Below are 144,179 nucleotides of genomic sequence, written 5' to 3' on the forward strand. Positions count from 1 at the left end.
CAGGCGATTGAAGTCTCAGAAAGACAGCATCGTATGGCAATAGATAGATGCTACCCTGTGTTGCCTACTTCTCCACAGAGTAAGGATCTTGACGAAGATCCCTTAATGTCCCATTTGTTGAGATTGCCGCCGCCTTATGTACCTGGTGCTAATGCACCCCCATTGTTGCCACCTGTCCAGCAACCTGTTCTTCAGCCAGTTGATCCGGCTCTTCCACAATTGCCCCTTCCTGTATTGCCACCCCGCCTCCTTTGCTACCAACTCCTGTACCTCAGTCTCCTTTACCCTCGGTTCCTCTTGTAACGATCAGTCATTCTCCTCCTTTGCTTAATACCTTGTCTCCAGTTTTACTGTCAGATTCTCCTCCAGCTCGCAAACGGTTGGTCGATACTGTTTCTGGCCTTCTCTCCCCCTTCTTTGGGTCTTTTTCCTTGACTCCTGCTCTGTCTCGCAGGCAGTCCCGTAGTCGAATCCAGGTTCCGACGAGCGAATTGCGTTGGACTCTCTTGCTCCCAAATGGATCCACAGTATAGTGGGCCCCATATATTGAGTACCTTTCTCCAGTGGAATGCGCATACACAAAGATATGTTTTTAATGTTAAGTGTGACAATCTTGTCAAAGGATGGGAGGATATGGAGTTGGGTCTAGCTCCTCAGGGTCTGTTAGACGTGCAGGCTAAGTTTGATAAAGGTCTTATTGTAGATTCTGAAGTTGAAGATGCCGTTAGGACACTTCACGCTTTCAGGTCTTTATTTTCTTCTCAGACTATTCTTGAACCTGATCCTGCAGTTCGACATAAAATGAAACATTATCCTATGAGGGAGGTTCCTCCAGTATGGAGAGAAGAGGTTCCACAGGCAGGCAATATTCCGCGTGTCCCTGCTCATTTCCAGCGTATATGGGTACATGTTCCCTGGAAACGATCTGAAGTTTTGGCGCTCAAACAGTCTTTACCGGACCCTCGTAAAAATCCTGCTGGATATTACAAAGAGCTGTCCCAGACTGTTGATGCGTGTATTATGAATTTGGCTGATATTGATATGCTAATGGGGAATGTAGTTCCACAAGCGTTGTGGGCTCGGATTCGTAGGGAGGACCACAACCAAGCTTTAGGTGGTAATTGGGCTGCTATAACCGCCGCAGATGCAGCACAGGTGGGTGGTGCTAAGCCAGATGATTTGATTACACAATTGCCTGGTAGAATCATCACTTTAATGAAAATGATGATGCCTGCCTTACGTGTTAATTGGGATAAGTTAGCTGCGTGTAAGCAGAAGAAAGAGGAGAGTGTCTCTGATTTCTTTACTCGTTTTGAGGAGACGTTTATTGACCACAGTGGTCAAGATATGAGTACTGAAGGTGGACAGCGATTATTCGTGGATACATTTTTATTTAATTTACTGCCAGAATTATCACATAAGTTGAAAGACTCCGAAAGTTCGTGGGCTGTTTCTTCCTCTGCACCGATATTAGCTACTTCCCAGTATTACGAGAATAGGGATAAGGAGGAAAAAGATAAGATCAAGAAGAAGACTAAGGAATTAAAAATGAAGGTTCTTTTGCAACAGGTTTATCCTCCTCGTTCTGCTCAGCACCAGTTTCAACAGCCTCCCCAGCTTCAGAGGTTGTTACAAAAACCTGAACCTTTTGTTCCGCGACCTTTGCTAGGTCCTAATCAATGTGCCTATTGTAAAGAGGAAGGTCATTTTAAGAATAGCTGTCCGGTTTTATTGCAGCGTAATAGTGGATTCCCAGGGTCGCGAGGCCGTGATGGTTTTCAATCAGCACCTAGAGGTAGAGGGCGAGGTGCGTTGTTCCAAGGACAGCGTTCCTTTCTCCCTCAGAATTCTCTGAATTATTTTGATCAGCAGAATATTCAGTCTGCGCAATATTACAATGACGATTATTGTGTTGAGAGTGAGGCTCAGGATTTTCACACTAGTTAGGACAGCCATGGACAAAGTAAGGGAGTCGTATCAGTTCCAGTGGATCAGAATGGGCCTTATGTTGAAGTTGTTGCATTGGGTGTTTCAGAGCCATTTCTTTGGAGACTGGTGCAATGCAAAGTTCTATCATTCACTCCAAACTCCCTGGGGCACCTTTATCTGGCTTAATTAACGTTTCTGTAGGATTCTCTGGTACCCCAGTTAGTAACCCGGTTTCTTGTCCTTAGCCTATCTCAATTGGTCCTTATAATTTGGAGGCTCCGCTCATTTTGACGACTGGTTGCGGCGAGAATTTGTTGGGTTTGGACTTGTTGAAACGTCTTCATGCAACATTGTATTGTTCCCCCTCTGGTGTACATCTTACCTTAGGTGAGAGGTTGGGTTCTCCTATGTATTTATCTAAGGACCAATTCCCACCTGAATTGCATTCTCTTCCTGCTGGGCTACGGGCCCGAATGATGTTGGTCTGCTCCAGATTACGCCTTACGTGGTTACTATTAAGCCTAATGTTAAATTGCCACGCATTCTTCAGTATATCATTTAAAATGATGGTGAACGAGCTTTGTTGGCTATTATCTATGATCTGGTTCAGAAGGGTGTGGTCGAAGAAACTAGAGGCAATGTTTGCAACAGTCCTGTTCTACCTGTCCTTAAACGCACTGATCCTTCTCAGCCTCCTGTATATCGCTTTGTGATCGATCTTCGGGAGGTCAACAAAATTGTTGTCCCCCAGTTTCCTGTTGTCCCAGATATCACTGCCTTTCTTACTATGATACCCGCTTCAGCGGCATGGTTCTCGGTTATTGATCTCAAAAATGCTTTCTTCAGCATTCCTATTGCTGAGGAAAGTAGGGATATTTTTGGCTTCTCTCTCTGAGGCCAAAGTTTCCGATTCAAAGGTGCACCTCAAGGCTATTGTGCGAGTCCCTCCATTTATAGTCAGGCTTTGAAATCTCAGCTCGATGCTTTTATTTTGCCCCCAGGTGCCACTCTTATTCAGCATGTGGACGATTTGTTAGTTGCTGCTGATTCAGAGGATGTTTGTAAGGATGTGACTGTTTCATTGTTGCGTCATTTGTCTGACCTGCATCACAAGGTGTCACCCTCTAAGTTGCAATATTGCCGCCAAGAGGTTACCTACTTAGGTCATCTCTTGTCGAAGGAGGGGAGACGATTGACCCCAGAACGTATTCAAGCAATCGCACAAATGTCTGTACCATCCACACAAAGGGAGGTGTGTGCCTTTCTGGGCATTACCTCTTATTGTAGACCGGGATTCCAAATTTTTCTTTGTTGGCTAAACCTCTGCTGGCACTTACGCTGAAAGATACACCCCAACCTCTTCCTTGGACTGATGAATGTCAGAAGAGTTTTTCTGACTTATGTACTGCCTTGTGTTCTGCCCCTGTGTTAGGTACTCCAGATTACAGTAAGCCTTTCACACTTTACGTTCATGAAAGAGAAGGTTGCGCGTTTTCAGTTTTAACACAACAATTTGGCGACAAACAACGGCCATGTGCCTATTTTTCGGCTACAATGGATCCAGTAGCCAAGGCATTGCCTAGTTGTCTCAGAGCTACAGCAGCAGCAGCGATTTCCATTCTCCAATCTGCTGGATTGGTACTAGATAACACTCTTGTTGTTATGGTACCACATGCAGTGGATACTCTTTTGAACAGAACAAAAACACAACATCTTACGAGTGCCCGCTTGTCTGGATATGAGCTGATGCTCTTGGCTAGTCATATACACATCAAGCGGTGTAATACTTTGAATCCAGCAACGTTGTTACCCATTCCAGAAGAAAAAGACACTCAAGAACAGCATGATTGTTTTCTCCGAATAGAGGAGGAAACGAAAGGCAGAATAGACTTAAAAGACACACCACTTGTGGACCCAGATGGGATCCTATGGGTGGATGGGTCTTGTTTCAAACTTCCTAATGGCGAGACGACTACGGCCTATGCTGTTACCACTTTGTATACGGTAGTGGAGACAGCACGCATTGCACAGAATTCAGCCCAAGCAGCTGAACTGATTGCCCTAACAAAAGCGTGTGTGTTGGCTAAGGGAAAGAGAGTGAATGTTTACACGGATAGCCAATACGCCTTTGGCGTGGCTCATAGTTTCGGTCATTTGTGGAAGGAAAGAGGATTCTTTACTTCCCATGGGACTAAGATACAGCATGGTCAGTTGGTAACTGACCTTCTATAATCACTTGCTTTGCCTACCTAAATAGCGATAGTGAAGTGTAGTGCTCATAAGAAGATCATTGATGATGTGGGTCGCGGGAATGCTTTTGCAGACGAGGTAGCAAAAGAAACAGCGAGAGATGCTATGAGTCGCATGTGTGTTGCAGGCCCTGCAAGATGGGTCAGAGAGGGAGGAATGTGTGAGGACACAATAGAAAGTGTGAGAATGATTCAAGAAGAAGCTACTGAAAAGGAATTGAGTAAGTGGAGAGAAAGTACGGGAATGTTGGACGCGGCAGGGTGTTAGACGGAATTGTCAGAACATCAGCGTTGGCTATTACCAGACGCCTATGTACTGCCTGTAGTTACTATGGCGCATGGTCCAGCCCATATCAGTGCAAAAGGTATATGCAAACTTCTGGCTCCAGTATGGCAGAATGAAGGAATTCCTAAATGTGCGGAGAATGTGGTGAAACATTGTATCATCTGTTTAATGCATAATCCAGGAAAGGGAACCCCAACTCCAGCAGGTCATTTTGCTCCCCTACGTACCCTTTTGAGGTATTACAAATTGATTGCATTCATATGGAACGTTGTAATAACCTCAAGTATGTTCTGGTGGTGGTGTGTGCCTTTTCCAGATGGATAGAGGCCTACCCCCTAAAGGACAATACTGCTTTGTCTACTGCCAAAGTCCATTTGAAGGAATTTTTCCCGAGGTTTGGTTTGCCGCGAATTGTCTGGAGTGACAATGGAAGTGAATTTGTAGGCCAAATTATGCAGAAGGTGTGTGCGGGTCTTGGTATTAGGCAGAAATTCCATGCGGCAAACCACCCTCAGTCAGCAGGTTTGGTAGAGTGCTATAATGGCACTCTCAAGCTTAAACTGGCAAAGATTCAGGCCAGCACGGGTCTTGCTTGGCCTGACGCATTACCTTTGGCACTTCTATCCACGAGAACTACTGTACATTCTCGTTTAGGACTCAGCCCATACGAGGTTGTTTTAGGGCACCCAGCTAACGTCTGGGGAGTCCTTCGACCTAAAAAGTATTCTGACATCCTGTATCCAATGTTGATTGACTATTAACATGACCTCACCACTAAATTGCGTGTTCTTCACCAACAGGTTCAAAACGCTTTGCCGGAGGCCTCTGCAGATCCAGGTCACTCCATCCAGCCCGGTGACTGGGTCTGCCTGAAGAATTTTCAGCGAAAAAAGAATCTGGAACCTCGTTGGGGCCCGCCTCGGCAAGTTCTGCTAGCAACACGTACAGCAGTAAAGGTCGTCAGGAAGAAGAATTGGGTTCATGGCGTGCACTGCAAGAGGGTACCTTTGCCTTTACCTTTCAATCAGTGGGTCCGTAAAGGTATAAGTAACAGTGAAGGTGAAAGGGTCCCTCGATTTGTATGTTTTAGTAGTGCACGCCTGGATCGAACGAACTCTGAGAAAGAAGACAACGACGTGTTGCAAGAAGCTGTACCATCACATTTGCGATTGAACACAGTAAATTCAGAGACTTTGTTTCGAGAACAAACGGTACCTAATAAGACTCGGTACAACTTAAGATCCAGATTAATGAAAGACAATTGAACTTGCTTTTTGCTTTTTCTTTTTCTGATCACACTTTTTGAGAGACATTTCTTTTTCCACTATCCATCAAGTTTCAGGGTCACAGTAGGAGTCTTAGGCTGTGACCTGAGTAGTGACAGTAGGTCTGCAGGACTTGCAGTGTCATAGGACGGCTAATAATCACAGCTAAGTGATCTAGGAAGATTGCCGTGAGCAACGCCTTAGAGAATGGATATTAAAGTGGAAAAGAGTGATAAGAATCAAGAAATGAAAAGTAAATATAAAAAAATGTTGGTTAGTCCATGTGGCATAACCTTATGTATTTTAATATGTTCATGTATTTTATTGGCTTGTGTGAGTTGGGTTGTTCACACTATGCAGCAAGCACCTGTTCCAACTTCTGTTTCCTTGTCTTTTCCTACTACTGCCTCCCCACATCAGTTTCATACACTCCCGGAACATGAGCAAATTAGAAGAACAGAATACTTCAACAATTCATTTATCCAGTTGTTGCATCAGCATCAACTGGTAGTCAATACTACTGACTGTTGGGTTTGTGGGCTCATGCCTCATAACACAGAGAGAGGGATGCCATATTTGGTCCTTCCATTTTCCTACAAAGGCTCCGCTTGGGCCTATTTGGCCATGTTTTCTAATGTGTATCAGAATCAACTTCGATATCCTCCTGGTAGTCCATATGGTGGTGGAGCAGATTTTAGTCATAGTTCTTTGATAAAGGGAATAGTGGCCATGGCTAGAATTGCTGAAATTAGTTAGATAACCATTGCGGAAAAACGAGCATATGACGGCTGGAACGTGACTCGTTATGTTACTAGCCTTACAGATAAGGCTAGACGAAGGAGATAGAAAAAAGACAATCTAATACAGGGCTAGAGGGATGTTTACCGACCGGGCCTAAGTATTATCCCCCGTAGGAATCAAACAAACAACTACAAACTTAGGGGTCCAAATGAGGATTCAATCGTAATCCTCTGCTCGTCAACGCCCTATCAATAGTACAAGGGTACGAACACAATAATAATACTAACAAACCAGATCACAAGATGTGAAGAACCAGTAACGTGAGTCACCCCTGGTGTAGGATTCCCATCAACAGTCTTGTAATGATCAATATTATCATTTGGAAGTCCTTATCGGGTATTGTGTCTCTAGATCATTGAGACCGGCATACCCCGATAACCAGATGCGGGGTAGCGACCCACAATCACTTGGTACTGCCACATAGTGTTGATGTGATGGGAAGTGCAGTGTAAGCAAAACAAAGGTAAGTGGTGATCTAAAAAAAGGATAGGGAACTCAACCCAGAAAACTTTAATAATTGTTGGCCCCTTCCTTAATAAAAACCAGAACAGTATAATATCGTCATCGCAGTCCAAACAAATAGCTGCGAGGAGACCAACATGTTTCAGCCACTAAGGGATAACGCCTTCGGCTTTCGTCAGGGTCTCTGTTCTCAAGTGATACTACTGCATAGATTGTGAATAAAGTGTGAAAAATAAGAAAAAAACACACAAGTGAAAACCAGTAAAGGATATAATGTTCCTTCGACTGTGTCACATCCCCTCTTCGGAACCTGGTTGAGTATTTACTGTTTAGGGAGGACAAACATACAGGAAAATCACAATCCGCTACACTGGTCTGCAGAAAACATATTAAATTGTTTCACAAAGAATGTAAATGCTTGCTTACTCACCCAGAGTGTCCGGGGAGTGGACCTCACCTCTTCCTGGACCTGGCTCAGGAATATGAGACCCCGCTCTACAATAACAAAACCAACTGCGTAAAAAACAAAGACCAGAAGCCCAGACAAGATACTGCTCTGGCGATGTATAAATCTACGTAGTCCACGGTGTTCTGTACATGGAGCTAATTAACACCCATCAACAGGTTCACACACAACCTCTATCCACCTCCCTGTCCACTATAGGCTAGACAGAACCTGCTCACTGCGCAGCTTCTCATATACCACATATGTCTGGCACAATGCAACCCTCTAGTGATAGGCTAGCAACACAGGTAATCATACCTGTCCGTCGGTATCTCCGGCTGTGACTGAGTCAGGGGGAGGCACAGTCACCTGTGAGTTCTGGCTACTTGACTTCTGGCTAAGCATCACACAGCCAACCGCTATCTGCGGGGGCGTGGCCGGCCCGTTCGCCATAACCCCAATGATCACGGTCATACCTGAACAATAATATCCACCTGCTGCTTGACTGCTTCGTAATACACGATGGTGGTATAGGGAGCTGGTAATGCCCCACTCTTGGCAATGCCCTGTCTCCCAAACAATCCCGGCTGCGCGCGCGTATTCTCGCGTGTCTTCCCGGTCTCGAACTACCGAATGACGTCACGTCATTCATAATTGTAGTTCTGTCCGCGGAAAGTCCTTCCGTATTGCTGGTGGAGCGAAGCAAGGCGCGATCACATGCCACACCCCGCTCATAACAGACTGATTATACTCCCGCTCACTCGAGGAGTAGAGACATGCAAACTCGGCCGTTTTTGCAAGTGCCGACTTTCTAACTCATCCATGGCCGCCTGCAAAGCCCGTCCTTCGGTGTTAGCGGTAAAGAACTACAAGATGACGTCAAGTCGTTAGTAAATGTAGTTTGTAAGGTTTTATAAGTATTTTGTGGCCAAACAGTCTAACACACAAACAATAAGTCCACAGCAGGACGCAATTGCTATCAACCACCATCACATGTGTTTATGGATATAACAAAATGCCATGTGAGCGTGACAGAACACACTCACTGTCAGATGGTGCACTACTGGGTTAAGCATAAGTAATAGCGCGCGTATGGGCATACGGACAGGCTGCATAGAAGTAATAAGGCGTAGACAGAGAGTGTTAGTGAAATAGCGGCCCCCTGTCCTATCGAGGGTTTTTAAGGGATACGGTCGCTATAAACAGCTAAATAGGTCATCAAACCTACCCTACCATGCACGAGACGCTGGAAAAGGATATGGCCGGTAAAGAGCATCAGACCCCAAACAAAATATGTATGAAAGTGTCGATAAGTAGTAGAATATGCTCAAAAGAAGAATCATGTTATGTACAAAGACAGATCCTAATGACCCAGGTCACCGGTCTGCCCAACGCACAACCCTGAATAAACACATGGGTGGAATGAACAGGTGCTCAGGACAAAGCGAACCACGGAATGTCATCGTTCAGCCCTTGTCTGTCTGTCCCCAATTTGAACACCCATTTTTGTTCCCGAATGAAAAGATATCTGGACACATCACTCACATGTGGTGGAATGTATGGTTTTTCAAGAACATGCCATTTAAAATCTGTCTCGGCATGATTGCATGTGATAAAGTGCTTGGTAAGTTTGGAGATGTCTTTCTTACAGCGGAAAGTGCTTTTGTGTTCCTGCATCCTCACCCGCACCTTTCTCGTGGTCATACCCACGTATCTTTCATTACACGTGCAGGTAATCAGATAAATCAAGTGCGTGCTGTTGCAGTTTGTAAACTGCCGCAGCTCCCAAGGCTCATCCGTCCCAATGTCCACGCTCATGATCTTAGTTGTTAAAGGGCAAATGGAACAGCCCCCGCAGGGGTGGTGCCCTACCACCGGCGGGAGATCCCATAGTGTGCCTAGCTCTCTCCTAGGTGTGGCTTTGGGTCGTGTGTGTACCAAACGGTCCCTCAGATTAGTTGAGCGTTTAAAGGCAAAAAGCGGAAATGGAATCTTCTCTTTGCCACTGTTCAAAATTCTCCAGTGCTTTCTAATCACTTTTTGAACATAGTTCGATTTAGTGTTGAACGTGCTCACTAGAGTCAGACGATCCAGTGGTGGTTTGTCTATGCGTGGTTCCAACAACGCTTCACGATGATTGTTGGCTGCTCTTTTAAATGAGCGTTGGACCAATTTCTTAGGGTAGTGTCTCTCTCGCAAAACAGTTGCGAGAGAGACACTACCCTAAGAAACAGTGAGCACGTTCAACACTAAATCGATCGAGCGGGGGCTGTTCCATTTGCCCTTTAACAACTAAGATCATGAGCGTGGACATTGGGACGGATGAGCCTTGGGAGCTGCGGCAGTTTACAAACTGCAACAGCACGCACTTGATTTATCTGATTACCTGCACGTGTAATGAAAGATACGTGGGTATGTCCACGAGAAAGGTGCGGGTGAGGATGCAGGAACACAAAAGCACTTTCCGCTGTAAGAAAGACATCTCCAAACTTACCAAGCACTTTATCACATGCAATCATGCCGAGACAGATTTTAAATGGCATGTTCTTGAAAAACCATACATTCCACCACATGTGAGTGATGTGTCCAGATATCTTTTCATTCGGGAACAAAAATGGGTGTTCAAATTGGGGACAGACAGACAAGGGCTGAACGATGACATTCCGTGGTTCGCTTTTGTCCTGAGCACCTGTTCATTCCACCCATGTGTTTATTCAGGGTTGTACGTTGGGCAGACCGGTGACCTGGGTCATTAGGATCTGTCTTTGTACATAACATGATTCTTCTTTCGAGCATATTCTACTACTTATCGACTCTTTCATACATATTTTGTTTGGGGTCTGATGCTCTTTACCGGCCATATCCTTTTCCAGCGTCTCGTGCATGGTAGGGTAGGTTTGATGACCTATTTAGCTGTTTATAGCGACCGTATCCCTTAAAAACCCTCGATAGGACAGGGGGCCGCTATTTCACTAACACGCTCTGTCTACGCCTTATTACTTCTATGCAGCCTGTCCGTATGCCCATACGCGCGCTATTACTTATGCTTAACCCAGTAGTGCACCATCTGACAGTGAGTGTGTTCTGTCACGCTCACATGGCATTTTGTTATATCCATAAACACATGTGATGGTGGTTGATAGCAATTGCGTCCTGCTGTGGACTTATTGTTTGTGTGTTAGACTGTTCGGCCACAAAATACTTATAAAACCTTACAAACTACATTTACTAAAGTCGGCACTTGCAAAAACGGCCGAGTTTGCATGTCTCTACTCCTCGAGTGAGCGGGAGTATAATCAGTCTGTTATGAGCGGGGTGTGGCATGTGATCGTGCCTTGCTTCGCTCCACCAGCAATACGGAAGGACTTTCCGCGGACAGAACTACAATTATGAATGACGTGACGTCATTCGGTAGTTCGAGACCGGGAAGACACGCGAGAATACGCGCGCGCGGCCGGGATTGTTTGGGAGACAGGGCATTGCCAAGAGTGGGGCATTACCAGCTCCCTATACCACCATCGTGTATTACGAAGCAGTCAAGCAGCAGGTGGATATTATTGTTCAGGTATGACCGTGATCATTGGGGTTATGGCGAACGGGCCGGCCACGCCCCCGCAGATAGCGGTTGGCTGTGTGATGCTTAGCCAGAAGTCAAGTAGCCAGAACTCACAGGTGACTGTGCCTCCCCCTGACTCAGTCACAGCCGGAGATACCGACGGACAGGTATGATTACCTGTGTTGCTAGCCTATCACTAGAGGGTTGCATTGTGCCAGACATATGTGGTATATGAGAAGCTGCGCAGTGAGCAGGTTCTGTCTAGCCTATAGTGGACAGGGAGGTGGATAGAGGTTGTGTGTGAACCTGTTGATGGGTGTTAATTAGCTCCATGTACAGAACACCGTGGACTACGTAGATTTATACATCGCCAGAGCAGTATCTTGTCTGGGCTTCTGGTCTTTGTTTTTTACGCAGTTGGTTTTGTTATTGTAGAGCGGGGTCTCATATTCCTGAGCCAGGTCCAGGAAGAGGTGAGGTCCACTCCCCGGACACTCTGGGTGAGGAAGCAAGCATTTACATTCTTTGTGAAACAATTTAATATGTTTTCTGCAGACCAGTGTAGCGGATTGTGATTTTCCTGTATGTTTGTCCTCCCTAAACAGTAAATACTCAACCAGGTTCCGAAGAGGGGATGTGACACAGTCGAAGGAACATTATATCCTTTACTGGTTTTCACTTGTGTGTTTTTTTCTTATTTTTCACACTTTATTCACAATCTATGCAGTAGTATCACTTGAGAACAGAGACCCTGACGAAAGCCGAAGGCGTTATCCCTTAGTGGCTGAAACATGTTGGTCTCCTCGCAGCTATTTGTTTGGACTGCGATGACGATATTATACTGTTCTGGTTTTTATTAAGGAAGGGGCCAACAATTATTAAAGTTTTCTGGGTTGAGTTCCCTATCCTTTTTTAAGATCACCACTTACCTTTGTTTTGCTTACACTGCACTTCCCATCACATCAACACTATGTGGCAGTACCAAGTGATTGTGGGTCGCTACCCCGCATCTGGTTATCGGGGTATGCCGGTCTCAATGATCTAGAGACACAATACCCGATAAGGACTTCCAAATGATAATATTGATCATTACAAGACTGTTGATGGGAATCCTACACCAGGGGTGACTCACGTTACTGGTTCTTCACATCTTGTGATCTGGTTTGTTAGTATTATTATTGTGTTCGTACCCTTGTACTATTGATAGGGCGTTGACGAGCAGAGGATTACGATTGAATCCTCATTTGGACCCCTAAGTTTGTAGTTGTTTGTTAGACGAAGGAGATCCCCACCAATTTGGACCGTACCCCATCGAGGTAATTTCTTTTGCAGATAAATGGCCAAAATGTTAAAAACCAACAGGAAAAGAGTGTTTGTTCCCATACGTATATCTATTCACCTCAGATTTCTTCACCGTTAGTGCCATCACAAGGCACATATTTTGTCTGTCATGACAGAGCCTATACGTGGCTTCCTACCTACTTTTCAGGAACTTATTATGTGGCTTTTCTTCTACCTCCAACATATACTGCTCCTTCAGGTCATCATAGAAAAAGACATGGCAGAGGGGTTATTGATTCTAAGAACACAGCAGGACAAGAAGGAGGTGACTTTATCAAAGGGTTACTGTCAGGGTTTAGGTCGGACTGCGCCTACCTGAACTACAACTACCTTGATTCTTGGGCCCTGAACTACAAGTCCCATGATCCTTAGCGGTACGGCAGGATATAGCGGGCGGGACTAGAGAACGGGGCTCGTGATTTTGGCTGTCTTGCGGGAGCGTCTGGTTCCCGATATTCTGGAATCCTGTTCGAGCCTTGGGAAGTGAAAACAAAGTTGCTATGGATGGCTGAGTTGTCATATAACAATACATGGCACAGTTCAACAGGCATGTCACCCTTTAAGGCTAACTTTGGTTATGATGCTAACACATTGCCTATCGATATCCCAGTTGATTTGTGTAATCAGCCCACTGTGAGAGAACGCGTTCAGGCTTTGAGGAAGGTGCATAAGAGTGTACAAAAACACCTGCTAAAGGCAAAGGAAGTGTACAAACGGTGGGAGGATAAACACCGTGTTCCGGGTCCTCCGTTCAAGGTAGGGGACAAAGTGTGTCTCTCAACAAAGTACATTAGTTTCAAGTTGAGGAGTGTTTTCCATCCACGCTTCATTGGGCCCTATCCCATAGTGAAACAAATAAACCCTGTGGCGTACAAACTGAAGTTTCCGAACAATTTGAGAATTCATCCGGTGTTCCATGTGCACTTGTTGAAACGAGCCCTCACGTCGCGGAAAAAGGCGCCACCTCCGTGAACTGTGATGGGGATCTGGAGTACGAGGTGAGGTCTATTCGTGACTCAAAATTACGTAGGGGGTGCTCTGGTATCTGGTTTCCTGGAAGGGGTATTCGACAGAGTATGACTCTTGGGAGCCCTGGCACAACGTACATGCTCCTAGAGCGGTCAGGTCCTTTCATTTGAGGTTTCCTTCCAAACCAGGTCCTAGGAGGCGCCTGGGAAGAGAGCGTACTGTCAGGGTTTAGGTCGGACTGCGCCTACCTGAACTACAACTCTCTTGATTCTTGGGCCCTGAACTACAAGTCCCATGGTCCTTAGCGGTACGGCAGGATATAGCGGGCGGGACTAGAGAACGGGGCTCGTGATTTTGGCTGTCTTGCGGGAGCGTCTGGTTCCCGATATTCTGGAATCCTGTTCGAGCCTTGGGAAGTGAAAACGGAGTTTCGTTTAAACCTGGAACGGAAACGTTGATGTGGTTGTTTGTACCGGCTCTTGGTTAATTCGCCCGAGTTCTCCTCAGCCTCGCGGCTGCGAGGGTAGGAGTCTATTTGGGACACTCGTGTTTGAGTGAGTTCTTTTGCCTTAACACCTGGGTGGGTGTTTCCTTATAAATATACAAATGGCGGAATGCAGGGGCAAGTCCTCCGCATTGCCGTCATGAACACATGACGTTGGATGTTAAAACATTATCTTGTGGATTATAAATACCAAAGCGGATGGTAGTAGTGTTGGAACTACATCATGCCGTGTTTGGTTTATCTTTGATACTGAAGGTGCTATTTTGGACATTTAATTATGTTCAACAGCAGAGAAGGTATCTGCTTGCAGTGTTTGGTTTTACGCTTCTGTGACAATCCGTATGGAGGACTTAAGTACTGATTCTCAGTTGCCTTCAGGAGTAGTTATCAGAAGCTTAGCTTTTAGGCATTCAGGGTATGTATCTAGATAGATCGTGTAATTTAGGAAGCGCAGCGTATCATTACCCATGTTAATAGTGCTTCTTGTGTTGTTCAGGGCAGGAGGGACAAAGAAGACACAGCTGTATGAAAAGTCAAACACAAGTCTCATTGCAGGTGAATTGGGTTGTCTTACATATAGTGAGAATGTAATGAGAGCAGGGTTAAGACTATTATTAACATGTGAGCGTTTTTCTTGCAGCTTCTTTTCCCCGCTGTCCCTTCCTTCTTTTCTTTTCTTTTGGGTTATTTCCCCTTTTGGGATTTTTCCCTCACCGTATCGCCTGAACACCCTGTGATACTCATTCAGGGTGTTTGGGAGGTCCGGAGGTGGAGCATTGTTCCTGCATACGGATCCTGCGGAGTGCAAACCAGACAGAATCACGAGCGCACAAATTTCACTCTGCCTGGTCCGTGTGTAGGAATAATGGCGTCCATGGAGGATGTGTTACACGCTTTGGTATTGGTGCAGCAGGAGTTGGCCGCCTCAAAGACCGAGACCGCTGCTTTACGGGAAAAAGTGGACCGTCTGGGTGGTAACCCTTTTAATGCATCAGCCCCAGCTTCTATCATACAGGTTACAGTGCCACCACCTATTCCTTTGGCTAATCCTGAAAGGTTCTCGGGTGATCCACGTAAGGTACAGGTGTTTCTAACCCAAGTTCTCATGCACTTTTCCTGTAAGCCATCATCGTTCCCTACGAATCATTCCAGGGTGGCATTCACTATCTCGTATTTAGTAGGGGATGCAGCAAATTGGGCGGTGCCTTTGGTGAAACGCAATGATGCTATTTTATCAGACTGGTCCGCATTTAGAACAGAATTCAAGAGTGTTTTTGACTGAAGGGCTACGTCGTTTAGCGCTGACAGAGAACTTCTGGAATTGAGACAGGGTAAGGGAGAACTTGTTACCTATTTGACAGCATTTAACAGGCTGGTGGCCGAAGCGGAATGGCCAGAGGAAAAAGGGATGTCTCTTTTTTACCAGGGGTTGAAAGAGGATTTAAAGGATGTCGTGGCACAGGTAGATCCTCAGCCTAATACGTATGTTGATATGGTGAATCTGACGTTAAGATTGGATAGCCGTATGTCAGAGAGAGGGAGTAACAGGAGAAGATGGGAAAGAGGAACATATAGTTTTAAACGAACCCCACGGAAGACCACGGGGGGTTCGGACACCAATCCTGAACCTATGGAGATAGGAGCACTCAGGGCCCCCTTGTAAAGAGAAGAGAGGGAAGTAAGGAGAGTACAGGGCTTATGCATGTACTGTGGGAAGAAGGGGCATTACGTGAGGGAATGTCCCTCCAAACCCAAGATTTCGGGTGGTGTAAACACGTTTAAGAAAGTGGCTGTATCTACAACTGTGCCTGAAACGGAATCGACGGTAGACAACAAACCCCGAGCTGATGGGGGTCATGAATGGAAACTCACCTCACTGTCATCCATAGGGCTAGATGAAACAGAATCGCATCTTGAGATTATCATGACAATTGAATGCGAGCAAGAGCAAAATCAGGTTACGGTGATGTTGGATTCAGGAGCAACAGGCAATTTTCTAGACAACGGCCTGGTAACGCGTCTATCCTTTCCTCGTGTTCCTAGGGAAAACCCAGAAGACATTTTAGCGGTTGATGGGCAACCATTAACCTCGAGTCAAATAACTGAAAGAACCTTTGAGGTGGGTTTGTCTCTGGTGTTGCAGGGATATGTGCATTCAGAGATATTGACACTGAACATTATCGCTGCTCCACAGTATGAGGTCATTTTAGGCATGCCTTGGTTGCGTAAACACAATCCTGTGATAGATTGGAAAACGAAAACGTTCCATTTCGCAACCGAGGTATGCCGGGATCACTTAGTACCATGTGTTCTGGCTCATGTAGCGGTGTTAACTACCCCTTTTTTGGCAGCTACTGCTGCAGAAACAGATGTCCAACTACCCATTGAATATAGGTCTTATAGGGACGTGTTCAGTGAGAAGAAAGAGGAATCCTTACCTCCCCACAGGGAGTATGACTGCCGCATAGATTTGGTGGACAGGGCCACAATACCAACATGCAGAGTATACTCTTTGTCGGTGCCTGAAACCAACCACTTGAGAGAATACATAGACCACTATTCACGTTTGGGATTCATCAGGCCTTCCCCATCTCCAGCTGCGTCTCCACTGTTTTTTATCGCAAAGGCCAATGGGGACCTAAGAGTGTGTGTGGACTATCGCGTGCTAAATAATAAAACCATACGCAATCGTTACCCTCTTCCCCTCATCTCAGGCTTGCTCGACCAGGTGAGGGAAGCTAAGATCTACACCCGTTTGGATTTACGTGGTGCCTATCACCTGGTCAGGGTAAGAGAGGGTGACGAGTGGAAAACTGCGTTCAAGACGCAATATGGTCTTTACGAATACCTGGTCATGCCCTTCGGGCTTTGCAACGCTCCTGCAGCGTTTCAATTCTTTATAAATGATGTGTTGAAGGAGTATGTGGATCAATTTGTGGTTATGTACATAGACGACATTTTGATATATTCCCAGGAGGTTTCATGTCATACCTCTCAGGTGTGTAAGGTCCTGGATAAACTAAGAGAACATAGTTTGTACGTAAAACTAAGCAAATGTGAGTTTGGGGTACAGGAGGTGGAGTTTTTAGGAGTAAATCTTAGTCCGCATGGACTACAGATGTCTGAGAGAAAGGTGCGTGCAGTCCAGGATTGGCCAGCCCCGAGGAATGTATGTGAAGGAGGTGCAGAGTTTTTTGGGGTTTGCCAATTACTATCGTCGGTTCATTTTGCATTTCTCTCAGACAGCTGTCCCTATCACTAGGTTGTTAAGGAAAGGAACATCCTTTGTATGGACAAGTGAGGCTGATGAGGCTTTCCAAGCCCTGAAAAGAGCTTTTACCACAGCACCAGTGTTGGCACATCCTGTACTAGAAAGTCCCTTCATAGTAGAAGCTGATGCTTCAGATGAAGCAGTAGGGGCAATCCTATCCCAGAGAGATGCATACAACGGTCAGCTCCATCCTGTGGCCTACTTGTCCAAGAAATTGAGTCCGGCAGATGTCAATTACACTGTAGCAGAGAAAGAACTTTTGGCTATTAAGAGGGCATTTCAGGAATGGAGACATTATTTATGGGGGGCTTGTCATGCTGTGACGGTATATACTGACCACAGGAACATCCAGTATATGACCTCAGCTAGACATCTAACACAAAGACAAATGCGTTGGATGCTTTTTTTTCTGAGTTCAATTTTGTGGTAACATTCAGACCCGGCATTGAGAACAGAAAAGCGGACGCGTTGTCCAGGCAAGAGATACCTACTGAGCAGCATGAGGAAGAACCGCAATCCATTATCCCTTCTGCCAAGGTAGTGTGTGTGGTTCGCGCGGAGAGATTTTTGGAAGAAATCAAGGGTTCCAGGTCTGTGGGTTCTTGGGAACGTTGGGCCGCTACGAAGTCGGGTAGGAAGGTGAGACAGGGTTTGCCTTTTCAAGGGGAGTGTTTGTTTTTGCCTACCAAGGAGATACAAAAGAAGAAGGCTTTTCGTTGGTGTCACAAAGCTCCATCGGCAGGACATCCGGGGGTTACCAAGACAGTGTGCCTGCTTAGAAGACATTTCTGGTGGGAGTCTTTAGTCAGAGATGCTACCCAATGGGTAGGGAGTTGTGAGACATGTGCCAGAGCAAAAGGAGAATCCTCAAAAAAGAAAGGTCTATTGATGCCCATGCCCACACCTGACCGCCTGTGGCAGAACATAAGTCTTGATTTTATAACTGGCTTGCCTTTGGATAAGGGGAATTCTGCTGTAATGGTGGTGGTGGACAATTTAACGAAAATGGGACATTTTATACCTTGCAGTAATCTCCCTACGGCAGGTCAAACCGCCCAGTTGCTGGCTTCTCAGGTCATAAGATTACATGGTATTCCCAGAATAATCGTGTCAGATAGAGGACCTCAGTTTGTCGCTCGTTTTTGGCGAATGTGGTGCAAGGCATTGGGTATCGAATCAGCGCTCTCTACCAGCTTCCATCCCCAGACTGATGGACAAACTGAGAACAGACTTTAAAGAAATATCTGCGCTGCTATTCTAAGGAAGCGCATGAGTCCTGGGTGGAGTTGCAATGGATGGCTGAGTTGTAATATAACAATACATGGCACAGTTCAACAGGCATGTCACCCTTTAAGGCTAACTTTGATTACGATGCTAACACATTGCCTATCGATATCCCGGTTGATTTGTGTAATCAGCCCACTGTGAGAGAACGCGTTCAGGCTTTGAGGAAGGTGCATAAGAGTGTACAAAAACACCTGCTAAAGGCAAAGGAAGTGTTCAAACGGTGGGAGGATAAACACCGTGTTCCGGGTCCTCCATTCAAGGTTGGGGACAAAGTGTGGCTCTCAACGAAGACCATTTGTTTCAAGTTGAGGAGTGTTTTCCATCCACGCTTCATTGGGCCCTATCCCATAGTGAAACAAATAACCCTGTGGCGTACAAACTGAAGTTTCCGAACAATTTGAGAATTCATCCGGTGTTCCATATGCACTTGTTGAAACGAGCCCTCACATCGCGGAAAAAGGCGCCACCTCCCATGAACTGTGATGGGGATCTGGAGTATGAGATGAGGTCTATTCGTGACTCAAAATTACATAGGGGGTGCTCTGGTATCTGGTTTCCTGGAAGGGGTATTCGACAGAGGATGACTCTTGGGAGCCCTGGCACAACGTACATGCTCCTAGAGCGGTCAGGTCCTTTCATTTGAGGTTTCCTTCCAAACCAGGTCCTAGGAGGCGCCTGGGAAGAGGGCGTACTGTCAGGGTTTAGGTCGGACTGCGCCTACCTGAACTACAACTCTCTTGATTCTTGGGCCCTGAACTACAAGTCCCATGGTCCTTAGCGGTACGGCAGGATATAGCGGGACGGGACTTGAGAACGGGGCTCGTGATTTTGGCTGTCTTGCGGGAGCGTCTGGTTCCCGATATTCTGGAATCCTGTTCGAGTCTTGGGAAGTGAAAACGGAGTTTCGTTTACACCTGGAATGGAAACGAGGAGGGTAAAGTTGTTCGCGCTGCTCGCGCGTTGATGTGGTTGTATGTACCGGCTCTTGGTTAGTTCTCCTCAGCCTCGCGGCTGCGAGGGTAGGAGTCTATTTGGGACACTCGTGTTTGAGTGAGTTCTTTTGCCTTAACACCTGGGGGGGTGTCTCCTTAAAAATATACAAATGGCGGAATGCAGGGGGAAGTCCTCCGCATTGCCGTCATGAACACATGACGTTGGAAGTTAAAACATTATCTTGTGGATTATAAATACCAAAGCGGATGGTAGTAGTGTTGGAACTACATCATGCCGTGTTTGGTTTATCTTTTATACTGAAGGTGCTATTTTGGACATTTAATTACGTTCAACAGCAGAGAAGGTATCTGCATGCAGTGTTTGGGTTTACGCTTCTGTGACAATCCGTTTGGAGGACTTAAGTACTGATTCTCAGTTGCCTTCAGGAGTAGTTATCAGAGGCTTAGCTTTTAGGCATTCAGGGTATGTATCTAGATAGATCGTGTAATTTAGGAAGCGCAGCGTATCATTACCCATGTTAATAGTGCTTCTTGTGTTGTTCAGGGCAGGAGGGACAAAGAAGACACAGCTGTATGAAAAGTCAAACACAAGTCTCATTGCAGGTGAATTGGGTTGTCTTACATATAGTGAGAATGTAATGAGAGCAGGGTTAAGACTATTATTAACATGTGAGCGTTTTTCTTGCAGCTTCTTTTCCCCCGCTGTCCCTTCCTTCTTTTCTTTTCTTTTGGTTTTTTTCCCCTTTTGGGGTTTTTCCGTCACCGTATCGCCTGAACACCCTGTGATACTCATTCAGGGTGTTTGGGAGGTCCGGAGGTGGAGCATTGTTCCTGCATACGGATCCTGCGGAGTGCAAACCTGACAGTTACTTCCTTTCTGGGGCCCAATGGCCAACAGCAGAGACATCAGACAGTTAGTTCGGGTTGTTGAGGCTACCATAAATGTAACTTCTGGAGCCTTGAGTAATCTGACAGCCGAACTTCAGGCGGATCGCCTTATGACTTTACAGAACCGGATGGTTCTAGACATTGTCCTTGCAGATCGTGGAGGAGTCTGTAAATTAATCGGGTCTAGTTGCTGCATTTATATTCCTGATAATGCCCCTTCGGTATACCAAGCCATCTTGAAATTGCATGTAATTTCCGAGTCTATACACCAGAACACAGGAGATTGGTCTGTGATAGGATGGTTTTGGGGACTACTGTCCATTTGGGGATGGAAGATATTAACTTTCCTTGGAATGGTTTTGGCCATCATTTTCTCTTGTGTTCTTTGTTTACAGTGTGGCCCTGCCAGCTGCGGTCTTTGTGCCACCATGTGTGTCCCAAGGCCGGTGTCACAGAAAACAGAGAACATTAAAATGATGTTGCAGCAGCAGCTCGACAACCTCATGGCCATTGACATCGACTCAGATTAACTTGAGTCCTTTGTGTTTTGCCTGAGTAATGGCAAAAGGAGGGTCTGAGGTTCTTCGGTTTCCGGCTTCGTCCCGTATTTAGCCGCCATTTTGTGTCCTGTCGCCATTTTGTGTTGCTCTCACTCAGGCAGCACGGCCAACGGAGTGTTTTTGCCTTTTCCAGCTGCTACATGTCTCTTCTGTTAAAAAGTAACCCCCGGCCCTTGTTTACGAAACCAATGTTAGGGTCTGGCCGAGATCACTAATCCATGTCTGGGTTGATTGATCCCTGTCTCGACTGACTATTTGGCTTCTCCTATTCTTTCCTTACATTATCTTATCCGACTGGCCTTCGCTATTCTCTCCTTGTATTCTCTTGTTACACAACTATCCTTTGAGGCGCACAAATACGTCCTGCAACCTGCAAATTGGATTGTCGGTACTATCACTGATTAATTTGTGGGGAGGGGTGACACACAGGGTTTGAAAGAGGGGCGTATTTGGGACACCTGATAGCTTGTTTTCCAACTTTTCCTATTGGCTTGCTTTGTATATACTGGGAGTATACGTTGTAAATATGTGTGCTATAAAATATTGTACGCCACGGATTGAAGTGGCAGTCTCCTTAGAATATACGCTGTACTTCTGGGACAACTGTGCTTAGCTGCAGCTAATAAACCTGGTTTTCTACGCCCAACAGAGTGTCTCGTGTCTCTGTTCGACAAGGCAGGTGAACTCGGGGATTTAAGGCGTGCCCTGCGCCGCCAGGCCCATAAGGCCCGGTTCTCCACTGGAGTTCCAGACTGTTTAGAAATTAAATATTAGCAGAATAATAAAGTAAATAGAAAAGCTAAATTGAAAGTTTTAAAACCTGCTGCAAATGTGAAGGAATTAAACATTTTAAAAATGGAATTAGCATTCTTATCTTGATTTGTAGGAGCAGCAAAAGTAAAGCAAACTGAATCTAGTTTGGAAAATTGGTGTACTCAACTGAAGTGCAGTGGTATGCTCGGCATAAAGAAAGCATGCATTAGGAGCAAAAACGACAAAGTGATATGTCAAATATTTCCCTTCATGTTTTAGAAATAAAACAACATTTTGAAAAAATCCAACCTTTCAATTACATTTTCCACATTTGCATTTTTTGTTTGTTTGTGAAGTAAATTAAATAGTTTATAATTTGTGTATTTGTTTAATGCATACTTGTTTCTGTATTTTTTAATATAGATTTGAGGTTCACTTCACTTAAATTTCGTAGGCTGTGTGCACGGCTTCAAGAAATAATTCAGTGGAGGTCAACAGTAGTCAAAAAGTTAAGAACCGCTTCTCTGGAGCACAAAGAAGTAACAGGGTTTTCCTATATCTTATTTCAGGAAGCAGCTGCAGACAGGAATCCATAGATATGTAGATCACACCGTGACTCTTGGGATGTGGACGTGCAGGTGCATTTCTGGGTCTGTGTGAAATTTAAGTCTCTCACTTGATGATACTTCTAGAAAAAGTACACCTGCTCATAGGCTGTGAAGTTCTCCACATAGACAGGCTGGAAGTTGTATATGAGGGCAGCTTCCTCTTCTTCTTGGTTGGCAAATTGGTGAGAGCTCTTCCTGGCTGTAAATAGAGGACACTGTGGTTAGGATGAGAATTTACTTTCACTTGTGATATCTTTGGTCTTTAAAAGATGACTGCTGCCTTGAAAATATTGCATTACTGAAAGCTTTCATTGAAAATCATCCCCGTTGCAGCCAAAGAGGCTTCTTGGTGCCAGTATAAACTTTTCAAATAATCATCTCAATGCAGGACCTTGACAAAGATAACAAATATAGACTTATAATAATTTTTAAAAGCCAAGTTTTGTTTTTCATCATGCCAAGTAGGTACATGCTTTGACATACAGGAGCCTGCTAGCAGGTCATAGTTTCTTATAAGTGGCACATCAATAAATAACTCAGACAAAGAACATGGTCAGGATGGTTTATCACAGACAACCACTAACCAGGCGAAAACTAGGAATTGTGTGTGACAGAGAGCTCTACACCCAATCTATGAAATGGTGATCATTGAAAAATTGCAACAACTTGCATTGGTTCCTTCTTTTTTTAATTTTTATTGAGAGCTCATGCAAATTACAAAACTACATAACTGTTGAGTAAGAATGCATGATACAAAATGGTCAGAATATTCACAGATATATTATTTGATACATAGATAATTACCCTCAAAAGTGCAAAGTGCTAAATATTTAAGAATGAGCCTGTCTCATCGGTCTCTCACATCACCCAGTTTCAAAGGAGAAATACTATCTGAAAAATTGCGATATGCTGAACCATTGGGCATATGCCTATGAAGGATAAAGCAAACATGTAAGATAATTACTACATTATTTGATACAGAGATAAATACCATCAAAAGTGCAAAAGGTGAACTATTTAATAATGAACATATCTCATCGGTCTCTCACATCACCCAGTTGCAAAAGAGAAATACAATCTGAAAAATACAACATGCTGAATAATTAGGCTTAGGCCTATGAAGGATATAGCAAACATGCAAGATAGTTAATATTCATAATTTAGAAGAAAAGAAAAGAAAAAGGGGTATGTAGAGGATGTTAGATCCTAGGAGATGAGCACGGCCCAATGCTCTAAAACTGACCCTATCTATAACCTATGTCCCCAATAAACTCCAGCATTTTCATACTTTTTTATGAAGCCCAATCTTATTGCATATTTCTTTTCCAGTTCTCTGATTTTACTTAACTTAACTCTCCATTTTTGAAAAGAAGGTATCTGATCGCCAATATTGTAAAATTAAAGATCTTGCTACCAATGCTGCAATATACAGGCATTCCTCTTGTGCAGTAATGTTAGAAGAGCATTCCAGAACTGCAATATCTATATCTAAGGAGATAGAAGGGTCCAGTATGTTTCTGAGATAAGTTTCTATTCCTTTCCATAAACGAATGATCTTGGACATTCCAAACAATATGTAGCCAGGTGTCACCACCCTCTTTTGCACAACAGAAACACTTGTCCTCAATCTGTGGGTATATCTTATGAAGAAAGGAAGGGCTTCTATAGATCAACCATTTTGAATAGAACTGCATGCGTTTAAAATCTGCGCCTCTGAGTGTTGATACATTCAATTTATTTATTCTATCCTAGGTTAATTTTGAGACCTGCATCCCTTCCCTTCTACACTATCTATCCAGGATTTTTTCATATATCGAGAGAGGCTTATTTTCATCAATAATTTTAACTCGGGCACTAGTCTGCCGTTGCGTCGGGGAGTCAAAGGTTTCACTTAATCTTGCTCTAACTGATGCATTTTTAATGTCAAATTTTTGTAGCAAGGGTTTTATTCTGATGTCTGACCACTTAAAGATTGTTTTAGAGTGTAAAAGCCCCATTTCGATCTCTGGCCATGACTTCCAACAATTTCCTACAGTGAAATCCCAAATTTGCAGGTACCCATTTTCTTACAACATCTTTAAAATACTAGGTTCTAAAAAATATCTTTCCCCCGTGAAAAAATGGGACAGTCTAGTTGAATTATTAAATCTCGGGATATTATAAAATGTTAAAAATTGGGGTTTTTGTTTGTGTCCATTGGAGGGTCTTATAGCATACTTTTTTAGGCTACTTGGTTATTCTAGTATCTTTTTCATAAAGAAATTGTCTGCCTCCTGAGGGTCCAATAGAAAAAATCTAAAACTGTGATGTGCAAAAGTCGCGTGATAATAATTGCTAATACTTGGAAGGGACACCCCACCTTCTGCAGCAGGTTACCTTAAAGTGCTAAGTGCCAATCTCGGTATCTTATTAGACCATAAAAAAGAAGAAAACATGCTATCTATCTCTTTTTTTTTTAAATCAGTTTGTATTCAAAACATCAGCAGGAATAACAAAAAGCAAATAATCACATCGTGCAGCTAATTTACAGAACCTTTGATACATATCACTGTTGAAACCCGCAACAATCTGGCTACCTTCAGTTATACCCCTCGACAGTCCACCCAACACAAATCCCTTACCCATCCCCAAGCTCCTCATCTGAACTATCCTCATCAGACTCAGGTATCGGCTCACATATGTGTCCCCGGTATGCATTCCATGCCGGCCATATTTTGGTCCATTTCTGGGGGCATTTCCGATTTATGTAGACTGTCCTTTCAGTCATCATAGTAAGATCCATATCTCTACACCAGTCCGTCAGCGAAGGCTGTTCCACTGCTTCCCATTTCTGTGCTATGTTCCGTTTCGCTACCATGAGACCCAGCGTGACCCATGTTTGCCCAGGACGTGTAAGATCATTGGGTTCCCACATGTTGAGTAAGCATCTGCGCGGCTCCGGCAGAAGTGACACTCCCACTGTGTCCATTGGAGGGTCTTATAGCATACTTTTTTAGGCTACTTGGTTATTCTAGTATCTTTTTCATAAAGAAATTGTCTGCCTCCTGAGGGTCCAATAGAAAAAATCTAAAACTGTGATGTGCAAAAGTCGCGTGATAATAATTGCTAATACTTGGAAGGGACACCCCACCTTCTGCAGCAGGTTACCTTAAAGTGCTAAGTGCCAATCTCGGTATCTTATTAGACCATAAAAAAGAAGAAAACATGCTATCTATCTCTTTTTTTTTTAAATCAGTTTTTATTCAAAACATCAGCAGGAATAACAAAAAGCAAATAATCACATCGTGCAGCTAATTTACAGAACCTTTGATACATATCACTGTTGAAACCCGCAACAATCTGGCTACCTTCAGTTATACCCCTCGACAGTCCACCCAACACAAATCCCTTACCCATCCCCAAGCTCCTCATCTGAACTATCCTCATCAGACTCAGGTATCGGCTCACATATGTGTCCCCGGTATGCATTCCATGCCGGCCATATTTTGGTCCATTTCTGGGGGCATTTCCGATTTATGTAGACTGTCCTTTCAGTCATCATAGTAAGATCCATATCTCTACACCAGTCCGTCAGCGAAGGCTGTTCCACTGCTTCCCATTTCTGTGCTATGTTCCGTTTCGCTACCATGAGACCCAGCGTGACCCATGTTTGCCCAGGACGTGTAAGATCATTGGGTTCCCACATGTTGAGTAAGCATCTGCGCGGCTCCGGCAGAAGTGACACTCCCACTGTCTGTGATATTGTTCGCAGCACCGTCCGCCAATAGTCCGCTATTGCCGAACATTCCCATAATGTGTGGAAAAAGGATCCCTCCTCTCCGCACCCTCTGAGGCAATATGGATGTTATACCCTACCCATTTTTTGTAGAGTGGTTCTGGTATAATATGTGCGGTGTAGGATCTTAAGCTGCACCCGTCTAAGTCTTGCGGGGATTCCTACCTCCATGGGCGAGGCTAGGGCCTCCTGCCATTCTGTGTCATCCATGTCTCCCACGTTCATCACCCATCTGTTTCGTAGTGAGACTGTAGGGTCCAGCAGGTTATTGATTAGTTTGCGATATGTGAAGGACGTGGCGCGTTTTGGCATGTGGTCTGTAAGCAATTGATCTTCCAGTGGAGAAGCTTCAGGGACTTCAGTGTCCTGCGGCAGTACCGCCAGTAATGCGTGACGTATTTGTGTGTGTCTGAAAGCCTCAGTCGGGCCTAGTTCGTATTGTTGCCAGAGCTGGTCAAATGGTAGTACATTCCCTCTGTCCCACAAATCCCCCACCATGGAAATACCTATGTTGTCCCATTGCTCAAATCCATTGCTATTTCTCAGCTGGTTCCATGGCACTAACATGCATTTCACTTTTTTTAGCGGCGGTGTATAGTTTAAGTGGAATAGATCTTCAATTTTCTCTGTAACAAAAATCCCTAGGTATCTTTTTGGGCTAGTATTATATATGTTATGTTATGTTATGTTATGTGACTTTTATATAGCGCACGGCTACTCGAAAGGAGTGTCCCGGCGCTTTCCACCTGCAACTCAAGTAAAAATAACACAACACAGCGGAAATGAGAAAGAAACAGAGAAGAAAACAGTAAGAACAGTAACCAGTAAAGACAGACTAAAGATTAAAAAGCCAGGTCTTCAGGCTCTTCCTGAACTGGAGCAAATTAACAGTGCTGCGAAGCGAAAGAGGAAGCGAATTCCACAGCTGGGGAGCTCTGCAGCTGAAAGAACGCCCACCCATGCGAGCCTTCCTTACCCGCGGGACCATCGCTTTATAGAGGGATTCAGAACGCAAAGAGCGGGCTGGTCGATAGAAAGCCAGTCTCCGCCGCAGATATCCAGCCCCTGATCCAAACAGGGCTTTGTGCATCAGAGTAAGGGATTTGAACTGAATCCGCTTCTGGATAGGCAGCCAGTGTAGCGCCTGTAGCAGCCCGGAGGCTCGGGTTCGTCTGCGCAGGCCAAAAATAGCCCGGGCAGCAGAGTTCTGTACCACCTGTAGGCGCTGAACCAGGTAGTCAGGGAGGCTAATAAAGAGGGCATTGGCATAATCTAACCTTGAGCCTACAAGAGCCTGCACAGTAATCCGCCTGTGCTCCTCAGACAGCAAGGGCAGAAATTTACGGAGCATTTTCAAAATTCCGTAACAGGTGCCAGCCAGACCAAGAATATGTGTTCTCAGGGACAGCTGGTTGTCAAGCTTGACACCCAGATTTTTGGCCACCACGGAGGACTGTGCAGGAGGGCTCATGTCGGACGGCCACCATTGCTGCCACTCCGGATCGACAACGCAACCAAAGAATAGAACCTCAGATTTGCTTGAATTGGCCTTCAAACTGTTCTTCTGGAACCAGTTGAAGACCAATGCAAGACAGTCCCGAATTCTCTCTCCGTCAAACTCTTGATTTTTCCCGCAGGTGAAGAGGAGTTGCGTATCGTCGGCGTAGGAGACGATCTGGGCCCCGTATGCCTCCACCAAGGCCGCCAAAGGGGACATGAAGATGTTAAACAACGTGGGGCTCAACACAGAGCCCTGTGGAACCCCGACTCCCAATGGCGGCATCTCGGCAGAACTCTGGGAAACCCAGACCGTCTGGCGGCGGCCTTCAAGGAAAGATGTGAACCACCTGAGCACCGTCCCCCTAAGGCCGATGTCATAGAGCCTAAGTAAAAGCGCCTTGTGGGGGAAGGTGTCGAAAGCCGCCGATAGGTCTAACATGACCAACATGGCCCTGCCGCCGACATCCAAGGTCTCCCTGATGATCTCGGTGACCTCCACCAAAGCCGTTTCCGTACTAAAATTAGGACGGAAGCCGGATTGGGAGGTGTGGAGCAGATTGTTAGCTTCCAGAAAGCTCGACAGGACACCATGGACGTGTTTTTCCGTGATCTTCGCTAAGGCCGGAAGAAGCGAGATTGGCCTATAATTGGCCAACGCCTCAACGTCGAGACCCGGCTTTTTTAGGAGGGGGATCACCATCGCTCTTTTCCAAGAGCTGGGGACCCTCCCCTCCCTCAAGGAGGCATTGAGGATGGGATTGACCAGTGGATTCACCACCATCGCCATCCCCGCCAAAAATTTGGCGGGGCAGGGGTCAAGTGGCGAACCCGATTTGAGATTGGCCAGCAGCGACCTGGACACCTCGCTGGAAACAGCAGGGAAATCGGACAACACCGCCGCAGGTGTACGCGGCAGTCCGCAACCTGCCCCGGTGACGCCACTTCCATCCTCCGGTCCCTCCACAAAGGTGGCCTGGATCGCCTTGATCTTATTGGTGAAAAAACCGGCAAGATCACACGCCCACGCATCCGAAGAAGCTGGTGGGGGCAGGTGTGAGCTGGGGGTCGTAAACTCCTTCACGATAGTGAAGATCTCCTTACAGGAGTTCGCAGATGCCTCAATCCTCCTAGCCAAATAGTCCCTCTTGGCTCCCAGGATGTCCCGATGGTAGGCCTTCACCACCGCCTTATAGGCGAGTTTAGCCTCCCCATCATACAGATGGCGCCAGGCCCTCTCGGCCACCTTGCATTGGCTACGAGCCACACGAAGCGCCTCCGTAAACCACGGTGCAGATTGCCGTGCCGCCGAGGACCGGGGAGCTGCCTTAGGGGCAAGGTCGTCCAGCCTATCTATAAGCCATAGCTGCAGAGCCTCAGTGTCGCTTTCCAGATCACCCGAAAGATGGCATGGGTGATCCTGATCCAGGGTATGCCCCTTCTCGTGTGTTGGCCCTGACACGAACGGTATAAGACCCAGCGGAGATGTAACATCCAACAGTTTGGCCGCGTCAGGGTCGTCCGCCGCGTCAAGGTGAAAGTTGAAGTCACCAGCGACGACGCAATGCTGTGTGGTCAGCACCAGCTCAGAAACGGCTGTCTGCAGATCTTCCAGGAAAGTACCCACGGGGCCCGGTGGTCTATAAACCAACAACCCCTTCAGAGCCTGACCCGGGGATAGCCTGAGCGTGAAGGCGAGCGATTCAGCGCTCCCAATGGAGTTCAAGGGAAGCACAGAGCAGGGAACGCTCTTTCTCACCACTACCGCCACTCCCCCACCTCTCCCCTTCACTCTATCCTGCCGGAAGATATTGTACGCCGGGGAATGGCTGAGAAAACATCCGGATTGGAAGCCTCTCCCAGCCAGGTTTCGGTCAATAACAGACACAGGGGATTTTCCCTGACCAGAAGATCGTAAATATGCAGGGCATGGCATCCTACCGACCTCGTATTCAGCAGCAGGCACAGATGCTTCACGCCAGCTGTTGCTGGGCGAGGAACAGTGACACAAGTCCAGGAAGGCGCCCAGCCACAGCCCGGGCAGCGTCGTTTGCCCCTAAACCGCCCAGGAAAGACGGAACGGCAAGAGCTAGAGTGACCCTGCAGCGCAGAGGAATAGCAAATCATCTCAGCCAGAGTGTCGCCGGACCAGAGCCCCCCTCCGCCCGTAGCCTCCGGGACGCTGACGGGCGCAGACGGGCAGGACTCCGGCACGACTCAGGCAAAGCGAAGGCGTCCACCTGGGCGTCACGCTGCGCGTGAGGGAGCGACTTTAAGTAGGTGCTCCAATCAGCCCTGATCGTGCTAGTCCGCTCAAAGATGGCGGCCGCCGCTGGCTGAGGTATCCCAAAGGAAGATGGCGCCCAAAGTGACCCCAGGACCCGGACCCACCAAAGTGGTGGTGCTTTTCAGGCAGAGAATGCCGTTTTTTAAATGCAGGTGAGGGGAGAAAGGGGCGCTAGGGTCAGACAAGCAGGCTAAAAGCAGGGGTGAATATAACACAAAAACGAACCCAGATATAAAACAGGAAGCTTTAAAAATACTCCGCGCTAGTAGCAGCGCGAGCGCAGCGATGTGGAGAATGGTCTAACCAGCACCACGCTAAGGCCCGCCTTAAGTAGGCGCTCCAATCAGCCCTGATCGTGCTAGTCCGCTCAAAGATGGCGGCCGCCGCTGGCATATACATGCCTAAAATCTAGCTATATAGAGTCAACAGGGCAGTTACACAGTATAATCTCTGTTTTAGTATTATTTATTTTGTAACCTCCTCTTGCTTGGAAATCTGAAAAAAAAATCTTCATGATTTCTAACTGAGTGTCTGTGTTTGAGTCCAAAAAAAGGACTATATTATCGGCCTAAAGTTATATAGTGGTCATACCTTGAAGCAGGCTGTATACGCCTTTTTTTGTCTAATTGCTATTGCAAGTGGCTCAATAAATAATGCAAATAAGATCGGAGAAAGAGGACACACTTGCCTAGTGTCTCTATTTATTTGACATGTACTTATATTCACCTAATTAATTAAAATTTGCGCCTGAGAATTCGTATAAAGCTGCCTTATTAAATGAATAAACTCCTTCGGAAAGCCAAATGTTTCTAAAATCAGAAACAGACAATCCCACGAGACTAGATCGAATGCTTTTTCAGCATCTAGAAGCCGGACCTGCGCCTCAGTCTTATTTATGTGAAAAAAATCCAAATCTTCTGATAACAAATTTGTGTTGGTATGTAGCTGTCTCCCAGCTACAAAACCACACTGATCCCTCTCAATAAGTGAACTTACCATTCTATTTAGCGTATTTGTAAGGAGTTTTGTAAATATTTTGAAGTCAGCATTTAAAAGGCTTAGAGGCCTATAGGAATTTACGTTCTCACTGTCTTTATCCTTCTTTAAAATGCTGACCACTACTGCTGTGCGAAAAGATACCAGTGGGTCGCCCCTTGTAGTAAATAGTTCGCTAAGTTTAAGATTTCAGTATTGAGAGTTGAAGCGAATTCTTTTTAATTCCGCGGGAAAGACGTCTTTTCCCGTTGCTTTACAATTAGGCAAGGAGCTTATGACTAAATCAAGTTCTTCCTTAGTAAAATCAGCTAATAATTCACTTAGAAAGTTCACATTTATTATAGGGACTGGCAAGTCGCGAAAAAAAACATGAATCCATTCCGAAGGTGCATTATAGTCCGATTGATAAATTCCCTTATAGTGCCTGAGGAAAACTTTGCCTTTATCCAGTGTCCTACTTGAATGTGTTTTAGTTTCTTCATTCCAGATACTCTTGATCCTATTACGCACCTGATTCTCTTTTGCCTGCCAGGCTAATAGTTTCCCTGTGTACTCGCTGTCTTCATAGACTGTCTGAAGGTAAGTCCTGCTCGCCATATCACTTAACCCATAATACAATTCTCTCATTTGGTTTTTGGTTTCTGATACTTCTTGCTTAGTGTTTGGGCCCCTTTTCATAATATATTCCTGATTCGCACGAGCAAGTCTTGTTTCTATCATGATTCTCTCCTCTTTTCTCGCGCTTTGTTGCGGAATATCCTTTGAGGTAATCTGGGCCTAGATGTATCAAGATTCCATTTTGCGAATCTTAAATAGCGATTTTTTGCGAATCGCTATTTAGAATTCGCAAAATGGAATGTATGTAAAAAATTGCATTTTTTTTGCGATTCCTTATTTATCTTTATTTGCAAATTCGCATTTTGCAAATTCGCAAATAAGGAATAATTCCCCATGCATTCCTATGGGCCAGGAGGCCCATAGGAATGATTGTACAGTAATTCTCAAATTGCGAATTCGCAATTTGCTAATCGCAATTTGAGAATTATTTCAAGGGTGCAGGGGTGTCTCATGGACACCCTGCTGCACCCCTGAAACTTACATGTGTGTGCATATGGCACACATACATGCCCTATGGGCATGTATGTGTGTCACATGCCACCTTCAAAATAGTCATATTTTGTTTTTTAAAAGGATTTCGCAAATTAACACGAACCTCAAATTGGTGTTAATTTGCGATTCCTTAACCCGAACTCGCAATTTTAAAAAGTTTCATACATGCCATTTAAGGAATCGCAATTTTGCGATTCCTTAAATGCATAAGCAAAATAAGGAATCGCAATTTTTTGCGATTCCTTATTTTGCTAATTTCTGATACATCCCAAAAGATGCTAAATGTCCGTTTGCGATTCCTTAAGGCCGAAATTCTGCGAATTTCGGCCTTAACGAATCGCAAAAGGCTTGATACATCTAGGCCTATGCCTCTTAAAGTAGCCTTGAAAGCATCCCAGGTCACACTAATGGGGGCTGAAAAAGGCCCTAATCTCATTATATATTTCTGCGCACCATAAATCATTTGTTAAGTTTATTGAAATACCATCTTCTTGATGCACCTTTATCCGTATTCCCTACAGCAATTCCCATTTTAATTCTAAAGGCATTTAGAATGTGTTTATAACTGCTAACTTCAAGATTGTGGGAGGTAAAAAAATCTATTCTTGATGGTGTATCATATTTAGCTGAGTAGCAAGAATATCGACGTTTAACTGGGTTATTAAATCGCCATTTATCTATAACATCTAGGTCAGTTTTACAGTTAGACAGAGCAATAGCAACTTGCGGTTTGTTTTGTTTACGTTCTAATTTTGTCGAGCCAAGTGAGGGGCCCTGTAAAAAAAATTAAAATCACCTCCCCATATGATCTGTCTAGGTATGCACGATAAAGCTTGTTTTGATTGTAAGATAGGGAGTGGATCATCTATCACTGGTGAATAGATTGTAGCCAGTATAAGGTATAACTGATTTAATTTTCCATGCTAAAACGTCCATCTACCCCCCGGATCAGAGTATGATCCATTAACATGAAATTGGACATGCTTACATAAAAGAAATGCCCACACCCCTTTGCGCAATACCTGAGACAGATGAGCATTAAAAGCCCGCTCAATTCCTAAAGATTTTACTAGCATCTGACAAATTTCGAAAATGTGTCTCTTGAAGAAAAATCGCATCGGGGTTATGCCCTCTAAGCCAACTTTCTACTGCATAGACTTTGCGCCTGTTGTTAAGACCATTAGCATTAAGGGACAGGATTGTTAATTTATTCCTATTCATCATTCTTATGCTTTATGGGATATTTTAAAATCATCTAAAAGCTTACAAGACACATATCTCCTCACGACATATTGAACATACCTCCCTGACCTTAGCTCTGCTCCTAATTTTGACCCTGATAAAAGTATTGACATGAGACACATAGAAATCCTTCCAATACAATCTCTTCCTGGGAGTTAACCAGCTAAAGGGCAAATTGTGTGAATTGTGCAAAATATGTATTAAACAGCAGCTCTTGATAGCAGCAGAAACATAGCATGCAGTAAGGCATAGGTACCTAGATCAACAACAAAAGTGCAGATTGTGCAAGCTATGTTTCAAGCAGCAGTTCTCGACAGCGGCTACAAATATAGCATGCAGTAGAGCATGAATACCTACTGCAACTAAAGTACAAATTACGCAACTTGTGCAAACTATGCTTGAGCAAAAGCGCTCAAAGACGGCTAAAACAGGACATGCGGTAAAGCATAGGTACTTGTAATGCATTCTACAATTGTCCTATAGCTGACAACTTAGCATCCTGAGAAACCACTCCTTAAAAAATATCCATCTAATGTGCAAATTTAGCCTAGAGCAGCAGTTTGTAATAGTAGCAAGTATATGAAGTGCAAAAAAACACATATAGCCAAAAAGCTCAAAGTGCCTAAGTGCATTCTCCCCCTAAGATATATACTATATTTTAATATAAATAGGTCATTTCTTTATATCTTCTCTGCAAAATCTATCCGTATTTTGACACAATGAAACTTTTTTCTAGATGCTTCCCCCCCTCTACTTTCCCCCGTCCCTGCTGAAGGAGAAAAATCCCCGCTGATCCCACTATTCCCTCCTTCTCCCTTTTTTTCCTGGATGCCATCTTGGTGCATCCTTTTGCGACTCCTGATTCACCTCGTAACCGCCCTTGCCTTCCTATCATTGACAGTTCTCCTAATACTTTCTATTAAAAATCAGAAGGCAACTTATAACTACAAAATCCCTTTTCTTACGCAGCGCTCAGTTCTTCCAGAATAGTTTGAGCATCCGATATGTCCGTAAAAATGAAAAGATTTCATTTGGCCAGGACTTTCAATTTACACTGTTGGACGATTGATGCGTGCGCTCCTTTAGCCTTAAAGGAGTCAATCATTTTGCTTTTTGTTCCTAATGAACAAGTTACTTACCCTTGGAACCACAGATCCCTAACCTTTAGAATATTGCTAGGCACCAGGCTGGATCCAGAGATTTTTTCAGCAATGCTCTCTGAAAGCCAGTAGGTGGTGCCATCTGGAAGACTTTATACTGCCAGCATATAAGCATCATCCCGGTGTGCTGATGCAGGTTCTTAAACGTTGTCCTTCTGCACTCACAGATTCCAAACACTTGATACAAATTGCAGGTGAGGTGTGCCAAAATCTCAATTGGAACATTACTATAGTTTTCAAGAGTCTGCTCCATTGAACTGGAGTTGGAGGCAAGTGAGGAATCTGAGGTTAGGTAGAGTAGACTCCAGAAAGATCATTACTGAAGGCAAGCAACATTTTTGGTGTAGGGAAGTTGCACTAAGAGTGCCTTCAGTTTTACTCACATGGCGCACAGAAATCATGTTGATAACAAAGACTGTCTTGATTACCAGAAGCAGTAGGCTCGAGTGGTGTGTACATTAGGAACATCAGAACTAGATTTAGGTCTCACTGAGGCTTGACAAATGGTTTTGGAAGGAACATATTTGCTAGGCCTTTTAAAAAATGCATCACAGCTGGTGATTTAAAGAGAGATGGTTGATCAGTTAAACATAAAAAAGGCTGAAAACGCAGAAAAGTAACCCTTAAGTGTGCCCACCAGGTGGGCCAACTATAAAACAATACATCAGTGAGTTTGGTCTGCAGAGGGTCTAGATGACGTATGATACACCAGGCCACAAAGACTCACAGCACGAGGCACAGACAGACCTCTTGGATGGATATCCTAGAAGAAAAAATTCCATCCACCACTCCAGAGGCAAGTGGAAACTATGTAACTGGTGCTGCTGAATCTCCACACATGGAGGTGTAGGTTGTAGATATATGAATGCAGGACCCTCCCCTTTTGCTGAAACAGGAGGCCCGCAGAAGTGTTAGTAGGACAGGAGGGTAAATGCTTAGGAGCTCTGTGTTCCACACTCTCCTGGCCCAGTACGGAGCTTTTAAGATGACATGGGCTCTATCTGTCCGGACATAACTCTGGCAGGAAAGGCAGTTCTTAGAATATATACAGACATAATTTGTCTTTTAATGACCTCCTCATTGTAGACAGAATGCGTCTTTTAATGACCTTCTTCAAGGAAACTCCAACGCACAGAAGCTGTGACAATGCACATTCTTAATGGTGCCAACCAGATCCGGTCAGGGCATGCTATACTGATTGAAGATGCAGTAAGTCACCTTGGAATGGAGTTGTCACTCACCCTCTCCCATCTGATGTCTGCTCAGCTATTCTACGCCGGCATTCAGGGACCCCACTTGGTGACTGGCTACCAGAAAGATCTTCTACTCATCCACTCTCTTACAAAGCAGCTTCCTGGCACAGAATACAGGACTCTACCCCACCCTGCTTGGTGCTGTATCATCACATGGTGATCTTGTTGTCCATTAGGACCTGTACCAACCTTCCTTTGACGGTTGGTTGTCAGTGGGCAGGCCGATTGACTGAAGCGCTTAAAGTTGGATGTAGCACTGGCTCCCCACCAGAGACCAAAGGCCCCTGATCTCAACCTTTCATAGATGACCTCCCCAAACCAGTAATTACGTATTTTTAACAACTGTGACACACAAGTAGGGAAGGAAGAATGGCCTGCTAGTTGTCAGGTTTGCACTCGTCTGCCACGACATGAGGTCCTGAACCGTGTCATGTGAGATCTGGATAGAGTCACAGAGGCAGCTGTGGTACTTGACCCACTGAAACCTTAAGTTTCATTTCAGAGTCTGTGTGTGCCATCTGGCACCCAAGAGGCCTCAGAACTATCTTCACTGAGACCAAGGACTGAACCCAAGACATGTCTTATGCACTTGCTGTGGTGGTGGAAAATCATTGAACGTTACCATGTCCAGCACTACCCTTATGAAAGAAATACTCTGCATAGTGCTCAGTTGGAACTTCAGCTAGTTGGTGGAATTCCCCAAGGAGATCAAAGGCATCAACCACAGGTAGAATTTGTGGGACTGGGTGCTAGGTATGCAAACATATGTGTCCTGTACACCATCCAGTACACTAGATATAAAGCGGAGAGGATATGATCATGAGTTAGCATTTTATATTTGTTGGCCTTCAGAAAGACATTCAATATCTAGCAGCCCAGTCAGCCTGAGGCTTCTGTCCTTTGAGACGAGGAAGTATTATGAATAGCATCCTCACGACAATCTGATTCTGGCACCCACACAATGATGCTTTTGTCCAAGAGGATATTGTCTTCTGGTATCGAGATAGTAGCGTTGTCTGTCAAAAATGTCAGAAGTGTGAGGGGTAATAAAAGGTGGGGATGAAATGAAAAGCAGGGTGTAGCCTTTTTGAAAAATCTATAAAAATCATCAATAAGTGTAATGAATTTGCAGCTGGAAAGTATATACTTATTCATGCCTTCGCCTGGGATGATTGTGGGCCTGAGTAGGCAAAGTGAAATTGCTTGGGGACTGATGAAGCAGGAAAGGAGGAGTTTGAAATTTGCTGCCCCTGCAGGAGTAAATGCCCTCGGCTGCCACAACATCCTGTGCCCAGAAAGCCCTGTTTGCTGTTGCAGTGCTTGGGAGGTCAATGCTGCTGGTAAGGTAGGCCCTTGGAATATTCCTAACATTTCCAACAGTGCCTGACTGGGGACAAAAACCCAATGAATCGCGCTGTGGCTTGTCTATCTTTGAACTGTTGCAGCATTGATTCAGCCTTCTCTCCGAATAGACTAGAGTCACCAAAGGGCATATTCTTAAGGGATGCTTAAACATCGTCAGAAATCCCAGTTGTTCACATTCAGGTATGCCTTTAAGCACTGGTCTGGTACCAATAGCATGCCTTAGTCAGTCTATGGTGTCCAAGCCCCCCAGCAGCACATATTTTGCTGCGTCCTGGACAGCCTGGATTGTTTGAGCCAGTTGGTTCCTGAGGTCCTCTAGAACAGCTGGCAAGATGTTACTGGACATGTACACTAAGGCATGGGTGTACCTGACCAGAAGGCACACTGCTTTCAAAGAGCATAAATCCAGGCTAGATATGGAAAACATTTCCTTGGCAAAGGCTTCAATATGTTTTGACTCCTTATCTGGGGTGTTCAAAGGAAAAGAATTTGGCTTGACTTGTGGACGAATGCACCACAAGACTTTCAAGCACTGGGTCTCTTGTCAAAATGTCAGGGTCACCAGGGGATGGTCTGAGCCATCTGGCCACTTGTCAGTTGACTGGAGGTGCTGATCATGGCTTAAACCAAGAGGCCATGAGAGTGTCCATAAAGGGGTTATTAAATGATAACATGGGTCCAGATGACACTTGACCAGGTTGAATAATTTCAGTTAATAAACTGGCTTTGGTTTCCAGAGGAGCCATATGCAAATCTAGTATTTCTGTTGCTCTTTGCAATACTACAGTGAAATGTGTGTTTTCTTCATTTAGTGGACCAGGTGACATGTCCAGCTTTCTCTCTCCAGTGAGGTATCTAGCCCACAGGCATTTTTCAAGTCTAAATATATCCCTTCATCAGTGGATTGCGGCCACTAGGTTGCCTGCCTCCTTGTCATCATCAGTGTTGTGCGGGACCATGGACCTCATTGGACTTGGAGCCAATGAGGGCATCTGTCTTCTGATAGTACTGACATTGAGGGAGAGGCTGAGACTAAAGGTCTGGCTGTACAACCATTGGATATGCCTTCGTTTTTTGATAGTGCAACATAGGTCTCTAAATCGCAGATGTCAGTTTCGTGTCAGAGAACAGTATTGTAGCTGGATCCGTTAGTGGTGAGTGACGATTTGGCATGTGCAACGGCATGAAAGGAATTGGTGTGGACCATGAAGCCATAGTAGAAGTCTAGACCGTTTTGGCATGTGGGGGAGAGCCATTTGAGGGGTCCTATAGTTTCATGGGACCCGAAGGCATGTCAAAGGGAGCCAGTATTGTCTGGTATCTTTGCAGCATGACCTCCTTGAGGGCTGCTCTTTGCAGCAGGAATAACGAAGGTCCATGAAATATTTTGTTCGCCGGGATAAAATGCAGGTATTGCTCGTAGTCAGAATGCCATATCCTTGGAGTGATACCCTTGTGAATTCTTGCCAAACTTCCCAAGTGACTGTCTTGAGCTTATAGTGCATTTTTTACTTCAACTTACCGGAAAACTTTGAGTGGCAATGGAACTTTGCACAGGACTGACTTTGTGAAAGCCGCACCCATGAATGGTACCTTGATTGAAGCAAGACCAGGACACCTGTTTATAATGCAACTCTTCTTATGCTCTGTGACATATAACTTTGACTCCCTCTCCCTGATTGCCTTTGGGTGCATGAGGCAGACTTATCGCACATCTTTGAATCGGGTCTAGAGCCCAAGCACCAATGGCACACGCGTGGTTCTGTGACCGACATCATGTTTCCTGCAGTCATGGCACAGTTGAATCCTTTTGTTTAAGGGAGAGACAACTTCCCTGGCACACTGACTGTTATACCATTTGTGTCATTATAAAACTGACAATGTTGGGATTGGAACTTTTGATCCACATTGAAGAGCAGAGAAAAAAAGGAACTGATGTGAGCATGAAAGGCTGGTGGGCTACTTATATGCAGCTCTGCTCCTTCACATCCGGGGTGGTATGAAGTCATCGCAGAGCATATGGTGCCACCTAACAGCACAAGGGGAGCACTGCTGAAAAGATATCCAAATTCAGCCTGGCAACTGGGAATATTCTTAAGGTGAGGAATCTGATGTTAGAAGTATCTGTTATAAAGAAGTCTCACAGTGGCATTTTAGATTCAAAGCAGGTATTACAACTGACGAACAGGAATGCAAAAATAAAGCTAGTCTCCATAATCCCTCAATGAAAAAATAATAGTTAAAGAGCTAATGGTGCTATTTCCAGGACTGACCAATTGTGGTATAAATCTAACACTAACAAAAGCTGGTTGTTGGTGAGGATGGATAGTTTGCGTAGGGCAGCAAGAAAGTAGCAACACTGGTTCCCTCATAAAGAGCTTACACAGACTGAACTACTTTATAACAGAATCCATACTGGTTTGAAATACAGGGTGTTAATGCTATCTATATAAAACAGTGCCGCCACTCTACTCAGTACCCGAAATTGAGTTGGTGAATATGCGGCCCAATGTATTCTTAAACCAGGTCAATTCTCATGTTCAACAAGGCCTCCTATGATTCTGTCTTAGTGATTTTTTGGGTGTCTGTGATTATCAGATTCCTTTTGACTTTGAGCAGGCCATATGAACTATTATCTGTGATCTCTAGGTTGTCTTGAAATTCAGGTGCCTATTTATATTCTCTTCCTTGATCGGGATCCTATAATTAGAGTGCGGCAGCACATGTGCTGCCCTACCTTCCTGGGTAATACATGTTGCTTTCTTGGTAAGATCTAGTTGGAGAATACCACTTTGAGTGCCTATTGTGGTCTGCTTATCATGGATGGCATAAGAGAATCTGTTTTGGATGCTCTATTAGTAATCTATGATTCTGTTAATTTAGTCTCAAAGCTAGACTTTGTGGAAGTTGTATAGGTTGTCTGTATGACTTGTTTCTCTGATGCTTACAAAAATTCTTGTCAGCTCTGTCTACCCCGTCTTTTTGGAGAGATCCGATCAAACAACTCTGTGGGTTTATAATTTCTAACACTCAATCCCTCAAATCCTTTCCCTCTTAAGAGTTATGGTATGTTATAATTTATTTGTGGAGCGCTTGTATACTGATGCCTCTCGTGCTTTAGAAAGATACAACTTTATAATCTAACAATGACCGGGGAAAAAAGCTGAAAGAGACTTAATTATTAAAAACCCAAGTTTTCAGCTTGAGTCTAAAACAGACTAGATTTGTTTCTATGCCCAGGTTCAAAGGGAGAAAGTTCTAGTTTGGCCCCTGCTGTAGAAAATCATCAGCATACTTGTAGAAGTGTACCCCTGCTGCTTAGTGGAGTAATTGTGTACGTATTTGCATATACATGTTAAACAGAAAGGGAGGATTGACCATTCCTGAACCCCACAATTGATGTTGTATACTTTTAAGGAGTAGAGGAAAAGACTGACCACTTTGATAACCCTGGAATGCAAGATTGTGTCCATTATAGACCATTCCAGGATACCTGCTGCTTCCAGGATCTTAAGCAAGATAATGTGCTCAAATGTATCAAATGCAGACACAAGTCTTAGAGTACCAGCATGCCAGTTTATCTTTTATCAATTAGCTGGTGAAGATATTTGAAGGCTGATAGGATCACCAGCTCCATATAATAACCTGAATGGAAGTCCGTTTGCTGCCCATTCATTTAGTCGTAAGATTCTGCAAAGTCCTGAGGCTGATGCGGGGTACTTTTTTTTTTAGAAGTTTGCCCAACCAAAACTTGGTATGATCTTGCTTGCTTCCACCTTTTCTCCCCACTAGGAATACAGGAGGAGCTTTCAGTGGAGTGGGCTGCCTCTATGTTATCAAGATTGGCAGTGCTGACTAGCTTCTTGCTTTGGCCTGACTGCTTGTGGAATTTTGTAAGTGGAGCTATTGTTAACATGTGGAAGGTTTTGTTTGTTGCCCTTCTGGTTGTCTACTTGAGGTCAGTTTGCATCAAGGCTCACATTCAACTCTAGTTATAAGGCTGTTTGGGTATTTTGCAGTAGATTATATGATATTTTTGGAGTTATACCTCTGAGTGAGTCTTTGGAAGTAGAGGCAGAGCAGTTAATACCAGTCGGTGTAACATAGTTAATTTGCTGCGAGTTTGCTAGTATGTCATTAGGTGTAGTAGTACCTGATGCCCATATGGGTAATATGCTGGTAATTATAGGTCTTAGCCAGGGATTTTATTTGTGCTCTCTCTCACTGCCCTTCTAGCATCACCCCAACCACCATACTCCAATAGGTAGCACATCAGTAATCTACTGTCGCTTTAGATTCTGTGAGTGAATGGAACTTTTGAACTAGGCCTACTGAGACAAGGCAGGGACTCCTTAACTTCATTTCTCATCTAGTGCATGGCATGACAGCAGAATGAAGACAAGAAGGAAGAAAGGAATTCTTCCTTCTCGTCTTCGTTCAACTGTGAGATCCAAATGTTGATGTTGGTGTTATGCTAGTTCTGAAATAGGGTTATCAAATAATGCAGGGAAAGTACAGGGTAGGAAAAGTTAGGCGAGAGATACACCTTGTGTCCTATGCCTTTTTTTAAATCAGCTATTACAAGGTCTGCATCACTAGTTGTCATAGGGTACCCAAATTTTAGTATGAAAAACAAATGAAAGTACTACATTACAGCATCTTCCAGAGACTGCTCTAGCATAATGGCTTAACCTGACAAAATGGAGAAAAGGACTGCGCTATCCAAGAGTTAACAGACATCTATCACTTTGAAATCCTGCTTAAGAATAAACCATGTGGCAGAGGTGATGGTGTTGCGCTCATTTATCGTGACTCGTTGACTTGCTCATAAGTCATATGTTCCAATTACACACCAGTTGATTATATGACAGCAGAGATCTCTCCCAGGTTCAATTGTGTTTTCATGTTATCACTAATATATCATAAACAAAAACACTCTACTATCTTCATCAAGGAAATTATGGACCTGGCCTTATTGATCCAAGCTCTCTCAAAATATGCATGCTATTGGAAAAATGTAACCTCTAGATCAATGCATCAGACAGCAAAGAATCCACTAAAGTAGTTAATAATTTAAAGTCACTGCTATTAAGTGAAAAGCTATATAGGAAACACGATAAGTAGTGGACTGCCAAGTTAACACAAACAATTATGTAACCACCCAAAATTATTTAGTATCAAAAACTCATTTTTTGGTATAAAAGTTTTTTTCCCTCTTATTTTTTCATATATTTTATAAAAATACGTCCAACAATTGTATGTACATCACATAATTATTAGAACAGGTATTCGTCTAAGTATTTTTGTCATGCTGTTACAATTGCATTAGTCTGTCTAATGATACTAGTTTAATTCAAATAAATAATAACTGTTCAATCAAAATTATTTATGATGTATAGTCAATCAATTGAAATCAATTGTTAGTTGAATAAGTAAATTAAGTGCAGTATATTCATTATTCTATGCAGACAGTGCCACTTAAGTCAGACAGGAAGATTATTTTTGTTAATTTCGAAACTACATAAGTACAAACAGGGACATTCATATATCTCATGGCTCAGAATGTAATCCTACGTGCGTTTTGGCCTTATGCATTCATCAGGTAGCCATGTATAATATGAAACCTTATTAGGATTCACAAATTCACTTGTGCTAAGACTGCTCATTATTGTTGTTGACTTGTGGTTAAAAACTCCAAAGCTGGGTCTTCCGGAGTTACCATAAGGATACAAGTCTGTCGGACATAAGGATATTCTCTCTTTATGGTTTAATAGAGAATTCCTGTGACAGAAATGACATGTTGATAGCTAGGGTCTCACATGCGATCTCTATATGTCTCAGCGATTGCTGGAACTGTTCCAATGTCTGCAGCTCGCTACGTGCAAATGGGGGCCTCCATTAGCCTCACAGTTCACCCGAGTTGTTTTCCGTGGTGGTGCACAGCCGTTACGTAAATGACATTTCCTCTGTTGTACATTTTGTCCACTTTCCATACTGATGCACTCATTGGAGGGGGAATAATAATTTTTACCCCTCGCCAATCCAACAGTTTCCCTACTGTTGCACTCATTGGAGTAGGAATAGTATATTTTATCCCTCTGCTATCCAGCACTTTCCCTACTGTAGCACTCACTGCAGTGGGAATAGTAATTTTTCCCTCTCCGCTATCCAACACTTTCCCTACGATTGCACTCATTGGAATGGGAATAGTAATTTTTACCCCTCTGCTTTCCAACACTTTCCCAACTGTTGCACTCACTGGAGTGTCAAATTTAAGTTTAAAGATTTTTAAATAGCTTAATGTTTTAAGTAAATATATATATATATATATATATATAAATACCCAGTAGAAGGTATACCCCCGAAACACGTCGGTCCCTTTCAGTATGGAGCAAGAAATTGTGCAACGCCTTGCACATGGTGAACATGAAAAATAAAGAACTGAAAACTTTACTCGGATGTATGCGTTGTCGTCATTTGACTGTGTGCTGCTGCATTGGTGCTCATTAAACAGGATGCCCAGTGAGACATATATATATATATATAAATATATATATTAAATATTATATATGTGTGTTTAACTTTTTGAATAAATGTATTTGTTATATTTGTATATTAAATCTAATTCATTTAAAAAAATATTCTTTAATAGATTTAATATTTATTAAAAAAATGTGTATATATATAAAAAAAATATATTTTGTACAACTATTTGTATGACATCAAATGTTTTTCTATATTTTTTTTACCTACCATTATATATTTATGTTTATAAGCTTATATAGCGTGTGAATCACCCCCGGAGGGGTATCTCGACGCTTGCGGATTTGCAAAAAGAAGTTGTGGCCGTGGACTGATCTAAAAAAAGGCCGGTTTTCAAAGCCTTTCTGAATTTTAAGTGGTCGGGGCATTGTCTTAAGGCCAATGGATTTGGTTCCATAAGAAAGGTGCCGGGTATGAAAAGGTCTTTCCTCCTGTTCGTGTTTTTTTAATCCTGGGGATTTTGAGCAGGGATTTCAACAGTGATCGCAGGTCCCTTTGTGGGATATAATGATGGAGCCTCTCCGCCAAATAGGAGGGTTCTTTTCCCCATATTGCCTTATGTGTCAGGCAGCAGATCTTAAACTTTCCCCGTTTCCGTACTGGTAACCAGTGTTGTTGTAGGAGAGGGAGCGAAGCTGATCTGTAAGGTGCATTTAAAACTAAACGTGCTGCAGTGTTTTGCACTACTTGAAGATGATTTATAGAGGACTTGTTAGCCGTGATTATTAGAGCATTACAATAATCAAGTTTACTCAGCACCAGAGTCTGAATAAGAGTCTTTCGCAGGGGGTCAGGGAGATAGGGGAAAGCTCTTCTCAGCAGGACCAACGTATGAAAGCATGCGCCAACTGTGTGGGCTACATGCTCTTTCATTGTGAGAGTCTGATCAAGACGCACACCTAGTTTTTTTGCTGTTGTTTTTGGGTCAGGAACAGTTCCCAACTCTTTGGGCCACCAGCTTGGTGCCCATAATAGCGGATGTATGATAGTACAATGCGATCATTTTGATCACGGTACTTTAAATCGCGGATTTTACAATGCAAGTCGTTAAAACGACTTGCGTTGGAGGGCGCGGATTGGTGATTATTATAATTTTCTATTCTAACACCAGTCCACGTAACAGTAGGGAAGGTGTTGGAATAGAAAATTACAATATTCCTTGAACTGGCCTTGTGATATATGCCTCAGCAGCGGTAACGTTTGCAGCCTGTGGGTGCTGTGGAGTCCGTTGGTGTGACAGTCCCTGACAGCATCCTGGTCGATGTTGTGCGCCTGGTGTTAAGCCCTTATACTGAGAGTTCAGTGCGTGACAGCGTGCACGCGACGCTGCACGTGTGAAAGAGCAGTCTGTTGAATTTTTTGTATCCCCGGTGGTACGCTGACTCGCCTCAGCCCCCGCCTGAGCACCGGAGCAATATGTTAAGGTATGTGACGGCTCCAGCCACGAGCGTGTTTGTCCACTGTAGTTGAGGCTACTGCAAAATGCGAAGTGTGTGAGCCGGAAACGTGTTTGCCCGCTGTCATGCCAGTTAGACGACCCACATGGCATCAACGGCGAACGCACCGCAAATTGCCAAAAGCACCGCCCAGTGGTATTGTAACGGTAGTCGCCCCCAGAACGCTGGGCGCAATCGGTGGAATACAGCTTGGTTTGAGGCGCGCCCATCGCTGTATGCACACGCCACCAGCACAACGCATACGCCCACAACGGAGTACTGTGAACGCTTATTTTACACGCCCCAAGCTCAATGCACACGCCCACAACGGAGTACTGTGAACGCTTGTTTTCCAGGATTGCTGCGCCCCATTTTCCACAAATGCCGCGCCCATCGCTGTATGGCCACGCCCCCAGCACAACGCACACACCCTCAAGGGAGTACTGTGAACGCTTTATTTTTCGGAATACCGCGCCCATCACTGTGTATGCATACCGCGCACATCGCTGTATGCACACGCCCCCAACACAACGCCCCGAGCAGAACGCCCACGCCCACAAGGGACTACTTTGCCCCTAAGGCTCTTTTACCCTTCTAATGTATATGGTGGGCAGCTGTATAGCCTATGTCCATCTGCTGAAACTGTCCTTTCCAATGCTGCATTGGGTGTTGTGATTGGCTCTGTGGTTCCTGAGATTACCCACCTCAAAGGTTTGGGCTCTCTCGTTATAATATTAGTATGGATATGGATTATACACAAACCTTCATTCACAAAGAAGTCTGCCAAGGAGACGGAAAGCTGCACGGCATTGGGAGAGTGTGGGAAGGCCAATTCCGTCTTCCACTGGAAGCGATTCACTTCAGGGTGCCACTGGACTCCGTAAAATGGATACTTCTTACCTGGAGGAATCAAAACAATTTGGCAAATAAATGCACAACCCTTACAATATTGTGCTTTAGACACACAATAGCTTATTTTTACTTCTGTCATTTCTAAGGGCCAAATGTAAAAACCCATTTTTCCATGGACACAGAGTGGGTAAAACCCTTTGATACACCTGGCCAAAAGAACTGTGAATAAAAGGTATTACTGTTACCCACATTAATGGTATTTAATTTACTGAGCTAAAATCTGTGAACTGCAGTTTTTCAGGGGTGAGCGTTTAACTTTCTGAGCCGTACGGCCGGCAGAAACGAGGGTCAGCGAAACAGGCAATTTTAGAATCAAGCAACTGCGCAGTGGCCCCAAATAAGTTGTCACTCATTCTCAAGCAAATATTTGCAATGCAATAGATTTCGCATTTACAGGAGTTTGAGCTATTAGCATTCCAAATGACAATGCCGTCTATTGATGTGTTGTTTTTAAAACAGATAAATAAAATGCATTGTCATTTACAATGCCAATAGCATAAACTCTTGCAAGTGCGAGACCTATTGCATTGCAAATGTGTTTATGCTATGAAAATGAGTTTGGAAAGAGCGTGTCCTGCCTGCAACAGCAGGCAAGACAAAGCTATTTGAGAAAATAGTGCTCGGAGGCTGTAATTAAAGCGTACTGAGTAACAACACACGTAACAGGCAGTGTCGCCATGGGAGGTTACAAAATAAGACAAGCTGGTAGTAAGGAGGAACTACTAAGCCTATTGACCAATGAACAGCTACAGCTTACAGTAAACGATGACACAAGCCAATGAAAAGTATTGAGGGAGAGTGGGCGGAGCTTCAAGTCCCTACCTGAATACAGCATGCCTCACAGAGCAATGCACAAGCTGCCCAAGCTCGACCTAAAATAGCCATACATGAATCATAAACAGTGTGCCTCTTTACTGCCAAAAAAGGCAATGCATACGCCAAATATGGGGAACCCTAATAAGGGTAGGCTAAACTCCTAATTACTGCACCGCTTGGCTCCCTGAAAAGGAATAATGCCTGGTGTACCGCACTGAGTCAACCCATTGATATGCTAATGAAAATGTCTCCAAATTCCTGAATGTTATGACAATTATTTTCAGAACTATGGAGAATCGTAACTTATTTGTAATTTAATGTATTTGTTGTTGCGTCTTAAAAAATCTGAGAAATGTATAAGAAAAACAAATGGTTGAGTTAGTAGTTTTACTGATGTTACAAAAGTTTAAACACTTTAAAAATCTAATATTTATCAAACAAGTCAATCTTTTTGAAAGCTAATAAATCTACGTGTACCTTTTAACAAACAAGACCTACTTTTTGTAAAAATTGACCTGCTATTCGTTTTTAACCTTTTAAGAAGCAATGCTGTGTTTTTTAAAAACTCCTAAGAAAGTTCATTTTACTAAGTACCATTTTTTATTAGTTCCAAAAACATTCATTATAACTCAAAAACGAACTACGTCTAAATATCCTTCACAAAGGCTAAATGTAATTATTTTTTCGTTAGAAAAAACAATGTTTAAAGCTTTTATGTATTAACTATGACTGAAAAAAGTGTTTCTTGTAATAATTTATTTTTTAAGAAAAAAATCCAAGTGGTAGGAGCAGATTTTCTACTGAAAAACCTACAAAATCCTCAAAAGGGGAATGGTCAAAATTGTCTATACTCACTTTAGTCTGGATATTTGGTTCATCCTAATGATTATTGGACTGTACCTGTGGACCCGGAGGAACCAGAACACCTACTGATGTAGCGCTGAGGATTAAACACCTTCCAGTTCTCAGAAGGAGAGGAGATACCCTTGAAGAATATAGCTGACATTTGCATTTCAACCACAGCTGTGATTAGTAGCAAGGGAATAGCTCCCCCCATCCCCGCAGAGCACCTTGTCAAACAAGCTAATTTTGATTTTCAGTCAGCTAGCGATAGAAAGTTTTACTGCTTAATTCAATCTGGGCAAATCCACCTTAAACTCGAATGATCTTAGAAGTAAATGAATTCTGCAGCTGAGTTGGATTGCTAGAGTAAGAATCTACAGAAGGGTTTGGTTCACCACACCACTGATTATAGCTTCATCTCTCCCATGGTTGAATTTTACAAGAGCTTTCCATCATGTGGCTCTGGGGAGGGAGTGGGAAGCTGGGGAATCCTAGCTGGGGTAATTATTTGTAGAGCAATGGAGAGTGTATATGTTACAGTCAAAGTGTGAAATCCCGCATTCTATAGAATGCCTAGGTAATGTATAGAATGCCTGAAAATGCCTGAAAATCAAACGTCAAAGTATGAAATGATTGATATTTTATACATTGCCTAGGCATTGTATACTTTGCCAGATTGTCTGCCGGCAAAGTATATAATACGCTTAATCCTGCCATTTTATTCCCGTCCGGCAATGTGCGAAATCCGGCATTCTATAGAATGGTTAGGTAATGTATAGAATGCCTGAAAAAATCGGACGTCAAAGTATGAAATGATTGACATTTTATACATTGCCTAGGCATTGTATACTTTGCCGGATTGTCTGCCGGCAAAGTATATAATACACCTAATCCGGCCTTTCTTAGTGTAACAAGTACTTCAATCTCAGTTCTGCTTTCATTGTTTTCCGGTAAGAATATCCTGTGCTTTATTTCGTAGTTTTGTTCTTTCAGTTTCAAATGCGTATTAATTAATAAAGGCTTCTCATCATGTGCCCTTTTAACACTTTGCGTAAATGGTACTGGTCATTCTGAATAATGCCTAGGAATTGTATAGAATGCCTAGGAAAAGTATGTAACATTTTCACAAAAAACTTATATTTCCTAGTTTGCCTCTAAACCATCAGGCATTCTATACATTACCTAGGCATTCTATACAATACCGGAATTTCACACTTTGCCGAACGCCTAGGAATCTCATCTTGTGGCCTTTTAACACTTTGCGTAAATGGTACTGGTCATTCTGTATAATGCCTAGGAATTGTATAGAATGCCTAGGAAAAGTATGTAACATTTTCACAAAACACTTAAATGTCATAGTTTGCCGAAAACCATCAGGTATTCTATACATTACCTAGGCATTCTATACAATACCGGGATTTCACACTTTGACTGTAACATATATATCGTGCTCACAAGTTGGTTTGGCATACATGCAAAAATATTATTAGGTGGGATGCCTCTGTCTAGCTCGACTCTGCAAAAAGTGCATCAAGAGACGTTGGTATGCTTTTAGCTATCAGAGATATCATTGGACTTGGTAAATGATTGAAAAGTAACACGGTGTAGACTTGTCTAGTCTTCCAGGTGATGATTGGGACTGCATGGCTGAACATTAATGAAATGAGGAAAATGTGAAATGTCCTGACTCTTCTGCTGGTGGCAAATATATAACACAAGAGCAGGGAGGATTTTCGAACTGCAAACAGGCTTATGAGGAATCATTCATTCAATGGAAACTAGTTATATGAAACTAACATTCATCTAAAGGACTTTGATAATAGTCCAGTAGTGGTGGAATATTACTACATGAAATGCCTGATAGTTCAAAATCTATGATGGAATTAAATTCAAACTAATTAATTTTTTAAATCATTGTATATACAAGTTTGATTTTTCACTGTTTTCGCCCCCCTAAATCCTTTGGGAAAATCAGTTTTCTACTGTTTGATGTACTTGCTTGGTGATAACTCCCATTTCAATTACTGTTTTTGGTAATAGGTACTCCTAGTACACTCTCAAATAACTGTTTAATTCCGGTTATATTTTTTGACATATTCGGTAGTTCGTTGCAGCCCTCAAGAGTAAAGTCTATTCTGCATCTACTGGTCAAGGAAGTCTTTTACAACGCAATGACCTTTTTCACAATGAGGAATCCACCTCAGCTTGTTTCATTGTGTATTGTTTAATTAGTTCTGAAATGTTTGATAACTGATGAACATATTAGCTGATATGTATAGGGAGGAATAAGTACTTTGTAGGCAAAATCAACACAAGAGACAATTTCAATGAATTTGGGGCTTGCTGGAATTCTGTTGTTACACCAATTAAAATTACTAGCATCAGAGTAACCAGTTTTGTTTCATATCCATTTTTGTACATTCACATAAGACTTCTCATTCGAAAATAAACAACATATTTCAAAATAAATCTATTAAGACTTCTAATCTTTGCTTCTCTTCACATTAAAACACAGTGATCAGGGCAAATACATTTACAACCCTCTGTTTCAGTCTCCATTTTGTCAAAAGTATGTGCTATAAAGTCATAGTTTTATAGAGGACATTAAAATATAGGCAATGGTACACTAACTTTTGCTAACCACCAATGGATAAAGTGTGGGGTCTCCCATGTTCATGCAGTAAAATACCAAGGACTATTTGGGTGTGTCAGCTTTCTAATGGGAACCAAAGTGATGCAACGAGGCAGGATCCGGTGCTTCCTTATGGGTACAATGAGGAGCATAGTATATGTGACGTAACTCACCTTCCATGGTGGACACAAACTCCAAGCCCACTTGATCTCTGTTGGTTGAGAGGACATTGTAGAAGTTTCTGAGGTTCTGGTTGCTATGAAAAGTCTACAATGCAAGATATGAAATAGGTATGGGATCAGTCAAGCAAATATCTACTGAAAGTACACCTAGGAAAGGGTAAACAACCTTTACAATGAAACTTTTACAACGCACTACCATTATGACGCAACTTTTACAACGCAAACCATTACAACGCATTGCGCTGGGGGGCGCTCTAGGATAGGGAAAAGGTTTAATGTACAATCCAACACCTTCCCTACTATCCACGGGGACTGGAGTTGGAATAGTAAATTAAACTATTCACTATCCAGCGCCCCATAGCACTATGCGTTGTAAAGGCATGCGTTGTAAAAAGCGTGTTGTAAAGGCATGCGTTGTAAAAGCATGCGTTGTAACATCATACATCCCTAGGAAAGGCGCATTCTCACTAAGAATGTCTTCAATAAGATACTGAGGTGGCCTCCTGTTCTCAATAGTCAGGTGGCTAGAGCCACAAGATTCTATGCCTGGATTTACAAATTTGCTTACTTTAAATGTCTCAGGTTCTAATACCTTTTATTGGATTTTGTGAAAATGAAGAGCAATATTGGTACAATATATTCGATTACAGGGTCTTGTAGAGTTCATCATCAGATAGAAGATGCAGTAATGATTATTTCTTATTTCCTTAATGCTCGTGATAGAAACTTCAACACTAGGCTAACAGATCAAAGGCAAATATGAAAAGGTTAAGTTTGGCATTGGAGTAATAGTCTTATGTTTAATCGAGTAAATGTATAACTTAGCCAAACATGGCCTTAGAAGATAGCTCTGGCTGCCCAACTATTGGCTTTGCCAATGCTTATATATATTTAAGGGTCGCTGATACAGAAATATTGGTAGAGAGCATTGAAACTGTTTCAAAGTTTAAAACAAATTGAAATAATCATCAAATGGGAGTGCCATTCACCTATTTCTATGGAATTAGCTCAAGTGGTTAAAGTACCTGCTGCAGAGCACTTCTTGTAACCTACATGTCACAATTGGGAATCCTAATAGGGCAGCTTAGTATTTCAATCAGATTGTGTTTCATAGGACACATATACAGTGTTACAAAGGGATAACCCCCGAATGTGCCCATTCCGTGTTTGCCCAATCGTAACTCACCCCGTCGTTCCACCCCCCCGCCCTACTTCCCACTTGTACCTCCTGTAATCATGTCAGCCAACAATGCCGATTAAAGTAGTGGTCGTTGTTGGCCGCAGTTTATTAATATTAAAATTGCAATATTAAAATTACAATATTCAATTTTCAATATCACAAACAAATACTGGTTATGCAATTTCTTCATTTACGAACTGTCCTCATCAATCATACATGAACATTAATATACACATGACACCGTCTTGTGAGCAAAAGGTGTCAGTTTTCTTCAGTTCGTAAATGGCACTTTGCAACCAGTTCCTTGTGAATTCTTGTTGTCCCATTGGTTGGTTGCCCACGCCGTCTGCGTGTCGTGGAGGGGAGCTTTTTCCCACTGGAGTTAGGTCCCCAGCTCGCTACCATTTGCGCCCTGCCGTCCGGCTGGGTCTGGGCCGCGAGTGCCGTCTCCTCTTGGTACTCCCCTCCTTGCTGCGGCCACGTCACCCTGCCGTGCGGCATTGAAAAGTGTGTGGCCCTCTTCCTACACACCGCCCGCCGGTGTGTATCCTTACCAACCATTGTAGGATTTCCGCAAACACCCGTGCCCTTGTCCAGCCCTGCGACTTCGTTGTTCCTTAGGTGTGGGTGGGTGGGTCTGCAGATCTTCTTGTCGTGCCGCTCTCCCAGCTCCACGAAGAAGTTGTGGCCTAGCTGGGAGAGTCGGCGGCTTAAATCCCCCTGACTCTCCTTAGGGGGGCTTCGGTGTCTCCCCTGATTGGGGGATTTGAATGAGGCGGGGGTGCCATTGGGCGCCTCTTAGGGGCGCCCAGGCCAAAGGGTACTTCCGGCCGGGTAGGCTGGTGCGCTGCCCGCTTCCGCTGGTCTCCGGGCGCTTTGGGGCGCCCGGAACCAGTTTCCACTGGTTGGGGCACCACGTGGGTTATGGCGCCGGCCTTCTAGCCTCCCCCCCCTGCGGGAGGGTGCGGCGGCCTCTGCGATAACCCCCGAATGTGCCCATTCAGTGTTTGCCAAATCGTAACTCACCCCGTCGTTCCACCCCCCCCGCCCTACTTCCCACTTGTACCTCCTGTAATCATGTCAGCCAACAATGCCGGTTAAAGTAGTGGTTGTTGTTGGCCGCAGTTTATTAATATTTAAATTGCAATATTAAAATTACAATATTCAATTTTCAATATCACAAACAAATACTGGTTATGCAATTTCTTCATTTACGAACTGTCCTCATCAATCATACATGAATATTAATATACACATGACACCGTCTTCTGAGCAAAAGGTGTCAGTTTTCTTCAGTTCGTAAATGGCACTTTGCAACCAGTTCCTTGTAAATCCTTGTTGTCCCATTGGTTGGTTGCCCATGCCGTCTGCGTGTCGTGGAGGGGAGCTTTTTCCCACTGGAGTTAGGTCCCCAGCTCGCTACCATTTGCGCCCTGCCGTCCGGCTGGGTCTGGGCCGCGAGTGCCGTCTCCTCTTGGTACTCCCCTCCTTGCTGCAGCCACGTCACCCTGCCGTGCGGCATTGAAAAGTGTGTGGCCCTCTTCCTACACACCGCCCGCCGGTGTGTATCCTTACCAACCATTGTAGGATTTCTGCCACGCCGCAGGGAGGCTTACGTCTTTCTGCGGCTCCCCCCATCCTGTTTTTTTAAATTTTTTTTATACTTACTTACAGCCTGCCATCGCCAATGCACCCCACAGGTTATCCCAGAAGACTTGCATTCCTCTGTCGGAGAGGTGCACCCTGTCCTGGCCGTACAGCTCTGGAAGTCCTGGGTGAATGAGTCCGTGACGGATTGAGTCCATGCTGTTCGTAGCACAGAACTTGTGCATTGCGATGTTCAGTTTCCTCCTTGCGTTATCCACCGCTTTGTGTGAGTCAGCGCCTCTCCAATGTTTTCTGCTGATCATCTCCGACCAGATCACCGTTGTGGGACCCAACCACGTTGTTGTCGTGGTGAGATCCTTCTGGATGTCCTGCCCCAATGCTTTGCGCCCCAGTTTCGTCAGGTCGTTGCCGCCGAGGTGGATGATCAGAGCGTCGGGATGCCACGCCGAATCTGCCAGTAGGCTGTCCAGGCTTGGCAGCAGCTGCTCCCATCTCATCCCTGGTTGTCCCACCCACCGGATGCACATCGCCTTGGGTCTGGCTGCCGCTTTGTGCCCCGACCGTCGCCACCATGACTCCATCCTGGACACGAATGAATGTCCCACCACCCAAACCAGCCGCGGGCATCCTCCTGTCAAGAGAAAGGATTCTGTTAAGGTGGCCCGCTGCGCACCCGGGTTTGTCTTCTTCCGATGCAGTTAATCATACTTTTTCCTTTCTTTTTTTTTTTTTTTTGGATATAGTTATTGAGCTCTGGTGGCCTTCTGCGCACCGGAGAATCGGCGTGTCGGCGGAAAGTGGGCATTGCCACAGCACCCTGCCGTGCAGCATCCCAAGGTGACTCCCTTTTTTCGTGCTCACTTTTTTTTTTTTTTTTTTTGGGAACCTTTCCTTCCCTCTTCTTTTTTTTTTTTTACATCAGGTGTGGCCGTATGTACGATTTGTAGGCCCTGGATCGCCATCTGCCCACAGCCCGTATCCGATCCTCTGGCATGCCGTGCTGCGATGCCGTGGTTGCTGCCCCGATCCTGAAGGAGTGTGGGGCGAAGGCTGCTGGGTGGAAGCCCGCTTTTCCGAGACATTGGCGCATCACAGCCGTGAATTGGAACCTGCTCAGGTTCCTCCCGTCTCGATGCCTGAACAGAGGGCCGTCGCCCCCCGGGCGGGTTATCATGTATTTGAACAAGCAACACACTGCGCAGAGCCCCGTCTCGGGGATGCAGTGCAACCTAATTGTTACCCCTCGTGCCTGGTCTGTCTTAGACTGCCTTAAAGTAATCTCCACCGCTCTTGCCAAGGGTTTAATGTCCCTGGCCTGGTGGCATCGCTGTGCCGGGTCCATTTTGTTGGGCGGCACTAGCTCGCTTATGCGGAACGCGCCAAAGAAGGCTGTGGTGAATGCGGCTCTAAATAGTAGGAGCTCGTATCTGTCTGAGATGATTCCATCTAAAGCCCTCAGGAGGAGGCCCAGCTTACAAAAATCAATGGGGCGCCTTACATCTGTCTTTTTCCCTTCTACTCTCCTCCACCCCTTCAGGGCTGCCTTGAGATATGGGGAGGCCGTGGGGTCATCTCCCGTGTGAAGCCTGGCAAAATGGGCAATGGCTGACAGGTGTGCCTGTGCCCATGACCTTCATTTATTGGCATTGAATGCCCACTGCACAAACTTCTCAACGGCTGTCCGTGTTCCCAATTTGTCCTCCAGTGTGCTTATGCCGCCCACGCTCAATACAGTACTTGTGCATCTCTTGTATCTTCTGGTGGCTTCAGGGGTTAGTGAATGGCCCACCAGTCTGGATAGGTCTACCACCCCAGGTCCCACAGGTATTTTGGGAAAGGGGTCATATCCCGGTCCGCCCCAGGGACCAGGTCTCTGAATCGCACCATCTGTGACCGGGACAATGCGTCCACTGCCATGTTCTCTGCCCCTGGGACGTGGCGTGCTTTCAGCTCCAGATTCCCTTCCAGCTGCAATTTAATGAACTGCCTCATTAGCCTCAATGTGTCTGGGCATCGCGCTGCGCCCCGGTTAATGGCCTGCAACACCCCCTTGTTATCTGACCGCAGTGTCAGCTTCACGTTCTTCAACTCCTGCTTCCAGATGGTCAATGCCACTATTATTGGGAAAAGCTCCAGGAACGTGATGTTCCTGGTGACTCCCAGAGCGTGCCATTTGTCTGGCCACTGGCTCGTGCACCATTGATTTCCAAGGATGGCCCCAAACCCCAGGCTCCCTGCTGCATCTGTGAATAGGGCTATCTGCCTGGATGTCACCCAACCCTCTCTCCAGATCAATACTCTGTTAAATTCCTGCAGGAACTCGTCCCACATTCGGACGTCCTGCTTTACTCCAGCGCCCAACCGAATGCGGTAATGTCTGTGGGTGACTCCCGCTGTTAGCTGTGTCAGGCGCCTGGAGAAGACCCTGGCCGCGGGTATGACCCTGGCTGCAAAGTTCAGCTTGCCTATCACCCCATGTATGTCCCGGAGGGTGGCCTTGTTCCGCCTGCGCAACCTGCCAACATCCTCCCTGAATTCTTTTACCTTTTCCGGGGGCAGCCTGGCTGTCCCTGCCACGGAATCCAGTTCTATCCCTTGAAAAGTTAGTCTCGTGGTAGGGCCTGTCGTCTTATCTGCTGCCAGGGGGACCCCTAAGGTCCTGGCTAGCCTTTCAAATGCCGACAGAGTGTTGCTGCACGTGGGGGATCCCGCTGGACCTGTGAATAGGAAATCGTCGAGGTAGTGTAGTTTGCCGCCTTCCTGATGGTAATCATGAAGGGCCCATTCTAAAAATGTTGCGAATTGCTCGAAGTATGCGCACGATATGGCGCAGCCCATGGGCATCGCCTTATCGACAAACAGGTCACCCTCCCACTGAAAACCCAGCAAGTGAAAACTGGATGGGTGGACGGGCAGCAAGCGGAACGCCGATTCAATGTCCGCCTTGGCCATGAGGGCTCCCTTCCCCGCCGCTTTTACTAAATCTATTGCGTCATCCACTGTCGCATAACCTACTGAGCAGGCTTCCGGGGGAATTCCATCATTCACTGATGCCCCTTCAGGGAATGAAAGGTGGTGTATCAATCTAAACTGACCCTGCTCTTTCTTGGGGACCCCCCCTAGTGGGGAGACCACTATGCCTCCGATTAGTCCCTTCCGTAGTGGACCCTCAATCCTACCCAGGGCTTTCTCTTTCGCCAGCTTGGTGCATACCACGTGTGGGTGCTGCATCGCTGATTTTAGGTTCCTTGCCCCCTCGAGTGGTAAGGTGCCTTTGAATGGAATGACGAATCCTTTGTCAAAACCTCCTACCAGCACCCTGGCATCCGCCCTGTTCGGGTACTTATTTGCCAACCTGCGCAGCTGTTGTCTGTTGATAGGAGACCTGGCCAGCTGGCAATCTTGAATGTCTACCAGGTCACCTCGCCTACTAGGCCCGGGGCTAGTGCTTTTTGCTTTTCTCTTTTTTGTCCCCTTTGGATTCGCGCTTGCCTCCCCTGCACGCCACTGCCGCGTGCTTGCCCCCACAGCTCGAGCAAGCGTGTTGGAATTTACATGACGAGCCCCACGAGCAATCCCCTGCGTCGTATCTCCAACAAATGGCCTTGGCTTTGTTCGGGGAATGGGATCTCCCTGCGCTCTGCTTCTGGTAAGTTCCGCTCCTGCCCTTCTGGTGGGAACTACGAAAGGAATGGTCATACTTGCCCGCCCAAGATTTTACCTCCTTCGCTGTGAGCATTTTATGGATGAACCCAGATACATCCTCCTCGTTCCATTCTATCTCCGGATGCCTCTGCATTTTTAGCCTAAAACCCTTGTCGTATTCAACCACGCTTCCCCTGGGAACTGCCTATGTGCCAGGTCAATATTAGCCTCATAAAGCCAAAGGTCTGCCGCACAGTGGGGGAATTTCTCTACAATAATGCAGGCCATTATTCTGAAGGCATCCAACCAATTTTCAAAATTGCGCTCCTTTCTGCTGCTGTGCCTCTCTCTCCTATCCTCCTCTTTCCTGTCACAGGTGGTGAGGTCCAAACCCTTGAGTTGAATTTCGAGCAGAGAGAATATATCGATAAACTCCTTCCGCCATATTCTTTCTTTAACAGCTAGTGGGATGAGGCATGCTAGGCCTGTGGCCTTTGTTGTCAAAGATGCCGGGCCGGGGGATGGCCTGCTGTATGGATCGGAGGTTATGCCTCCCAGCGCTGGGCTCCCTTACCCGGATCCGTAACCCCAACCCATGACCGGAGAGATTTGCTCGCCCTGTGCCGGCAGAACCACGTGTTCCTGCCCCCTAGCCTGGCGCGCCCAACCTGGGTCGACCATGTGCCAAGATTTGCCTGCCGCCTCATCTGCGCGCTGCTCCCTGGGCCCGCCTGATACCCCCTGACCCGCATTGTTAAGCAGTGCTGGCGTCAGTGATTTTAAGCATTCCTTAACTATCTCGCTGATATCCTCACCATTCGTGCTGGCCGATGTTTCGCTCTGATCACCATCATCGCGTCGCGGAGGGGGGGCTTTTTGGTGCTCCTTCCTCGGGGGGTTCTTCCTGGAGGACTTCCTTATCGGTGTCTTTTTGTGCCTTTTGGGATCCGATGGGCCTGCTCCCTCCTCCGCCTGGTCGACCGGTCTGTTTTCTTTCCCGCTGACGATGTGAGGCTGGAGCCACTCGCTCCTGTGGGTGGCCGTGACCTCCCGGATCCTTTTCAGCAACTCGGCCACTTCCCCAGGCTGACCCTCTGCCATGGCTCCTAGCGTAGCCGACGACGGTTCCTCTGCTCCGCCCAATGCGTAGGTTCCGATGAAGACGGAAGGGGTCGTGCTACGCAGTCCCGCTTCGTTTCGGCTGCGTGACTCCGCCGGGGAATTTCTTTGGTGAGCCTCGTCGCAACTTCAGCCCCGTAGTGGCACGCTGCGCACCGCGGGGCGGCTGGTACGATGGTGCGGGGAGAGGGCTTCGGCGCGTCGGTTCTTCTCCCTCGAAGTCTTCGTGTTCCGGAAGGTTCCGTCCTAAGCAAGGCTCCGCCGTCCGATTCTGCAGATCTTCTTGTCGCGCCGCTCTCCCAGCTCCACGAAGAAGTTGTGGCCTAGCTGGGAGAGTCGGCGGCTTAAATCCCCCTGACTCTCCTTAGGGGGGCTTCGGTGTCTCCCCTGATTGGGGGATTTGAATGAGGCGGGGGGTGCCATTGGGCGCCTCTTAGGGGCGCCCAGGCCAAAGGTTACTTCCGGCCGGGCAGGCTGGTGCGCTGCCCTCTTCCGCTGGTCTACGGGCGCTTTGGGGCACCCGGAACCAGTTTCCACTGGTTGGGGCACCACGTGGGTTATGGCGCCGGCCTTCTAGCCTCCCCCCCCCCTGCGGGAGGGTGCGGCGGCCTCTGCGATAAAGGAAAGCCATTCTGCGAGCCAACAAAGGAAGAAACGGGGAGACATGAGGAAGAGTAAGATAGAAATGTAGAGAAATCAAACAATGAGAGATAAAAAGAAACTGCAATATATTCTCTAGGCACCCACTAGAGTTGCAGGGTTCAGATTTCTGACCCGAAGGCACTAAGGGCACTAACGACATAGTCATTGTGGAAATGTGCATCAGAAAAACAGTTTAACTAGCAACCAATACACAAACCACTGAACAACTCTGCATAAAAGTTTTTTTTCTGGTGATAATCAGTCCCATAAGATGGGTCAGGGACAGTTGATGGACACCCAAGCCCTCTTTCATAAAGGAATAACACTCTTCAAAGTCCCTACAAACGGAATATGCATTAAAATGTTTACTTTATAATCCTAATCTAGTGCATATAATATGAATTGTAACCACACAGAAAAAAAACAGTAATACATCACAGCAATTCATACGTAATGAAAACAATTGGAACAATTCTAACATGGTTACTGCATTTTGTAGTCTTAACACCCTCTGTGCTATTTGTAGGTGTTATGGTTGTTCTCGCAGATTAATAAATAAAATGCCTAAATCTGAAGTTCAAAGGTGGTTCCCCATCGCAAACTTGTTTTCAGAAATATAGGTGCTTAATGTTCTGTTTGGATAGCCAGCCAGCTATCTCGGCCAAAAGCTGTGGTTAAGAGCAGAGCCTGCGAGCCACCTGTGAAGGTTGCTCAATACACAGCAACCTTCAATTGGAGTCTGTGTTAAAGTCATGCTCTTCTTATCCAATATGCCTAGTGCAAAGCTCCTCTCTAAGCTATTTAGAAAAAACAATTGTTCTTGATACACAACTGCATGTAGCAAATTCAGACCAGAAGGTAGAGTGTCAGATGCAGAAAGGGTTAATACACGGAACAATAAGGAGTCCAATTCTCATTTAATACAATTGATATGTGAATTGAAGTTTTTAAAAAGTGCTCGGTGTCCTATATGAAAAAAAAAACCATAAATGTGACCCAATACAGTATATCTAGGGTTTCTTAAATATACATCAACGACCTTTCAAAAATGAGTAATGTCCTACAGAGGCTTTAGAGGCTATCTTTAGAATTGTATAGAGGCCCAAAAATGGCTCATTATCGCATAAGTTTAAGCTATGGCATGTAATGTGAAGTTTTTTTAATTGGATTTGGTAAAAAAAAAACCTGAGGAAAGTATTTAACATAAACACTAAACTGAGTTTGGCCTGGGAGCCCGCCGAACAGTGTTTGAATAAATATTATATAGGGCTGAGCCCAAGAGCTTGATCAACAGGGTTAGAATAAGCATTCCACACATCTGAGCTCTGGAGCTTGTTGCAGGATAGCTAGAATAAAAAATAAACAGCAAGTGGCAAACCATTTTCTGCAGTCACTAACTGTCCAGAACCTCTATGTATTAATGAACTTAATAATTGTATATTCAAAAAGAAATTTTTAACTATTAGGAATGTATTTAGGTAAAACTGAGTTATCAACATGTCAAGGCAGATTTGCAGAATAGATGAAAATGCTAGGAATGCGCATTTGGTAAAACCAGTTACTTTCACTTGTAGTTTGCTGGAAAATCACAAATTTCAAGCTAAAATAAAGGATCTCAGCAACAGAAAAACAAAATATTTACAACAAAACAGCAAGGATAGTGAAAAAGAGAAATTTAGTAGATATGCAGAGTGAGAGAGAAAATGTGTGTGAGAGACAGAAGAGGTGGAGAAAGAGGTAGAGACCAAGAAAGACTGCAGGAGAGACAGACAACGAGGGCAGAGAACGTGAGATTGTGTCATGAGAGAGAGCAGTATGAAGAGTGTGCTCCTGCGCTGTCTCTCACAGCAACCTGGCCAATAACTGTGAATACTGACCGCATACAGATCTTAAAAAAACATAACTAAGATGATGCCCTTATGAAAAACAAATAACTGCATAAGCACATGCGATAGTGTTACAGTTTTTTTTTCAGGTGAAAGTACTCTTTTATTGCACACAGCTTCTTAGTCTAATAAAGCCTTAAAGAAATCTTAGTAGTAGCATGTGCATTTATTATTTAAATAAATGTGGAAATATACTAGGTGCAGCTTAATTTTTGGGGGAGACCCCTATATGCATATGGACAAAGAAATGAAAAAGGTGTGAAAAATAATTTCAGATAAAAACAGACTGAAATGTAAAAAAGATACACCGTAAAACCGAGAACCCTAGTAATATTCTCCAAACCATTCAAATAAAAACGCAAGTCGGACTCCACAAGATTAATTTAGTTTAAATACACTGTCTTCTCAACAAAGACATTATTAGTCTTGTTAATCGTTGAAATGCAACATTTAAACAAACTAGTTTGCAGCAAAAAGCCGTGGAACTCTGAAAACTAACTCATTGTTGCATATTTATTTCCATTTCTTCCGATGAAAGGTTTCAAACTCTGGAGCGTTAAGATTTTTAAACTGGATTAACAAACTGCTTAATCTTTATCTGCAAACGAATTCAACTCACGCTCACTGCTGGCAGTAGTACACTGACTGAAAAGCTAGCTACCCAGTCCGCAAAGAGAATACCCACCTCATTATTATCATTGTGTGGAATGGAACACGCAGGGCTTTAAATGGGCAGGGTCTGTCTCAGACCCGATACTAATTGGGGAGAGGATGTAGCCTTGCGGTTAGAGCTCTCGACCTCGAAGCTGGGGAACCGGATTTGAGTCTTGGCAACGACGCTCAACATCCTGTGATTCTGGGCAAATCACTTAATCTTCCCGTGCCTCACAAAAGTGAATGTGTCTGTCTGTAACGAAACTGGTGCTCATGTTAAGCGCTCTGATACCCGATGTCTCGGGTCTAGTTTGTGCTATATAAAACTCTTTAAAAAAAAAAAAATGAACATTCAAATGGGTCTCTATCGGGCCCCCATGTTCATGTGCTTAAATGCACTGGCAAAAACACTGATCGAATTCTGAACAATAAAGGTAAAAAAAAAACGATAAGGTAATCCATATCAGTGATTTAGCTCCGGTTTATATTTCACATGTTTTACATGATTGCATTCCCTAAGAGTGACATTGTTACTAAAAATCAAGGACCAAGCGAGCCAAAGGTAAAAGCAGCATGTGCTTTTTTTTTTAAATTCAAACCACTACCACTTAGATAAGCAAGTTCTTCCTTGGGGTTGGACCGAATCTCAGATTCACTGGAAGCTGACATGGAGACAGATGCCCGGCACCTGCTGGCATGGGTCTTTGACGTACGTCTTACACCAGCTGCATAAGTGGTAAATGCACTTACAGTCTTGTGAACAGTTCACTCTCTGGGTAACACTAGCCCTGACACAAGTGCAGGTGAATAAGAAGAATTATATAGTAAACAACTTAAAGCGCCAATGAAGGCTGAATGTAGTACCTCAGCAGTTTTAAGACGTCTTCTGTGTTTCCCACTCTCCACTCTTGAGCTGTGTGTCGCAAACATATGCACAGAAGTCCCTGTGTCATCACGAACATGCAGTGAGTGCATTAGATGTGTGACACTAAGTACTAAACTCAAGGCTTTAAATGGGCCGGGTCCCTCCGGGTCTCAGGCTCAGTAGTAATTAGACACGGTTCCCCATCGGGCCCTACATTCATCACCTTGACCTCACTAGGAAAAACACTGACCGATTTCTGAACGATCAGTGTAAGAAACTTTAAGGTAATCCAGTGTCAGCGATCTAGTTTCTGTTTAAATTTCACGTTTATCACTCTTAGGGAACGCAGGATTAAGTAAGCTGTTTCCAGGATGGCGTTTGTGTATTTTTTCCTGCAGCATATTACTCTTGTATAACACACACTTTGAACTGAGTCACCTCCAGGCGTTTATTACGGCCACTAGTGAGTGCTCTGGAGTTGAGGGTTAAGGCAGTGCATGTTTTTTGCAGTGCCTGTAAACAGGGGTGTAGCTCCCACTGGTGCAGCAGTTGCAGTGTCACCGTGGCCCAGAGAGGTCCACTGAACCCCGATTATTGCTATATTGTATCGTTCGAACAGCAGCCAGAGGGGCCCATTTCCTTCCTAGCACTAAGGCCGACACACTGGCTATGCTGCTGCTTATCAGTGGGTCTAAAAAGTGTTCAGAATACATGGTCATGCAATTCTTGGCCTCTCTGCAGAGTACACAGAGCAATGTTCATGTGCGCCAGTTGCAATTGTGATTTTATACAAATGTGTGAAGGAGGTACACAGCTGCATTGTGTTTGGGTGGGTAGAAAAGTGAAGGAGATGCGAGGAAATGCATTCAACAGAGAGCGAAAAGAGGGTAGTAAAGATGAAAGTGATGAAGTGTAAGATTAGCAAATGGATGAGATGTGAAAAGAAAAAAAAGGCGTACATGTCCAACATAGAGTGAACTTTTCTACAAGCCTCAGTAATGATTAATTCAGTCTCACGATTTCAGAATTGAAACATTTTCATCATGTTTGATATTAATTATTGAGAACAAAGTCATTTTTGTCACTAATTTATCTTAAAGGACTAATAACTATTGACTAAGCTAGTAGTCCTGTCTAATTTTAGGTGTAGGTCAGTTATGGTATATATTTGGATGCAATCACAGAAAGCTCGGAGAGGCACCAAAATACTGATCGGGGGCACACTATGGAAATTACAGAAATATAGTTAACCTGTTTAAGCCGCGCCTTAATAACATAGGACACACCCCTTTTAGAGACCCACCACATTTTTAATCCCCCTTAAAGCCCTGGGAACATGTATTAGAATGACTTGCTCTTTGACAGCCTCTGTACGCCCACCCAGAAAAAGGATAAATCAGCCAAGCGGCTGGACACAACTAATTGTGAAGTGTGGTATAATCTAACACTGCAAGCGTGCATGTTTGTGTGAAGAAATTGAGAGCTTGGGTTTACAGGGTGTCCAATAACTTAGTAGCACATGAGCCCTGAAAGTAGGCTTTCCAGGGGTCGGAGATACAGGGTAGTCACTCTTTATAAAATGGGCCATAGCTAACATCCTAGATGTAGTTGCATTCTGCCAGCACCTACTACCTGAGTGTATCTACTGTTTCCCTTTCTTTTACTATGCTCCTCTACTGTCTTCCTCGCTCTAACCTCTAGAGCTTCCATACACGTTTTTATAGCAGTTACCACTCACCATTAATGCTGCTATTCTCAGCGAGACCACCCAAGCCTTCTCACTACTGCCTAAGGCACATCCTGACAAACCTTCCTCGTATGTCTGATGCCACAACCACCCCAGCTTCATTGTTGCATTTCCAGCACCCCCCTCCCCACAAGCTTCCCTATTGCCGTCTAGGCTGCCATCATATTTCCTACTGTCTTCCTATCATTCTCCTGAGCTCCTCTTAGGTCTACTGAGCACACACGTCTCAAACTCATCTACTAGCTTCCTAGGTCCAACCTCCAATGAACTTTCCCACACAATCCCTAATAAGGGTATCTATTGTCTTCGTAGTCCTCCCTTCCAAGCCTCTTTACTTTTATATATCACTACTCTTTCAAGCTTGCCTTCTCACTCTATATCAGCATCTGAAAGGACGTCCTTACCATCTTCTTAGCTCTCATGTTTTCTGCTGTTTTACTAGTCTTAACCTCACAATTGCTCTGTTTTTTCCCCTAGAGTCATCTTCCCACCTTCCTCTACCGACTTCTTAGTCTCATTCTCAAAAGTACCATTCTATTTTCATAGCACCACGAGAAAGAAGCAGAAACCTCAAGGTATTTGCCTGAGTTTCGAGTCCATAATGATGGAAGTTTCCTGTCAGCTTCTCTGTGCTCAACGCTTTCATGAGATCCAACGGAACGTTACGGAACATCCGACTCGAAGTAGCATCTGGAACAAGAGACACACATATTGTTAAGATTTGAATTGTTTTCTAACATTCCAGTAACTACATACCCTGATTGTGCCGGGCACCCGCCTCCCCCCATTATTGCCCATGCAAAGTGGGAGCTGCGGGGAGACTGCCTGGACATGGCTAGTGTCCTCCAGGCATGATAGCATCTAAATGGACATGCTCTGCACAGTGCTTAATTTGTAAAAAAAAATGAAGTGCCAGGGCCCTCATCAGGGCACAGCCAACCCCCACCAATTGCCCCTGCTAGCTCTACCAATTACAGCACCAAACCAACTACTAACCATCACACTCCTACAAGTTTGACAGTTGAGACTATTCCAGGCCCCCAAAGCTATAAGATTGGCAAGGGCAGTATGTATTAATCATTTTAAATGTATATTCAATTAGTAAACAACTGTTATGCTCACTCTAAATCAAGCAAACAGCCCAACATGTGGCAGACTGTCATAAGTGCTGGTGCAGCCAATTAAGTGCTAGTGCTGAGCACCAAAAAACACCGGCTCAAATTAAGCACTGGCGGTGATCAGGACTTCAGCCTCACGTTTGCCTCACCTTCTGTCAGGTTCAGCGGCAGGGAGATGTTTTCTGCCAGTGTTTTTGAAAGCAGATCCTGTCCAGCAGTAAGTGTTGTCAAAAGCTGGAATCCCAGACATGTTCCCCAGATAGGGAAGTAGTCACCAGAATCGAAGGACTACAAGAGAAGTAGAGATTCATGAAACAAGAGACAGAATATGGAGCATTTTAACAGAGGCAGACTACCCTTTGCAGCATTTATTTATCCTTGGATTTTACCACCATTTTGACATATGAACCTAAAACAATTGCAAACAGATGTATCACAATTTTCTGAGGTAGTTACTGGGACCTATGAAGTCAGGTATGTAATATGTCTAATAATTAAAGTGCTGAAGGAAATGTATTACAGTCACCTTTTAAAACAGACAGGTAAAATAATGTTGCGACATACAATAACTTAGGATGCACTGAGTGTAGCTGTATAATGCAATCAAGATTGAAACAATCGAAAAAATGCATGGATAAAGGACTGCACAGTGCAGCGGTTCTTACCTTTTCACTTCTGTGCACCTCCACTGAATTACTAGTGGAAACCAAGTACCCTGGCCTAACCAATTTGTAAGAATTTGACCCCGAAAACAATACACAAATGTACAAAAACGAGTTGTTATGTTTCCTAACCTAGGGCTCAGTAGCAAAGCAACCTTTTGCCTACATTTGTCTTAGCTTACTCTGCATAACAGTTGTAGCAATTACATTTTACCCAGTTATGTGCTGAATAAATGTTGATTGATTTCCTAGAAACTAGCCTCGATTATTATGCATGAGGATTCTTAGCATCATATCTTAATCCCCTGAGCTTGACGTACGTAACAGGATTAACATACTCTGTACAAAAGTCATCGCTATCTTCATCCTTGGGCTACAGGATTAATTTGTATAATTACAATTATTGATTTAGGCTCATCTACATAATCGTACTCACAACATATCGATTGTGGTAGAACCTCGAGGCTACCTTTGTTGGTATGAAAGCCCTACATCTTCACTAGGTAAGGAGAGGAGATGCTTCTATGCTGACATTGACACAGAGGTCCCTGCATGATGAAGCTTAAACAAGCATGGGTCTGACATCCCTTGTGGAGTGTCCAGCTCGTGACCAAGACGGGGTATTTCATTCTCTCCCATCAGGTGATGGGGTTGGCCCTTTCCTAGGAGATTCTTGACTTCACACCCACATACATGCTAGGTACACTTAGGTACACTGTCACCAGGTTTTTGATGAGGAGGCTAAGCCCCGGATGGAAACAACAGGCGACATGGGTCTTCTACTGAACAATAAACCCATCATTGTCGACAGCGCAAAATCCCTTGGTGTCATACTCGACACAAAACTCAATCTACTCTCCCACTTTAATTCAATTGCAAAGTCTGCTCAATACCAACTGCGCCTTCTTTGGGGGATTTGTCGCTTCTTCCCGGAGCATGACCTTAAAACCCTGGTCCAATCGCTGATCCTCTCCAGACTGGACTACTGCAATTCTCTTCTTACTGGCCTCCCCAAATCCCACCTGTCCCCCCTTAAGTCTGTTCTCCATTCAGCAGCTCGTTTCATTTATGGGGCCAAAAGAAGCGACCCATGTTATCCACCCTCCGCTGGTTTCCCATCGAGGCAAGATCTATCTACAAGACTGCCTGCATCACCCACAAAGCTTTGTACTCCTCCTCTCCTAGCTTCCTGGCGAATAAACTGAAACTCTCTGGAGGCTCTAGACCATCACGAAATGCGGAAAATCTACTGCTTGAAGCTCCCACTTTCAAGAAGGAAAGATCGATGGCCCAATCCTTTTCAGGCAACGCAGTGACAATCTGGAACTCACCTCCGCCTCAGCTCCGGACCACCTCCTCCTCCCAGGCCTTCAAAACTGACCTCAAAGTTCTCCTCCTTCAAAGACACTTCCAAATTTAATTCATGCCCTCTCTATTATCTGAAGGAAGACCTTTCATTATAGAATATTTCTATTCTCCATGACTATGGAAGTGCCTTTCCCAGTGTGCTCTTGTGGTTTGAGAGTCGGCCATTTATTGCAGTATTACCCTTTTACCTGTGTTTGGTACTCTTTTGTAACATACACACGTCACTTTTCTATTGTAACACACTGTTTGCTACCTCTTACATTTTGTTTGCTTTCGATACTTGCACAAATGTCACCATTGCCTACGTAACGTTTGTTCTTGTGTTTGAGTGCCCTCCATTTATTGCAGTATTATACCTTTACTTGTACTTTGTACTCTTTTGTAACCTGCACACATGTCACTTTTTCCTCCTGTGATGCACCGTTTGCTACCTCTTGTATTTTGTTTGCTCACGATTGTCACTTTTGCCTCATGTAATGCAATGTTTGCTTTTGTAATTTATTCACTTGTAATTGTTCTCACGTATCAGTTCTGTTCCTATTGTGAAGCACTCTGACACCTTCGGGTAAAGTCTACTCTATATGAAAACTCATAAATAAATAAATACATTAATTAATTAATCAATTTATTTACTGAGGCTTTATTATGATTGTCTTTTTAGTCCTAGTTCTTCCGTTCACTGGGTTGTAGACATCGGGTAGGAGTGCTTCATCCTTCCTTGACCTCGCGTGGCTACCTGGTCAACTGGTGGAACCTTGTGCCCCTCGAAAGAAAAAAAGAAAGCCACTGGTGACCATTGGGACACCGACAATAGCTGGTAGGGTAGGGGGACCGTGCTGGAGGTATCACCAATAACAAAGACTAGGGAGCACCTCCAAGTGAAGTTCGGTAACCCACCAGTTTCCATCTTATTAGCAGAGGTGTATCCTCCCCTTATTTCTTTGACTTCCTCTCCCAATGCCCCGTGACCCCCACAGTCGGAACCGTACCTTGGCAGGGCGAATCGCGGGACCATTGGCCTCCTGGCATCTCCTCTTCATCTGAAATCATGTTTCCGCCTTGCGTAGGCATTGAGGTCTCGGTACTGTTCCACACTCTCTGGGTCTCCAGAGTCTCTCCGCATTGTCCGGGTCTCGTTCCGATGACGACGTTAGTCCCTGCCTCCTTTTCCGGGTTCATCAGCGCGGCTCCCTCTCCCCTTTGGTCAGGTGGTAATGTAGTCATCAGGACCTGCGGACCGCCTTCTTCTTGGATATCAGGCTCAAGATTTTTAACGAGACAGACAGGAGACGAAGCATGTGCAGGAAGAAAGAGTACCTCAGTCGCCACAGTCATCTGGGAGTATGGCCTCTCTTCCCTTATGTCATCCTTGACCCCGTGATATACACTTAGGGAGGGTTCACATCGTAGGAGTACGCAAAGATTACTGTTTTTATATATGTCTGCATATGTTCTTTGCTTTAGCACCATGGTAGAAATGTATCTACTCCTCACGCTTTTGGTGCTTGTAATCTCTTCCATTTGCTTCTGTCTATTGATTGTCGCAGCAAACATGTTTCATACTAGAATGACGCTGGTTAAAAAAATGCTTACTTAAAATGTCCCAAATGTTTATTCTGTGTATCTCTGATGGTAAGTGAGCACGATTGACTGAGCGAAAAGTACTGTACTGTTTCCACGATTCCTGAAAGGTCAAGAGTTGGCATGATTAATGGTTGCCAGAAACTATTTTGCTCCTCTGTAAGGTTAGGGGGCTTAATGGTGGCACTGTGAGCTAGCTGGTCAATAGGCTGACATGTCCTGTAGTGGTGTCCTAAATCAGTCTAGACACCAATCCCTTAGTTTATGTTTTCCAACAAACATGCAGATCCTATGTATTTTTAGGAACTGCACAAAAAATATACATGCATCATTTAATCCACAAGCAATAAAAATAAAAACAAACATTATTTTATTTTAATGCGAAGGTTGGACCTTTTCCAAATATTGCCTTATTTGTAAAAGGTGATGCTATATGTTAGATACTAGCATATCATTTTGTCTCTTTTGCTTTTAATGAATGCTCTCTTTTCATTGGCTCCTACCAGGTTATAAATTGATGCTGCCAATCATCCATAATAGGTTCTGTTTGCTGTACTCGTGCTGTTCTTGTGAATCAAGTTAAGGATTCCACCTTAATGATTAGACTCCAATGTCAAATTCTTCATATTTACAGAGCATCTGAAGATGTTAAAATGTTGCTTTTCTCATGTATATATACTTTATTTTTCTGCTAAAATTATTTAAGTTTCTAAACGGAAATGAAACCCATGGGAATGTATCTGAAATGCATGTTAAGAACCCGCTGAAATCGTGGTTCTAAGAACCGTTTGCACACCAATCTGTCTGTCGTGTGTGTGTATGTGTACGCACACTGTTATGAAGCCAGACACCTAAAAATCTAAAGCATAGGTTATTGTGTCACTCGCATAATTATTTACTGTTTTAGATCTGCAGGACATAATTAATCCAACCTAGAATCCTTTGTGGGACTGGTATAACCATAGTGTGTTATACATCTGTTTTATTATTGCAATGCAACGTAGTCTTATTTTTTCATTTACCCCGTTCACAAATCTATTTCTGATACAGCCACTCTTGCTACCCTAACTATTAAATTGCCCAGGTTCCCATGGTTTGCTGGGAAGCCCCTGTTACACCAGCATTACATACCCTTGGGGCAGGTTATATAACACCTATAATATATGCATGTGCATGCAAATTAGGGCAGACTTAGCTTTCCATGCAGAAAAGTTTTAAAAATGAAACTCCCACATTCAGTACCACCGGCCTCACAACGTAATCCCGTAATCCCTCAGGACACGTCACCTGAACAACATTGGCACAAACAGGAGCCACCCAATCAGGGTAGATCTTCAGTTTGTGCTACGTTTTTTTACCAGGACCTGAGCCCTCACTCATGCAGGCTTTAAAGCAAAGGGGAGACGAAGAGTGACCTCTCTGTTTCTGACTTTTAGGGTCTTATAAGGGCTAAAATCAAATACCTCTAGCATCTCACACCACAAAGCATTATAGCTACAGCATATACACACTGCAAAGTCAACAAACCCCGTCTGTATTACACTAACCACCTCCTACAACAAGCTCTCTGAACACATAGATATCACTTCTTTTGTCAATGCCCGGTCTGTAATCTTGCAGACAGCAGACGTAGCTGAATCTATCACTACCACCAAACTTGACGTCATCATTATAATAGAGATCTTGTCCACAACAACCACCACCCACATCCGTAAAGTCATGATATAACAAGTGTAGTATTGAGATAGATTGTATTTTGTAAAGAATGTTGTTGTATCTTGAGTCTCCCTGCTGCTCAGCTAGAATGTCTGTGTTGTGGAATGATGGTTGGTTGGAGTGCGTGCTTGGACACATGTTCTGCAGTGAGGCTGAGGTGGCGCCAGAGAGCGGAACAGAGAGCACCGAGTTGCAGGGTGTGGCGTGTGGTGTGGAGCTGAACAGAGCATCAGCGGCGGCGGCAGATTTGAAATCGCCAGTAACCGGCTGTAATGGCACGGAGTGGAGGAAGGTGACAACGAGAAGCGGCGCGGCTCGACACGGCAGTGCAGCAGTAATTTAGGACCGTCGCTACATAGGTCCGTGCCTGTCCATCCGTTTCATCCGCTCCATCCGTTCCTGCCTGTCAGCCTTTCTACCTCTATCAGCCGCCCAGTGCTCCCAGTGCTCCCGCTCCCGCTCCTGCCCTCCCTCAGGTACGCATAAACTAAATAACAAAACCGGAGCGCCGGAGCTTGGGTTTAAACAGCAGCGGCTGCGGCGGCAGCGGTAAGAGGCAGAGAGTGAAAGAGTGAAAGTAGCGGCACTATACGGCAGGGCAGCAGGACGGCAGGACAGAAGGGCTGAAAGTGTGGAAGTGGACTAAAATCATAACCCTTTAACCTGTTGATGCACAGCTCCTGCTCCTGCCTCTGCCACACATTGCTCCTGTGCTCCCACAGGCATGCAAAGTAAGAAAACTACTACGCTGGTATGCGGGAGTTCCATAGCAGTGGGCTCTGAGTGTGTTGCAGATTAACTATTGCAGACTAATTAATGTGATTACTGTGACTATTGGGATTTGCCGTCTTGCTGAGGGGTGTTTGCGCCATTGCCTAGCGAGCTTATTCTGTTGCTGTTCCTGCTGCCGGGTTTTCGCCTGCATCTCGCGGCCCCCGCTTCGCGGGCGCCGCTCGCGTGTGGGTGCCTTTGGACCGGACAGATAAGGAGGCGATTGAGACTTGTTACTGGACACCTGCGGGACTGCGAGGACCAGCGGGCAGTGCGTTGCTCAACCTGCCGCAGCTGGTCCTCTTCCCGCCCCTCCCACTTCCCCTTCTTAGTTGCTCCAAGCCACACGCACGCGGGACGGAGCACGGGGCGAAGCCCGGGCAAAGGGCGGGCCCTCTGAGGCTGAAGTAGGCTGTGCTGTGTCCATCCCCTTTCAAAAAAATTTTCTTTTTATGTTTGTGTTCTATTCTTAGTTTGTCTGTGGTTGTAATTGTGTGTATTATAGTATTCCGTTATAGTTTTCAGTGCTCCCCTGTGTTCCCCTTTGGCCTTTGAAATGACGGCCAAAAAGTTAAGGTCTGGGAAAATACTAGTGGGAAGATCGTGTTCCAAAACTACATCGAATCCACTCCGAAATAAGGATAGCCATGTTACACAACTAAAGGGTACTTGCCAGTTATTTAACCTTTGGGAAAGGGGAAAGAATAGAGCCACATCTGTGGGGGCCACGCCCGACGACATGGTTGAAAAAGACCTTTTGGTAAAAGACCACACTACCTTGATGGGGTTAAGTACTGAGGGTTTGGTAGAACAGAACAACAAAAAAAAGGGAGCTAACACATTAGTTGAAGTAGCAGAAAGTCTCCCCTCTTCAGACAATTGTGTGTCTCCCTCTCTGTTAACTTTAGGGGATAAAAATATATAATCCCTTCTTCCTTTTCAAACCCAGCCAAAAGTTATCTCTAAAGCAGTGGGGGCTATAGTACATGTTCCTTTTCCTAACCCCAGGGAGTCTCCTCCAAAACATTAATTTAGCTTTTCCCTTCCAAAAGAAGTGCAAAATAATGATTTAGTCTCTTCTGATCTAGATATGGAGCTTTTCCGAAGATATATTGAGGACGATACTGGTAAGGCTCTTTACCCTATAGAGACCCCAGCAGTATCCGCTCCCCCTGGCCTCCATCTTTATAGAAGTACCCCCTCAAATATCTCCCAGTCAAACACTTCGATGAGCCCCAATCTCAATATAACAGGTATCGACGCTATTCATCCGATTAGGTTAGATAAACCTGTTTCACACTCCCTTTCCTCTCTTGAACATTTACTTTCTTCCATTTTATTATTATTAGAAAAATTTGTCGGGGGCTCTGATTGTGTACTGGAAACAGTAACTCAAATATTGAAGGTTTTATTGAGCAACCGACAGGAGAAGGAAGCAAGTCGGCAAGATCCTGTAGTGCAGAAAGACCCTGTAGTGCAGAAAGATCCTAAGATAGAGAATGGGGCTCTTAATACATCTCAATTACCTTGTGACAGGGAAAATCTAGTCCCCCCACTGAAAGCTCTGACCTCCGACTGTATAGTTGATCTTGACCCAGTAGTAGAGGTTCTGTATGAAACCGCTTCAAAGGAAGACAAAGAACTTTTCCCGATTTTTAATATGCAGAGGGGTGAGGGAGATAAAGAAGCATTAGAACCAGAAGACAATAGAAAAAAGGGTAAATCACGGAAAGTTAAAAAGAACGGGAGGAAAAAGAGGAAATTAATTAGAAGAATAGAAAAAAATAGGCGGAGAAAAATCCTTTTTGGAGATCATCTGGATTTGTCCATTAAAAAAGAGTCACACCAGGTTTCCCTGTTGGTACTAAAAGATGAAAGTGGGGATGTACAAAGAGTTGTAGACACTTCAATCCCCTTAGTACAAAGGCCTGTCCCCTCACCATCTATTCCCGCCATTTCCCTTCTTAACCCTTTTTGCTCTTCTGGTGAGCGCAATACTGAAAAAGGGGGTCCATCTAGCCCAGTACCTCAGGGGAATGAGATTAAATTTACTGGCCCTGCTTTAACAGTTCTCAATCCTCTAGCCAGACCTTATTCTGATAAGGGGGAGGGAGTAGTGGTCTTTAAGAAACCCCCTCAAATGCCTAAAGAGGAAAGTATTGATACCCTTATCCTCGATTTCTTCCCTCTATTTGACGCTGGCTGCACCCTAAATAGATCATTACTCCTTAAATGTTTTCAGGAATCCGTAAGTTTGAAATTAATACAATCTGCAGACATAGATAAAGTACTGATTCTGAAAACAAAGGTTGGAACTCAAACGAGGGTAAAGTTCTACTCTAAATTAGTAGTAAACCTAATCCTGCAACGGTCAGAAGATTTTCAGAGCAGAGGGATCGATGTTATGCCCTTTTGGGGGAATTTCCTCTCTGGTAGACCCTTTAAAACCTTTAAATCCCTAGGTTCTCCCTTCTCACTTCTGCAGGCAGCCTCTGGCAATACAGAGCGGTCTGGAGGTTTTGATGATCTGAAAATCTGTATATCTAAAGAGCTCCGCCTTGTGTCATACACTAACCCTCCTATGCCCCCTCCCCAGGATACTGCTGTGGACGAGAGACTCCGATGGAACTGGCTACCCGGTGTTCTCTCGAGGAAATTGACAAATCAGTCGGTGCCCCATTCTCATCTTTAGCGGCAACATATCGATATTATCATGGAACGCCGCCGGGTTGAAGAATAGCCCCGAAAAAATTCAATTCCTCATGTCCTTAGAAGCCAGTGTGATCTGTCTCCAAGAGACGTGGTGTTCGGAGAAAATCTTGGTAGGAAGGGATTATTTTGTACTGGAGGGTTGTGCTTCCCCCTCCAGGAGAGGCCACGCCAGCGGGGGTATTGCCTATCTATTGTCCAACCAGATAAAATGGAATTTCTCTCATTATCTGGATCCCTGTAATCTCTTTCAGGCTGTAACGTTGTTCAGTTTTGACAATGTTGAAGTCTCAAAACCCTTAGTTCTGATCAACGCATATATTCCCCCTGATGCTAGTTCTAACCCAATTCTAAAAAAGGTCTTTGCCTATGTACAGAGTATTAGGGAGAAAACTCCCTCGCCTCACATAGTTCTGGTAGGGGACCTGAATTGTAAAATTTCTAATCTGAATATGAGCCTGTTTCGAGATAAATACAAAGTAGAATCACAGCAGATTCCCCAAGCTCTCTTCCCTGAGAACATTAAAACAAATAAGCGAGGGAAGATACTTCTTGAAGAACTCTCTGAGATGGATGGGATCATTGCGAATGGAAGGCTTCCCTCCGATACTCCTGCAAATTTCACCCATAAATCTAATCAGGGTGAATCTATATTAGATTATGTAATAGTGGAGAATTCTACCTTTGCCCTACTGAAGGATCTCAGGGTTATTGAAACCCTTTTTAGCGACCACAAATTACTATCTATTTCTGTGAAAATAAATCCCCCCAAATCAGACCAGTGGTCACTTAACAGTGATTTGGTAAGTTTTGGTGTTAAATCTGGGAGATGCTATTGGACTACAAAGGCTCTAAGAGGCTTAGAGAGCATCCTTGATGTAGTAATAAATGACCTTGCTAATTGGCATGGTTCAGAAATTGTGTGTTTTTCTGACTTTATGAAGGTGGTGATTTCTGTTGCTAAAAATCCAAATAAGAAAAGATATACCACAATACCCTTCAGTCCCCTTCGACTGCTCAACATAGAAATAAATAAGTTAGTAAGGGAACAATATCTATGTAAATCATCTGAAGGAGCGTGCAGAATAGCCCTATTAAAAAGAAGGAGGAGAAGGTTACAGGCCAAATTACGAAAAGAGGGGGAGGATACTATCTGGATAAAACTAAGAGAGGCCGCCTTTAATGGACAAATGAAGCAATTTTGGTCCCTCATAGGCGAGGGTTGTGAGGCCAGAACAAATTCGCTTCCAATTCCCATTGAAGAGCAAACATGGGTGGACTATGTCACAGCCCTTTATGCAAGTAATGGAACAGTGGTCCCCCGCATAAATTTTAGTGAGGATAGTCAGCCTTTGGTCCCACTCTCGGAAAAGGCTATTGAATTGGCTATTAGGGAAATGCACTCTTCCGGGGCAATGGGATCGGACGAACTCCCAATTTCTGTTTTAAAGCTAAATAGTATAAAATGGAGCAAATTGCTTTGCCCCGTGTTTAACATTTGCTTTTTGAGCGGAAAGGTTCTTCCATCTTGGAAGGGGAGTATTTTGGTTCCCCTTTTTAAAAAGGGTGACCGGTTGTCTCCCCAAAACTACAGCCAAATTGCCCTCCTGGACGCAATTTGCAAAGTTTTTGCAAAATGTCTTTTGAAATTAATCAATGATTGGGTGGACCAGACCAATATACTTCCCTTAGAGCAGACAGGCTTTAGAAAGAACCATGGCACCATGGATAATTTAACAGCTCTGCAAGTAATATCCGATAAATACATCAGGGTCAGAGGGGGGAGAGTCTATGTAGCCTTTATAGATTTCTCCACAGCTTTCGCCAAAGTTGATCGCCCTTTGCTGTGGAGGAAACTATCGGCTTTAGGTATGCCAGCCCGGCTCTTAGACTTAGTTCAGGACCTCCACTCTGATACCTGGTGCAGAGTATTATTAGGAGGGGAGAGAGGCCTATCCCAAGCGATTCCCTCGGCCAATGGTCTCAAACAGGGTTGTCTATTGGCCCCACTATTGTTTTCCCTTTATGTGTGTGATCTCCCCCAGACCTTATCCTTAAGCGTAGGCATTTCCCCTCTTCTGGGGGACAAACCTATCACATGCTTGATGTACACAGATGATATACTACTACTAGACCTTACCCCAAAAGGACTAAATAACCGTCTGCAGGCACTGAATGTATTTGCCGAGTCCCATCATCTGAAGATTAATATCTCTAAAAGCAAAGTAATGTGTATGATGGGAAAGAAAAAACCGAAATCTGGGAATTTTAATTGGTCTCTAGGTGGTCACAAGCTGGAAATCGTAAAATCCTATGTTTTCCTAGGGAAGATAGTATGTGGTAACTTGAGCGTTAAGGCCCACATAGATAATAACACTCGGAAGGCCATGACACAGGGTAAAGGATTAAGTGCACTCTATAAAGCCACAGGCAAAAGACATTTTGTTCACTTGCTAGAGGCTTTCCGGGCAAAAATTCCAGCCTCACTGCTTTACGGCATTGAACTTCTTGATTTAGGGCAATGGGGTTTTTTGGACACTGTCGAGGGCAGACTCTTGAGATATCTAATTACGGTCAACAATGCTTGCACGGTGGCATCTCTTAGGCTTGAATTTGGCATACGAGGCAGTTGGGTACAGGGCCTAGAGGCAGTAATACGCTGGGTCTCTTGTCTGGCAAAGGGAAAACCGGCCACTTTAAGATGTCTCATGCAAAAAGAATTATTGGGCCCCCTAAAAGAATATTCCCTACTTATAATGAATTTTAGAAGGGCCGTTACACTACTTGAATTGGAAGAATCAACTCTTTTTTCGCTTTCTACACATCAGCTAAAGTCCACCCTAAAACTGGCAACATGGAATTTAAGTTTTTAGGAGGGATAGAGATTCCCTTATTTTAAAGAAAGGTGCATCTTCTGTTATTAATTCTTGTTTACTTAAACGTATGCAACCTTATGCCTCTTGGAACCTTCCTCATGGCTTACAACGTTTTTGGTTCCTCCTGAGGCAGGATCTCCTCCCTTTAAATAAATTATTAGCTAGATGGTATGGTTCTTCCGACAAATGTAATTTGTGTACTAATTCGATCCAGGACACTGCCCACGTTCTTTTCGTATGCCCTGCCTTAATGGCTCACCGCCGAAAGTGGGTGAGACCAATTTGTTTAAAATTAAGTATTTCGGCTGCCAACTCTTTAGTAGCTGCTATTCATAACCCCCCCAATGAAATGTTTTGTTACCAAATTTTTTTAGAACTGTACTAATGGATATGACTCTTTTACTTAGTTTCGGTGTTAACAGAGTGTATTATATGGATTTTTTGTATTTGCAATTGCTGTTTTTTATGCTCTGTGTTTTTTATGTGGACCTCAATTGAGTTCCAAATCATATATCAACAAAAAATTGAATTGAATTGAGTGCTAGTGCTTTGTGAATGTCAGTTGGGTGAGGGCTGAGCTGCAGGACAGCTGCTCCTGATGGGGTTAACATTATATCTTATTTTCTATCATCTTAATTTAATAAAGTAACTTGCTTAATCAACAAGGAAGTTCCAGCTTCTTATTGATTACATCAAATGTCCACTGTTTGAGAATTCTTATTAGAATTATCCCTTTTAGTTCCAACTAAGAATGTTTCCTCTGCTGCATCTTTGTAATCGCTGTGTACCTTTGAATATGGCTGTTTACTTCACGTTCTGTAGATCAGCGTTATTTCAGTTGTACTGCTGATCTACAGGTGGTGGATGCTCCATTAATTACCTCCTTACTTTTACTGGATTTCTGTGGATTTAATTCTACTATTCATCTTACAACAACAAGTGTACAGCATCTAGAACATCGACTGCAAGCCTGATAGGTGGGTGATTCGCAGACGACCAGTGCTTCTCATGGCCGAGCGCACTAGCTAGATTTCCTGTGAGCTATTTGCTACAAAATTATTTCTTGGGGATTAACTGCTGACCCCTCCCCAAAGTAAGGTTGAATTTCGTAATTGCTGCACTTATTTTTTTCCCAGCAGTGCAGACGTCCCATACTTACCATTAAGGGCTGAGCAGAACAGCCTTTTCACCTGCTTTTCCTTTCCCACCCACCATTCATATCTTTCCCTCACAGGTACAATCTTGAGGCAGTCGCTGAAAGGAAGAGACACGTTTCTGCATCTGCGCCATCTTTACTGCCTCTATGCAGTGCCTTGAATGCACTGGGTTAGCATTCAATGGCATTCCTTTTTAAAGCATTAGATGTGCTTTTAGTATGTTCTTTCTCTTTCTCTCGTGGGTGGACCCCTATGGCTCTCTCTGTTCTGTCATTCACCTGCCTTCTGAGGGAGGACCCACAAGGCATATTCCCACTCTTATTAAGCGCCTCTCTGAGGCTTGCTCCTTTTCCTACAATTTGGTTAATTACGACACGTAAGTGAGCCCTTGAATATGAGTTTCTGTAGCCTGGGCTGACACCAAATCACTTAACATGTAACTTGGATAATCTTTTGCAAGGCTAAAAAAATCAACAATAGAAGGGTCCATGGAAGCTCAGCTTCAGCCATTCAGAACTGACATCACAATCAAAATGCAATTATATGTTAATATTGACCGCTAACCAAAACTACAATGCACTGTGGAAGCGGGGAACCTGCTGTCCATGTTTAGCAATACACTATTAAAGAAGAAAATAGAGACTGACTAGATACATAACAGTTCTAGTGATCCTCAAACCTCAGAACAGATCACAGCAAGTCACTAAAGAAGGACTTGAAGCCTCACAGGACTGACACAGGACTGATGTAACACCAACAATAGCAGTAGATCTGGAAGTTGAGCTTTCACTGCCGATGGTTAACACCACTACAAAGAAGGAATCAGCAGCTGAGCATCTCCAACTCTGGAATGGACCCCGAGTAATATACTGTAACCACTGGGAATATGAATCGACATTCAGACAAAACCATGCTAAAAAGTCCCAACATTCCTGATTCCAATAAGAAACATTTTCCCGCCTACTTTACCAGTCCTCACCTCCTCCCCTTCATGTGTCTATCAGTCCTATCCCATCTCCTTATTATACATACCTAACACATTTCCTTTACCAGCATCCCTCCTTACTCTTCACACAGGACTGGGTACCCCCACCCACTTACCTACCACCCAACCTCTTTCCTATTCCCCACATTCTGCTGCTCCCACTAGCTTCCCTCTTCGTAATAGACTCATTCTCCCACAGCCATCATTATCCATCTCCCTCCTTACCTACAGCCTCCAACTCTTCTCATCTGTCTCTCATTCTCTTCTCAACCCTTCTGCATCATTTTTTCCTTCCTGTAAATTGTGGCTTCCCCTCTATCATTCCTATGTCCAGGCACCCATGTGACTGCACGTCTTCATCCACATGCTGACTTTAAATCTCCCTGCAACCTCCCCCACCTCACTTCCTCCATTACCCACCACTTCCTTAACAAACCTCTTTTTCACCCTGCCTCTGCTTCCCCGCTTTAAATACTACTTCCAACCTCCGCTCATTCACTGTGAACTTCCTCTCCTGCTAAACCCATTACCTCCACTTTATCTTTTCCACTATCCCCACCTCTTCCCAAGTCTGTAAACACAGTACTCAGCTTGAGTCAGACAGAAAGCCTTTTGCGCCTTTCCTAGCCCTTCAACCTCTCCTTTCTCAAGCCCATCAGTTTTCTTTCACCTCACCTTTTCAAACACTATAAACCCTCCCTCAATTCTCCTTTTCACCTACCATTATTTCAATCTACCCATTCCTCTATCCTCACCTCTTGCAAGCCTGGTAAGTCACTACTCAGTGTGCTTGAGTCAGACAGTGACTGCATACTCCCTGTTGTTAAACAACCTCCTTATCTACCACAAGTGCCCTCTTACTCCTAAAATGAACACAAACATGCAAGATCATTGACCAAGCACTGCCTGAACACGTATGAATGGTATTTGACTGCAACTCTGACCTGCTCTTCATCACTGAAGCCTGGCTACGCTGCCATGGAGCACTAACCATTGACAAACCCAATACTTGACTAACCCAGTTACCAGGTCACAAAATTCTACTCAAACATCGTCACACAAAAAACATTTGCCGAGAGTGGAGGCCTAGAAATTGTTTTCAAAAATGTTATTTCTGGGCGGAGCCAGGAGGAGCATGGCGGCAGGCTGAACGCCATAAAAATCCTCTCCTGGAACGTGAACGGAATAGGAAAAGGGAGAAAACAATCCAGGGTCTGCGAATTCTTAAGAAACTCAGATGCCCATATTATTTTATTACAAGAAACCCACCTAGAGTCAAATGCTTGTAAGATTGTTTTCGGGAGATTGGGGTGGGTGCAGGAAATAGTGTGCTCCAGACAGAAGGGGGCAACTAGGGGGGTCGCAATAATTATTAGGGCAAATAGGGGGATAAGGTTGCTAAAATGGGATACGGATCAGACAGGTAGGTGGCTTGTGGCGGCCGTCTCGATCTGCGGCATTCAATACACCTATGCCGTTTATTATGGCTCTAATGACGATAATCCTGGCCCCCTTTTAAAATTGGGGGCAGGGCTAATTGAGACATTGGCTCCTGTGATTCTTGGGGGGGATTTTAATTTGGTTTTTGATCATACCTTAGACCGGACTTCTAAGGTGAAGTATCACGCTCCCACTAAATCTATCTAGGCTCTGGGAATCATTATGAAAGACTTTAATTTGTTGGATGTCTGGCGATCCAAATATGGTACTACTAGAGGTTATTCATTTTACAGCAAAAAGTATAAACAGTACTCTATTAGAATAGACTACTTTTTAATTGATCAACGTTTGCTTGCAGATATCATTTCGGTTTCCCATACTCCAGTTTATTTATTTATTTATTTGATTTATATAGCGCGTTATAACCCAGGGGTCTCTAAGAGCTTTGTCAGGATCAACACATCGAGTACAGAGAAACAGCTGGTCATAACTTACAGGCCACCCCACTCTTGCTGAAAGAGCACTATTTTTAATTTCTTTCGGAAGGACAGCAAATTGGTTTCCTTCCGCAGTTCCATTGGCAACTTGTTCCAAGATGCTGGGAGAGTATAGGAAAAGGCACGACCACCCACAGTGGCCAATCTACAACGTGGTTGAGTAAGAAGGGTAGCTTCTGCAGATCGAAGCACCCTACCCGGCCTGTAGGGAGTCAGGCGGGATTTCATGTAGCTTGGCGCCTTACCATAAAGGGCTTTGTGCACAATGCACAGCCCTTTAAACATCACCCTCTGCCTAACTGGCAGCCAATGCAGTTCTCGCATGAGGGGGGATGCATGCGTATTCCTCGACTTTTTAAAGATAAGCCTAGCAGCGTCATTCATGACAACCTGCATTTTGTTCAAGAGTTTTTGTGGCAGCCCTATGTATAACGAATTACCGTAGTCCAGCCTGGCTAGGATCGTGGCAGAGACCGCACGCCTCAGGGTAGAAAAATACAACAGCGGGGAAACTTTCCTAAGTTGTCGAAGGAGGCCGACACAGGTCCCCACGACAGCCATAACTTGTTTCTGCATGGACAGCTTGCCATCCACATGGATGCCCAAGCTTTTAACCACGGCCGCAGGTTCTGGAGGTGACCCTAGTTCTCTTGGCCAGAATTGATCGTTCCAAGGGTTGCCCGCGATGGTAATAGGCAACACCTCGGTCTTGTCCGGGTTGATCTTTAATGAGTTCATGGACATCCAATTGGCTGTGTACTTCAAGATGTTTTGCAATCTTGCGAAAGCACCCGGACCATCGTCCAGTTGGATGACGATCTGGGTGTCATCCGCATAATTGTACACCTGGCAGTCCATCTGGTTGAGCAGTCTAATCAAAGGTTGAAGATAGATATTGAATAGGAGGGGCGACAGGTCAGACCCTTGCGGCACTCCGCAGGTGATCGATGTAGTGGTGGAAAGAAGGTCACCAAGCTGCACTCTCTGTGACCTCCCTTGGAGGAAAGAGGAGAGCCAGGCATGTGCTGTGCCCTGAATGCCGAAGTCCATCAACCGCGACAATAGTTGTTTATGACAAACGGTGTCAAATGCCGCGGAGAGGTCCAACAGCACCAGGGCACCTGGAGTTTTCTTATCTGCCCTGGTTCTCAATTCGTCCAGAATAGACAGCATAATGAGCTCCGTGCTGTGATTCGCACGGAAACCAGCCTGGTTCGGCTCAAGCAGGACGTTACTTTCCAGATGTTCCGACAAGATGGTGAGTACATGTTGCTCCACCACCTTCGCCAAGAACGGTAACTGAGATATAGGCCTGAAATTTTTCAGAAATTTCACGTCCGCCCCCGTTTTTTTCAGCAGGGGAATCAGCCGGGCCTCCTTAAAGGAAGACGGTACTTGTCCTGTTTGTAAAGATGTATTCAGAAGGCTCAACACGTCTTCCTCTATACCAGGCAGTGCCAGTTTGAACACTTCTGGTGGGCACGGGTCTGCCTGGGAGCCCGATTTGACCCGCCCCATAAGAACTGTCAACCTCTCCTTCGTAATCAAGGGTAAGGCAGTTAATGGGGTAGTCACTGACATTCTAGCAGGCATAGTCTGCGGGGGGCAGTCAATCTTGGGGGTCGCAACAATTTCGGATACAAGATCCGAAATCTTGTTAACAAAGAAGTCTTGAAATTTTTGGCAGTCCTCCTGCAAGAACTCCGTGGTTTGCTCCTTGTTTTTCCTAAGTTCCGTAAGGACTCTGAAGATTTCTTTCTGGGGGTTCCTAGCAGTTACAATCCTCTCCTCAAAGAACTCTGCTTTCCTAGCTATAATCGCCTGCTTGTAGCTAGCGAGTGCCTGTGTATACCGACTCCGAGAGTTGGAGTCATAATCCTTCCGCCAAGCTCTTTCCAGTTTCCGTAGCCCCCGTTTCTTCTCCCTAAGTGATTTGTTGTACCAAGGGGCCCCGGATCCTCTGTTCACTATATTCATTCTACGTATTGGTGCCACACAGTCCACAGCCTTCCTAAGATTTCCAATCACTCTGTAGTCGAATTAGTCTTCACATTGAGCTCTAGACCCACAGATATCAGGTGGACACTAGATAGGATGCTACTCCTGGATGACAGAGTAAAGGCAGAGGTGAAAGAAAAAGCCACTGAATTTTTCATCTTCAACACTGGCTCCTCTACGGATCAGATAGTATGGGAATCCTTTAAGGCCTTTCTACACGGACTGTTGAGTTCATTGGTGGCTCATAAGAGGAAAACTATTAAGAAAAAAAAGTCAGACGATTTGAAAGCAATAATAGAAAAGGATTCCGAGTTACAGTTGGGTACTGTCTCAGATAGGGGGAGGATCCCGAGGCTGTAGAAGGAGCTGTTAGATCTAAAAATTTTGCTCAAAGTTGCTGATGATAAGATCATTAAGGATAGGTGGGAGGTCAGCAAATTGAGAAACTTTGAGTATGGAGAGAAATGTGGGGCCCTGCTAGCTTGGAAGTCTAGAGCAGACAGATCCATGAATAACATTAAAGAGTTAATTCAGAGGGAGTCAGACCTTTCAATCATGGAGGATGGGGCTATAAGGGAGGAAGTCAGGAGGTTTATGAAAGGCTTATATCATGAAGATATGAGCTTTGGGTTAGAGGAGGCCGAGGCCTGCCTGATCCAGAGAAATCTACCCCAAATATCAGTAATAAATAGGAACTATCTGGCGAGTGAGATCACGGAGGGGGAAGTAAGAGAACAACTTAAGAAAATGAGTTGTGGTAAAGCCGCTGGCCCAGATGGGCTGCCAATCGAGGTTTATATAGATTGTTCAGAGACATTGGTTCCTGTGCTTACCACACTCTTTAACAGCCTTCTGATTCATGGTTATAGTATCCCCCCTTCATGGTCTGAAGCCACGATAACTCTTATAGCGAAGCCCAACAAAGACCCCAAAAAGATAGAATCTTACAGGCCTATCCCTCTTTTGAACTCGGACCTGAAGCTTTATTCTGAGATATTGGCTACTTGACTTGCCAAAATCATAAAATCAATTATTCACCCTGATCAAAGAGGGTTTACCCCAGGGAGGCAGTTGAACGAGTTAACATTCCAGGTGATAGGAGCGATTGATGTCGCGGAATAGAGGGGGTTGCCACTAGCCATAATAGCTATTGATGCGGCCAAAGCCTTTGATCAGGTAAACTGGTCATATCTTTGGGCCACCATGGTCAGTTTTGGGTTCCCCTCCGTTTTTATAGAGGGAATTAAATCACTTTACCAGAGTCCACGAGCAAAAGTCCTGGTTAACGGAGGCCTGTCTGATTAGTTTAAAACTCCTGTGGTACCAGGCAGGGTTGCCCCCTGTCCCCTTTTTGTTTGACATTTATATTGAACCTTTTGTTTGCGCAATTAGAGCGGATCAGATAATTTGACCCTTTAAAATAGCAGACCTGGAGCTTAAAACAGCTTTGTATGCGGATGATCTCCTCTTATATACTTCCAATCATTTATTTATTTATTTATTTATGGAATTTTTAATGCGCAGCTACTACCCTGAGGTGTCTAGGCGCAGTGAGATACTCCAAGATACAGTGGTCAGGACACGATATTATTGATTGAAGAGCCAGGTCTTCAAAGTCTTGCGGAAGCTAATAAGGGTTGGCGCAGTTTTAATGTCTAAGGGGAGTGAGTTCCACAATATTGGAGTTGCTACCAAAAATCGTCTGTCGCCCCATGTTGCCGTTCTTGTGCGGGGTACAGACAGTCGATAGCTTGCTGCTGATCTTAGGTTCTTTTTAGGAATGTACACCTGAAATGCCTCCTTTAGGAACTTCGGTCCTGTCTGATGGATGGCCTTATAGGCAATGCACAGAGCTTTAAATTTGATCCTGCTCTCCACTCTTAGCCAGTGAAGCTGGCGTATGGCTGCCGAAGTGGAGTGACGTCTGGGTATGTTGAGCAGGATCCGTGCTGCCATATTTTGGACAGATTGAAGCTTGTTCAGGATGCATTTATGCGTGTTGAAAAAGAGAGCATTTCCATAATCAAGCTTGGAAAACACTAAGGTAGTAATCAGTGTTTTTCCTGCTGATGCTGGTAAATACGGCAGAAGTTTTTTTAATCTTTTTCAGCATGAAGAACGCCGCAGAGACCACCTTGTTAACATGATATCCGAAGGATAGCTTGCTATCAAAAATCACTCCTAAATTCCTGACCTTGGTGGCTGGGACCGGGGGAGGGCCCATCTGACTGGGCCACCATGTCGGGGACCACTCTGGAGAGATATTACCGAAGGTCATCACCTCCGTTTTCTCTGCATTAAGCTTCAAGCAGTTACTGTGCATCCATGATTGTATGTCCAGTAACCCCTCCTGAAGCTTAGCTGCTACCACTGGGCCGTTCTTATGCACCGCCAGCACAAGCTGGGTGTCATCTGCGCAGGTGGTTAAACGCATCCCATGAGATTTGATGACCCTCGCCAAGTCCGCAACATAAATGTTGAAAAGCGTCGGACTTAACGAGGATCCTTGAGGGACCCCGCAAGGCAGTTCAGAAGTCGGTGAGTAATGGTTACCCAATTTGACTGCCTGCTTACGGTCAACTAAGAAAGAAGCTATAAGCTCTTTTGCCAGATGGTTAATCCCAAGGGCTGCGACACGGTCGACCAAGATGACGTGGTCGACTGTGTCAAAGGCCGCCGATAGGTCCAACAAAATAAGCACCTCCGCTCCTCCAGAGTCCATAATATCTCTGATTTCATCGGAGGCCTTTATCAGTGCTGTCTCGGTTCCGTGTCCCCTCCGGAACCCGAACTGAGTATCATCCAAGAGTCCATTTTGCTCAATAAACTCTGACAGCTGTTGGTTCATAATGGCCTCTACGATTTTAGCCGGGAAGGGAAGACAAGCAATAGGCCTATAATTGGCCGTAATGGTGGGGTCTAGGGAAGGCTTCTTGAGCAAAGGTTTGACAATAACCTTCTTCCAAATCTCAGGATAGACACCGGTTTTGAAGATGGAATTACAAATATCGGTGAGCGGCTGGGTGATGGTGTTATGTAATTTGTTCATTATGGGAGGAGGACATGGATCAAGCGGAGAGCCGGATTTGATCTTAGCAACAAGCGTGCTGACCTGGTCTTCAGTAACTGACTGAAAGTGAGCGAAGAAAGGGTGAGTGGGCGCTGGATGGATGGATAGGTCCATGGATCCTCCCACCGGTTCTTTGGAAAATGTGGAGTAGATATCCATCACCTTAGAGGTGAAGAATGTGGCCAGTGAGCTACAAAGTTCCTGCGAATTCTCAGTTACAGGTCCAGTTGGAGGATTAGAAAGAGAGCTCACCACTTGAAAAAGCATCCTGGCTGAGTTCTGTGCTTGCTCAATTTGGCCAGTGAAAAAGATATTCTTTTGCGTAATGAGAGCTTTCTTATATATTGCCAGTGCATTTTTATAGACTTGCTTAGCGGGGGGGCTATAATGCTTTCTCCAACGCCTTTCTAAGTTTTCCTCATGTGGAGGCAATTCCAAGGCTATTTCAACTTGCCAAGGAATTTGGAAGATTCTCTGGGTATCAAATTAATAAGGAGAAAACCGAAATAATGGGATGGAATATTTGTCATTCAGGGGGCCAAACATAAAATGAGGTATTTGGGAATCCATCTGACACAAAAATTGAATGATATCCCTAAATTCAGTTGGCAGATAGTTGTGAAAGAGATTACTAAAACGCTAACAGGATGGGGCAAACTGCCACTGAATTTACATGGACGAGTTAATCTCGTCAAAATGACTATACCTCCCAAATTAATCTTCCTTTTTAATACCATCCCATTACCCTTTGCCCCGAAAGATATTAGGAGCCTGCAAGGGAAAATCAGATCCTTTATATGGGCCTCAAAATCTCCCAGGATAGCCCGGAAGAAATTAAGGAGGGGGTTGAAGATAGGTGGTCTGGCCCTACCAGATTTATTTTTATATTGTCATGCCTTTCACTTCAAAAACTTTAGGTTATTGGCCAATAAATTGGACTCTTCCTCACAGGGCAGCCTCTTTCAGGCATTGTTGCACGACCAACCTCAGGGCCAGGAGTTCTTCCTTCTTAAATTTGGTGACCAGAATTTCTTTTTAAAAGTCTGACTTAAGATTCTGCTGACAGCACTTAGGAACTGTTTATATGTCCGGAGAGCCTTGGGGATTCCATATTATAACACTCATGCCCCAATTTGGGATTCCCCGGGCACTCCGGAATGTCTTCAGGATCAATTGTCCCAGCCATTAAAAGCAGCAGGTCTGAGCAGATGGGGGGGATCTCTATGGTAACTCAGGCCTTATAGACTGGGATTCTCTAGCGTCCATGACCAACGGGTCTTTAACAAGATTTAAATTCTACCAACTTTCTGCCTGGTGGTCAAGGCAGGGGTTGGAGTTTGAAGATGAAACTGGGATCCTTGATTCTGTCTGCAGGGAAGGAGTATGGAAACGAGAGGTCTCGTTTTGGTACAGGTCGCTAACGGGGGTAAAAGGAACGTTAAATTTAGAGCTGGCGAGCCTTTGGGGTAATGTGCTATCAGATAGCCCTGAGGAAACTCAAAAGATTTGGACAGACTCATTTTCCATGTCCCAGAGCCTAATAAATCCGTCTAATCTTAGAAGAAATCATTTGTTTACTGCTTATAGGGTATATTGGACCCCGGCTAAACTATCTAAGGTTACACTAGACAACTACCATTGCCCTAGATGCAAACTTCCGGCAGTCGAAGATCTAATGGTGGTCCAATGATTATGCCAAAGGTGTGTGGGTCCTGTCCTCCCAGGTTTCCGAGGCGTTTCATCAGAGGGAATGGGAGTTGGACAAGGAAACAGCCTACCTCTGGGAGATTCCTGATTGTCGCAGGGTGGTAACTAGGATCGACAGTGTGAAAGGCACGTGGAGTTCCCATCTAGAGTATTCATCATTTGGTGGCATGTATGAGGACAAAAAAAAACTTTATTTCTACCAAATCCAACAAACACTAATCAACTCCTGAATGAAAGTATTTTGTCTAAAGATGCTATCCATCTTCTGCTTCACCTTCCTAATTTCTTCTTATCTACAGACCTTCCCAAAAACCCGCTCCCACCCATTTTCCGTGCTGTTCCTCCACTTTGTCTACAAAATCACAGAAAAGCTCCTTAACACGTGGTTTGATAAACCTTACATGTCCTTGGCTAAGGGCCTTGTCACTAACCCAAAATGAGTAAACCTAATTCGACTTATCATCTGCTGAACCCACACGTCTTTGCATACTCTAGGTGCAATATTCAGCCCACTGGCCCTCATCATATTGACAAAAAATACAGCCTCGCCTAGACTTACCATAATATAATTCTGCTCAGCCTACACACCACAATGTCTCTAATGATGCCTAACCCCATATACCCTTAAATTGACTGTTAGACCTTGGAAAAAATACGGGAACGTACCTCCTTCCACTCTGAAATAACAGCTTTTGCACCTAACAACCCAATGATAACATTTCAGCAGTTCCACCTCTGCCTAACATCTTTCCTTGACAATCTAATGCCGCTCTAGAACTCCGCCACTAATCCCAGTGAATTATCATCACTATATGAACTGAAAAAAAGCACTGGAAAAAAAATTGGCCCTGGTCCAAATCTTTCGAACAAAGTAAGAAATGTAGGTGTGATTATGGGCTCTAATCTCTTCCATCTGATACAAGCTGCAGCTGAAGTCCAAAATGCAACAGAACAGCTACACCTGACATCGCCATGATGGCCCAAGCTGTATCTCACTAAAGTGTACTGCCTTTATTGCCCACTCTGCAGATGAATTGGGTAAACCCTCCCTATATCTGATGGCTGATTCCTAATGGAAAGTTGTGGTGAAGAGGGACCCATGGAAGTCTTGCTGCCTCCACTAAATATCATCCACACATCTTTCACTCAAGCTGCCTTCACAAATGAACTTATAACTGGACAGATGTTGCTCATTCTGAAGATGACAAATCTGGACTCCAATTTCTGTGCAAACTACTATTTTACAACTTATGTTGAACTGTATTGAAAGTACATATTAGGGAATGTGAAAGGGTTTCTCCAATTAATGTTCTATCCATGGTTTACCTTCCTTATCCAGGAAATGATGACACTAAAATGTTGCACAATGTTGTGCATACTCTGCTCTCTTCCACAGTAGAGACATTCTCTTTACCACCAAGAAGCCCTGTTGAACATCACACTTAAATATACACAGATTCTGACTTGGAGAGTGAGAATAGAGTCCGAATAGACACAGTAGTCCATAATCCACTAACATGTTCATGAGCAGCACACTATAAATAGTCCATATCAAGCACCTTGAGACCTTACGGTGATAAGTTGCGCTATACAAAAACATTTGACTTGACTTGATATCAAGCATACCCAACATATGTCGGGAGCCCCTCAATCAACACGTACCAATGTTTCAGTCACACCTTTAAATAGACATCCTTAAAAAGCCCATGTTAGATAGAACCCCTTCACTTGCACAAGGTGGCAACTTACTCATACAACTGGAAACACACAGACAAACCAGCTGCACTCTCATGCACACCATGATAAATCTAGCATTGACCTATAACCCCCTCATGTGCACCACATAACACCAACCACTGCATAGAGGTCCTCAGTTTAGACACTGATATGGTGGCCTTATAAATCCCCCCTATCTCCAGCCGAGACATTGGCTGCACTATGGTGTTTCACAGATCATGTTCCTTTAAACTGTTAGAGATACCTCAGCTCTAGGTCCTTAAACCACTTTTTAGAACTAGTGGTGAGACCCACCTCCATAGCCATCTTGTAGAAAATTGCTGCTGCTTTTGCATAACCCGACGTCTGAAGGTCAACAGCACCGCCAGGAAACAGGATCCTGACAAAAGAGAGAGACACAATGGTGAGATGTTTTTGTGAGATTCCAAGTAAATCCTAATTTGTTTCCCAACAACAATCTAACACCCTTATCAACAGGAAGGAATACCACTGCTTTGCTGATATTGCTGTATGAACTGCTGTGTTTGGGTCATTGAAGCTCCCGCCTACCATGACCAATCACAAGCTGAAAGGCACCACAGAATGCAGACTCCTTGGATGACTCACTAGTGTGAGACTTTGAAGTAGAAGTTTAGTTTTACATTTTGGAATAAAATGATTATCCAGCACGTGAAAAAGTGATAGTGATTCCTGATGGCATTATTTTTAGGAGAACATGTTTAATTTTAAAACCCGAGTTATTGTAATCTCGACTTCCTTGGCATCAACATTTTATATAAAAAACCAGAACCCCTGTTAAAGATAGAGTGTGCTGCCCTGCTCTGCACTAGGGCGCACCTTTAACTTGGTGTGCTGAGCGTAGACTGGGTCTGTGCACCCTATCACAATTAATGCACTTAGCACAGTGCAGTTGCAAACTCACACCTGCAAAATGGACTGGCTGTTTGAAGTGGCTGGTCCGCCAATTTCTGTGCAGGCGGCAGCCTTCCTTGCATTTTAAAGGGGACAGAGAACCCCCTGCAGGTTGGTAGAGTAAGTGACTGCACATATTTTAGGTGGATATCCGGGGGCCCATTGTACCCCTTTCTTTTCTCTCAAACAGGGGCACAATGACTGTGTACTACTTCAGTGTCGCAAACAGTCGATGCACCTCCCGACAGCTCCTTTGTGTCTGAGCCTCTGTATGATAATACGCCCCTGGGATCTTGTACCTTACAAAATGGCTTTAGGTAAAGCAGTAGCAAAGCGGTGCTCCATCTGCTATTCCCTAATTTTTTGTTGAAATTGTCAATGTCCCCCTAGCTTTTTTCTTGCTACTGTAACTAATCTGCCTTGATAAGTAATATATGATTAACTTGAGTTCTTCTGATCTTTTCCAGTTAGCAAGGATTCAGAGGATGATATCAGGGAAGGGAAGGGGAAGGTGTCAGAGACATAGTGTGTGACCTTGAGTTAATAATCAGCCATTTCAAAACAGCCTACAACGTGGCTAAAATACAAAAAATGAATTGTTAAACAAACACACTTAAATGAAACTAGAAGCAAAGTATAGGTGGGAAACTGACAGAGAGAATGAAGTGAGTAGTATTGTAGAGTTTTAGATTTTTAAATGTGCATTCTTCTTCTCCTGGGCTACGTCAGTCTATTGAAGAACGGGCTCTGAGGCCTTTTGTGACTCAAAAGCTTGGTAGTTGAAATTCCAGATGGTTTGGTCACAGTTCTGTGTTGCTTCAGTGGATAGCTGGATCGAAAAATCAAAGCTTAGAGGGTGGTGTGGTTGGAACCCATATGTAATGCACACACAAACGACACGTTATATAGGTATTGGTTGTTTCGAATCAATTGATTTATGAAAGAGTATTACTTGTATTCTCTTATGTTCAATAGTGTACCAAAAGCAACTAGCAGTGAAAAACTTAAAATCAGGAGTCATTGACTTTCTCTATATGTAGCATCTTCTTTTCTGCATGATCCGCATTACAAAGGGCTATGTGTTTGCAGTGCGTGCTGCAGCCTAATCTATACATGTCTTGTTGGGTTTTCACCTTGTTTGGGCTGTCTGTAAGTGTTGCTTTATGCGTGTGTGTCCTTACAAGGATTTCAAAGGGAAGTGCCATTCTGTGCATGACAGCGAGGATGCAGTAGATCCAGTGTCGAGTGCAGTCACAAACTGGCTGGTCAGGTGAATGTGTTGAAACAAGATGCCCTTGGAGGTGAATGTGATGTAATGTATCAAATGCTCAGTACTTCGTTAGAAAAGGTGACACACTGGCAACAGTCAGTTCAGGGACGAAATGTAGTTTAAACTGTGGAGCACCGCTAGAGAGACCATTTGCACCAGTGTACTGCATGCTGCCTGGTGGGAAGTTGGCACAGAGAGCCGAGGGCACCACAGGTTGGGCAGCACAAAAATACACTGATGCAGAGGTTGTGAGAGAGCAAAAGCACCTAAGGCAAATCTGATGGAAGCAAACTATCAACCACAATCGACTTCTTGAGCACTTTCCTCTCTATCATGGAGGAGATGCCGGGTAACGATTAGGGTATTTTCTTTCATGGGGGATAACAGGATCAATGTGGTTGTTAGTGCAATGTGTTCTTCATTGCAGGGCAAGAAAGCGATGATGAGTCTCGGATCTTGGGCAGGCCATGGGTGTCAGGCAGTGGATCCTTTTGGCACCAGTCAGAGCAACTGGGGCTGTAGTTCTAAGCAAAACTGGTTCTAAGCACTGGAGGCAGTCTACGTCATACTCCTCAAGGAGTTCTGCTTCGTTCCCCTTCTTATCTTTACTCCTTCAAGGGAGACAGTCATGCTTCCTGTCCCAGTGCTTTCCTCACTGCTGATTCACAGAGCTCCTTGAACTCCAATGGGGAACTCACTGGGCCATCTTATAGCTGAAAACATTGATACTCAGACAAAAAGCCACACTTGAAAGTTTGAAGGAATTCAGCCAATTCTACTTTCGGATTCCTATAGGCATATTTGGTCCGATGTAAAGCAGTGTATGCTCCACCACAGTGCTTCCATGCTGTTGCCAAGCATTTAATAGAATTCACTGAGTTTGTGTGTCAGTCACACCGACTCCTGCTCTAAATCAGTGAGTTTTTTCCAGCTCAACCCTTCTCTGTCAGAGCCTGATACAGGATGTGGGCGATGGTTAGGCAGCCCATTGCTTTTATTGAGGTGTTTGGTAGCCACCATGAACTTTACCACATTTTTTAGTCCAGGCGTTCCCTTGCTCAAGCCACAAACTAATTTACTGAAAATGGCACGATCAAAAGATGGGGAATATCAAGAAGTCTTCCTGTCTACTCCAATGGGCAGGATGCTATTTCAGAAACTGGCATACACCACCTGACTTACAATGGTCGGTGGAGGGAGGGGACAGAGAAGAGAGGTCATCGAAAGAAGGTGTGCAGGAAAGCGAAAACATCTGCTTTCCAAACTAAAGATATAGTTATGCTGCGCCCTACAAACTGAATTATACATCGATACCAGGGGTTCCCATACTGTGGAATATATTCTCGGTCAGGCTTTCAGGCTGAACACAGCACCAAAACGTCTTTATTTGCTGGCACTGATGATCTGCAAATGACCCTGAATCAGGCTGGATCTGCCACCTTGGTTCTCTTGAATCACTTGTTAGCAATAAATTCTTTGCTCCAGGCCATTCTCTAATTACATGTTTTTCCATTTGGCTTCTCAAGGAAGCTCTCAAATGGGTTTATTCTTTTCTGACTGTGAAATCCCAATCTTCTATCTACATCCTTTTCTTTTATCCTACCATAATAAAGAATGCAGAATCTAGCAGGGTTCCTCACCGAGCTCCTCTTTTTAAAGTTTACATGGTTTCTTCGGACGAAATGGTCCATTCTTTTGGTTTTGAGATTGGATCTTATGCACATGATATGCAGAACACTGCCTCTATATCCAACAATTGTGGGGAAACGCAAGCCAAATATTTCTCTTGTAGTTCCTTAGTGGCTACCAAGATGAGTGATAACTGCTTGAAAATGAACTCAGATAAAACTGCAATACTAATGTTTCCAAACTTTCCTATTCCTGGCTCTCCCTCCTGAGGTCCCCCTAACTTAGGACCTATGCCAACGCCTATTGCTATTGCCCAGAAAATAGGCTTCCTGGTTGATCAAGATCTCTCTATAGCATAAGTGACCTAAATTGCTGCCACCAGTTTCAGACTTTTTAGGGTGTTGAGGGTCATTTACATCTATCTCCCACTTTCATGTAGTAAGACAGCTGCTCAGGCTCCTATAACATCACACGTTGATTATGGGAATGGATTATAACTTGGTACCTCAACTTCCTTTCCATACAGGGTCACTGTTGTGCAAATCTTTGCAGCTTGTCAGATTCCGAATCACTCTAGAAATGCTCATATCACCATACATCTCCTAGACCGGGCACCTTGTTGAACAAGCATTAGCATAGCCAATAGGTCTCGCCTTTGGGACCTTATAGGTTTTTAGCCATGCAACAGTTGATGTTGTTGCACCAAGGATATTGTGCTGGATAACAATAAAACTTATAAGGTCCCCAAGATGAGACCTATTGGCTATGCCAATGCTTGTTATTGATATGTTTGCTTTGCTCATTCATTCCAGTCCTAAAACAGGCCCTACATGAAAAAACGCCTTTGTCTGCTTAGCAACTCGGATTAAGAGAAGGCTTCATAAAATAGAGATAGGAATGCATGCTACAGCTGGGCTCCCCGACAATAGCTGACACGGCCCAGCTTTAGCAAGAGAAAGAGTGAAGTGGTCAACTGTGGTGCGCAAGAAAATGTCCGCTTGTGCCAATATAAAAATATAGACATTATGAAAACATTATCTTAAAACATAAAAATATATAAACAATGACACATACCTGTATTCACAGGATACCTGTAAAGTCTCAAAAAGAACAGGAAGTGATGGGGATTGGGCAGGGTACTATGGGTAAAGATAAAAAATCTACGTTTTTATTTTGTAGTTTTATATAGCATCGAACTTAACCCGAAGGTACTGGAGCGCTTTACATGAGCACCAGTTATGTTACACAAGGACACATTTGGTAGGCACAGAGAGATTAAGGGATTTTCACAGAATCAAAGGATGTTGAGCCAACCCCGAGATTCGAACCTGGTTCCACAGCACCTATGTCGGCAGCTCTGGCTGTTACACCACATCCTTTCCCAAAGTGTTGTCCTTGAGTGAAAGTCTTTCTTCGGTTATTCTTTCAAAGGTTACGGTCGCAAAGTATCGAGCCTTAATATGCAAGCACTGAGATGAGGGAAATGGACAAACAAATAATAGCTGCTCAAAATTTAGGCAGAAGCCTGGACACTCAATCAAGTCTGTGTATTTGACCTATTGATGATGAGAAATTAAAACCAATGATTACCAGTTATAACAGCCCAGAGGCAATAAGCGATGTTTTATGTGGAGATGTGTGAGGGCTTTGAACGCTGATATAAGATTCAATCAGAACAGTCAAAGAAGACACGGAGCAGCCCGGCCGAGCTGACATTAGACAGAGCGCTCCATGAAACATTCCAGCATGAAGTAAAACAAATTGCTATCGTTACAAAAACACATTTCAAAGAAGACGACAGAAAAAGATGTGTTTGGTGTAAGAGCACATGGTGTACATCATTCTTATCTTTCTTGGCGCAAAGAGGAAAAAGCTGTCACCCTCCAGACGGATGACCTCGTGTCTAACCCAAACGTCAGCCTCATAGAAATGTTTCTTTACCTAATGCATCACTCTCAGATGACCCGACGCGTCCTGACAATACCGGATAAAGCACAGCTAAACACAGAGCAATTGTTAACACATCACGTGATATCTAAAAGCAGCGCCTTCCTTTTGTCCTGGGAGCTATAATACTTGTGGTACAAGCTTTTGTAACACGCCACCATTTGGGTCTCCCTCGTGATGAGATCAAGTTGTGATATATCTATTTACAAGAAAGAATGCATATATACAGCCCACGGAATGCAGTCACCTCTCTTTGTAAATAAATCTTTATAAATGTTAGCTGGAGTTTCTTTGAAAGTCCTTAGCTCTTTAGTAGCTGTAGCCGTTGTTGGCACAGGAATGTTAAACAAACAGCACTGAACTGGCTGGTTGTTCTCTGCTTGCACAGGGCCACGGGTTGGCTACTCAGGCGCCAGTCAGGGAAGCCGGCGAGAGGGGGTGTGTCGGGGCCCGGGACTTAGTGACAAGCGGGGAGAAGCGGCTGCTCCGGTAAGACCAGTAAATTCCTGGGAGATAATTCATATTGGTGCCTGTTTATTTGTCACAGCTTATCTCTACAGCTGATTATCTGTACCTCAATAGTCAGCCAAGGTCGGGCTTACGCCGAAGAAAGGGAGAAAGCTGGTAGTAATAGGGGGATATGCAAATTCTGGATAGTGAATAGAAAAATTAATGACGGGTTCAGTGTTCTGGACCAAATGTCAGATATACAGAGATACCTCTGAAGAGATCGTTCAAGGATATAAAAGTTTATAGTTTTTGTTTGTATAATAGCAGTAGTGCGCAACCATTCTCATGTAGCTGGACTTTTAAAGGAGTAAAAAAACAAGCACATGCCGGGCGGCCGTAAAAGTAAAGCCGTGCGGCCGCGAAATGAAAAAAAAAACACGAGCGGTGACGCGCTACCTTGCCAGCCACCAACTTGCTATCACGTGCATGCGCGCGCGCTCTTGTGTGCATGATAGTAAGCTGGTTGCCAGGAAAGTAGCACTCTCAAAGCAGCTACTAAATGTCTCCGCCAGACCAGCGCATGCGCTGGATCAGGCCGGACCTGAAAATGGGCTTGCTTCAGAAGGTCTCTATCTTGCCTTTAACGCTCTCAGTAATCGTGGCCCTTCATGGCTTAGGAAAAACTATCATTGTATCAACACACACTCTTCGTTCCTCCCATTCCGCCTTGATGGCGATTTCTCAAACACACTGAGCTCATACCAGATAATTATCCTTTTCCTACCTAGCTGCCCATAACTGGAATCTTCTTCCTCTATCTGTACAACAAATTTCGGACGACTACTGCTGTACACAAAATGAAGACATGGCTATACCAGTAGGCATAAGCTCCTGATGCTGTGTGATTTTGAATTTCTTCTTTTCCTTTAGTAACACAGTGCCCTTTTTGGGGCATCAGTTTGCAATATATAAATAATTTTTGACATAACATAACTGAGTACCAAACTCTTCCAGTGCACAAGCTATACTCATACATACTTCTTAAACGCAGGGGTATTAAAGGCCATCACAACATACTCTAAAGCCCATTGGCAAGCTTGAGGTAGCGAGAAAAAAAACTTGAAACCCATGATTATCAATTAGCTGCCACAAAAATGTATGCCATGGCTTGGTTATGGGGACTCATGTTAAAAGGAGTTCTGATTTCGGTGGATTTATGAAATCCAGTGGAGATTAGCACTCCTCTGGGGAGGTAAAACAAAATTATTAAGATAACTGACAGGGAACTTTTTACATGTGTCATCTGTGCAGGAAAAAATACACGGTCACTCACAATGTTGCAATGAGCAGCAGGATATCATAGGACTGCAGCATCCAGGACTTTTCCAATTCACTGTTGTCGGAAATTACTTAGGGAAATGTGCCCTTGTTGGTAGAACAAGCTACAGCCATGCTTGCAGATGCCATTAGAGGGTCTAAAGTTCCATACTGCAGCTGCCTGTTAGCTGGTATCAATACAGAGAGCTCTCAGAAGCTACTAGGTTTGGAAAGTGCAGTGGCACGGCCAGTGAATTACATGTCTAGAACCACATATTAATGCCAGCCATGAGAAGGCTGCACTTCCATGCCGTGCGGACCAGAGGCAAAATTAAACTGCACAAAGCAGCCCCTCCCCAGGGACATTATTTAGAGGTTGCCAGGGGTCGCAGCTGCGACCCCTGGCTTGCTACTTGAGACCCCTGGCATCACATTTGAGACCCCTGGCTTCAGAGGTAGCAAAATCAGAGCCAGTAACATGGGGCAGCTCGTACTTATGGAATCAGTTGGGACTCCAATCTCCTTGTGTTTTCCCAGTTTTTTTTATTAAATTAATAGTGGAAAACATTATGTTGTTCAATATTAGTGTAATACCAATGGAGTACATTTAGCTGGAATATGACACTCTCTGGATGCAGAGGTAGGTCAAAAATTCTTTAAAATGTATGTTGTGTAGATGTGTGCAGGGAAGAGTGTGTTTATGTGAAAGAGTGGCTGTATGTGTGATTGTGTGTGTATGTAAACATCCTTGTGTGAGTGAATGCGTAGCTCAAATGACTGTGATATCACTTTTCTACCCATGTTCTTTTGGTGAATTTGACATATATTTCCCTTCCTTAAACATATAATAAAGCAGCTAGTCAAGTCCCATCACATGGAGTTCTGTAGCTCACTAAAAATGGAGGGTGACTTTATATGTGCTACACACAAGACTATTATATACTTTTAGCTTCAGGGGAGAGGGCATCTTATTTGCATCTGGAACTCTCATGGTAGGAAAGCTCACTTCTTTGTAGATTCATGGCCGGCACGGTTTGGCACCTTAGGTGCTTTCCTGATGACTTGAAGCCTTGGGGCAGCTGACTAAATGCCTGCCCTTGCCATGGGTTGCCTGAGCAATCTTTGGTACATTTGATGTTCTTTTGCAAATTTGACAGGCTTTTCTTTCTAAGCTGCCTCAAACATATCCTGAAACCTCTTACCTTCCAGAAATGCACAGATGCCCTCTTATATTTGCAGCTACTAGGCAGCCCGCTTGTTACTCATATTGCATGTTGCGTTTTTTTATACTTTCAGTTAGCAGAAGTAAATCCATGAAAGCTTTACTTGGTTAGCTGTTGAATCCATGGTTTGATATTTGAAGAAGGGTGATTTTCTAGTGACTTTGCACTTTATTTACATTTTATTGTTAGCATTTGATTGAATTGTGTTTCCATGGAAACAATATCAGTAGCAAGAGTATTTATTATCTTAACTGTCTTTTTAAATATATTTATTGATTCACGATGCAATGTATGGTATTTATTGCCGTATGCTCTTTTCTTATTTTATTCATAAAATCGAATAAAGAAATTTTGAAATTGAAATATAATGAAGGTTTATTACTATTGTTATGGTTCAGTTGCAAATTCTAATGAATTCCACCCAGAATAAAAAAAGTTTGGGCAGGAGGTCAGTAAGAGTCCCTAGAGTTCTGCTTGCTCTGGAATGCATCGCCAAAGCATACAGAGTTCACTTGCACCCATTCTGAATTTAGTAAACTACTCAAAACTCTCTCGTTTTAAGTGTTACTTGTCAACTTGGTTCACAGTTAGGGCTCGGATGCACGCCTAAACTCTTTTTAATGTTGCAAAAAGATCCATGATACAATGGTAATAATCATATAGACCCCTCATTTATGGGTAGAAAAAGTGAAAAAGATAATAATACATTTTTGAAACACCATCCTTGCTTTTATAATTATGATTTCGAAAACCACCAGTTGGAGTTATAAGATGTTTTACAAGATATGTACTAAATTAGACATAAATGTCAAGCTGCTACTACTGTATTTGAAACACTAGACACAGAGAGAGTTGAATCATTTAACTCACCTAGCTACCATGGGAAACCCTATCCATACGTCATTAAGCATTTTATATAAAGTTTAAACCATATGGAATAAATTAGTTTACTGTTATACTTATTTAATAATAGAATGATAGTTTATCTGTGGTTATATAGAATGCGTCTCTAAAAGAAATTCACTTAATATGCTTTGCTGTACTTCAAATATATTTAAAGGAAAATAAGTCTACATTTCTTCAGAAATTGCTTTACATGGGCAACCGGTCAGGGAAACATCTGAGACAGCATAGGGACGGGGTATGTGCATTGCTGATCCAAAATTTGGAGCTATCATGTTTCGTGGCAGTGGTTTTGCAGACTGACCCTTCACCGCAGCAACAGGAGAATGCTACAGCTGTATCAAGGACTGCCAGTTTTGGGAAAATATACTGCAGTTATGCATGTGAACAGGGTCAGCCCTTTAGCTGAGGAGAAAAGTAAGATACAAAGGGAAACAAAGTAGTTGTTGGCCTCAGCAGAGTATGACGCGTCACCTGCAAAAGAACTTGGTCTTTGAAAAGCACTTTCAACCTCAACCTCTCTAATCCCCTTGTGAGGTTAGACCTGGCGTTTTTACCATCTATGACCTCATTATCTTTGACTCTTCACTTCTCTACTTTAGCAAGATGACAAATATTGCTGATTTTGATTCTTACTACATGCTGATCAGGCCCCCCTCCTAATGTTCAATGATCTATTTCCTCTTAGGACTTTAAATGTGAAGTCTTGATTCCATATTTATTTAACTTGAGAAGTTTGCTAACCTTATTAAACCATAATAATATTACAGCAACAATGGTTCAGGGAATTTATTTAAACAAAAACACAGAAAACACAGCAATAATACCGTGACACAATCACTCACTGCAGATAATACAAAATGTTAAAGAAAAATAATAAGGTACTCACAACAATTATTTGAGAAATACCATTTGTTATTGCAAAATATTCTTATAAGACAAGTATAATACAATTATACAATATACAACTGGTGCTCACAAAGTTACACAAAACATACAAAATGAAAATACAAATTACAGTGTAGACAAAAGACAATGGCAAAGATAAGAAGTAACACAAACATAAGTCCGTCAAGTGACAGGAACAAAACGCAATATATATTGTACTTTTGTAACATTCTTGTCTTATAGGAATATTTTGTAATAACAAATTGTCTTTTTAAAATAATTGTTGTGGGTACCTTATTATCTTTCTTTAACTTTTTGTATTATCTGCATTGAGTGATTGTGTCACAGTATTATTGCTATAATTTCTATGTTTTTGTTTAAATCAATTCCCTGAACCATTGTTGATGTAATAATGTTTATTGGCCCCAGGTCCTGAGGAACAGTGCTGCCCCTGTTTGTTGTAGTCATTATAACTTTTTAATCCAGCATATTTGTTATTTCCCCTAACTGACACTAAAATGATCATCCAATTTATATACATTTCTTCTCAATACTTACATATTTCTTTATGCCCTGAGAGGATCTATGCAATCTGAATATAATTGTGTCAGTGTATAGTCATATTTTGCTATATCATTCAAGCGATATTTAACAATAATGTATATGTAATCTTTATGCACGTAACTATAGTCCTTACTTGTGAAGTGCTTTAAGGATGCTCGGCCTTGTCTGCGTTACACATAACTTGAAACATAAAGCAACTTTAACTGGGGAGCTGAGGTTGGAGCTTGGGTCTCTTATTCCCAATTTAATGATTTACTCTCTCAATCATGTTGTGTCTCGATATAAAACATAATAATGTTTTGTTGGGGATCCGGAAATATGATGTAGCAACTCACTTTTGTACCTTAAAATCAGGATACTACTTAAATCAAAAACAAACAACGGGAAGCAACGGAAGTTCCACCAAAAAAAACCATTTGCGCTAGAGAGGAGTCTGACACCACCTTCCACCCGCACAGCCCAGCTTATATTTGCAATTAATTGACAAATGGTTTTTATGACAAAAACACACTTTTTAATTTAGGTGACATTCGATCTACATACAATAACACTCATATTATCGAACTAAAAGTATGTTTTCCTTGACTAATAATAATTCCATCTGGAATAGAATTACCTGTTTACTCCCTTAGAAATCATTCTACTTCTAAGTTCCAAAGATAAGGAGTACAAGACTTTCACTAGGAGATATTATCTATAGCACTAATGCCCAAAGTGACTGTCTTCATGGTGAATAGAATGATGCTGCAAAATCTAAATCAGGTGTTGGAGTTTAATGTTCGGTTACCCTCTCATTGGGGACCAGGGATTCCTGGAACAAGTCTGTTAGGGAGTCGCGGACAGCATAACTCGTGTTGGAGGGCCAGGGTCACGCGTGAAGGGGTCGCATGGGCGGTTAGCTTTAAATTAAAAAGCGTATTTTCACCAGCCCAGTACGGTCCTGCGTCGTTTCATCTCATTTCTGCTTCTCTGCTCCACACAAGAAGCAGGCAGCCTCCCTCCCCTCCCCTAAGCCAATGACACAACTCTGCAATGGCAACATTGTGATTGGTTCGGACGCCGACCACACAGGCGTCTATGGGGAGGCCATTTTCTCTATGTATGCTGCTTGCAGCATGGTTTAGTCTGCCCTGGGGCCGAACAAACACTCAGCGACCACAGACCACAGACATTATCTGCAGCTTGAAGGCGACACATACAGTTGTAGATTAATAAGATTACTTTACAAAGACCTGTGTGTTTCAGCATGAGGAAAAGAAGAGATGCAAGCAAAAACAGATAACAGAAGGAGGAAAATGTGGTTTAAGAGGAGAGCATGGATTACTGCAAGACAGCAACAAAGAAAGACTGGTGTGTTCATGAGATAAGTTTTTGGATTGGTGGAGCAGCACAAGGTGTGAAGAAAATTAGAGATTTCTGTGCAGGAGCAGGTGAAACTGATGACTACGGTTGCTCACTTCTGTCGAAGTCATGTCAGTGGTTATGAATTGCTTGATAGACTCACCCATTAATAGATCTGAAGAACTTCTTATAGTCTTCATCCTGAAGATTCGGCCTAAATCAAAAGCATAATCGAAAAAGCATCAGTGTTTCATGTATCCTCTGGTGATAACAACAGCGAGTTGTTGAAGATGCAAGACAAGGCGGCAGAAGGGAACAGGGCTCCTTTATATGGGGATGGCTTTCCACAGCAAATTCAGCATCCTTAGAATGACAGAACTCTCCATCTGTGCAAGCTGCATAGGCAAGGAACACACACACATAATCAACCACATCATTGGTGCCACTATGATCCACTCCAACTACATTGCTATCACTTGTGAAAACCCAACACGGTCATCAATTTTGGATCAACAGAACTGGTATGACCAAAACTGTAAAAACTCCTATAGTGAATGATGATAAATTCTCTTGCACATCCATGCATATAAGAATGAACAGGAGGACAGGATCATGTTTTGATGCCTAGAGTTAGTCAACTGCATATTTACTAAATTAACAGATTCCCTTCAATAAAAGGTTATAGGAACCAATGTTTAAAAACATGAACTCTTGGAAAAGGAGTGGAACACCACATGCTACATAACCATGAAGAGTAAGTGTGGCATTTTCATTACGTGCTCCATTACTTGCTCCAAATGTACCTTGGCAGAAGGTTGGGGAGGCAGGGACACGGACAGGGATATACAGCGCCCCATGCCCAATGCCATTTTACCATGCAGATTTTTCAGCTACCAAAATCAACTCTACTATTCCCACTCAGAAATCCATGTCCAGGAACACATGCTCACTTATAACTGGGTGCGGTGGAAATTGACACGGGAGTTCCGCCCCATTCCACTTATAAACGAGCTTTAGACTCCAAGAGGAATGCATGAAATTTACCAACCATTTGCCCTCAAGGGTCAAAAAAAGGTGCTGAATCACCCAAGTGTTCATATACTTGGGTATCTAAAATAAGTAGTGATCGTGAAGCATGCATTTGCATGTGGATTTTTGAATAGCAAGTAGGAATGATTAAGCTATGCTTACATATTTGCAGTCGCTCAGTAAGCCACAGGAATGCTTATTTCTTATTAACTTGCAGTTAACACATAAAAGGATAGTATTGAACCATACTTGGAATCCTAGTGTTAAAAATGGTTAAATGCTTGAGGTTCCACTATAACATTTGATACTGCATTATCTTTACACACTCAGACTTTCAAAATAACAAATGGTATTATTTAGTGGCAAGGAAATTGGGGATCAAGGAATAAGGACTGACCCTAAACTATGTTTCCCTTCCGGAAATCCTAGTGTAAGATGTTTTGTGTTTGTGTTCAGATAGTTGGAGACCTTGAAGACTTGGTAAATTGATACTACATAGATACTTTCAGCGCCGGGAAGAGGATGACATCAACTTATACTTATATATTTGATACCTGAGTAGAAGGTATTTGCTGGCTAATGACTAGGCACATAGGGACACATAGGGAGAAATGTACTAAGATATTGGTTGGGAAAAGTGGTCACAATGTGCCACCAGACTTTTTGTGACCATCAGCTTATTTTGTGATCCAACCTATATACTAATTAATGAGCCAGTTTCCAAAATAGGAAATTGCAGGGGACCACTGGATGGGCTGACTAATTATTATTCATCAGACAGTCAACAAATGGAGACTCTCCTGTGATTGGGTGAAGTGACAGGCATGGTGGCCTGCAAGGGACATAGGCACCATTCTCAGTCACTGCATTACATTATTTTTTATGGGAAACACTTCTGTTTAAAAAACAAAAGAAGCTTTCAGTGAGAGGTGGCAGTAGCCCTGTGGCACACTGCATATTCCACATGAAGTATCCACCCTGATTCCTTTCCACAAGTTAAGTTATCACCACAGCTTCGGAGTCGATGATTGAACAATGGGTTGCGACCAGAATTACTGTCGGAAACCATTGATACCTATAACACAATGTAGAAGGAACGAAAACAATGCACCCCTTACAAACATCGAATCAGTTATTATTTCGAATCCCATTTTGTGATTTGAAAAACAATTTTTTAATTGCAAAATGGTTTTAATAAATAGGATAAATTATTTAGCAGTCGTAAACCCTGCAATGTAGTGATTCACTGGGATTGTGACAGCAAAACCACTTGGGACAGCTGGCCCTTTGTGTCCCAGGGTGAGGCTGAAGATTTGCCTACATTTGTCACCTAACAAGAGGTGGCATTGCCGTGTTTATATGTATCTTGGTCCAACTGTCAGACTGTACTTTGGATGGAGGTTGCACAGAAACAGCAGCACGCATCTGTACTTTCTCAAAAGTATGGCAAAGGCTGAGATTGGGGATGATGGCTTTCGTTTACCTGCTAGAACACTCCTCTCACCTGACTGGTACAACTCTGCACCCAGCTGACTCCAAGTATTTGACGTAGGAGGAAGCTACATAGGCCTGTCCGAAAGGTTTCATCTCTTCGTCACTGACTTCTGGTGCCAGAATTCCTTAAAGCACAGAAGTGTGTTATGTAGGGCACGATTGTATTGAACTGTATTGTTTATTATTTAAGAAGCACAATATTTCCATATGAAGTTGCAACTTCATTGTATCTCCAAATACATTACCATAAACATTAGCATACATTATAACAAACATTAAGACAAACTAGTACATATGTTAAACCACTTGTCAGCACATAAGGCGCTACTAGAGCACAGGAACGTTCTGCGATTAACACCTTACGTAGAATGTTGCACCATATGATCATTTACAACCCGTTTAAGTACATGACAGATGTTCAGAGAAATCATGAGAGGCAGGGACTGATGTTTGCTGTCTTTCAAATTCTGTAAATTAGCCTGATTTTGAATGCTCGAAATTTGACAAAAGTGGGAAACTGATGCACAGGATGATTAAGTATTTTGGAAAAGACCACATAATTTGGGTGGAATTAAAATGTGGGTTTGCTAAAACGTAGCTTTTATATCAGACATCCCAGTTCCACCAGGTGAACACCACAGACCATGGATTGTTCACAGGCTACAACAGATGCCAAAGGAAATAACCAAACCAATCAACATTTGGGGCAGTTTTGGATGTCTTGTCAGATGTCGTGACGGAGAGGTTGGGATCCGACAGTGTGGGCGACTGACAGTAGGGCAGTAGGACCCTGTGGGTCCTCAGGCAGAGTGACCAGGTCACTGGACACCAGATCCGGTGACGGGACAGGAAGGGGACGGACAATGACCAGGACAGAGACGTGGACGGACGTGGGGACGAGCAGCTGCATGATGTAAGAATAAAGAAGCGTTAAACTAACCTGCGTCCTGTGTGTGGTGTACACCCCTGCGCACAGCATGGACACGACAACTGGCGACGAGGGAAAGTGACGAACGACGCGTGGATCACAGTGCGGAAAACAGATGGCTGGAGACACACCAGGAGCCCACCCTGGAAGTGCAGGAGACAAAAAGAAAGAATGCCCATTGAGCAGCGACGTGGGAGCACATCACGGTGAAGACGAGCGCGGATGCGGTAAGCGCTGAAAAAAAAAAAGGGGAGTGTGTTGAAGAGGCTGGCGCGAGCCGTCGCGAGAGCATCCAGAGCCTCGGCGGCCATATTTGAATGGGGCGAGTTGAGAGAATAGCACCGAGACCAGCAGTGGGCCGGCCCCAGCGAAAGGGGTGCAGAGATGCTGACTCTCCACTAGTGGTTGGCTGTGCTGTGGGGGAGATTAACGTGAACACGGCCAAGTGATCTCGTATGTCTGTGAAGAGGAATTACATTTGAAGTGGCGGCCATCTTATGAACAGGCAATGCGATTGTGACCGCGAAACTGCGCGAAAACGGTGGCGGCCATTTTGGATGAGGAAAGAAGGACAAAAAGAATGGAGCGGCCATTTTAAGGCCAAATAACGTCGGAAAGGAAGGAAATGAAAAGAAAATAAAGACAAACTAAGGAGAATAATAAGGACGGAAAGAACAAAGATCTGGAGCTTTCTAGCTGGAGAGGAGAGCCAGAGAAGTGACAGGGCAGCTGCAGGTTACCGCAGTTTGAACTCAGCCAGCAAAGGACAGTTGTGGCAAGGGGTGTAGCTGCTACAAGAAGAATTTTATGATAAACATTTATGAATGGGACAGTCAAGAAAAGAGCAGAGGGAAACAGCTGAGCAGACATTTCAAAGCCAGGCAAAGGGCAAATAAGAAGAATAGCATAAGACAAGGTGAATTAAGGAGAACGCGAATAATAAAAAAGGAATAGAGAAGAAAAGACAGAAAGAAAACGAAAATAAGAATGGAAAAGGTCTGAAAAGAGAAAGAAAATAAAAGTTTGAGTGAAGAATAAAGGATAAATAAAGCGCAAAAAGGGCGCACAAGTGAAAAAGGGCAACAAGAGAAAGAAAGAAGACAGTGCAATAAGAAAAAGGAAAACAATAAGTGAAAGGAAGAGAAAGGACATAAAGAAAAAGACAAATCGACAAAGAGAAAGAAGAAAAAGAAAGACAAAAGAAAGGAGCAGAAGAGAGTGGAAGAAGCCAGAGAAGGCTAAATAAAAGACAGAAAAGAGAAATAACACAGAAAAGAAAGGACATAAAAAAAAGTAGAAAAGAAAGAAGAAAATAAAGAGAAAAGAAGAAGAAAGAAGATAAAGAGATAAGAAGAAAATATAGAGAAAAGAAAAAAAAAGATAAAGAGAAAAGAAGGAAGAATAAAGACGAAAGAAAAGAAAACAAAAGGAAAGACATAAATATAAGTATAAGTCGCAGGAAGGATGCAAATATAAGAAAACAAGGAAATAAAGAAGAAGAAGACTAGGAAAGCCCAGAAGAGGCCGAAAAAAAAAAAGGGGACAAATAAGAAAGAAGTAAAAATAAAGGAAAAGCCAGAGATAAGGCCAAATAGAAATAACAAAGAAAAGAGGGACAAAGATCACCAAAGAAACAGAAAAGAGAAAAGGAGAACATAGAAGAAAAGAAAACAAAAGGAAAGACACAAAGACAAAGGAAATAAAATGGGTAAAAAGGAGCAACGTGACAGGACTTTGGCGCAGGAGAAACAGCAACAAAAGGAAAGGACAAAGACATACAATGAGCAGAGCGGACAGGCGCCACCAAGGAAGATCAAGGCAAGAGACACTGCATGGCCAGGACCAAAGGTGGTGAGACAGAAATAAACAATATCGATATTCAGACAACCGGTTCTCCAAAGATTCACTGGCGGTGACGAAAGTGAAAGGATCGATGATAATGGCTGTCGCCGACCGACAACAAACAACAAGGAAAAGATAGCGTTTCAAGGAGCTAAAGGCGGATGAAGAAGAAATGGCAGCGGCAACTGCAGCCACATAGAAGGAGGAAGATAGAGGACAAGGAAGCGATGGAGACACTAGATCACGAAGGACATTCAGTAAATAACAGAGACTCATTGAAGAGATGTAGAGTGACAAGTTCTCTCTCTCTCTCTCTCTCGCGCTCTCTCTCATTCTTTCACCTTCATCAATATAACTGTGAATGAGGACTATGATAAATGTGTCACGAACATTTGTTTGCAACAAGGGGGGAGATGTCGTGACGGAGAGGTTGGGATCCGACAGTGTGGGCGACTGACAGTAGGGCAGTAGGACCCTGTGGGTCCTCAGGCAGAGTGACCAGGTCACCGGACACCAGATCCGGTGACGGGACAGGAAGGGGACGGACAATGACCAGGACAGAGACGTGGACGGACGTGGGGACGAGCAGCTGCATGATGTAAGAATAAAGAAGCGTTAAACTAACCTGCGTCCTGTGTGTGGTGTACACCCCTGCGCACAGCATGGACACGACATCATCGAATCAGCAGATTCTGCAGTACCAGGGGCACTAGGGCAGGATAGAGTCAGCCCTATGTCAAGCTCGCCAATGAAAGGCCAGTGGGCTTGTTATGAACCTCTCACTGAGCTCCCTTGGCCTTTCAGAGCCACCACTCTACCAAAGCCAATAAATAGATCTCAGCAATCGAGAGCTATTGGCGTTGCCAATGTATTTTAGCCATGTTGAATTGCAGCACGGCCGTTGTACAGCAAGGTTGAAAGTCATGTAAAAAAAATTGGGAAAATGCATAGAGCATATAGTTGGGTTAGTGGCACACAAAGTAATGGTGCCACCTTTTCCTCCACCACGTATCTGGGAACTCTGCTCAAATATGAGTGCGTTGAGAGGCACGCGTGTACTTGTGGCTGATTGAGTTTTGTCAAAAGAAGGTGTATCTGTTTTCTTAAACAGTACTCAGGGCTGGAATCGCTCCAAAGCAAATCAAGCAGACTTTGGCAACCAAATTCAATATGCAGTGACTTGCAAGTCACCTTCACAAACATCTCCCTCAAAAATGTTGCACAAGAAATGGTCATAACTAGTCAATTTGTTTTGTGATAAAAAAACATAAGTTCATTCATGCAAAACTGCATTTGTAACAAAAACATCACATGCAGTGATGGGAAAATAACATATTCGTTACAGCCACTAAACAATTGTGAATAGCATATGCACATCGATATTCAGCAATCAACCTCATTCAGTTTTCAGTGTTCAGCTTTGAGGCAGAACACAGTTCAAGCAACACTGCTCGACACACAGTCAACCTAAAAAGGCGCATTGTACTTACCTCTCTGTTGATTAAAGATCGTTTTTTACTTTGAGTGTGATAAACATGTTTGTCTTTGTCTTGTTCAGTTCTCAAAGTAACCGGGTTAGGAGTTCTTTTTTTGGCCATACCTGCTCTTCCCCGTGATTAATCCTGCTGGGAGCACCCTCCGCATTCCAGCTGTTCGGCAGAGCTCGGACACTCGGACGCTGTTCCTTAGGCACATTAACACCCTGGTTGAGGACTTCAACCTCCAGGATGCATCAACAACTGCACCGCTGCCGCGAGTGAGGGGGAGGCGTGGTGACCGCCCATAAAGCGCTGCCTCTTCCCCCGCGGCGCAGGACGACGCCCGGATGAAGCCCTGACCAAGGATGGGCCCGTCTGAGCCCGTCAGAGACTGGAGGAGGCTGGGCTGGGCCACGGTATTGACTTTTTGATATATTTGCTCTATATTATCTCCTTTTTGGGCCTCCAGAGACTTGATAATTGCTGCACAACCTCCAGCTAGCAACTATAGAAGGGGAACGGAATGAATAAGAGAAAATCTTTATCAGGGCAGGGGGTGGTGGGGACCCTGGATGCCTTCCTTTTGAGGGCAGAATCAGCACTGATGCATGAAATTGCTCTAACTGAGCATAGACTATCACTCGAGCCGTTAACTGGAGTACCATGAACACATAATCAAGTCCGGAGCTAGCAAACCCCACCGCAGTAGAAATACCTAACACTGCCACACCTGGAGGGACCTCCTTGCCAACACCGCCCATAGAGAGAGAAGTACTGTTGACCCCCCCTGTCTGTATCATCAGACTCACAGGGTTCACTACACCCAAAAACAGCCAACAAACCGAATGTCCAGACTAGGGGCCAAAAAAAGAAGACCAACCAATGCAAAGGATCAGCCCCGCCGCCCAAAAAAAGGAGAGGACAGGGGGTGCCCATAAATAGAGCATTACTTCCCCGGCATAAAATAACAGGGTTGGACATTGAGAATGAAAATGAACCCACAATGCTGGAGAACCCTAAGTTTACAGTTGATACCCCTATGAATGACAGTATCCTTCTCAAATCTCCCGCTGCCATTGGCATTGGCAAGAAAGCATTGGACTGGCTCGCATCCTTCTTGTCTGACCGCAGTTTTCAAATTTTTTCTAAGTCATCTTCCTCTAAGAGCTACTCCTCCCCCCATGGGGTACCCCAGGGGTCTATCCTTAGCCTTCTTCTTTTTAATTTATATGTCACACCTTTGGCTTATGTTGCACAATGTTCTGGATTAAACCTTTATTCTTATGCTGACGATTCACAAATTGTTTTCTCACTTTCTCAAATTGACCCCACGGCTCCTTCCCCTTTGCAAACAGGACTCAGCAAAATATCTGAATGGATGAACAACAACTTACTCAAGTTAAACGGCGGAAAGACTGAGGTCCTGATTCATGGCAACAAACCCGATCTCTGGAACCTGAGACATTGGCCCACTACCATGGGTCCTCTTCCAACTCCATTTGAACAAGTGCGAAACCTGGTAGTAATTATTGATAGGGGACTATCCATGAAAGATCAGGTCAATAGAGTCACAGCCACCTGTTTCACCATTCTACGATGGCTGCGTAAAATCTTCTGGATGCTCCCCAAAAACACCCAGAGATCTGTTGTGAATGCCTTGGTGACCTCCAGATTAGATTACGGCAACGTGCTCTATCTGGGGTCCACAAAGGCCGTCACGCGGCGCCTTCAGCTGGTACAAAATGCCTCAGCTCGGCTTCTCTGTGGCTGTCGTAAATGTGACCACATTACAGAATGCCTGAGAGAGCTGCATTGGCTTCTTGTTGATAACCGGATAAAGTTTAAAGCTTTGAGTTTTATGCATAAGATCAAAATCGGATCAGCACCCCTCTACCTTCAGGCCCTTGTTAGCCCCTACCTTCCAGCTCGCTCTCTTCGTTCCTCATCCCATCATCTCTTTAATGTACCAAAGTTCAAACTTACCAGAATGGGCGGTAGTTCCTTTGCGAACTTAGGACCCAGACTGTGGAATTCACTTCCTTTGGCCATACGGATGGAAAACTGTCACATGCGATTTCGCAGAGCGGTGAAGACCTGGCTCTTCGATCTCTAAAATCTTCTGCCTTATGTTGTCAATCTGTCTCTTAGCGCCGGGAAACCCTCATGGGTAGCTGTCGCGCTTAATAAATTCAATTAATAAATAAATAAATAAATAAATAAAATGTGGGATTAACTATCCCAGTTGGAATTCTAGAAAAAGTTAGAGGGGGCTATATTAGCCATAATTAGACCTGTTCTAACTAAGTTGTCCACGATTGAAGAAAGGCTATCGGGGCTGGAAGGGGCAAGTACAATGGTCACTCATGCCCTCGCAAACTTTAGCCCAGGTTAGGGGTAGGGGGGAGATACAAATACTAGAGGAGAGCATGTGGACAATAACTCCCAGGGCATAACTGATTTACGCTCTCTAGCTTACATGCAAATGCCAGACACCAAGTCCACCTCGAATACAATAGACAATCCACGCGGGGTGCAGAGACCTCGGGCCCCTCATCAGTCATACCAGGCACCCCTAGCTAGTGACAGCTGTGAAAAAAGTGGGGAAATGTATCCTGCATGTGCCGCCACACAGGCCAAATGGGTAACTTTACACAGGGAGCCAGCTGGGCTGATCGGCGGAAGACAGAGTCGAAGTAATATATTAGAGCCGAGGTTTATACATCTTCCCCCAGAGGCCACTCCCTTTACTATTGTTTTAATTAATGCACCCACACTTTCAAGCGGAGAACTCGGACATTGATCCTCCTCGAAAAATAAGGTGCTCCACGCATTGTCTACTAAGACGGGCTACACTAATGATCTGTTTACTGAATTTAAGATGGTCCGCCGGATCCCCTGGATTGGTCGCTCCCCGTAAACAGTAGCAGGGGATTGTGTAGTGATCACTCTTAGGTCCCCAGGTTCGGTTAGAAGTATTTTGGAGGAGGCCAGTTATTACCCGGTCAGTGAGAGGGGCGTAAGCGTGGTACCTTTAGGTTTTTTATATCAACCTACCTCGGTATTACATCAGGTACCTGTATTTAGTAACACCTGTAACTCTGGACCATGTAGTTACGCTAATCCAAATTTTAATTTTTATGACCCTCTTTACAGTTTAGATGGGGTTGATTGACTGGAGCAACCCTCTGATACCTTAAGTAGCAGGGGAGCGCAAAGAGTAACTAGCACCATGCACCCTACCTTACAACCAGGCACTAATCCGAATAAGGATCTAATCAGGGTTTCAATCCCAGAGAGCATAGAGAAACACATAAGCAGGAAGATTATCCATGGGGTTCAAGCAGTCTCCCTGGAGCAATATGAGTTTGTTCCAGGTCCACTCTTTTTTTTAAAACATATTTTTATTTAGTTTCCAGGTTTGAACGTTCCATACATCGGCATGAGATTGCTTATCAATTCCCACAAACTTCATGTAGCAGTACTTACAACAGGCTCCAACATTTCCCACTCGTCGTCCTATAAGAGCATGCATGAGTTTCCACAATGTTATACACATTTCACTTCCCTTACAACGTGGACGTTGGCATCTCGAGCCTTCTATAAAATAACATAAGGATTACGTTCCGCATTCGTCCTGCATTCCTGTATTTGGTTATAACATTTTCTCATCCCAATGATTAATATACAAACCCACAACTATACTGTACCTTCCCCCCTCCCTCACGTCCTGAGTCCATATAAAACCTCTAGTATCGGTCGTCAGCACTTTCATAATTGCAGCCTATATCATACACGTTGAATACTGCTTACTCCCCTGTACGTGTCTGTCCAAGTCCCAGTCTCATTCACTCCTTTCTGTGGTATTAACAGTAGTATTGAAATCTATATCCAAGGACCTACATGCCTCCAGCATGACATCCCATTCCAACGCAATCGGGGGTCTTTCTTAGCCCCCTCGCCTCCTCTCGTCTCAACGCCGCACTCTCTGCCCCCCCCCCCCCCGCGCAACAATTTGTTATGCCATGCATACGTTGTGGGGTTCCAGGTCCACTCATGACATCTATTTTAGACCCCCACAAGGCCGTGAGATTGACCCCCACCAAACACAAAGGCCTACCTGATCCTAATATAGCCACCATGGCATACTGGAACATTTCAGGCCTATGAAATAAGCTACAAAATCCAGTTTGGGTAGCTTTCATTGAGAACATGGACATTCTTGGCTTGCAAGAGACATGGGCAATAGAACCTATCCATATAAATGGCTATAAGACATACCACACCCAGGCAGTTAAGGGTTTGGGAGGGAGACCCAAAGGCGGTACATCCACTTACATTTCAAACCTTACGCCTTTAAGTAACACTGTGTTTCATGAAGCGGGCACCTTCTACCAGTTAGTAGAGCTAAACTTTAGCACTAAGTATTGTATTCTCCTGATTAATTTATATAATAATGCCACCCAAAATGAGCTACACCTAGTGGTTAAGAGTGTAATGGAGGTGGTTACGAAAATATGCAACGGGAAAGTTAAAGATACGTCAATTCTGTCGTTGGGTGACTTTAACTGTGGTTTATGTAGCCATATGGATGTACGACTGTGCGGCCTGTTTAATGAAGCCGACAATAGTAGCCCTTTTAATCACTCAAAGATGGGAGATTTTTTTAATGAGCTCATTTTTAAATTGGATCTTGGATTAGCCAATTAATTAATAACTAATTCCTCTTGTATGCCCCCCACCTTTAATGGAAGAGGACACGCTACCACCATTGATTATATCTCGACCTCACGCTCCCACTCACATTTGGTTTCATCATTTAAAGTGGGTGAAATAGCCCTAAGTGACCATTTCCCCCTCCTTTTGAAACTTAAACTACCTCTCTACAGTTTTAATAAGATAGTGAAACCTACTCGAATGACGGGGGATGTTTCACTGAGCAAAACCAATGGCTATTCATTAAAGTGGGAGAAAGTGGAAGCAGATTTATTGATCGAAAAAGTTATAGGTAAATGTAGGCCCATGTTGGACACCTGCTTGAGCGAGGTCGCCCCGGATGAGGCCATTGTGAACTCCTTCATAGATATTATGAGGGAGACTAAACATCTTCTGACAGTTCAATTTAGTAATAAGGTGAAAGTGAAACCCTTTGGTTGGTTTGATGCTAAATGCACTAGGACATATGCCAACCTGAAAAAGTTTCTGCATACACGACCCAGATCGCCAACTAAAATACGACAAGCAAGAATAGATTACAAAGAGGCAATAAAAGACAGGAAACTAATCTCGCGAAATGAGGCGTGGGATTCACTGCATAGTGCCGCACAGCAGAAACATAATATAGCGTTCTGGAAGGTATTGAGAACCCCTTTCCTTTCTCCTTGTAACGGCCCCTCTGTGGAAACAGCAGTCACAGAAGAAAATTGGATTACCTATTTCTCAAAACTGAGCAGGGGAATTCCTAAGGGTATTCCATAGTTGATAATACCAATATTGCTGAACAAAATGATTTAGAAATCACCTTGGAGGAAGTGACAAGCGCGTTAGCAAGAAGTTCATCTGGCAAAGCGCCAGAACCCGATGGGGGCCTATATTAAATTGGTCACGTGAATTAATACTGTGCCCCTGCGATAAAATGTCTGACCAGTCTACTATGCATTTAGTCCTGTTTTGTAGATTTTACCTGGAACAGAGGAAAGTCTGGATTATTCCACTTTTAAAAAACTTAGGTTTCAGACAATTCTGCCAAGCCATGTTCATACTTCAGCTATTAGATAATGAACATATAGCGTAGAGACTAGCGCAATTTTTAAAAGCCGTGTTTTATATCAGGAAAATAAATATTTTAGAAGGCTAATGGCTGCAATTGGTTTCCTTATTTTTTAAATGCTAAATGAAGTGTGTTTCTTTTAACTTTTGTATTGAATTTATAATGAATTGTGTATATAATTGTGCTGTGCTTTTATGTCTGTTTTAAATAGCAGCCGAATAAATGCTTTTCTTGAACTTGAACATGGTTAGGGGATACAAAATGGTACAGAAATGGTGAAAGTGCAGGTGGGAGGAGACAGAGCAATTGAAAACACAAGCACTCATGTATTTAGTATTTATTTATAGTTTTTTTTATAGCGCTAGCTAGACCAGAAGGTATCAGAGCGCTTTGTTGCTCACAGACAAAGAAAAAGGTAGCTCCTAAAACGGGAGCAGTGGCTGAACACAAGTACTTGGTCCATGCTCTGGAGAAGGGCCAAACACAAGAAGAGGCATGACACATGCATGCCGTGGACAAATAGGAACAAAGGATATGGAAGCGATGATGGAGTGAGCAAATGGTAAGCCTAATGGTGGGCTGAAACCCACAGATTGAAAACAACACTGTCTCTTCTCGACAGCACATGCGCTGTCTAGGCCAGACCTAAAAATGCTAATTTCAGGGTAGTCGATATCACCTCTGACTACCTCCCATATCTTGTGCAAAACTTTATATATCTATTCAGGGCCTAGGTTGAGAATGTAATCCATATCGTGAGACAAATTCGTACAGAGCTGCCGTTAGGGTTGCCTGCCACCTATCAGTACATATGTTAAACAGTAAATGTAAGAAGAAAACACTTCAAATATGTTCTACAACTGTTCAAATGACTCCTAACTGCTAAAGAAAGGCACAAATGCCGTGTTAGAAGTAAATACAGACGATGTAATATAACCAGTGCTTTAAATGGGACGGTACTGTCCGGTACAGAGAGGGAAAGAACCGGCCCTTCTCAAGACATTCAAGACAGACATAAAACTTTTAATTTGAGATTCCAGCACTTCTCAGAAACAAGCAGGTACTCTGGCACGGAGTACCTGCACCTCTATTTCCCCATTTCAATTACTGAATATAACTTTCTACTTAAGAATCATGTCCGAGCCATAGCAGAACGTTAAAACGTGAACAGACGGCCGGTATTCAAACCGGGGAGGCAACCCCAGCTGCCGTACCTGTAAGACATTGTAAGGTGCAGAATCCTTACCCACGATTGGCCTGTCGTTGAGGGGGCCCCGGAGAGGCAGCGCCTTTGCTGCGGAGGAGGACAACAGAGCTAATGTCAACACAGCGGCCCGCAGGAACGCCATCCTTCAGGTCCCTGTCCGTGCACGAATCCGATGTGACTGTGCAGAACACACTCGCTTCTTTTTCTAGTCTCGCGGGTGTCACTTGACTCTGAGGTAACCGAGGATTGCGATGCTTTTGGCAATCCCCAGTCCTCAGAAGCACCTCTTCCCGATCAGGCGCAAGCGCGCGCCTAGATACTGGATTCGAAGCTCCTACATAGACGACATTTGTATTCGGCCGCTCTATGGAGGTAAAAGATGCGAAAGGGTTGTTTTATTTTATTATTTATTTGCCGGAATGTTTCTGTTTTGTCAAGTTTCTCGTCGTGAAGCACTTTGAGCACGTCAAATCCTTCGTTTGGTCATCCTCAGCATGTTCAACCCCAGATGGGCACCGCAGACCTGTCTTCCAAACCCTCCGCCAATGTGTCTGCACGCGCTGCGTATCCTGCGCCCGGTTTTTAGAAAACAGCGCTACAGACATTGCTTTCGTAAGCAGGCTTTTATCTGCCAGTGTTTGTTACGGAAGAGGTGCTGACTCAGAGAGGAAGTAGTGTGATTTTTTTTTTGCTGCGTGGAGCCGCAAGCCTTATGGGAACTTCCCACCTCTTTAAAAGAAGGCATTACTTGTCAAAAGGCAGACTTTGTCCTCGCACGCATGTATGTGCTGCTTCGGGCTCCTGTTGCAAACAAGGAAGTTGCATTGAAAAGAAAACTTTATTTCAATTACATCAAGGCTCACGGCTTAGTTGTCTCTCAACCACTATCCTCCATTCCTTAAAAGGTATAGCGCTTTGAGATTTCAGCTTTCTTGCAATACAATTCCTGGCTACTCGAGGCTTCAAGAACAAAACAAACATGGGGCTTATTCACATAGGCATTATGAGTAAGTGTTATCATCTTTTAATCTTTTACATAAATCTCTTTCTTTGCCCCAAAACATATACGAATATTCTCGGAATAGTCAAATAATTAGTACAAACAGAAAAGGCAGTGCCTTCTTTGCATTTTTACTAATAAGGATTTCGGGTTGATTTACAAGGCCCTGTCAGAGTATGTAAACGAGTACTACCTGTACTTGTAGATTCTTTTTGTGAATCGGCCACGTGCTTTGTCCTACTCCATGTACATTTATGCAGTGTTGGAAGGGAAGTTCCATTATATAGCGGGTGTTGGTTGGAGGCCTGAAACAGAATAAAAACATCGGCGGAGGATAGCCATTTTTAGGCCGAGCCTGGGTAGCACATGCGCGGCTCTGAGAGCCATGTAGTATTGGAGTATGGACTTGAAGCCCCGCTCGCTCTCTGCCCATATTTGTCATTGGCTTGTGTCATTGTCCTTCGTAAATGCTAGCTTCTGATTTGTTAATAGGCTTGTTAGTCCCGCCTTGTCTTCATCTGTAACTCCCACGAGGACTGGCCCTTTTACTTCGGTTGTTACATGGTACGTCTTATTTAGTCTGTAAGCACTATTTCCTTTAATGAGTTTCTCCTACTGCAGGCACAACATTCTTTCCTGCAACATTCAGTGAGCCATGCGCACTTTCACTTTCCAAGCAGCTCGGGACAATGGCAGTCGCTTCTTTGAAATGCAATAGATCTCACATTTACAAGAGTTTGCGATATTGACATTTTAAATGACAATGCCTTTTATTTATGTGTTAATTATCAAAACAGATCAATAAAAGGCATTGTCATTTAAAATGCCAATAGCTTAAACTTTCGCAAATGCGAGACCTATTGCATTCCGAATGCTTATTTTTAAAGTTTGAAAAGGTGAGCTAAAGCCATTTTGACGAGGGACATCTGTCTCACTAACTTAAATAGTAATGTTTTAGTCGGTTTAGCCTGTACCAGCAGGAGGGAACCTGCCGTGACCTGCCGACACCGCCAAGAGTCCAGCAAACACCAGAAACACCAAGGGGGACTCACCATTTGATCGCCGCCACCGCCGAGAGTCAAAACGCCACCAACAGCACCGTGGCCACCCTAGGACTACAATTCCCGGCAGCCCCAGCGGCGCGGCGCGCTCTGACAACGAGGGCAGCACCCATATAGCCCCCACAAGCATTCGGTAAAGCGGGAGCCTGTACCAGCAGGTGGGAACCTGCAGTGCCCTGCCGACACCGCCAAGAGTCCAGTAAACACCGGAAACACTGAGGGGACTCACCATTTGCTCGCCGCCGCCACCAAGAGTCAAAACGCCACCAACAACACCGTCGCCGCCCTGGGACTACAATTCCCGGCAGCCCCAGGGGCGCGGCACGCTCTGACAACAAGGGCAGCAGCGCCAGAAAGCGCATATAGCCCCCACAAGCATTCGGTGGAACGGGAGCCTGTACCAGCAGGAGGGAACCTGCAGTGCCCTGCCGACACCGCCAAGAGTCCAGCAAACACCGGAAACACTGAGGGGGACTCACCATTTGCTCGCCGCCACCGCCGAGAGTCAAAACGCCACCAACAGCGCTGTCGCCGCCCCGGGACTACAATTCCCGCCAGCCCCAGCGGCGCGCTCTGACAACGAGGGCAGCAGTACCTGGAGGCGCATATAGCCCCCACAAGCATTCGGTGGAGCAGGAGCCTGTACCAGCAGGAGGGAACCTACAGTGCCCTGCCGACACCGCCAAGAGTCCAGCAAACACCGGAAACACTGAGGGGGACTCACCATTTGCTCGCCGCTACCGCCGAGAGTCAAAACGCCACCAACAGCACCGTCGCTGCCCCGGGACTACAATTCCCGGCAGCCCCAGTGGCGCGGCGCGCTCTGACAACGAGGGCAGCAGCGCCAGGAGGCGCATTTAGCACCCACAAGCCTTCCACGTCGCGGGACGAGCCGGGCGAAGCCTGGGCCAAGGGCGGGCCCGTCTTAGGCCGTCAGTGGCCGGAGGAGGCCGGGTTGGGCAACATCCCTAACATCGCCAACCCTTTGTCTGATTCTTAAGGTACTGTGGACTCAATACAAAAGTGGTTCCTGCATAGACATTGTTCCAGAACATTCATTAGTAATACAAACGTGTGTACAGCTAACCCCTCTCTTGTTCTGATATACCCTAGGACAGAAATGTTTTATAGTACCTTGTTTCCCATTACATATAGTATATCTGAGATGGGTAAGAGGGGTTGCCCTATGAAGCACATAGCACCTGCCCTCCAAAAGGTCACCCCTAAACCGACTTCCATAGACAGAATGTTAGAGAAAGCTTTGGGTGTAGTCGCCACAGAAATAGAACGAACAGAAAGGCGCCTTTCAATTACCCCAAACCTTGAGCTGACCCTGCAAGTCTGCAACTCGTCAATTGATCTAAGGGGAACAAGTGTAGAGTCCACTAAGCACCAATCCCTGATTGCAGACCATCAATCCCCAGATACTCCTAAGAGTGTCACTCCTAGGTATCCGGCTAGAAAATGCAAAGCAAAACGCAAACACATAGCTAAACAACCTCTAAGAGAGAAAAGGGGGAAGGAAGTGGAAAAAGAATTGGGCAATCTGGGGGGGCTCGTTGACGATATCAGGCCCGAACCACCTAATAATCAGCCAAAGTGGGTCTTACTCCTTGTGACGAATCTCCAAGAGCAAATTAGATTTATTGTTAAAGAAGAATTAAAACCTTTAGTGGCTATGTTAGATGGGTTATCAGCAAAGATGAATGAAGAGCTAAAAGATAAAGCATTGTCTAAAGGTACAAATATCATAGACAGAATGCCACATGAACAGGTTACCATGAGCAATATACAAATTGAGTATCCTGCGAACAAAAATGACCCCAGTAAGGCAGCGACCCAAGACAATTCACAGCACGATAGGGTGAACAAGGCTTACCAAGCAGAAGGGAAACGCCCAGCAAACACAAACACGGCGCGTCAGGACTATTCACGACAGGGTCAGAGGGGGGCTCCTGAGAACACCCATAGGCAGGGGGTGTATGAGAAGCTGCGAAAGCAGGATTGTAGTGGTTTAGAGCATAAAACCGAACACATATCCTACCAATTATAAATTTACCACCAGAATCAGCCCCATACGTACTGGTACTTGCAGGGGTTCCAGAAGTAAGAAATGGTACTGCAGAAACACACCAAGAACTAAAAAACAAAACCACCCATTGGCTAACAAATCATAGCGATTTTGGGTATCAGAATAGCCGCGAGATAATAACCACAAGAAGGGTGGGATGTATAGGTGAGCAATACAAGGATTTTTGTGGAGATTGCTTATTATTAATTTTAGAAACCCGCAGATCATTGAGCATATTTTAATAACTGAATATGGCCGGAACAGAGGAAGCACTATTTTGCTACCCCTTGGTTTCTTCTATCCTCCGATAAGGACTTACCAGCCAGACTTTCCCTATCAACCTAGAAGGAGATTCCCTCCCACAAAAAGAACAGTACCCCCGCTCCCAGGTAACCTGTTGCACAATCCCCGGATCTTTAATATTCCTATATGCAATAGGTACAGCCCCCTTGAGGGAGTGGACTGACTGAGGGGCCCCAATCCGACTACTGAGGTGGGAACAGCTAGTCTAATTATTGAATTAGAGAGGCAGGATGGCTCATCAGAGATGAACAGCGGGAGCATGAGCGGCTCCCGAGGACCAGACTGTCTTCACGCTGGGCCTAGTCTCTGTGAAAACATAGATCAACTTGTGAAATTAGAGCCAAAGCATTCGACTTCCATTAGATCAGCATATGCTCCCCCGAACCAGCTAGGCCAGGCGCAACAAACCGGGGAGCCAGTGCATCACGAGGCAACAAGGGTCTTATCCTGGAGCATTGTAGGCCTGAATGGTAAATTGGATGATCCCAAATGGGGAACCTTCATTGAAAGTTTTGAAATCTGCATGTCTGCATGTTCCAGGAACCCTGGGCAAGAAGAGAGGTTCACAAGCTGGGCTACGCAAGTTTTAACATTCCGGCAATCTCAGGGGGTATTGGAAGACCATCAGCGGGATTGACAACCTGGCTGGGATTACATCTATGGTGTACAATAGTCCAAATTGATACAGGGTCTAATGACATTTTATGTGTACAGCTCAGGTTCCCTACCAAATCCCCAGTTGTGTTACTCAACGTATACTCACGACCAACACTTAAGGGCAGAGAATCTAACACAGTGGAAGTGCTATCTAGTTTTTTAGGCTCTATAGATACTATTCAAATAATCATAGTTGGAGGGGACTTCAACTGTCAGTTTGAGCCTCTAGAGGGGTTATCTCCTGACAGTCTATTCGATGAGGATCACTTTTTAAAAATCCCAGATTCTAGATGCCCCAAAATAGAAAAATGGGCCCCTTGGTGATTCATATGAGCTGTCTCTCACTGGGACACTCGTTGCGGGCTTGCAATGGGAGATCACCATCTGAATCATCAAATGGCTATACATTCCATAGTAAAAGGTGCGGTTTTATATTAGATTACATATTTATTAACCTACATTCCTGGGATAGGATGATGGATTTTAATCTAATCCACCGCCCAGACAGTGATCATTCTGCATTAGTAGTAGAACTACAACCTCTCAGCATGGGTGGTCTGTCTTCTACAGGCCTATTGATTCTAGGTTTGTCAGGTCGAACTGTAGTAGGAAAGTCAAATAAATGGTCTAATTTTAGTCAATCGGACGATAGATTGGTCAGTCTGTATGATGCTTTGTTGCCAGTTTTAGTTTATGTAGCCAGACCCAAAAGGGAATAGATTTGGAACAGGCACAACTGACCCATGCTACATTAGGAAAAATCAGTTTTGAGTACTTTTATCCCACCAAAAATAATTTGCATAAGGGCAAGCTACCCTCCCACCCCTGGTACAATACCTCATGCCGTGCGGCAAAAAAAGCTCTGGTACTAGCTATCAGATCCAAAGATCGCCATACCATGCGGCCGGCAAGAGCAAATTGCAAAAGTGCCATAAGAGAAGCTAAGCGCAGGTGGGAAGACGAAAACTAGGCCTCACTGAAAACCGCATTAGGGGACAGAGACATGAGGACTTTCTGGGGTCTTGTTAATTCTGGCACAACATCCTCTCAAATTGCTGTTCAACCAAACCTAGATGAACAGATCTGGCAAGAACATTTCGAATCACTTTATGCTAAGGAACCCGGAAACGGATCAGTTTGCGCCTGTGACCAATCAGTCGCCTGTCCAGTAGTCAGCAGGGATCCACCACCCCAGAACAATGGATACGAGGATTAGAATATAAGCCTAAAAGAAATAGAGGCCGCAATAGCTAGAATTGCCCCAGGTAAAGTCCCAGGTCTAGACAAGATTCCTGGAGACCTTTCTAAGTCTGAACATGCCATCTGGGCCCCTTACTTGTGGATGCTGTTTAGTGCAATCAAGCAAGGTATGGAGATCCCTCCAAGCTGGCTTGGACCAGAAATAATCCTGATTTTTAAAAAGTGTTCCCCTATGCTCCCAACTAATTATAGACCAATAAGTCTAATAGATGTATCCCAGAAAGTCTTTGCAAGGGTCCTTCTTTATAGACTGCAGTCCTGGATGGAAGAAAGGAGGGTCCTGTCTCCCCTGCCGGCCGGGTTCAGGGAAAAACTGTCGACCCTGGACCAAGTACTGAGATTACAACTGCTGTGTTGGAAAACCGTACGCTTGCAGGGGGGCAGCCTCTTCTTGATTTTTGAAGATTTAAGATCTGCAGTCGACCTAGTGCCCAGGGTGAAATTATGGTCGGTATTGGGAGAGATGGGGGTCCCTGAATATTTAATTAGACTTTTTAAACGTTTACACAAATGCAATTATGCACAAGTTAGGTATGGTAAGGAGGGCAATCTCACTGTGTGGTTCCGTAGTTCGAGGGTCCGTGGTTCATAGGTTCTGAACCCGTTCAATAAAGATTGTCGGATATAGACGATTTTGGTATCAGCGGACCGCAAATCACGAGTGCGGTGTATACGAGTGTTTTCGTCTTAATCGATCAATGAGAACACTATGTATTCAGTGATTTCGTTTGAACCCTCGGGTTCCATTTTGTGTACGGCAGCCATTTTGTGTGGTTGCCCTCACATAGGCCGATGACTACGGCCCGAGCGAGTCCTTGGGACACGTACACCTTAGCTGACTCCTGAATGACCTGGCCGAACTGACTCCCTTGCCCGAGGCTGACCTCGCTGAGCCAGTTCCTTGTTAAGCAGCTGGTCAGATAAAGATCAAAGAGCAGGACATTGCTGAGTTTACAGTACACTGCACCCACCCTTCTATCTTGTTTTTCATCTGTTTCTGCTCCTTCCTTTACGACATAATCACTGATTTGGGTTGAGGTTTTATGATGGGTTTGTCCGGCCTGATCAAACAGGATATTGGAATGTGCTTGGTCATTTCTGGTGGGCTGGACAACGGAAAGTGGGATTGTCGTCATGCGCTACTTTTGAAATGTCACACTGTGATTGGTTAGTTTGTATGTGATCAATGCTAGCCTGGAATGTGATTTTTGGCATAAAAGACCATGCTCTGCTCATTGAATTTGTGCAGTCTCTAGCGAACCACCTGTGTTGTGCTTCGTAGACCTCTGTTCCTGGTTGCAGCCAATAAACTTTGGTCTTTGGCGTCATCAAGAAGTGTCCCGTGTCTCTGTTTGCCGAGGCAGGGGAATCCGAAGACTTCGAGCGTTTTCCCTGGCGCTGCTGGGTTCTAAAACCCGGTTCTTCAGGGTGCGCCCAGCGCGGGGCGACTTCAGCGGTACCGGTCCAAGCCAGAAGATCGTGAGGAGCTTCGTGTGGAAATTCTGGAGGAAGGCCTGCCACTTCATCGACCCCTGTATGTTGTTGTGGTCCGAAAGTCCTTGCTGCGAGGTTCCCCGCCTTCCGACGGCTACGAAGGATTGCTGCCCTGACTGTCGCCCTGTCTTAGAGCCATAGACGATTTGTAGAGCGAAACGATAGACGGGTCTTCTGGTGACGCCATCGACATTTCAGTTAAGTATGAGTGGAGCATCTCCCAGTCCTTAGTTTGTTTTGGTATCCCTTCGAGGATCGCTTTGATTTGGTACCTGCAGGCCCCAAAGCCGAGGGACCCGTGTATTCACGAGACTATCATTTTGAGATTTCCCTTGAAGTTTGAAGCTAGACTAGTGAGCGAAGATGCCTGGTCTTAGCAGACTTGGAAAGATATTTGGTTTTGGTTGTTCTAGGGATTCCCGATTGGAGGATTCGTGTCCGGTTCCTCCGATTGGAACTCCGACCTATGAGCTCTATGTAAAACATGGTGTGGGCCCCATCAGATATAATGACATCTGGGTTAAATATACGAGAAAAGACGGTGTCCTACAGTGGCCCCGTTATGGTAGCTTTGAAACAGAGATTTTAGACACTCTCGAAGTTAAACTGGTCAAGAAGAAAGCCCGGCCGGCAATGTTTGACTCTTTCCGCATATGGCGAAAAGAAGCCAAACAGAAAGAAATTAAGTTAGCGAAGAAGAATACACGAGAACGAGGTTTGTCAATGGTGCAAGCTGCTATACTGTTTAGGGATAATGAGGAAGAGCAAGAGAGCGAACAAATGCTTAGGATCCGGAAGTTAGTGGTAGATAAGTGCTACCCAGCTTTGCCACCTAAAGATCAGTAAGAGAAGAAAGATCTTGCGAAAGATCCTTTAATGTCGCATCTATTGAGTTCGCCACCCCCTTATGCACAGAATGCTACGGCACCACCGCCACCAGTTGTAGTTGCGCAACCTCCGGTTGCTTTGCCACCTGCAATTCCTCCACAGCCAGCTCCTCTTCTGTTGGCTACTATTCCTTTGGTGCAGCCTTCTCAAGGGCCGCCGACTTTGTTACCTCCTTCGTCTGCTACTCCTACGCCTGTCCTGTATACTCCTTCTGTTCCGACTTTGGCTTCCTCTCATGTTGTTCCGTCTTCTCTTATTTTGTCACCTTCTCCTTCTGCTAGACAAAGAATGACTGCTGCAGTTACTAGTATCTTTTCTCCTCTGTTGGGATCATTGGGTATGTCTCCTGTTGAGGAGCGTAGACAATCGTGTAGTCAGTTGCCTGATGCTAATGAACGGACAGTATTGGATCACATGGCGTGTAAATGGGTTACGTATTCTACGCAGTATGATCTTGAGGGTACTATGGATGTTTTCCATCAATGGGAAGCACCAAAGCAACGGTACGTCTTTGATATGATGTGTGCGTTCCTTTTTGAACAATGGGTAGAAGAAGTAGGACAAGCTCCATCTGAGTTGTACCGAATACGTTCCGAGTTTGCGAAAGGGACCGTTGTGGGTCTCGAGATTGAAAAAGCAGTTGCGACGTTGTTGTCATTCCAGAGTGCAACTCCTTCTGAGCGACTGTTTCAGCCTGATTCGTCAGTAGGGAGAAAAGCGCGTCAGTATCCGATGCGTGAGGTTCCTCCAGTTTGGAGACCTCAAGATGGAAATGTTGCTGCACACTTTCAGCGTGTTTGGGTACATGTCCCTTGGAAGCGTCCTGAAGTCTTAGCGCTTAAGCAGACTTTGCCTGATCCGCGCAAAAATCCGGCAAGATACTATAAGGAGTTGACTCAGACTGTGGGTTCGTGTATCATGAATTTGGCAGATATGGATATGTTGTTTGGGAATGTTGTTCCACAGCCTATTTGGAGTAAGATTCGTCATACCGATCATGAGGGTGAATTAGGTGACACATGGGCTCATCTTAGAGATGCCGATAATAGACAAGTAGGTGGCGCTAAGCCTGAGGATTTGATTACTGAACTTCCTGGTAAAATTATTACTTATATGAAGACTTTGATGCCCGAAGTGCGTGTCGATTGGGACAAGTTGTCTGCGTGCAAGCAGAAGAAAGATGAAACTGTGTCCGACTTTTTCACGCGGTTTGAACAGACCTTTGTAGACCAGAGTGTTCAGGACATGGCTACCGAAGGTGGTCAGAGATTGTTAGTCGACAAATTTGTTCATAATTTGCTTCCCGAATTGTGTAATAAACTGAAGCGGCCCGATTCACAGGATGAATTTAAGACTCAATCCTAAACTTACTACTGTTTGGTATTCACAGATTGCACTTACTACTTTTGGTATTCACAGAATGAACTTACTACTTTTGGCATTCACAGAATGCACTTACTCATTTCGGTATTCACAGAAGTTAGGACTCCTAACTTTAGGACTCCTAAATGCCTTCTGTGAATACCGAAAGTCTTAAAATTAGGATTTTTCTCGAATTAGTAGTAGTAAAGTTAGGACTCCTAACTTTAGGACTCCTAATGCCTTCTGTGAATACCGAAAGTCCTAAAATTATGATTTTTCTCAATTTAGTAGTAGTAAAGTTAGGACTACTAACTTTAGGATGCCTAAATGCCTTCTGTGAATACCGAAAGTCTTAAAATTAGGATGTTTCTCAATTTAGTAGTAGTAAAGTTAGTAGTCCTAACTTTACTACTACTAAATTGAGAAAAATCGTAATTTTAGGAATTTCGGTATTCACAGAAGGCATTTAGGAGTCCTAAAGTTAGGACTCCTAACTTTACTACTACTAAATTGAGAAAAATCCTAATTTTAAGACTTTCGGTATTCACAGAAGGCATTTAGGAGTCCTAAAGTTAGGAGTCCTAACTTCTGTGAATACCGAAATGAGTAAGTTCATTCTGTGAATACCAAAAGTAGTAAGTGCATTCTGTGAATGCCAAAAGTAGTAAGTACATTCTGTGAATACCAAAAGTAATAAGTGCAATCTGTGAATACCAAAACAGTAGTAAGTTTAGGATTGAGTCTTAAGTTCATTCTGTGAATCGGGCCCACTGATTCTGAGAGTGCTTGGGCTGTTTCCACGTCAGTGCAGATTTTAGCTATGGCCCAGTACTATGAAAATAGGCACAAAGATGAGGTAGAGAAAGCGGATAAGAAGACTAAGGAATTGAAGACTAAAGTTCTTCTACAACAAGCTTATCCGCCCCGTAATAATCAACGCGATTATCAGCAGAATCAGCAATATTCGAGAAACTCGCAAAGAAACGAGTCTTCTCAACAATGTTTTCCGTATGGGCCTAATCAGTGTGCGTATTGCAAAGAAGAGGGCCATTTCAAGAGTAGTTGTCCGGTTTTGTTACAGCGCACAAATGGTGCTTCGGGTGTGAGAGGTCGAGGTGCTCAACAAGCGCCTAGAGGTAGAGGTCATGGTCAGAACGCGCGTTCTTTGCCTCCACAGAATTCTATGAATAGTTTTGATCAGCAACAGGGTGCGTCTGGTAGAACAGCTCAGTACTATACGGACGATTACTACCTCAAAGGTGAGGAAGGGGATGGCAATGATTGCTAGGACAGCCATAGACAAAGAGAGGGAGTTGTTTCAGTTCTAGTAGATCAGAGTGGACCTTATGTTGAAGTGATTGCATCAGGTGTGTCAGAGCCTTTTCTGTTGGATACTGGTGCTGCGAAGAGTTCTATTATGCACTCTAAACGCCCTGGCGCACCTTTGTCTGGCTTAAAGAATGTTCAGTAGGTTTTTCTGGCGCCCAGGTTAGGAATCCGATTTCTACTCTGTTGCCTCTTTCTGTTGGACCTCGTAAATTTGAAGCACCCCTCATTTTGACGACCGGTTGTGGTGAGAACTTGTTGGGATTGGACTTGTTAAAAAGATTGTATGCGACGCTATATTGTTCTCCGTCAGGAGTACATCTTACATTGGGTGAGAGAGTGATCTCTCCGATGTATATATCTACAGATCGACTTCCATCTGAATTGTCTTCCCTCCCTGATTCTCTGTGGGCTACTGGTCCGAACGATGTAGGCCTCTTGGAGATTCCGCCATAGGTTGTGACACTGAAAGCAAATGCTAGGTTACCGCGTATTCCACTGTATCGTATCTTGAGTGATGGTGAGCGAGCACTTTTGGCGATCATCTATGATCTGATCGAAAAAGGGTGTGATTGAGGAAACAAGAGGTAATGTGTGCAATAGTCCGGTTTTGCCTGTTCTGAAGAGGACAGATTCTTCACAGCCTCCTGTACATAGGTTTGTGATCGATCTTCGCGAGGTGAATAAGATCGTTGTCCCGCAATTTCCTGTTGTACCTGATATCACCGCTTTGTTAACTTTGATCCCGGCTACAGCCACGTGGTTTTCGGTGATTGACTTGAAGAATGCTTTCTTAAGCATCCCGATTGCAGTGGAGAGTAGAGATATTTTTGGATTCTCTTTAGTAGGACGAAGTTTCCGCTTTAAGCGCGCTCCTCAAGGCTACTGTGAGAGGCCATCGATCTATAGCCAAGCTTTGAAAACGCAACTTGATTTGTTGGTTTTACCTGATGGTGCTGCTCTTATTCAATATGTTGACGATTTGTTAGTTTCTGCTGACAATGAAGAGATTTGTAGAGAGGCTACTTTGTCGTTGTTACGCCATTCATCACAAGGTTTCTCTTTCGAAGTTGCAATATTGTCGACAAGAAGTAACCTATTTAGGTCACCTCTTATTGAAGGAGGGAAGGAAACTGACCCCAGAAAGAATTCAAGCTATTGCGAAAATGAGTGTGCCTACGACACAGAGAGAAGTACGTGCGTTTTTGGGTATTACGTCGTACTGTAGACAGTGGATCCCCAATTTCTCGTTGTTAGCGAAGCCTTTGATAGCTCTTGCTGTTAAGGATACTCCAAATCCTATTCCTTGGACTGACGAATGTCAGAAGAGCTTTTCAGAATTACACAATGCGTTGTGTTCGGCTCCTGTGTTGGGTACCCCCGACTACAGTAAGCCTTTCACATTGTATGTCCACGAGAGAGAGGGATGTGCATTGTCAGTGTTGACTCAACAGTTTGGCGATAAGCAGCGTCCATGTGCTTATTTTTCATCGACCTTGGATCCGGTAGCAAGAGCGTTGCCGAGTTGTTTGAGGGCTACAGCAGCAGCGGCTGTTTCGATTCGACAGTCTGCTGGTTTGGTTATGGACAATACACTGATAGTGATTGTTCCACATGCAGTGGATACCTTGTTGAATCGTACCAAGACACGGCTCTTAACTAGTGCTCGGTTGTCGGGTTACGAATTAAGCTTGTTAGCGAGTCATGTGCACATTAAAAGATGCAACACGTTGAATCCAGCCACGTTGTTGCCAATTACAGCTGAGACAGATAATGTTGAAGAACAGCATGATTGTTTCCTTCGAACTGAGGAAGAAACGAAAGGGAGGATAGACCTTAGGGATACTCCTCTCCCAGAATGTGATGGTACTTTGTGGGTTGATGGTTCGTGCTTCAAGCTTCCGAATGGTGATACGACTGCGGCATATGCTGTTACGATTTTGCATACGATTTTTGAAGCTGCACGTATCCCACATAATTTAGCGCAAGCAGCAGAGTTGATTGCATTAACGAGAGCATGTGTGTTGGCGAAAGGAAAACGAGTGAATGTGTACACTGACAGCCAGTATGCGTTTGGTGTGGCTCATAGTTTTGGACGTTTGTGGCGAGAGCGTGGGTTCCTGACTTCGCATGGGACGAAAATCCAGTATGGCCAGTTGGTGAATGAACTCCTTGAATCACTTACTTTGCCAATGCAAGTAGCGATTGTAAAATGCAGTGCGCATAAGAAAGTTATGGATGATGTTGGTCGTGGAAATGCGTTTGCAGATGAAGTCGCAAAAGAAACTGCGAGAAATGTGATGAGCCGACTGTATGTTGCAGGTCCGGCGAGATGGGTTCCAGATAGAAGCATGTGTGAAGATACGAGTGAGAGTGTGAAATCCATCCAAGCTGAAGCTACAGAGAATGAGTTGAATGAATGGAGAGAGAGTAAGGGTAGATTGGACTCGAATGGTTGTTGGATTGATTTGTCTGAGCATCAAAGATGGTTGTTACCTGATGCGTATGTGCTTCCAGTTGTTACAATGGCTCATGGGATGGCACATATCAGCGTGAAAGGGATTTGCAAGTTGTTGGCCCCGGTTTGGCAGAATGCAGGAATTCCCAAATGTGCAGAGAATTTGGTTAAGAACTGTATGGTGTGTTTGATGTACAATCCTGGTAAGGGAACTCCAACCCCGGCTGGTCATTTTGCTCCTCCAACGTATCCGTTCGAGGCTTTGCAGCTAGATTTCATCCACATGAAGAGGTGCAACAACCTGAAATATGTGTTAGTGGTTGTTTGCTCTTTTTCTAGATGGGTGGAAGCTTACCCTTTGAAGGACAATACTGCCTTGTCCACAGCGAAAGCCCTTATCAAAGAGTTCTTCCCTAGGTTTGGATTGCCGAGAATGATCTGGAGTGACAATGGGAGTGAATTTGTGGGTCAAGTGAGGAAGAGAGTATGTGAGGGATTAGGAATAAGGCAGAAATTCCACGCTGCAAATCACCCCCAATCAGCTGGTTTAGTCGAGTGCTATAATGGCACTTTGAAATTAAAATTAGTCAAAATTCAAGCGAGCTCTGGTTTGCAATGGCCAGATTTGAGTCCGTATGAGGCCGTGTTTGGCCGCCCGGCGATTATTTGGGGCGTGCCAAGACCGACGAAGTTTAGTGAGATTGAACATCCTGTGTTACTTGATTATTTGTTTGAACTGACGGCTAAACTGCGTGTCTTACACCAACAGGTTCATGACAGTTTACCACAGCTTTCTGAAGATCCAGGTCACGCCATTGAACCCGGTTCCTGGGTGTTTGTAAAGAACTTTCAGCGGAGCAAGAACGAGCAGCCCCGCTGGACCGGACCCCACTTGGTTTTATTGTCTACACGTTCCGCAGTTCGAGTGCACGGCAAGAAAACTGGATCCACGGCGTACACTGCAAACGGGCTCCGTTGCCCTTACCGTACGACCGGTGGGTCCAGAAGGGACTTCCAGACTCTGAGACTGAGACCGTGCGTCATTTTCTGCCATTCAGCGATGCCCATTTGATTGGAACGAACACTGAGAAAGAAAGTGACGATCTTCTTCAAGAAGCTGTGCCTTCTTTGAATCGGTTGAACACTACTGAGCCTGAACTCCTGTTCCGCGAACAGACATTGCCTAACAAAGACCGTTATAATTTGCGACCGAGAGTCGCTGGACAAATAAACAAATAAAGTTTTTATGATTTTTCTGTTTGCAGGTTAACTCTCCTCCGAGGAACTACTGATTTTTGTTTTTCGAACCGCCATCCGGGTTCAGCTGTACGGTCGTGGTTGACAAGTCTTTGAAGTGCAAGCCTGAGACAATAGGTCGACGGTTCTGGTTGGCCTAAGGGAGTTGCCCTGGGCTGACAGAGGCATTCCTTAGCATAAAACACCCTACCACCGCGAGCCGCATATTTAGTGAGGATGGAGTTCTTCGAGTTGGAGAGACCTGTTAAACAATAAGCTTTAAGAGCAAAATTTACAAATTAATGACACGAAAAATATTTTTAATACTGTGTTTATTTATGCTACTGAGTTTAATGCTATTTTTAATTGGTTATGTGACATTTTCTTTTAAAGTGACGTTTATGCCCACTGTGCAACCTACACCACCTCCTACCATTTCTTCTCATTCTTTTCACCCTCTGCCTGAACATGAAGTAGTTAGAAGATTGGAATTTGCCAACAATTCCTTTATTCAACTCTTGCACCAACACCAGCTAGTTATGAACACGACAAATTGTTGGATTTGTGGCCTAATGCCCCATATGACCGGTAAAGGTATTCCGTACTTGGTTTTGCCTTTCAGCCTTAATGTTTCTATTTGGGCATATAGAACGATGTTTATTTATGCCCATAGTGTCTATCCCCAACGTTCACCAAAAGATAATCCGAAGAATAGTGCTCTGGCTAGAGGTATAGTCGAAGTGGTTAAAGGGACTAATGCGGTTGACACTATTCCGAAAGATGAGAAACAACCACATAGTGGTTGGGACGTTACTGGAAATGGAGTTAGTCTGAGTGTTAACCAGCGAGCGAAAAGTTCTCCACCGATTTGGATAGTGCCCCATCAGGATCGCTATTGTCTGCAGGGTAATGGCAAGAATCTGAAAGCTCAGTTAGGGAACAGTGTCTGCACTGAGACTTATGTATTTACGTCTCAGACTTCCCCAGCGTTTCTAGCAGCTAAGGGTACCTATTTCATCTGCTACGACAAAGCGTATACATGGTTGCCCCCTGATTTTTCGGGCACATGTTTTGTTTCTTTCCTGTTGCCTCCCACTTTTACAGCTGCAGCAGATTACCATAAGACGAGAGTTGATAGAGGTGTCTTCAGTAAGGAAGATACCGCAGGGCAAGAGTTGGGAGATTTCCTTAAGGGTTTTCTACCATTCTGGGGACCGATGGCTAACAGCAGGAACATTCGCCAGTTGACGAGAGTGGTTGAGTCCACCTTAGTCGAAACTGCCCGTGCCCTTAGTAACTTGACTGCTGAGCTCCAGTCGGATCGACTTATGACACTTCAGAATAGAGTTGCTCTTGATGTCATACTTGCAGACCGAGGTGGAGTGTGTAAACTGATCCAATCGAGCTGCTGCGTTTTCATTCCAGACAATGCTCCGTCAGTCTTCCAGGCCATTTCCAGGCTACATAAGATCTCCAACTCTGTACATATAGATAAGGGAGATTGGTCGTTGATGGGATGGTTTTGAGGATTGATATCCACTTGGGGATGGAAGATTCTGATGATCATTGGGATGATCTTAGCTATCCTTTTCCTGTTCTGTCTCTGTGTTCAGTGTGCTCCTGCTATTTGTGGCCTCTTTGCTCCTTCGTGTGCGAGGAGACCTGTCCAGAGAGAGGTACTAAGTACTAGGATGATGCTACAGAAACATATCGATGAGCTGATGAATATAGACCTAGATTTAGACTGACATGGGTTTGGGTTTATTGCCTATGTAAAGGCAAAAGGAGGGTCTGTGGTTCCGTAGTTCGAGGGTCCGTGGTTCATAGGTTCTGAACCCGTTCAATAAAGGTCGTTGGATACAGACGATTTTGGTATCAGCGGACCGCAAATCACGAGTGCGGTGTATACGAGTGTTTTCGTCTTAATCGATCAATGAGAACACTATGTATTCAGGGATTTCGTTTGAACCCCTTGGGTTCCATTTTGTGTACGGCAGCCATTTTGTGTGGTTGCCCTCACATAGGCCGATGACTACGGCCGAGTGAGTCCTTAGCTGACTCCTGAGTGACCTGGCCGAACTGACTCCCTTGCCCGAGGCTGACCTTGCTGAGCCAGTTCCTTGTTAAGCAGCTGGTCAGATAAAGATCAAAGAGCAGGACATTGCTGAGTTTACAGTACACTGCACCCATCCTACTATCTTGCTTTTCATCTGTTTCTGCTCCTTCCTTTTGCAACATAATCACTGATTTGGGTTGAGGTTTTATGATGGGTTTGTCCGGCCTGATCAAACAGGATATTTGAATGTGCTTGGTCATTTCTGGTGGGCTGGACAATGGAAAGTGGGATTGTCGTCATGCGCTACTTTTGAAATGTCACACTGTGATTGGTTAGTTTGTATGTAATCAATGCTAGCCTGGAATGTGATTTTTGGCATAAAAGACCATGCTCCGCTCATTGAATTTGTGCAGTCTCTAGCGAACCACCTGTGTTGTGCTTCGTAGACCTCTGTTCCTGGTTGCAGCCAATAAACTTTGGTCTTTGACGTCATCAAGAAGTGTCCCGTGTCTCTGTTTGCCGAGGCAGGGGAATCCGAAGACTTCGAGCGTTTTCCCTGGCGCTGCTGGGTTTTAAAACCTGGTTCTTCAACTGCACCCATTCCCATTAATCGTGGCGTACGCCAGGGGTGCGTGCTTGCGCCAACTTTATTTAGCCTCTATATTAACGGACTAATTGATGCCCTGTTAGCACAAAAGGATCTTGATGCACCAAAGTTAGCTTCCCGCAGAATTTCGGCAATGATGTTCACTGATGACAGCCCAATTGGTTGCCAAATCACCTATGGGAATTCAAAGGGTTTTGGAAAATTTGAGAGGTTCTGTAGAGATAGGGGCCTAGAAATAAATCTACAGAAAACAAAATTTATGGCATTCAATTGTCCAAAAAGTACACGCCCCAATCCGTCCCTCAATGGCAAATCCCTTGAGAGAGTGTCATCCTTTGTCTATTTAGGCATTACAATTTCTGAATCTATGGAATGGGGGCCACACATCACCAAATCCACACTAAAACTAGCATAATCCACAGGGGGCATCCTGAGGGTTTTCAACAACTCTAGTAAAAGAACTATCAGCCCAGCAATCAAAATTTCCAGGGCACAGGCGAGAGGTGGGGCCCTATATGGTGCGGAGCTTTGGGGCCACCTAACCTTGAAGAAGCTAACGCAAGTGGAAAACCGATATTTAAGACAACTATTTAGACTCCCTCATAGTACCCCACTGGTCCTGTTACGCCTTGATACAGGTATAACCCCAATAGCCGAAGTAGCAAGCATCAAACCTATAATGTACTGGCGCCACCTGTGGTCTACACCCAAACTTACATCGTATGGGGAAGAACTTCTAGAAGTTCTTAGAGCACCAGGCGCTGCAAAGATCCCAGGGCTCGGACATATTAAATTCTTATTAATCAGCATGGGTCTAGGGGATTGCTGGTCTGACCCTGAGACAGCATGTCTGCTAACATCTAAGGAACATGTGAAGGCACATTATAAAGTGTATAGACTAAACCAACTACACACCATCACTACTATTGGGAAACTTTCTTCTGGGTTTTTGGAAATCAAAGACATTCCTTGCTTCGATAAATCCACCAGCAGCCAGGAAACTATATTTACAGTATAGATATGGGGTGCTTCCACTACGCTGTTTCACATCTAAGTGGAGAGACCAACTTATCACTCATTGTCCGGCTTGTGAGCACCATGCAGAAACCGAGCTTCACGTCTTCTTTAGCGGCCCAGGCTATAAGCGAGCCAGGAAGCGTTGGTTGTTCCAGATTTGCAGGAATCTGGGCAATAGGCGCTGCCTTGAAGTTTTTAGGATTTTGAAAGACGATTTGAATATCCCAATAGTATACTCTGTTGCAGGTTTCTTGTTTGCAATGTGGTGTACCAGAAGGGTCTATTTGAGGTCTAGAAATGAAGTACCGATAGTCCAGCACTGAAGTATCAATGTCAGTTGAATAAACTCATTAGTCATATTGCACACTGGTAAAGTTTTAAACTCATAAATGTTTACATCTGCCTTTTTTAACTAATTTATATATTTATTGTACTGCGCACTTTCCATGACTGTTCTTTAAAGCTACGCCTATCCAAAGTCTCAATGCAATGGCCAATATGAAATTATGTACAAATATTATTGGGTTTTTACTTTTCCCTTCCCTTTTTATTTAAACTATGATTGACAGCATGTGTATTTTATTTCGTTTTTTTCCATGTAAATGCTTGCTGTATGTTGTACTTTTTAGGTCATCTTGACCCAATTAAGTCTTTTTGCACTTGACTTGAATTGTATTTTATTTAGCGGATGGATATAATTTAGGCCAACCAGTTTGCTGATGTTAGTTGTCATTCAGATTTCCAGATCTCTTTTTTTGAAACCTTATGAGCGCAGTCCTGCATTATTCCGGGCAGAGAGTCAGGCACAGTTCCTATCAATATTGCCTCAGTCTTTTCTTGGTTCATTTTATATCTTCGTACTGCTGAAAATTTGAAGATTGAATCTAAGGCTCTTAGGGCGTTGATCGAATCTAGTGCCAAATACAGAGCCACATCATCTGTATGTAATTTGATTTTGGACTCTCCAGCGACGCAAGTGCATATTTGCGCCTCCCTTCTTAATTTTATGGCAACTGGTTTAATAAAAAAAAGTGAGAAAGAAAGAGAGGCAGTGTATTCCTTTTGCCAGGTGAAATATATCTTATGTTTCAATAACGAATCGCCAGACCAAGCCCCAGAATACATGCTCGCGATTGACTTTTTGAGGTGGGAAAGGGCCCTAATTATACGGAGGGTTGTGCATACAAACTCACAGATCACAAGGTTGAAAGCCTTTTTGACATCTGACAAAATAGTGAGACTCTGTCGCCCACCCCCCCTTAACCTACAGATAAAGTTTGTTCTGAACCAGAAAATGGGTCTGCACAAAGATTGTGCACCCAAAGAGAAATCCTGAGACGCCACTTCCTACCATGCCTCCATCCACCAATGCGAAACGATTAAAGGAAATTTACATGAATAGCTTTTAATCTGAATTGAGTAACATGATAAGGTAATTTGAACCACAGTTCGTAGGATCCTTTTGTGGTTTTCCAAAAACACAAAGGATGCCCTGATAGAAAGTTGTCGGACATGAGCCTTCCATCAAAAAATCAAATAGCTTCAAAAGTTGAGGTCCTAATTCTGCTTTAAAACAATCATGTAGTTCACTGCTGAAACAGTTGGGGCGGGGCCTGGTGCTTTAGCTGGCATTAACCTTTATTAGTTATCTATAGCTCATTTTAGTGCATGCGAATAGCTAGTGAATCTCTAGCCCAGCAATAAGATTATCATTTAGGATGGGTATGTAACTTAATTATCATGCCATTTCTCCAGGTGGATTTTATTGGGGGGGGACAATGTGTTTAAATATATATTTGGGTAAAATTTAGTAAAAACTGTTCAACTTTTACAAAACGTCAGGTGAAGTTTCCGGGTGGAAGACAGCTAACATTTCTTATTCTGTTTGCTGATTTCTAGCTTGTTATGCAGTACGACCTCCTTGCAGTGACGGTCCTCCTCTTGCATGAACTCTGTTCTGGACAAAACAACCACCATGAGAAAGCAAGTAACAGACATTTGGACTCTTTATAAAATATTGGGATTATGATGTCTGAAAGGGATAAATAATGCTTGAATTTCATTTACATACGTCTCAAAAATGAAATTGCTCTTGCACACCAAATGTTAGTTGAGATACGCCCTTTTGAGTTAAAGCTTGACTTTAAGGCTGTTTTGATAGCAAAGAACGCTGATAAACGAAACCACGCACATGGGTTTCCACTATGAAAAGTCACTTTGATTATACAGAAGGTAGTTAAACTCGTCACAAAAGTCACTGTGAAGTGATTTATTATGATTTAAAGTGTAAGGTGTTGGCTATAGTGTTTAATCTATACTACTATAATAAAGCAAGAACTTTGGACCTTTGAGGAGGGTAAACTCGGGAACCACAGCGCCAATCCACACACCCGATACATCATTGTAATCGTCAGGGTATGCAGATGGACATAGGCTATATAAATAAAAAAATATACGTTATTTAAAAAATTGACGATAAAAAAAAAGTAGTCCCTTGCAAGTAGCGTGGCCGCGACCTGCGTGGTGACATCAGGAGCGCGGGGAGGAGCGGTGTGCAGGAGCGGAAGAGGAGCGGCGGACATCAGCGCGTGGGAGGAGCGGCGAGGAGAGGTGAACTGAAGAGCGTGGGGGAGGAGCGGCGGCTGAGGTAAGGCTCTGGGGGACCCATGGACAATGTTGGGGCGGGCGGGGGCCGAGCTTCTACTACGGGGGACCCAGGGCCAATGTCGGGGCGGGCGGGGGCCCTGAAGACTTATTGCGAGGAGCAGCGGCTGAGGTAAGGCTCCAGGGGACCCAGGGACAATGTCGGGGTGGGCGGGCGGGGGCCTGGCTTCTACTCCGGGGGACCCACGGACAATGTTGGGGCGGGCGGGGGCCCTGAAGCCTCATTGCTTCCCGGACAAGGTCGGGACGGGCTGCTAGTTTCTGTATAATTCACTTAGCCCTGAAGAAGTCACGGGATATTGTGTCCATATCACAACGAAACACGTGTTGGCTAAGGATCTTAGGCTAAGACCCTAGCAACAGAACAAAAGACAAAAATTAAAGAAGAAAAATAAGAAAAAGAAAAATGTTTGCTTTTCCATTATATACTGTGTATTAATTGTATTTCCGTGTGCTGGAGGATCTTGCTGAAGTAACAGACATTTGGATCCTGACTGATTTAGTGGAGCTGCACTATACACCGTGGCACAGCGTTGCTCCAGAGACATTCATGCTGCTGATGGAGCGAGGCCCTGGTAAGGAGACTCAGGGTAGTCACCGGCCAGACCAATGATGACAAAGTGTAGCCCTTCATTTCCTGGCTGGTGTGATGAGTGGTCTGGAGGCTCCATAGGGGAGGTGACAGAAACTCCTGTGCACTGAAGTAATGAACTGGTGGTTGCCAGTGGCTGTTTTAGGTGGAAGCCTTCATGTCCATTGATGGGGAAGTGCAAGTGGCAGCAGATACTGTGGAGTGCTGCTGTTTGAGGGAGGACGCATGAGGAGAGAGAAGGAAGCATTGAGCATTGCCAAAGAAGCCAGAATCAGACGAGCAGGGCCCAAAGGGATGCTACACTTTACAAGACATGCAGATAGAGAGAAGGCTCAGTAATGTGGTGTTCTCTCTCTTTTTCCTGTGACTTAGATGAGCTGTTGAATATGTTTGCTTGGTTTGCTGAACTGTTGAGCTGTTAGGGAAAAAGGAGTCTTGTTTTTCCCTGGACCAGTTATACAGATGAGAACAGTTGTGCAACCCTGTTTAAGAGCCACCGAGCAGGTAAAATCTGTCCCATTGTGTGGCTGGGGGTAAAGGGAGAGTGGAAAAAAGAAGCAAAATGGCCATAATGCTGACCACACATCTGCTCCGGGAATCACGCTGTGAGTCAAGAGTGATGGCCACATGGTTCTCCCTTGAAAGAGAAAAGCAGGGGGGGGAAGGGCTGATGCAATCTTGAAGCCTTCTAGACCTAAAAAAATCTCTTAAAACAATGGTAGACAAGGGTTTAAGATGCTCTTCCAGCCAGAGGGCCCAAGTGAACTCCTTCTACATAGCATGGAGGCTAAATGTGCTCACACCTAAAAAAGACACAAGACAGTACCTGAAGGTTACTATATGTCACTCTTTACCTTCCCCCTCATGCTCCTCTCTTGACAGATCTGCTTAATTTTTTCCAGATCTCAGAGTGGGAGCATCGTATTCATAGGTGCACCAATTTTTGAATCACCCTGACAGAGAAAAGTCCTTTGCGTGATGACTAGATTAGGGTCTCACGAGCGTTCAATATGAGGAGATCCTCCTGTGAAATCTAATTCTGAGGCAACACCAAATGAAAATGTGCTCAATGAGACCACAAAGTTCTGAACTCAAAATCCAGTCTGCCCCAGGGAGTCTTAGAAGAGGAGTCAGTTGATTCTAAGAAGAGAAGTAGGTCAGAAGTAGAACTGGGAAGTCTCATTTTCATGGCCGATATGGACCTATTGTTGGGACCAATCTCTCATCAGGATCATGCACCACTGTACCCCCCTCACATCATCACCAACTCAAGGGATGCCTTTGGGTATAATTCTCTGGGCCTCTGGATACCTTTATGACAGGATCTCTGCTCTCTGATATTCACTGATCCCAATCCCTCCCCACCACTAAGAATGAAAATTAAAGAAAGCAGGATTGCAGAAGTAAAATTCATCCAGCAAAATTGCTAAAGCTGACTCATCGGAATCTCCCCTGTCTCTGTCTTCATTTGGAAATGGTAGAAGCGGCAATGGTTAGTGCTTTGGAAATGCCGCTGATGGCAAGAACTAAGGACCTCAGTTGGTAACACCATGAGTTTAAGTTCAAGTTCAGTAATTTGTACAGCGCACTACTCACCCAGAGGGTCTCAAGGCGCTTGGGGGAGGGTTAGAGATGAGCTGCTCTGAGCCCAGGAGATTGTTTCATGGGCAAGAAGCAAACAATTATTTTCAACTTTTGTTGCCAAAGGACATCACCCCTAAGAGGGTTCTAAGAGATAAGAAAATAAAAAAATATCCTGTTTTAGCAAGAGGATCCAGATTCTAAAACAGCACTGCTCATCCAAGTCTGTTTATACAACCTGAAGTCTCTACCTTCAACTTTGATAATCCTGCTAAGTTGGAAACGTCAGTGGACCGAACTTCCAGTGGCATTAAGAAATCCTCTGGAATACCCCTTCCTCCACCTCCTAGGCTGAAATCAGCAAATGGATTCTGGAGGACAATCTACAAGAAGTAATGGACATTAAAAGCATAAACACGGAACACTTTACCTATAAAATAAACAAGTTAACTCCGTAGATGGAACAAATGCAACTGCTTACTGAACCCTACTGCTGGGTTGAGGAACAGGTAACTTAAAATTAGAGGACAAAAACAAGAAAAATGTTGCAGATTCCTAGGATAGCGTGAGGAACAGAACATCACTCTAGAATGTCCAATATCTGAACGGTTGGTATCCCAAGTGATAGGGGCAAGGAGAGCAACAAAATGTCATATACCTTGTGAAGGAAAACCTGTAAATACATTGAGAGCTTTTGGGGAGTGGGCTTGGGGGGATTGCAAAACTTGTGGAACCAACACCATACAGTCCAGTTGAGCAGATGAGAGACAGATGGAGGGTGGTCTGGGTGAAGGAGCTGAGATAAGTCACAGGTGTTGCAAAACTGTTGAAATTATGTAATAATTAATATCGTTTTAAAATTGTTGCTCAGTGTGAATTGGATAACAAATAGGAGAAATATTGGTATGCTATTCAAATATTTAAGATGCATGCATCTTAAATATGTGAATATCACATATTGTGATCATGTTGAAAGGAACTCATATTGTCAGGTTTCGGGAACCCCCTAAAAAGAACTCAGAATTCGGACGATGTATTAGGAAGTCCACCTCTTGACATCCCCAACTCAGATAGTAATCACAGAGTATTAGGGTGATCAAGGGAGGAAAGGGAATAGGGAAGGAGCTGCTGGGAAATGGGAGACCTGTAAGAGAGAAGGAATACCCTGAAATACAATCCAGAACAATCCTACACTCATATGATCTTGCTACGACTAACCCGTTCCTGAACCATACAATTGTATAATGCATCGCACCTTTAGACAGTAACTGGTCGTCACAATCCTCTTAGCATACTCCTAGGATAGAGAAAGACAATAATATGAAGGCTCTTTCTTTCCTATCGCCACTAATATTACTGAATATAACAAACCACATTCCAACATACCGTTTGTAAAAATAAAGGGAATGAAAAAATAGGAGCCAATCCAGGAAGATAAAAAGAAACAAAAAGCACTACATCTTTAGCTCTCCTCTCAATCCATAAGTCTGGATAGCAGCACAGTTATAAAGATTTCCTCTGAATTTTCAAGTGTTATAATACAAAGCAAAAAAGCACAAGAGTTCATCAACCATGGAAACGCTTAGTCAGTTAGGGGCATTACCATAACCATGTCAGGCCACTGACTAATCTAAAATAATAGGAGAATAACACAATCCTTTTGTTAATAGTCAAATTCTGCTTCCTACCTGGAAGTGGAGAAGTCCAGTAAATAAAAGAGAAAGGGTACAGCAGTTCAGAGCCGAGCACCAAAGTAATAATCCTCCTTACCATTGCTAAATGCTCGTAAGAATACAGAGATAACAGCCTTCTCCTAGGTCACCTCTGCTTGCCAAATTGAAGGGAAGAAACAAATGGGAAAGCGTCTTCATGAGTCTGCGAGGCGGAAGCCGAAGAATTCATGGCACCCTCGCTGAGCGCCCTGCACTTGGGATATTTTCAAACCCAGAGGAATCCAAAACTTGAAGCCCCGCAAGTTATCCGCGGAGCGGGCATCTGATAAAAAAATGAAGAATTACACACAAGGCCGGTGTGCGCTGGTGATATTTAAACTCAACTCCTCCCTTCCCTATCGCCATGACTTCTGGGAGTTGCAGCCCTGCCAAGTTGAATTCCAGGAAGGCCCTACCTGGCTCATATCCTGACAGAACGCCCCCCTCCCAGAGCCAGGCCTGCTGGGACACCTCAAATAGAATGAGCGCACCGCAGATGGTGCGTGAACATTGCCACACGGTTCCCAAGAGTCATCTTCGGAGGAGTAACCCATCCAGGACACCAGTTACCACAGCTTGCCCCGTCTGTATTTTGAATCCAGAATACGACTGACTTCATATTCCAGATGCCCATCTCGCACCACCAGAGGGACCGCCCAACATCCAGCCTCTCATGCCGGCTTCAAAAGACTACAATGATACTGGATGGATACGAAAATTAGCCGGCAGCTGTAGTCGATAGGCCAGGGGATTGATTCTCTTCAGGACTGTGTATGGACCAATGTACCTGGGATGGAATATGCTTCGCACCCTAAAACGTATATTCTGTGTAGACAAACAAACACGGTCACTGGGTTGATAAAGGGGACCATCCTTACGTTGTAGATCAGCCCACTTCTTGTAGGACTATTTTGCTTTGGTCAAATGGATGCCAATCCTTTTGTGCACTGCTTGCAAGTGTCTCACATGTTTCATCACTGATGGTTGATCTGACATCTCGACTGGGGGTGAATGTTTTGCCATTGTGCAACATTCCGTCCATCAACTTGTGTGTTTTGCTGTTCACCCTATGTGGGAAGGGTATGCCCAGACGTGGGTCCCTTGCTCACTAAGCCACTGGAGTCAAGCTATCCTGGCTGAAGGCGGCTGATAGCTAGGAACCGGTCCTAGGATGCTTGATTCCGGTCCAGGAAAGACATGGCTTGGCAATTCGGGCTGGACTGTTCCCATGAGGCACAGGGTCAAGACTGATTTGCATATGACCATGTCTGAAATGGGGTGGCTTGGTGAGCAAAATAACGATGTATTAAACCCAGATCAGTGACTGGGGGTGAATGTTTTGCCATTGTGCAACATTCCGTCCATCATCTTGTGTGTTTTGCTGATCTGACATCTCGCCATGGATGGATACCGGTAGCACTCTAGCATGAAACCCATAATTGGCAAAGAACGGGGTCTCTCCAGTAGAACTGTGCAAGGTAAGCTATCTCAGCCACCCATAACAACGCCACCCAGGAATCATTGGCCTCTTTCGAATAGCAGCGTAAGTATTGTTTGAGGGTTTGGTTTAATCTCTCAGTTTGTCCATCCATCTGCTGATGGAAGCTGGTGGAAAGCGCAAAGTCTATTTGTAGTGCCTTGCACCACATTTTCCAGAATCTCACTATGAATTGGGGGCCCATGTTGAACATGATGACTCCAGGTATGCCATATAACCAGATTTCATGAGTTAGTAATAGCTGAGCTGTTTGCACTGCTGTAGGTAAAGTGTTACACAGAATGAAATGTCCCATCTTGGTGAGACTGTCCACCATGACCAGAATAGTGGTATACCCTTGATCTTTTGGCAACCCTGTGATGAAGTCCATGCTGATATTTTGCCATGGTGTGGGTATTGTAATCAACCTTCATGTTTGTTTCGCATGTTCTCCTTTAGCCCTGGGGCATGTCTCACATCGCAATATCTAACACCTTACATTCTCATACAACAAATCCCACCAGAAGTGACATTGTTATGTTATGTTATGTTAAAATTTATTTGTTTAGCGCTCGTACGCCCAAGGGCTTCATGGTGCTATTGCAGAGAACAAAACAACATTGCAAAACTCAGCAAACATAACAATTGTAAATCTCAACAGTAAGCCTGATTAAAAAGCCAAGTTTTTAAAGAATGTCTGAAAGTGAGGAAATCTGGACTCATTTTTAAAGAAAACGGTAACGAATTCCAAAAAGTGGCTGCCAGGTGGTCAAAGCAGCAGCCACCAAGACGTGTTTTCTTGACAGATGGAACAACCAATAAAGCTTTATAAGCAGAACGAAGATTTAATGAGGGGTTGTATCTGGAAACAAGGTTTTTTATAAATTTCGGACCGGTGTCCTGTAAAGTTTTAAAAATGATACATCCTGTTTTGAACGCAATTCGCTGTGCAACAGGCAGCCAATGAAGTTGTTTCAAGCCAGGTCTAATAGACTGCCATTTTGCCTGTTTGAGAATAAGCCTAGCAGCTTGATTCTGGACAAGTTGGAGACTTTTTTGCAGGCCCGCTGGAATTCCCAAGTAAAGACTATTTGAGAAATCCAGTCGGGACAGGACAAGGGCAATGACAACCTGAATGAGTGCGGCTTGCGTGAGGAACTGGGCTATTTTTTTTATTTTCTTCAGTTGAAAGAAGCTGGCAGAGACTACTGTACCAACTTGTTTTTTAAAGGAGAGATCCGCACTAAGTGTGACTCCCAGACTTTTAACCGAGGAGGATCTCATAGGTGGAACCCCCATGCTAGATGGCCAGAAGCATGGACTCCAGCTTAGTTCGCTTTTCCTAGGCAAGATAAGTTCTGTCTGGCCTGGGTTAAGCTTTAGATGATTAAGACTCACCCACCTCTGTATGTGAATCATGGTGTTCTGAAATTCCACCACAGAGTCTGGAGTGTTAAGGGGAAAAACAAGTTGGAGGTCGTCCGCGTAGTTGTATATGGTGACTTTGGCATTCTTTAGGGAGTAAAGTAATGGGCGGAGATAAAGGTTAAATAATAAAGGTGACAATGATGATCCTTGCGGCATCCCGCCTGTAGTGGGAGTTAGAGGAGCTGTAAAAGCACCAAGTCTTACTGATTGCGTGCGTCCTGTGATAAAAGAGGTAATCCAACTTAAAGCAGGACCCCTGAGGCCGGCTTGCTTGACACGGTTGATAAGAATGGTTTAATCAACCGTGTCGAAAGCTGCCGACAGATCTAAAAGCACAAGGGCCTGGTGGATGCCTCTGTCTGCATTGCGTCTTAGAGTGTTTTGGACGGCAAGAATCACGGCTTCAGTCGAGTGGCAGGGACGGAAGCCGGCCTGATTAGGTTCAAGGTATTCAGAATTCTCTATGAATTTGGACACGCAAGTAGAGATGTGGGCTTCCAAGATTTTTGATGCATATGGTAGTAAAGATATTGGTCTATAATTGGATTAAGTGTTTGTTCTTTAGGCACCCCTAAGCAAGAACCGATTCATGACACCAGTGAAAAGCCTTTAACGAGGGCTCCTGAGTTGGTAGGTATAGTTTGTTCCTGAAAAAGGGAAGACCTTGAGTAAGCTTCCAATGACTATCTTCCAATGACTATCTTCTGCCTATCTCCTCCAAAAGGCAGATGACTTATGCTTTTTTACTTCCTCCAGGAAGACCTCCACTTTAAAGATGCATACCACCTTGTTTGGGCTAATGATGGCATCCATAACCCTTTTCTT

At 44.2% G+C, this 144,179-nt stretch overlaps 1 protein-coding gene across 2 annotated transcripts; it reads right to left on the reverse strand.

Moving 5' to 3' along the window:
• Window positions 1-21,841: 21,841 nt before the first annotated feature.
• LOC147683320 (gamma-glutamyl hydrolase-like) lies at window positions 21,842-115,755 on the reverse strand. Of its 2 annotated transcripts, none has more exons than XM_086943772.1 (9): window positions 115,144-115,755; window positions 103,893-104,007; window positions 101,523-101,573; window positions 89,210-89,294; window positions 64,791-64,929; window positions 64,107-64,213; window positions 50,169-50,262; window positions 45,555-45,692; window positions 21,842-22,327 (listed from the first exon to the last, which is right to left on the reverse strand). In XM_086943772.1, exons 1-9 carry the CDS (start codon window positions 115,244-115,246, stop codon window positions 22,209-22,211), a joined length of 951 nt encoding a protein of 316 aa, XP_086799898.1. In that variant the 5' UTR covers window positions 115,247-115,755; the 3' UTR covers window positions 21,842-22,208. The 2 variants fall into 2 exon arrangements, with proteins under 2 accessions (XP_086799898.1, XP_086799899.1); XM_086943773.1 differs by having other exon boundaries at window positions 115,112-115,749.
• Between the last annotated feature and the right edge of the window lie 28,424 nt (window positions 115,756-144,179).

This window comes from Lissotriton vulgaris, chromosome 11 (genome assembly GCF_964263255.1).
Source record: "Lissotriton vulgaris chromosome 11, aLisVul1.2, whole genome shotgun sequence".
Classification (NCBI taxonomy): domain Eukaryota; kingdom Metazoa; phylum Chordata; class Amphibia; order Caudata; family Salamandridae; genus Lissotriton; species Lissotriton vulgaris.

Excerpts from the sequence above, each read along its gene's own strand:
- LOC147683320 (XM_086943772.1), bottom strand. The coding sequence starts at position 115,246 with ATGGCGTTCCTGCGGGCCGCTGTGTTGACATTAGCTCTGTTGTCCTCC. Across the intron at positions 104,008-115,143 it reads CAACGACAGGCCAATCGTGG|GAATTCTGGCACCAGAAGTC; the intron begins GTAAGGATTCTG and ends CTGTGCTTTAAG. Across the intron at positions 22,328-45,554 it reads AGACTTCTTTGTGAATGAAG|CCAGGAAGAGCTCTCACCAA; the intron begins GTTTGTGTATAA and ends CTCTATTTACAG.